The sequence below is a fragment of the Thalia democratica genome, chromosome 7, assembly GCF_965202585.1.
Source record: "Thalia democratica chromosome 7, ktThaDemo2.hap1.1, whole genome shotgun sequence".
In the NCBI taxonomy this organism is placed as follows: Eukaryota; Metazoa; Chordata; class Thaliacea; order Salpida; family Salpidae; genus Thalia; species Thalia democratica.
The window spans coordinates 12,302,439-12,446,617 of NC_139171.1; the positions used below are offsets into that span (position 1 = coordinate 12,302,439).

General features: G+C 25.0%; 4 non-coding genes across 4 annotated transcripts; 2 read left to right on the forward strand and 2 right to left on the reverse strand.

Annotated features, from left to right (window-relative positions):
- Positions 1–88,004: 88,004 nt before the first annotated feature.
- On the forward strand, positions 88,005–88,078 carry Trnai-aau (transfer RNA isoleucine (anticodon AAU)). The gene has a single exon. It is a non-coding gene; the product is annotated as a tRNA-Ile (tRNA).
- A 303-nt stretch (positions 88,079–88,381) lies between these two features.
- On the forward strand, positions 88,382–88,455 carry Trnan-guu (transfer RNA asparagine (anticodon GUU)). The gene has a single exon. It is a non-coding gene; the product is annotated as a tRNA-Asn (tRNA).
- Positions 88,456–89,681: 1,226 nt separating this feature from the next.
- Trnan-guu (transfer RNA asparagine (anticodon GUU)) lies at positions 89,682–89,755 on the reverse strand. Its single transcript has one exon. It is a non-coding gene; the product is annotated as a tRNA-Asn (tRNA).
- A 303-nt stretch (positions 89,756–90,058) lies between these two features.
- On the reverse strand, positions 90,059–90,132 carry Trnai-aau (transfer RNA isoleucine (anticodon AAU)). The gene has a single exon. It is a non-coding gene; the product is annotated as a tRNA-Ile (tRNA).
- Positions 90,133–144,179: the final 54,047 nt, after the last annotated feature.

A 144,179-nucleotide genomic window follows, 5' to 3' on the forward strand; every position in this document is an offset into this window, starting at 1 on the left:
CAAAATGTTGATGATCATGGCTATGATTGCTTGCAAAAACTAAAAAAATGAGTATTATTAGAAAAAATTTTAACCAATTAAGACACAAGTTGTGTGAATTTTAGCAAAAAGAATTCTATTGGTGTTGTTTACACGAATACAAGAAGCATAAATGGAAATGTACATAAAATTGAGGAATTTTTGCGTTTAGTTAAAAAACATCCTAATATAACTTGTGTTTGTGAAACTTGGTTGACCAGTCTGAGACCTTTTATGGGTAAGCTGCATGGGTATGATTTTGTAAATATTTTTTTTAAATAATCAATCTAGTGATTTTGCATTTATTATCAGAGCTTGTTTAATTTACGAGGTTGAGAAAGGAGTGTCTTTTAAACTAAGTGATGTAAATGATTTGTGGATTGATAATAAACTTAAAAACAATAAACATCTTACACTTGGTAATGTGTACAGACACTAGAGCTATACATTCAATACTTTTTAAGAATGTTTCCTTAATGTTTTACACATAATAAATGAACAGAAAAAAAGGTTTTATAACTGGTGGTGATATAAATATAAACTTATTTAATAAAGATCATCGAACTTGTAATTAAGTTGTATTTCTAGTGTTGGTGCTAAGCAATTTGTTGATTCCCCAACAAGGCTTTCGTCTGATTGTTCCTCTAGTTCTTTGATTAACCATGCTTGTTCTAGTATTATGTGTAAGAAACTATATGTAAACGTTGTTGATTTTGATATATCTGATCAAATGTCATTTATTCATGTAATTAAATGATTAAAGAATGAAAACGCATAGTGTTATCAAAATTCAGTTCAAGACTTTAATAAGTTTGATGCTGGAGTATGTTTTAAATTTATAAAACAAAACCAGTTTAATACAATTACAAAAAATTCTTGTCAAGTCAGTATACTGAGTAGGTTTGTAGTTCTTTATTAGAGTAATTTGTGTTACATGCAGATATGCTTAATTGCTTTGGTTGATAATTATTGTAAGTTTATCTTAATATATGTATTGTTATTTATGTGTGTATATATTCTAGTTTATGGTTGTCTGGTCTATTGATGGGAAAATCTATTTTAATAGGTGTGTATGATTGTTTATTTGCTGTTTTCCAGTAGTGTTGTACTTTATTAGTGAGCTGGATGTACTAATTACTTTTACATAACTCAATTTTTTTTTCTTACTTAAATTGAAATTAAATTAATTTAACCAGTACAAGTTTCTGAAACTATTATTTTCTAAATATTTTTAATGAAATTTCTATTTTATATTTTTTATTTTTCTGAAGAACATTTTAGAAAATAGTTACTTAATAGTTTTTAAGATATCATTTTAATGTATTTATTATAATATTAGTTAAATGCATTTTTACAACAACTAATTGTAAGTTCACTATGGTGGGGTGATCACATGGTTGGATTATTGGTGTGATTTTTTTGTTGTAACCCCTGTGAACACTTACTTGGGTATTTGAGCTTAATGAATTTCTAACATTTTGTGGTAGTTATAATTGAAATTTTAGCCTTGTGAGTGTTCTCCAATTGGTATGCCTGCAAAAGTTTTATATTTGTTTAAAACATAGCTTTTGTTTATTTTATTTTTTGGATAATTAAAGTTATATGTTAATGTGGTGGCAAAATTACACATGATGTAACACACTCACTTATCCCCAGAAAACGTTTATTGTTATAAGGGGTAGAGTTTAAGACTGATTTTTTTTTACCATAAAAAGAAATTGTTACTATTAATTGTAATTATTTTCAGCCGTTTCTCACTTTTAAATAATTTAAATAAAACAAAATTACTTGTAATTAAAAAGAGTGCATTTGTTTAGGTTAGAGGTAATAAAAGTAAAATTGTTTTATTACATTAATTTTGTTATTAATTGAACTTATAATACAATTTTATCAATGAAAGTACAGTTTTCAAATAAATACTAAACCTTAAATTAAAAAGATAAACAGTACATATTTCAAACTAATAGTTTGTTCTGTAGTATTTTCTAATTACAGTATATACTCTGCTCAATGGCTTTAAAATTTGAAATTGATTAAATAGTAAAGTTGATAGTAATTATATTTTGCAGCACTTAAGAAAAAAATTCACTTAAAATACAGTTTATGCCAATTTTAAAGTTAAAGAAAACAAAATGGTGAACACCAAAGAATATACTGAACAAAAGGCAAATCGAGAGAAAAGGAAAAGATTATTAGAAATGATACGTAATCCAATAATAACTAAAAAGCTAAAGCTGTAAGTAAATTTAAAAAAAACCTAAAAAAAAAAAACAACATTTACAAAGTCTAACATTTAGAATATTTTAAAGGTATTTTTGTTAAAGTTTTCATTTTAAATATTATAAATTAACATTTGTACAATTTATGATTAAACTTATCCTTTTTTTTGCTTTTAATAAAAGTACCATACTTTACAAGTAAGATTTTTGAGGTAAGCTAATATCAATATTTTACACTTAGGTCAAATAAAAGTGCTGTTCCACCAAACAGACCAAGTTTGACGCCTGACGAAGTTTCTGGTTTCTGTAAGTTGACAAGCTCTGCAAAAGAAGACAACCCAGTTGTAATAACAAATGACATCAAAGGTTCAAGTTGTAAAAATTAACCCACTAATGATAAAGTTGGTTATACTCCAGATGTTACCGATGCAACAAACATGGGCAATGATAAAAACTCCAACAACTCTAACATGTCAAAACTGAAATCCTTCAGACCTGAAACTTCTGAAACATTATCATTACGTTTGGGCAAGCAGAAATTAGGAAGTTCTGAAAGTTTTTTTTCGAAATATCAGCTCGGTGATATGTTTTATGAAAGTGAAAAAACCACTGTGTTTGTTGGCACAAACAAGCAAACTAAATTGGAAGTGGCGGTGAAAGTTAACAAAGTCAGTAATTACAAAAAATACATGAAGGAAGACATCCCAAAAGAAGTTGTTCGTCAGAAAAATGCAGAAAAAATAAGCGTATGTGAGGGCAAGGGGAAAGTATTAAAAGTTATAGACTGGTACGTTCATCCAAGACACATCGTTTTTGTCACTGAATACAGCAGTGAATTCAAGAGTTTAGCTCACAACAAACTAAAACGATTACTGTTTCAACAAGAAAATGAATGTAAAAACATTTTTAAACTGCTTAGTGAGCTTGTTAACGAACTAAACAAAAATGGTATTTACCATCATGACATAAAGCCGGATAACGTGCTTTATAACAATAATACTGGAGAGTTAAAACTCATTGACTTTGGTCACGCAGTCTGTGTTGATAAAGGTATGAACTTGAAAATGCACAGAATTTGTGGATCTCATAGATATAGGACGCCAGAGCAAGTAAAAAACGAAAGATTTTACCCACAAGATGCGGATACTTGGGGCGTTGGACAAACTGTGTTTTACTGCTTGCAGGGAAAATGCCCGTTTGAAAACGAAGATGAAATTTTGAATAAGAAGTTGAAGTTTACAGTTAAAGTTAGTAATAAATGCAAGGACTTTTTCTATAGGCTTTTTGCTAAGAAAGCAGAAAATAGAATGACCAAATATGACATACTCAATCATCCATGGTTAAAATAATAATGTTATTGAGTTCATTTATTCGCTTATGTCAACATTACTTTTATCTTTTGATGAAACATTTTTGTGTAACTTGCAATATTTTAATAAACTTAACACAATTTATGCACGTTTTGTAATGTTTTACATAAAATTGGAATAAAAGTTGATTATAAGTTCCTCAAATTTAATTTTTGTTTGATAATTAAATCAGTGATCAACAGGATCCAATTTTTAATAAACTAAGATTGACCTGAACTTAATTAAGATTGTCTATAAAAAAAGTTCCATTTTGATCGAATTTCAAATCCATATTCAGCCAAATTCGCCTCCATTAAATACTTTGTAAAAGTTAAGCTGAAAACTTTCTAAAAGTTGCATAGACTTGATTTGCTTTTTAAAATCATCTCCGTACTGATTTTATCTAGTTTATTTAGATTATGTATTGTAAATTTTTTATTAGTTTTTAATCATCCTTTGATTATTTATCTAAAAAAAAATGAATAAATTCTAAGCAAAAACCATCAAAAAATCTTGCATAATTTTTAAATAAATTCACTAAAAAACTACTTGCATACCGCAAATGTATGAGTTATAATCAAACGTTTTGACATTTTATAATAATTCTTATTCAAACACTAACCTATAAACTTTTGTACTTCTATGTTTAAATAGACGGCTCTCCTCTTTAATACTAGTTTAAGAGAACAGGAATGCGAAATTGTTTAGCAAATTTGCTTCAGGTTTTCAACGTTTTTTCACGTTTTTAAATTCACGAGTTGTAAGGTCTATTTTTAGTTTGAAATTAACGTTAAAACTGTGTTTTTCAGTATAACAACAATGAAAAGATATCTTAAGGGCATAGGGGGTCCATCTTGATTTTTACAAGTTGATATTATTTTATATAGTTTTATCTAACCTAACAGACATATTTAACAGCTTGAAAAAATTCAAGGTAACTTTGGAGATATAAGCAATCAAAGTCATTGACCTCAATAAGTTCTTAATGGAAGAAGCAAACTAAATACGCAAAAAAAAAAGACCATTCCAGTAAAAATTTCTCTCCTCCTTCATTTTGTAAGCAATCTTTTTCAAGTTTTTACAGAAGGTGTATTATTAAATGTAAATAAGATTTAACTGAGGATTTTTTTTGTTTTGAAAAATTAAACTTTTATTAAAAAAACACCACCAATCTTTTTTTTTTTTTTTCACCTAAAATTTTCATTTTCAAATATTTTTTAAATTTCAACATTTAAAGTCTTTTAAACTGTTTTCTGTAAGTTTGAGGTCACTAGTTAAAAAATTGATAGAGACGATAGATTTTTAGAGAGTTTTTAAATTTCCAAGAAAATTAAATCCTAAAAACTTGCTATTCATTTGTTTGTATCAAAAATTTTTTATATAAACTACTAAATATTAAAAAAAAAAAAGATTTTTAATTTTAAAAAAACTGGCTTGTAGCTTGTACTTTAAGCTTTCATATAAAATTAAATGTTACTTGTAATAAAAAAAAGAATATCAGACCCCCAAATGCCCTTAATGCTTCTTAAACATGTTTTATCAAAAATAAAATTATGATGACAAAAAAATTTATCTGTACCTTTAATTTTGGGTCAAATAGAAATTTTACTACTTTATATGTAGAAGTTGTTAAAAATTCAAGGTTTGTTCTTCTGAATGTTTCTCAAAATTTCAAGTTTTTTAAGCCTAAATTATTAAATTCAAGTTTTTCCTTCGATTTTAAGTTTTCAGGCAACCCTAGACAAAACAAGTATCTGTAAAAATGATATATGTGTTAAAAAAGCACAAATTAAACCTGCTATTGTTAAATACAGTCTACACAAATAAAAACAAAATTATAGCTTAAACAGTATTTTTGTGATTTCTTTTAGACTTAAAATAATATTTAAAAAAACAGTAAATTTTAATAAGTTATTCTGGCAATTTAGTTAACTTGAAAAAAGATTAAACAGATTAAGCTAAAAAAAAAAAACTAATAAAGAAAAAGATAAAATATTTAAAAAATTTTATGTTTAAAAAAAAAAAAAAATTTTTTAAGGTAAAAATAGAAAGACTAAACTGCCTAATAAATAATGTTATGGTAAATTAAAACAATTCTAAGTTATTTATCCGCATCTCATCATATAAATGAATTTTTGAAAAGATATTTTAGTTCAACAAAATTAATTTATTAAGTTTATAGCTTAAATTCCTGAAAAAAATTTGTGAGTACAATAAAAAAAAACTATTAGAAGTTAAAAATTGACTTTATGGGAAAAATTTGCTCGATTAAAAAAATTATATAAAATATAACTTTACAAATTAAGATAAAGTGGCAAAAAAAAATGTAATTTATTATGCTCTTAGGTACCAAGACTTTCTCACACAGTTTTAATGCATGTCACTAACTATGAAAGAATGTGCACATATTTACTAAAACCTTTTAAAGATTCATAGTTTTTCATTTTGTATAAACATAACACCAAAATAAAATCAGCACAAAGTATTACTAGAATATGTTTTAATACAACCCAGTAATTTATATAAAAGTATAACTAATTAACTTTTGAAGCTTAAAAACATTTCATACTTAAAATAAGTTGTTAAAAAGCAAAAATTTTTTTAAAACTTTAGCTCTTATATTTATTAAAAATAAATGTATTTAGTATTTGACAAGCTAATTTCAGAATGATTTTTTAAAGAAGATTGTCTTAACTTTAGGTTTATAAGTTATGTTTTTATGCTTGTTTTTTTAACAATCTAAAATAGTATTCATTATAAATTTTTTAGTTTTATTTTTAATTCGGCTACCAAGTTTATGAGTCAAAAAAAAAAGAATTAGGAAACACATTATACTCAACACAATTACTATACTATTAAGAAAGGTGGGAAGGAATTATTTTCGTACAAAGTTTCACTTATACTAGGGACATCAAAACGCACACCCTCAATAGGGTTCATTGTTTTAATTTTATTTTTAATTTCATTCACTTACATATTCTAAAAAACCTAAAAAAATTGTTTACAGAATCCAAAAAATCTCATCATAATCACAAGCAATATAAAGTTCTTTCATAAATATAATCATCAGCAATATACACAAAATTTTATTCATCACATTACCAATTTATTTTGGTTCATCATCAAATTACCATGCGGACCAAGCAAACCATTGATTTTAGAGTGAGATATAGCCTTTTTGTTTACAACCTCTTTGTAATAAAGTTATAACATTTTTTTAGCATATTTCTATATTATTTGAATTTTTTTTTCTTTGATGGTGAATTAAAACAGCAGATTTTTCATTTATATTTAAACAATTATCGCTTTTGTAATACAAGGTTTAGCCTTTTGTTTTTGGTATTTTTATTTTAAATCTAATTGGTGCATGATAATAGACTGTGCTGCCAAACTCATTCAAACACTCATTTATATCTTTACATTTTGTAATACACAAATTCAATTTACCCAAGTTCCTACTAAGATAATTTGAAAAACTGCAACAATAAATTTACTTAAGTTTTAAACTGACTTTTGATAACATGTTACATTTTCATTCTTTAAGCATTTATTGTAACAAATATATCATAATCTACAAAACTGGCATTTAGCTTCTCATGCTCAAAACTAGAAAATACACAGCCAATCAAAAAACTAGACTAGAGGAACAATCAGAAGAAAGTCTAGTTTGAGAATCAACAATTTGTTTAGCACCAGCACTAGAAATACAATCTAAATAGTCAAAGTATGCTGATCTCTATTAAAAGCATGGGGGGAGGGTTAATCAGATTTTTACAAATTATTTTATAGAGTTTTTACTAAGCTACAAGTTGCTTTTTACAGATTTTGACAAATTAATTATTTTTGAGATATAGCCGGCCAAAGTTAGAGCCAACCATAGGTTCCTTATGGAAAGTGCAAACTAAAATGACAAAAAAAGACTAATATTAACTAAAAATCTATCTTATTCACATTTTGTGAGATAAATACCTCAAACTTTTAGGAAATGTTCTTTGAAGTATTTAGAAATTTCTTTTGGAAAAAATTATTAGTAACATAAAAAAAAAAATTATATAAAAATAAACAAAAAAAAATCTTTTTTTTTGTTGTTTGTCAAAAATTTTTTATTTTTAAATATTTTTTCAAGTTTTCCAGCAGAATTTTCTAAATACTCCAAGAAACATTCTTTGAAAGTTTGAGGTATTTATCTCAAAAAATGTAGGAGATAGTTTTTTTGTGATTTCTAGTTTCATCTACTATAAGTAATCTATTTTTGACTCAGACTTTGACCGGCTGTATCTCAAGAGTTATTCAAGGTTTTAAAATTTGTAAAAAGCAAGTTTAAGCTTAGTTAAAACTCAATAAAATAAGACTAAATTGTGAAAAAGGTGGTTTCCACCCTTTGTCTTAAATTAGTAAATGTTTATATCACCAACAATTATAAAATCTTTTGCTTTTCTATTAATAAATCTAAAGAATTAAAAAAAAATCTTCATTGTATTAAATGTAAAGCTTTAGTGTCTGTACACATTACCAAATATATGATATTCATCATTTTCAATTATATTATTAATCCACAAATCATCTACATAACTTAGTTCAAAAGACACACCTATCACAACCTTATAAGAGTGACAAGCTCTAACAAAAAATAAAACATCCCCAGATTGATTACTATTAGACAACTTATTTACAAAATTATACCCTTGCAGCTGATTCATAAAAGGTCTAAGACTAGCCAACCAAGTTTCACAAACACAAATTATATCAGATATATTATCACTAAACTCAAAATTCCTCAATTTTGGTTTCTTTCACTTATGGTTTTGTGTTTTTTCTATTAATACTCATCTCCTGGTTATGCTTAACTTTAGCTGAGCCTTCTTTGGTTCAATATACAGGAATTTTACAGCTTTATTACTGAATGTAATTTGAGCTGGCACCTCTCTTCAACTGTATATAACAATGTCATTTCAACCAAGCAACTTATAAACTTTTTTGTATTATTTTAGTATTATCGACTATATATGTTACATGTCGGTGTGAACTTAGAATAAAAATTAACTCATTTGATTATAAAAATGTTTGATTATTTTATTTAATGATGTAAAATATAATTTGAAAGGGACTAAGTATTGAAATAGAAGTATTGTTAAAGTTGAATAAAGCCTAACAAAACAAGTTAATTTTTACAATAAGTTCACACAGATATGTAAAAAACTAATTAAAACATTTTTTTTTTGACTCAGCAAATACTAGGGATTTCCTTCACATCAACAAAAGAACTCATAACATACATAAACAATAATACTGAAAGAATACAAAAGTCTAAAAGTTACATTGTTAAAATGATACTTATATATACAGTTGAAGAGTCACCTAAGGTGCGAGCTAAAGCTACAATCAGTAATATAAATAAATGACATAAATAAATTACAAAATAAAATTGAAAATCATAGATAATGAAGCTGAAAAACTTCTGTATATTGAACCAAAAAGTGCTCACCTAAAGTCTAAAGTTGAGCATAACCAAAGTTATTCATTTTTATGTATTTTAAAGAACTCTTGTTAGATATATTAACAAATTTGCAATAATTTCATCTAAAAAAACTTTCACAATACAGTATACTACCGCTTAAGTACGCACTTTTTTTGGTACGCATCACGCCTTAAGTACGCACTTATCCAGAAAGACAAAGTAAAGGATGTTATACTAGAACTTCTAAAAAATTCCTGTTTTTTTGCCTAAATTTTCAATCATCAAGTTTTTACAGATTATTTTATGTTTCCAGGTAGAATGGCCAACCTGCTGAGTTAGCCTGAGATTTTCACAACTTTTAAACTAGGGTGAGTAATCCTGAGTAGTCTAAGTGGCCTGAGATTGTGACAGTCCTGTTATTAAATATTAAAAAACTAAATACTTATGTAGTAGTTGCAGAAAAGTGAAAAGAATAATGATATTTGAGCTGTAATGCTATAAAATAAATAAACCTAGATGACAAAGTTAAAAAAACCTACAAATACAAAATAGTTATGTCATAACTTAATTTAAATGTACATACATTGATGTTTTGAAAATGTTTGGTAAACACAATGTAGTTTGGTACTTTCCCTCTAACAAAACAAAATGTAGCTTAATATTTTTTTTTAAATCATTGACTGACATTGACTTTCTATATTAAATGTATGTATTAATTATGTAGAAGCTTTTTATAGATAAAATAAATCATTTTAAAATCTATTAAAAAATTTTGAAAATTAGAATTATTTATTAAATGTTATTTAAAATAAAAAGACTTGTTTATTTGGCTTAATTATTTAGTGGCTAGTTGTAAAAAAGAAAACAAACAACTAAATTTCATATTATACTATGTCATCAAAAAGTACGCACTATCGTGCTAGGTACGCAATTTTTGGTCGGGTTCAATTTGCGTACTTAAGCGGTAGTGTACTGTACACACATTTATCTTCAGAAAAATTGCTTAGCTAAAATTATTAAAAACTAGCTAGAGTTGGCTTGAGTTACCCAAAGTTTGTGAAAATTGTGTATCTTTTACACATCATGTACATTTACACAAAGTATTTTAATTTTAAATGAGAAGGAATGTAATTGTAATATTTATTAATCATATTAGTAACAAAATTTTGGCTATACGAACGAATGGGCACAGGGCATTTAACATTAACTGCAGGATCTTTTTTCATAAACAAATAATATTCAAATTAAACTTACTACCAGGTCAAAATTTCAACAATTTGCTTTTAGAAAAGCAAAGATGTCCAAAAGTACGTACTTTGGAAATACGCACCCGTCTAAGGTACGCATTGAATAACAGATTGAACAAAATCAATTAATAAAAGCAACAATGTATATCATAACTAAGTTAAGAAATAACTTGTTTTTAATTAAATTAAAAAATGTAAATCGATGTAAAGATAACTTACAAAACAAAAAAAAAAAAAGTTTACAATAAATTATAACACAAATATATCTATGTAAGCCGGAATATACTTTGTAAAATATTAAAGCAAACTTATAAATATTGTTCATGTATATAGCCTAAAGTTTGACAATGTTTAATTAGATACAATAAAGACATCGGTAAGGTACGCACTTCAAGAAGTACACTCCTGCACAAGGTATGCATTACATTACAAATTTAACTTAATTAACTATTAAATCAAAAATAATATATGGCACAACTTCTATAACAACTAACTTGTTTTTTTTTTAACTTAAGAATTTAAATGAATTTGTTTTTTTAGAACAATGTTTAATTAGATAAATTAATTACATCGGTAAAATACAGACTTTAAGAAGTACGCTACGCACCCGCTTAAGGTGCGCTTTTAACCATAAAGTGAGTTAAATATATTACTAATAATAATAATATACAGCATAACTTCTTTAAAATTTTCTATTTTTATTAAAAATGCTATCATCATATTAAAAATATAAAAGAAACTAATAAAAAATTAAAATGCGGAAGTTTTAATTTTTGTGAGCTGAGAGACAAGCTTAAGTTAACATAAATTTTGATTTATACTTTTAAACTTTTTAGAACAAGCTTTCGCACAACTAGTACAGCATAAGAATAAAATAGGTTTTTAAATATATAACTGCACTAAAAATCATTAAAAAGCGCAAGAGTAAACGAAGTGAGAATATATTTAGTTTATTTAACCAGGTTAGTATACTACTAAGTAATGATATTAACTCAACAGTAAATTAAGATAAATATTGTTAATAAGTAAAGAATAAGCTTAAACTTATTACACTGTACATCTGTATCAAGCATAGTTGCCAGAATTTTTCTGCTATTTTTGCCCTCATTCAACTTGTATTGGAAAATTGACATATACAGATTTTTAACCGTTAAGTATCGCCCAAGAGCTAAGTTTGGCTTTTTTGAATTTCAGTAAATGAAATAGTCTACAACTAAAACACTATACTATAGTGCTATTCTTATTAACTTTCAGTTTACGGAAAATAACTTCTTTATACTAAAATACTAAAAGAATAATTCTTGCAAACTTAAAGTACAAATTCCGGTATCATTCTTTAGCTGATTTGAAAGTTGCTTGCAGTTTTTTGTTCATACTTAAAATTTTCAAATGCAGAAGTCTATCAGTTAGGTTCGTGTTTTTTGAGTTCGCACAGTCGCTTAAATTTGCAAAATTTGAGTTCGCACTGCTGTTTAAGTTTGGATTTTAAATTTAAAATATTTGCTTAGTATGTAACTTTTTCAATTTTAAGTTAAGTGAATTTGAGTTTAGCATAAGCTTCAAAATAATATTTTTAATTGAGTAATTTTTTTCTAATGTATTTAAATAAATATATAACAACTTTAGAAAAAATACAAAACGTAAAATTTTTAAATGTACTTTAGGTTCTAATCAAGGAAATAAATTTAATTCAAAACTTAAATTTTATATTTCTTTAAACTCAGTCTCAAAATAACAGTAATAAACACTTTTATTTGAAAAAAAGTAAATTATAAGATTGTTTTTCAATTTTTACTAAAAGACGATTCTTTTAAAAATCTTTAAATGAAATTGTACTTAATGTTTAGACTATGATTTTTTTTATAATATACAGTAACTCCAAAATATGTAACCTTATTGTAATAAATGTTGGTTTAAATTTTAACGATAACAATGGATAAAAGCATTTTTTATTATTAATAGATTAATTAATAAAATACAGTAATTAAGTATTGAACGCTAATATTTATATAGCTTTAGACTTTTACACTGAACACAAAGTGAAATTTAGTAAGTGTATTTAAAAAAAAAGGTTATTTATCAGTTTTATAATAAACATTATAAAAAAAAACTCTTTAGTTTATTTAGTTTGCATATATTCCTACAGTGAACAGGATTTTTGGATAACCTTAGAAAAACAAATGATATCATTTATAATAATTGGACGTGTACAAATTCGGTGCATTTACCTATAGGATACAGAAAACTTTTAAATGTAAAAAAATCATTAGTTTAAAGTTTAGTTTTTAAAGCTAATTTAAGTATTTTTTTCAATACTTGAAATATATTAAGTTATTTGTTGAATAAATTTGCGATAAATTAGCTAAAAAGAATATATTAAAAATTAAAGCTTTATCATAGTCAACATAAAAAAATTACAAACAATAAAAACAAATCAAAGCAATTGCAGAAGTTATTAATTGCAGAAATTGTAAATAGTTCACTGTCTAAAATACAGCAAAACTATTTACATAACTAAAAAACACCTTAAAAAACATCTTATAAACAGTAAAACTTATTTTACAATAACTTTACAATATAAAACACCTAGAAGAACTTATTTCAAATTTTATGCTGGTCTTTTAATCTTTTTTGTTCATCATAATAATGAAAAACAAATGGATTAAAGCTATTAGAATTAAATTGCTTCTATTGGTACTTCTTAAAACTAAATTATAAAAATAATAGGTAATAATTTAAGCTTCATAATTAACTGTTTTATGTCATTATTTTAGGTATTAATTTGAAAAATTAATAAGAAATAGGTCAAAAAACATCATTTAACCTACTGTTAAATTAAAAAGACTAATCAAATAGATTTAAGATATTTTCTACACTATTTATTCTTAAAAGGTAGTTTTCACATAAAAAGTAGAGCTTACTTTTGTAGCTTCAAAATTTCATTTCTATAAAAGCTTTTGTGATAAAATAATTATGAAAAACTTTAAATTTGGTATAAAGAATATTGATAAAAAGATACAGCTTAAAGTGAATTTTAAGACCAAAAATACTGAATATCAAAATGTTCTATTAAAATCAAAACTTCCAAGGTACGAGGTAAAAATTTCACTTAGTTTTAAGCATCTGAACGAAAATATCGGTTTAATAAAAACACAAATTAATTATAAAAATATTTTGAAATGTTACATAAGCTTGGTTTATACAACTAATTTGTTTAAGCAATTCTAAAAAAATAGTAAATCAGTAAATCAACAAGACAAATAAGTTTTAACAAAACCAACAATTCATAAGTTGACACACTGAATAAAAAACTGTTTACTATTTCTAAAATTTTTAATAAAGTTAGTTTACTAAATTAGTAAATTTTTACATTTACAGTAAAAAATAGACTAAATAGACTAAAACTAAATAAACTCTTATTTAATTAAAATAATCAGAAAAAAACATCAGTAATAATATTGTAGATTGTAAAGTTGGCTTAAAACATAAAGAAACTCTAAAGCAATTAAAACAAATTGCTTTAAACAGTAACTGTTTTTATTTTTAAGCCACGTAATTATTTATTTCTGATTGAAAAATAACACTAAAATCGAACAAAACTACACAAAGGAAGAATTTTCTATTTAAACCATTAATTTTTAACATACATCACTTTAAAAAGTCAATTGCTACAGTATATAACTTTTAAAATGTTCGTTCTTTTAATAAACATGACTATAAATAATAACCAGAAATTTATGTTTTTGTTCAAAATTAAATAAATTTAAAAGATCTAATAAAACAAAAAATATTTTTTGAACACATTTTAATTAAAAAACAAGTAGTTTATATAATTATTAAAGTTGTTTTACAAAACAGTTAGTGATAAAACTATTAGTTCTATAACTTCAAAAAACACAACAACAACATTTTGTGAACATATTTAACACAACTAAATTTACTTAAGTGCAAAATTTGTTACATAAAACTGTTAGTAATAAAATAATAAATATACACTGAACTAATTAAAAATTAAAAGAGTTATATTTTTTTTTATTAATCTGAAAAAACATTTAGAACAAATTACTTCAAGTTACCCTAGCAGTGAAGTATGTTTTTTTTTATGTATAATAATTAAAATTGCAAACAATTAGGAAATGAACTAACTGGCATATAACAAACATTTATTTATTTATAGTTACAGAACATATACCTTTATATATATTTATTTAAAACTAATTTAATACTTTTCTTCTAGTTCAAATGTTTATCTAAACCATTTAATTTTTTATCATTGTAAATTTAAAATTTTTAAACATTTTAAAAATTATTGTGCTCTCAATTTTAAACAGTTATATTTCAAAATTTGTTTAATAAATTAAATAAACAGTAAATAAACAACATAAAATTTAGTTAAAAATCTACAAAGTAAGATCGAGCTATACATTGTTTTAAAATTCTTTAGAATCTATTAAACTTCAATTCAACTGACACAGTATTCATGAAGTAATACTTAAGTTAACCAAAAATAAAAATTACAGTTCTTTTGATCAGAAAGTTGTATTACATGACACAAAGCAAGAGCAAATTATAACAAAAATAAAGCACTTTGAGTATTTTTAATCTCTAATGTTTACTTAAACTTGGATTAGCATTCTAATAAAAATCTTTATACAAAAGTTTTAAAATTTGTTGATTTTTGAGTAAATTTATATTTAAGTTTAATTGATAATTTTATGTTTTTCTTCATTGCCAAAAAAAAAAAAATTAATTCAAGGTTTTTTGCTTAAGAACATAAGAAAAGTTGTGTAAATTAGTTAAAACTTTTAAATATAACTACAAAATCTTTGTTTTACATATGTTTGTATTTGAAACTTTTTATAGAGAAGTAGAATTTCAAAAACTTGTTTATCACTCAAAAATATTTTTTTAAATATTTGAAAATCCATTGTAGTTAAATATAATATTATTATACATTTTTAAACGAAGAGTTAGAAAAACAATATAGATATTATGAAGTGGAAAAATTGGAATCATACTTTTATTTAAGTTGAAAAAAAACTTTAGAAAGGTAAAATTTTTTTTTTTTAACTAACTTAAAGACCAAAGTATCTTTTTAATTAGGGAAGATGGTCTAAAAATAAATAAATAGATAAATTACAAACACTGATGAGTTATATAGAATAAATCAAATATTAAAACAAAAACTAACTTAAAGAGATGAGTGCTCCTGGGACAATTAAAATCCTACTTGTTTTACAACTTTGACAGGCACTATCAAATTGAAAAATTCTCTTGAAATCTTTACTAATTTTTTGCGGATGGCTTTACTAAAATCAGTGCTTCAAGTGATATAAATTCCTGTTTAGTCAAAAATTTTTTCTAAAATAGGTTGAACTAGAACAAACATATTTAATACTAAACAAAAAATGTAATTAAAAGTAGAAAGCTATAAAATTCACTCAAGTATAAAACATTAAAAATTGATTAATTTGTACAAATATTTCAATTAAAAAGTTAAACAAAAAATAAAAACAACTTTCATACAAATACACTTTATCAAACTTAATAGATTACTAGAAATAATTGTATATTTACTGATAATACTTTTATTATGTTTATAAAATTTTCGAAAATAATTTAATTAGATTTAAATTGCTTTTATATGCAAAAAAAATGTACGTGTAGTATATTGTTCTTAATTATTTTTAATAATAAATTTTAAATTAAATTGAAAACTTAATAGTAAACATTCTTATTAAATGAAAACTGTGGACTTAAATACTTTGGAAGAAACAATATCTCAGTAAAAAAAAATTATAAAAGTATTGAATATATAAATATCTGATTTGTGGCCTGTGAATAAAATTAAATTATGTAAGCTTAAATGTAGCAAATTTTTCCTTTTTAAAAAAAGAAAAATAAGTTGAAAAAACCTAAAATTTTTATCAAAATTAAGGCCAACATCAACTGCTAAAAAATACTTTAGAAGCTTTTATATAAAAACTTTTTTAGGTTTTTCAATTTCTTTGGTTTAGTGTTAAAAAATGTCAGAATTCTTTAAAAAATTGAAAAAAAAGTGTATATTTTCTCAATTTAAAACTTATAATCTTTTGAAAATTTCATTGATGATTTATGGTAATAAACTACAAAGTATTTTTAAAAGAGAATATTTCAACTGCTTGGTGCTGAAATATCTTTATTTTTTTATGTTTAAGCAAATGTGATAAAAATTCTATGTACAATTTTACAAAATAAAGCAATCATTAGGAAATTAACTAATTTTAGGTTTATACAAGCAACATCCTGATGCCTATTTGCACTTTTTTTTTTTGAAAAAATATCAAATAAAAAAAATTAAGTTAAAAACTTTAAGTTTTTAAATAACTTATTGTATTCTCCGATACTATTTCAACAAAGTTTAAGAAAAATGCTAAAAAAGTTTTTCTAAATTAGTCTTACAGAAATTTTTCTCTAACATTCTGCAAGAAAATTTTGTCAAAACTATTAAGAATTCGGAGTAGTTTTCAAACTGGATAGGCAAAAACTATTTGGATTTAAACTTACATAACTTCTCAAATACTTCAAGCAGAAAAACAACAAAACCAATTTTAAAACAAAAAGAATCAAACTTTGTTAAACTATGTTTAAAACTTTGTAAAAATTTTTTTTTAGCAAGATTATTTTATTATAACCAATGGCCGCTTTAACCCGTTTTCAGCTTACTGTGTTCCGGTAAAGTTTATACAAAATGATAATATTTTAGAAAACGAGCATGCATAATCTAGCCCATTTATGAAAAAAATAATGAATAAAACCTGTTATTGAAGTTTTAATCATGAATATCTATGAAAACTACATGCTAATAGTAGAGCAGTATGAAAATTAATTTAGTTTTTTTCAAAATCAAGAAATGCAAACAAATTTTAATAAAAGTATCAAGGGCATAGGAGGGTTAACACTTTTTTCACATTTTGATCTTATTTTATTGAGTTTTTAAGCTACAAGATGGTTTTTACTGGTTTTAATAATAAAAAAAAAATTTGAGATATATCAGGTCAAAATGGGAGGCAACAATAGGTTCCTTTAGGGAGGGGCAAACTAAAACAGCAAAAAAAAGACTACTTCACTAAAAATCTATATTCTCCTACGTTTTTTGAGATAAATACCTCAAACTTTCAGAAATGTTGTTTAAAGTACTTCAAAACTTTGTCAGAAAAAATGTTTTAAAAATTAAAAAAATAAAATTAAAAAAAAAAAAAAAAAACAACAGCTTTTTTTTTGTTTTTTTGTCACAAATTATCTATTTTTATTCGTTTAAATTCTCTTCCGACACAATTTTTTAAAAATTGCAAGGAGCATATTCTGAAAGTTTGTGGCATTTATCTCGAAAAACGTAGAAGAACATAGATTTTTAGTGAAGTAGTCTTTTTTTGCTGTTTTACTTTGCCCCTCCCAAAAGGAACCTATTGTTGCTGTCAAATATGACCTGCTATATCTCAAAATGTAATTTTAAATTTTTAAATTTGTAAAAAGCAACTTGGAGCTTAGTTAAAATTCAATATTATAAGACTAAATTGTAAAAATGGTGATCTACATCCCTATGCCCTTAATATGTTTTTAATTGTTATTCAAAATTTTTGGTAGGATGATTAATTAAAATTAACTTTTTTCAAATGTTGGCTAGTATTAGCATGGTATTTAAGACTTAAAGCTCTTCTTAAAATATCTACACCATTACGTGGTATGAGCTAGAAACATCAGGCATAATCCAGTCTATTAGTAAAATCATATTCTATATTTAATAGATAAGTCTTATTTATGTAAAGCAATAACCAACTACTTTACCTTTAAACTAAGGAACAGATTTCCATTTAGAAGTGTATTTTTGTTTATTCTTCCTAGTAGGTGCTTCAATTTTGACAGCTATCATTTTTAACCAGCTGTGAGAAATAAATGTTTTAGTGCTTTATATTAAATAGGCTGTTATAAAGTTAACTATCATAAAATAACAAATAATATTTTTTTAGTATTTTGGATTAAATAAATATTGGGAATCATAATTGTACATATTTTTTTAGTAATATTGTTACTTTATTTAAATTAATCAATTTAAAGTTCTTGACTTAAATGCCTATTTCAATAATTTGTTTTTAATTTTATTTTACTTCCATTTATTTGGTCAAACTTTTTTTTAAAAATTTGTTAACAACAACTGAGGATCTCCTATATGCAAATATAGAAGTAAAACATTGTTTTGTTAGTAATAAGCTATTAAAATAAATATTATTATTCTTTCTTTACTTAATACTTAATAAAAATTCATTAGTTAGTTAGATAGATGTTTTTCCTACTTTTTAAACAACTTACAAATGTATACTTTGCTTTTAACTATTCTAACTACTAAGTTAATGTAATTATAATTTAGCTGAGTTAATAATAATCAGAATTGCCACTCTTTGAGACAAAATAGTCAGTCTGTGTTACCTCAGACTAGTTAGAGTTTATAATTAAATAGAAACAAAACGTTTTTGTTATAAAATTTTTGATTAAAAATAATACTAATTAAGTTTAAATACAAAAAGATAACTAAATAATTACAGAAGAATTTAAAAAATTAATATTTGTAAGAAATAAGAAATAATTAAGGCATAAAAACTGGTATGAGATACTTATAGGATATCAGCACTAGCATGAGATTTCAAAAAAAGTTCATACTAGCCTAAGAGTGCAACACACAGTATGTATCTGAATTTTTTTTTTGAACTGAATATATCTTAAAAGTTAATTGAAACTGTTTCTATTTGTATAAAATATCTTAGTATAGACTTGATGGATGATACTATAAAAAAAACTAATCTACTGATGTTAAATTTTTACATGATACAAACAAACTTTAAAACTGAAACATTAATTCTTAGCACTAACATTTTATCTAAAGTCCACCACAAAAATCAAAGTACATTTTCATTGACTATTTGAATGCTTTAAATGCCATAACTTTACTTGTTTGCTCATATATTGTAGGATATGGGAAATGTGAGCTGAAAACTTTTTTAATGAAGCAAATCCATCAAATTTTATAATGAATATTTTATTAAAATTGTTCTTAATGATTTTTTTTATATCAATTAGATGATTAAGATTAATTATTTAACTATTATTTTGTTATACTTATTACACAAAACTTATTTTTAATTTTTTTAGGACTGGATTTTTTTACATAATACTTCATTAATTGTTTTTAGTAAATAAAAGACATTGTTTAGTTTTGATTTAAACACAGCTGCTTTTAGAAAAATTTGTACACTTCTAAATTTAAGCTATAAAATCATAACTTCTAGAATTCTTGTAAAACATAATTTATCAAAACCAAAATTGTAACAAAAATATTTATCAAATAACAGAAGAACTTATTTAAAAAATCAAAGAAGAGCTAAAAAGAGTAAATAAAATGATAAATATTAAAAAGAAAACATTATGTAACTGTTAAGTTCTAAAATAATAGGTAAAGTGTTTTTTACGAGTCTAAAGTCATTTAGATAATTATTGAATAATTAATAAGTATACAGTTAAAATATTTAGTTGTTACAAAAGGAGAGTTTTCAAAGATATTTTTAATAAGAGTTAGCTTAAAAAACTGGACTAATTTAATAACACAGGTTAACCAATTTCATCATTTCAATGGTTAACACAGTTATGCACATTTGTAGGCTACTTTGTATATGGCTACTATACAAACAGTCCTAGACTTTATAATGCAAGATATAATTAAATTAAAATTTGCAGATAGATTGTTACAAGAAATCTTATTTACCAATTTCATTAAGACTCAATCTGTTGTTTTTTTTTTTTTTTGAGTAAAGAGTGACCAGCAAAAATGTGCAAAAATTAAGTCAAAGAGACATTTCTAAAAACTAAAAAAAAATATTAAACCTAATTTTAGTTTTTGAAAAAATAATAAACTTATGTTTGAATAAATAGTAATTTGATTGTAGTAATGTTTTGGTTATAAACTATATTACTTGAATGAAATCATAAAATTTGAAATTTAAATAAGGCATTTGAAAATTCATTACAACATTCAAACATATAAAATAGAATACAAAAATTCAAATAAAAAGAAACCTTTTTGATAAAAATCTTTAAGTACTCTAAGACTTTAATCACAATTTATTATTTTATTTCTAGGATATTTTAATTTTTTATGGTATACAACCATCAGATTTACTCCACCCTCCTCTATTTTGCTTCTTAACATTAAATTGAACACTTTGTAAATTTAAAAATTTGTATTTTTAGTGTAATTAAGGATTTGGCAATGTTTCATAAACAACTTACTAAGCTTACTATTTTGCTGAAAGTTTTATTTCGTCTTATTTTCGTAAAACAATATAAAAAAGTTTAAATAAGTTTAAATTAACATTTAAATAAGTTATTTAATTTTCTATCTGAAAAAATGAAAAATATATATAACTTATTGAAATTTTAAAACATACTAAAAATTGGCTTTTTAATACTGATAATTTTTTTTATAAAAGTTATGAGCATGAGCATTTTTTAAATATTTCCAAATTTACTTTATTTGAAGAGCAGTGTTCCTTTAGAACCTTTTACAATGATTTAACTTGTCACAGTTTAAATTTCTTATTTTAAAACTTACAACTTGTAGTTACAAGCATTGTTACTACAGTTTATAAACTTTGATAAATTATTTTTCAAAATGTTTTGTACAACGGGATTCCCCTTTACGTTTACGTGACGCCCCTAAAGGCCGTTCTGCTACAAAAATAAAAATTTAGGTTAAAAGAGGTTTATGCTAAGCTAACAGCTATTGTGGAAAATAGCTCATTTTTTAACCAATTTTCCGCGTTTCAGCTACATTTGGCTTCTTTGGTATCAAGGCTTCAGTTGGGACACACATTATAACTGCAATCAAAGCAGACAATTTAAACACCTATTTGGGTACGACTGTTTTTTATAACATTTTTTTAATTTGAATGTTGTTAGAAAAGCTTTTGTATACATTTTGTTTACAATTTTCTTAGTATACATACTATTTGGAATTTTTGTTTTATTCGTTAAAGATTAAATTTGAAAACATGTTTATTAGATGATATTAGATAGTAAAAGCATGTAGTGTACGACTAGATAACAAAGTTTTAAAAAATGTTAGTTGTATTTAACTTTTGATAAAGCAGTAATTATATGTTTTTGTATAATATTAAGTACTATTGGCATGTTTTTAAAATATATTTTGTCGTATTAATTGTTATTAACACTAAAATAAACCTAAACAACAGAAGGTTTTAGATCAAATAAAGTAAAACTTTTCATAATTAATATGAATATGTGTTTTTTATGTTGTTTTTCCAACATTGTTAGTTAGACTGATTTTTAATGAACCTGAAGAAGTTTTAGTTGTAATCTCATACTAAAAAGCTTTAAACTTTTTTTTTCCTTTAAAATATGTGCCTGATTAGTGTGTTGCTGTTATCTTTAAAGATTTCATAAGGTTTTTTATTGTAAAAAAGGCTTACATCGTAAAAGTTATGCGTGCAACAACTTAAAAACGCTATAAAACAAGTATACCAAACTTATATTGTTGAATATAGAATAAATAATTATAGTGCAGCTATTTTTACTAGAATAAAAAGGCATTTAAGGTTTTATTATTTTATAAAGCAAAAACATAGAGCGTTGTGTGCAACAACTTTAGTATATAATAAAACAACTTAATCAAAGTTATACTTTTTCATTAACAACTAATGTTATTCGTGCATAAAACTCGTAGTGACCGTTGAATTAGTTAATCAAACTTTATTGTTGTATTAAAAAAAAATTACCAATCTTTTTAGTTGTACTTTGTTGTTTTTTTTAAAGTGTATTTTTTTAATACTCTTTTAACCTTTTTGTAGTTAAATGTTTTATATGTTTTAGTTATATAAAAAAAATATAAAGAGCGTAGCAGTCTTATTTGCTATGAAACAGTCATCTATAGCTAAGCTCTATGTGAACAGTCAAATTTGAGGAAATAATTTCAAAATTTCTAGTTTTATTTTTTGATAAAGTAAAACATTAAGATATTATAAACAATGAAAATCTGAAACTATTTTAATACTTTTAAAACCTTAATTGTGTAAAAACAAAATATAATAGCTAAACTAATTTAGATAAGACCATTTTGTATTTAAATATTTTTTTAAATTAAATAAAAACACAGTTTAAACACAGTTTAGTTGCTTTAAAAAAAATAGAAGCACTTTATTTTAAACTTATATATAAATTAACTTAGCGACGTCATTCAAGTCATTTATAAAAGATTTAAAAAAATTATTGCAAAACACATAGTATATTTTCTATACAAAGATTGAAATTAAACGAAAGTAAAATTTCAAAACCGTTCAAGTAGGTAAAAGGGTCCTCTTTGGAAGCAGGGGTACACTTATATATTTGTATACGAATACCTTTTTTATATTATTACCCGCTTACGTTAACGATATTATAAGTTGAGTTAGGAGCCGCAAATATGCGGTTGTAAAAGTTTAGAGATGTGTTATTTATGATCAAAGGTTGTGTAATTTCATCACTAATTTTTTTAAAAGTAAATACCGTATTAAACTCTCCTGGACAAGATGTTTAAAGTTATCCGTGGTGTGCGACCCGATAACTTAAAGGTTTTTAGTGCATAAGGTTCTAGAACAAATACTTTGAACTCTTTTATTTTTGTCCTTCAATAAACTACAATAATAACAAATTTAAATACCATGAATCTAGTACAGTTAGTATTTAATTTAAGCACTTTAATAGGGGAAACACCTTATGTAAATCATATGGTAAACAATCACATTGATAATATATATATATATATTACTTTTATATACTATTTTTGTATTTTCATTAGCCTTGGGTTATGATCTTGCCATATTATTCAGAAAGTTTTTAAAATCCTTCACTATGACCCCTTCACTATCATCTTCATCCCCTAAAAAAATAAAAAAAGTTATGACCACCTTCGACAAGATTACTCAAAAAACTACAATTTAAAGCACCTAAGACCTTTTTTTTTGCTTTTTTATTAACAGCTCAATATATCTATATTTTTAGCTTTATTATATTTTGGTTTTCGGACGAAAAAAACAAAATTCAAAAAAACTTACAAAAAGCAATAAAAATTATATAAAACCAAAAAATTCCTGCAAATAGCTTACTTTAAATTGTTTACAATGTGTTTGTGTAATAATTGGCCAAATGTTAAAAATTTTAGCTTAAAACTCTAAGGTTGCATTTGTGGGGTCCAAAAACATTTTGCATTAGGGTGGTTTTTAGAAAATTGATTGATGCCAAGGTGAAAGTTGAAATCATAAAAAAAAATTCTCAGGATGTTTTTATTATACTTCACAAACATTAAATTTTTTCCAGCTCGAAAATCAAAAGTAAGTGTTAAATAAACACCCTAATATATACTATATATATATAAGATATTTATATAATAACTAAAATAATATTTACAATGTGAGCTATTACACCTTTGATTAATTGAAGCAACTTCATAATACATACTTGATTCAACTTATAGACAATAAATTGTTGTGTTTTTTTGGAGTTTAAAGTTTATTTTTATTAGTTTTTCGTCTAATGTTATGTTCTTAGTAGTAATACATAATACAATTTGTTCCTTTTTGATTTTTTTATTCTTATTTTTAATTAATATAACCAAAGTATGTTCAATTTTGCAACTTTATGTTTAAACATAAGGTTTGGAAATTTAGGCAAAAAAGGGGAATAATATCTAATTTCATAAACATTAAAAAACCTGGATTTTCAAATAAAAACTATCTAAAAACTTGCAATTTTGAGCAATAACATATGAAAAATAATTAAATTCTGAAATAAAATTTATATACAAGGTTACCACAAAACCTGGATTCTGGAAGGTTAACCTTCACAATTTAGGAATAAAAAAAACCTGGATTTTTTAACAATTTTTACATGTTAAACAGAACAATTTTGATTTACAGGAAAAATGTATCACAAAGATAAAATTTTTTTGTCATCATAAATTTTATTTTAACAAAAAATATTAAAGCAGCTTTGTAGTATCTTTTCAATGTTGTTTACTACTTAGCAATCTAAGCTTAACTTAAAATTAAAAGTAGACCAAATACTGTGTATTTTCAAAAGCTTAAAGTAATTTAGAAAACCTGTAAAATGTTTCTTAAAAACCAGTGGCAACCCTGTATATATAGTAAAAAAGACATTATTTAAATTTTTTTATTGAACAAAAATTCTAGACTTGTACATTAGCCATTGAGGAATTATTTATCTTTTGTTTTTTTAAAAAATTAGTTTTATATTAAAATTTGATAAATACCTTCTACTTTAAAAACCTAAAAGAAAACCATAAACTACACTATAACAATAAAATAATTAAGTTATGGTGAAAATACACCTAACCATCTTAAGGTTATAAAAATCTTGTGTCACCCTAACTAAGGTGTCAAAAAAACATACTTGCATGTACAGATGTTTTTAAATATTCTTGTATTGACTTTGAAGAATATGTTGCAATCAACAAATTGTCTTTTTATCTGCAAGTTCTTAGTGAGCGTGTAAGGCTATTCACTCTGTTCTTTAACTTAGAGTTGAAATAAAATTAAAGTATATGTAAAAAATGTAAAACTAAAGTTTGAACAGTTTGTTTAAATGAAGGTCTTAAATAAATAATTTTTTAGATACTTTCTAATTCAAAAATACAATTTTAAATATAAACAGAATATTTTATAAAAAACTGGTTTTTTGTTCACTTCAATTTCTTAAAATTTTTTTAGTTTAAAAAAATACTCAAAAACACTCACATTTTCTTTACTTTTTTGCTTTTTTTTTTGAAAAATATTTTGTTGTGTAATTTTATATATATTGATTATGATTGTTTTTATAAAAGATTAGTTTTTTTGCTGTTGAACAAAATTACAACCAAGTTTAAATAGAATAAGATATAAGTATAAAGTTTGTATTATAAAGGCCATCCAGATAGGACTTGAATATTTATTATATTTAACAACATTGTCTCCTATATGAAAGGTTAAAGTATAGGCTTTGATTCACTTTTTCTATAAATTCAAGTTAAAACTAACCTTTGAGATACAGGAAATTTTGTAAAAAGCAGAGTTGCCACACACACACAGGATTTTGAAATTAATTAATCCAGGCTGACTCAGGATAGTTTTGTTTTTTTATAAAAAACTCAAGGCAGTTTTAAAACTTTTTAAGTCTAAGCAGAATTTTTTTTATAGTTTTTAAATGTGGTTTAATTGATTTAGTTGTAATATGTTATTATTTTATAATCAATTTTATTTTGTTGAAGAACTAGATTCTTATTTTTTTTCCAAGTTTTAAATTTTTTAAAAAGGATTCTAAAAACACAGGACAGTTTAAGGGCATTCAGAACAGTTTTTGTTTAACCAGAACAGTTTTTTGACTCAAAAGTGACAACCCTTTCAAAGATTCCTTTGTAATTATTGACCATAATTTTTTTATTGTCTATTTTCGTGACTAAATAATAATTCACTAGCTGTTGTTTATAGTTTTTGAGCTAGTTACTTTTAATTATTAAAGTTTTTAAAGATTTTTTAAAAATGGATAACTTATTAAGCTCTCTTAATATTTTGAAGTAAAACTTTGAAGGCAGTAAAAATATAATTTTGTAATAAAACAAGCTGGAACCACCTACAGCCCAATAAAAAAGTTTATTTTAATATTAAATCAGTGCAGTTTATTTTATTTGGTTCTAATATTTATAATAAGTTAGCAAGCTAAAGATTAAAATTTTATAGATGTTCAAAATTATTAAGTCAAACTAGTTATTACCTGACTTACTAAAATCAGATCATTTTACCTTTTTAGAAAAACCATTTCTTGGATTTTAAAAACAGAGAAGCCTTAGTTGATACTCAAGATACTTACCATATTTTTTCTATAAAATTTTTCTTAAACTGATTGATGATTTCAAAAGTAATAAAAGTTTTTTTTGTGAGCTCATTAATTAACAACAAATTTTTTATATCAGGTAAAAATAATGCTTGTTACAATTTGCTTGATATTTATATTCTTCCAAGTTTGCACAGCACAGTATGGGTACATCAGGGTTGGAAACATTGAAAACACAACTTCCTTCAGTGTTTGCGCCACATACAATAACAACTTCAAAACAATTCCACCCAATCAAAACTTCCCATACAAGTTTTGGGACCTGTATCCCAGCTATGGGTGCGCAAACTCATCAGCTTCTGTTGATTTTCAAAACCAGTTTGTGATGATACAGAGGGGTAACTGCACTTTTGCTGAGAAGGCTTTGAACTTTCAAAGGAACAATGCTTCAGGAATCATGGTTGTGTCAAATACGAGTTTGGTGTTACCTTCTGCCACAAATGAGGAGTACAATAAAGTGAGTGTGTTTGTCATGTTGATCTCTGAAGAGTCCTACAAAAAGATTGTCAGCTTCTCTGCAAACCTCACTACTCCTGTTGTTTACAGTGAGGAAAACTTACCTTATGACTTCAGCAATGCTGTTTTGCTGATGCTTGCTGTGATTGCATGGGGTCTTGGTGGCACAAAAAGTCTTTTGAGTCTGAAACCAAAAAGAAGCAAAGCGATAAAAAAACCGAGGAGTTTGACATCCAAGTAAAGCACACACTATTTTATGTGATTCTCAGTTCCTTTACAATAGTTCTTATGTACAATTTCTATTACTACTCTGTCACCATCACTCAAATCTTCTTTTTATCTATAATCTGAAAAGCATTTAGTTAGTGTAATATACTTATTTAGTATATTAGTACGCTTAACATTTCTGATTAGTAATTAAGAAAGTGCATTAAAAGTTAACGATAAGGTTAAAACTTTTTATATACTTTTTAGGTTTTTGTTTAAAAAGCTCAAAATATTTAATAATTAAAAAAATAAATTCTGTAAAAAACAATCTGAAATTATAATTATACTTGTCCTAGTATATTTTTAAACAAAATAAATCTAAAGCAATAGAAAAATAACTTCTCGTTTAAATATTATAAAAACATTTTATCTTTAAGATCTTTTTTTTTTTAATCCACACATAAATCTTACATTACATGTAATAAAGTAATACCTGTTTTGATTAAGTATTATTTTAGTATAAAATATGTTACAATGCAAAAAATTAGAGCATAACATGTAAATAAAAATACAGTAACCTCTCGCATCGTTACGTACTCGTGACGTTACGCACTCTCGTTTAGTTACGCATTTTAAAACTCTAAAAACTTAAAAAATATTTTTTTGTTAATGTTGCACAAATTAGGTTATTGTATATTATTAATTAAAAGAATGTTTTTAAATGCTAGCTCATCTCTCTATAAATTTAGACTTTGTAAATTTATGTTCCTTGACTAATTGAAAAACATATAGTTATTAGTATATCAGCAATTTTGTTAACAATAAGAAATTAAGTTCAAGTTCTAAAGGAAATATTACTCTGTTAAATAATTAAAGTATATTGAGATAATTAAATTTGAAACACAAATAAATAATACAGCACTCTTGCCCTATATATAAAATGACATCTAAAAGAGAAAGATTGTTCCTCGCAAAAAGTAGCAGTGATGCTTAATAAATATAGAGCTTATACTTAACACAAATCTCAGTAGTTTTTTTTAGTAAAACTATCACTAATTTTCATTTGACGCTTTATTTAGTTTAATTTTATCTTCTGTAACACAGCAAGCGTTAATTTTTCGCACATTGCTTAAAATTCTTCGTAATGCTCACCAGCACTAGTTACTCCAACATTTATCTTATATTTTATACATTTTTGTTTAAAAGAAGATATCCATTACAGTACCAAATGCATATACTTGTAAAAGGCTATAGAAAAAAATTCTAACAAAGAAACCTCACCATTTCTTAATTTTAAACAAATGCTTAATTATAAATTGAATTTGCTAAGTAGAACACAATGTAAATGTTAATTATCAAAAAAGTCACATATAAATAATGAAAAAGATAAAATCTACTTATTATAAAAATAAGTAAAATTTTTCTACAAGTATTATTATTTTATATAAACTTAAACTCGTTTTTTTAATACATGCATAGTTTTATATTTTGTTTTAAATAAATAAACAAAATAAACAAATTCTAATAAGTTGAAAAGTCCCCAGTTAGCTTTTAATAGAAGCATTATCAAAAAACAGCCAAATAGTAAGTATATTTGGTACGTTTTGTATCTTTACGATCTCTCATATCTTTACGCACTTTTTCTGTGGACACAATGTGCGTAAACAAGCGAGAGGTTACTGTATAAAATTTAATTATTATGTTTGTTGCTCTTAAAACAGTGTTAAATATCATGTATTTCTGTACATTTACAAAAAAATATCAAGTATATTTACTTTTTTTTATAGCAAAAAAAAAAACTAAAAAATACTCTAAAACATTTTGTAAGTTTGTTAACTTTTATTTGATCTAACAAAAACTATTAAACAGCAATTACAAACTTTTTCTGTGCGAAATTAAAAAAAAATACACAATAGATTGCTTAATGTTGTCTATTAAAACTTACTTTAGTATATCTAACCAGTAAAACAACTTGCAAAAAGTTTGTAGAGGTAAACTTTAACTACAACGCAAAAAGTGCTTAGTATGCATAGTTTATTCTTATTAAACTTTTGCTTAAAGCGCGTTATTTATATATAAGAAAGTTCAAAATAAGCTTAGTAAACGTTTACCTGCAACGTAGTATAAAATACATTGAAAAAATACAACTTCTAATGAGATAAACTTTGCAAAAATATAACAAAAAACCTACATCAAGCTACTAAGAGAAACTTAAAAATAAGATAAACACCATAATAGTAAACTTAAATACAGTATTTAAGTAACAAAGTCATCTTTTTTTAAAAAAGTTAGGCTCAAACGAAAACAAATACAAAAAAACACTAAAAATTTTAAACTTTATGTTATGAATTTTTTTTTTGAAATAAGAAAACTAAACTAATTATGTGAAATGCGTTTATTTGTACAAGTTCTTTGCTAATAGCTTTACATGCGTTGAACAGATGATAGAAACAAAAAAAACATTAAAAATAATTTAGAACACAACTTTTTTACTTAAATATTTCTTTAAGTAATTTTTAAAAATAAACAAGTTTACCAATAACTTTGTCTATCAAAAAAAAAAGTATATATGAAAATTTTGTTAGTATCATTAGGTCAACAAATAAACTAGTTTTAACATTAATTACTAAAAACTTTGTCTTTTATTCGACACACATATTGTATCTGTAACAAAATTAAGCGTTTTTTATCATATTTTATTAACAAAATCAAGAAAAGTATTGAACAATATTTAAATAAAACATAAAAAAACTTTATGTAGTATTAGAATACTTGTACTTAAGTGTTCTAATATTCATAAAATAGCTTGTTTTCATTGTGAAATTTACACTTTTTAATAGTAGTTTTACGCAATATAACTATAGACGTCTAAAAGTCTTAAGTGTTAAAAATTTAATAAACTTTAAAAAAAACTTAACAAAGTTTACGTTTAGTTTTATAACTAAAATATTTTTTTCTTATAAAACTTATAAAAATATATAACTTCAAGTCATCAAATAAAGCTTAAAACTTATTTTTTAAATCAAACTTTGAAAGTTACACAAACTGTTAAATAATTAAATTTTATACTGATCTGTATAGTTCATGCAATAAACCTTTTTATTATTTTATAGCTTTTATTAAAGCTTATGACCTAATTAATTTAATACTTGTTGAATATCTTGTGTTTCTTAACTTGTTTTAAACAAAAAATAATTGACTTTAACCCTTTGAATGAAACCTAACAACTTTAAATAAAACCAGTGTTTAAATCAGTTACTACTTGCTACAAAACTAAAAAAATTGATACATATACCTTAACAGCAGTCAAAAGTAAATAACATTTTTTAAATTTTATTTATCTCTTTTTCTTGTAATGTAATAGAATTTTATTACTATACGACAACATTTGTTTAAACTTGCTTTATTTATATTTTATTGTTTTATATTTACGTAGTATCTATGTTATAAAAAAACATGTTTAGTTTGCACATAAGCTCTAAATAAACATCTTGGAAAGACATAATAAACATTGTAAACAAGTTTTAAAAAAAATTTTTGTTATTTTAAAATCAATTTGTTTTGAAATTTGAAATAATAGTTAAAATTTCCAAAATTGACTAAAAATACAACCTTAGCATGCATTCATACATGGTCATTCATACGTACTTCAGCTTTTTTATTAAACAGTTTTATATAAAAAAATCGACCATGGCCAAACACTTTGTCAAACTGATATATTTTTACATTTTACTTCTTTTATGTTATAAGCTGTTTTGTTTTTAAACTTAGTCAAACTTGTATCATTTATTCGTATTTTGAATAAGAATTTAAAAAATAAAACTTGATTAAAAAAACTAGATATTTCCGTTTAACAAAACATTTATTGTTACAATAAAAAATTTAATAATTAGTCTTGCTTTTGATTTAACAACTTGAAGTAGTCTCGTGCATTTTTGTATATTTATTTTGTAGTAAACTAAGAAAATTAATTCACTTAACAATTTCAGTAAAGCATAAAATCTTTTTAAACATAATTGAGAGATATACTTGAAATAGCTTTTATATATAATGTTATAGTACTTCATGTTAACTTAGTTAGTAATAAAGAATAATTTAAAAGAACAATTAATTTAAGTATAAGAATATACATTGTATTATATAAATATAAGTAGTCAACATATTTCTAGTGGTTAATAAGTTATTTAGTAGTCTATAAAATATTTCCAAACTAAAAGTTTTTTTTTTCAACCTTGAGTTTATACATATTTTTTCTAAGAATTGATTATTAAACATTGTTCAAGACGTTAATTTAGATATACTTTGTTTGTAATATCAAAAACTCACGATTTTTTTTATTTTTCGTCAATTATACTTTTAAATATTTAATAATTGTCAGCATGCTAATGTAACTCGTCATGTAGTTTAATAACATTTACTTCAACCTCAAACAACTTAACAAAAATAAATTATTTACATACGAACTTTTAAACCTTACAAGGAAAGCAAACCTTCGCTTATCTAAAGGGTCTGCAAATTAAGTAGATATTAAGAGCTTTATAGAAAGTTGTTTAGTACTATATATTGAAATATATATCCACAGATTAACTATAAAGTTTACTTAAGGTTTTTTTTTGTTAAAGTGTTAGACAATAGGAAAAATAATAAGTTACATGTAATAAGTTAAATATGAACAACTTTAAAAGTTTAAAGTTACTATTGCTAACTTATTTTACACAAATTTTTTGAAATGTTTTTATTTAAAACTTTAAATCTAATTTTTGATTATAATCTACAGGGTCGAAAAAGTAGGACCGGAATCCAAATATTAAGAAAAAATACATTTGCATTATTACACTTTCATATGAAAAGTTGGCTGGTTTTTACTTTTGAGAAAACAAAACTTGGCAAACCACGTAGTTTTAAAAACTGTATAGTACATACTAATTTTTTATTATTATAATATTTTTTCTATTTTACAGTACTATATATTAAAAATAAAATTAATAGCACATTTGGAGTGACAATCAGTTATAAAAAAGATCAGTGCTAGTTGCTTTAAAGGTAATATATTTTTCAGACTCCATAGACTTCTGCTTAGTGGTCTAGGTCTAGTCCCTAGTTTAAAAATAATTAAATGTTGTTATTTGCCAACGTTTACTGAAATTATTTACAGAACTTGTTTTCATTTTGTTATTTTTATATATTTTTATTCTCTATCCCCATTTTTAAGACATATTTTATAAAATTCATATAGTTTTAAGATCTAATTTTTTCTATTTATATGTTTAAGCGTACAAATTTTATGATATCATTTTTTTAATAATATAGAAAAAAAAACTTAATTATCTGCTAATAAGATACTAAAGTGCATTAAATTACAAGATAAACTAATACATATATAAAAATAAACTTCTTCTAGTAAAACAAAAAGAAAACACAATTTTACGAAGTAATAGTTAGACAATCTGAGGTTTATTTTTGAACACTTTTTTTTAATCTGAGTTGTAAAATAAAGTTATTTAAAAGTATATTTTATATAAATCTACTTAGGTCAATATTGTTTGTAAAGATTTGAAAAGTATCAAATATATTACAAAGTCTGTATTTTGAAAAAATTGACTTGTACTTTGTAAGCTTTTGAATCCTGTTAGTAGAGCTTTCTTAATAGGTAACGCTATAGAAAGTAACTTAGATTAAAAAATCGTTCTGGAAATACGAAACAAATGCGGTTTGTTATTTACAAAATTCCACCACATCCAGCCTACTCATTAGGTAGTTGCCCACCCTATTATAAAATACTAGAAAAGTTTAAAACATATCACATTTGTTGCCGTTTAAAATTTAAAGTTGTGTAGTACATTTTAGTTAGAGTTGAATATATTAAAAAAAAGTAATAAATAAAAAATTAGCAATATAGCTGTTTATTGTTTTAATGTTAATATTTAACAGAGATATTCCTTTTTTCTACTTTTTATTTTCACGTAACGATTAAATAACATTTAAAACAATTACTTTTTTACTAAAAAAGCATTTGTGAACTATTATTTAGAGCTTTGCTTCTTTAAAAGTATACATAACCACAATTATTCATTGACATTTCAATTTTTTTAAACAAAAATAAAGTGAAGTTGAACACAGTAGTTTGTTTCTTTAACATTGTTTATTCTTTTCACTAAAAAAAAGACTTATTTAAAGTCTTCAAGAAAAACAAGAAAAATCCACATAGAAAAGAAACGTGTCATGGTTTAATTATTACAATAAATATAAGCTTGTCCAAATTAAGAGCAAGTAAAAAATTTATCTTTGCAGTTTTAAATAATTATATGTGTGTATTTACTGCATCAGGAATAAACTAATATACAGTTGTAAACCTACAATAAAGATTGAACAAACTTGTTAAAGTACCAAAACTGTAATTTATGCTTTTAGTTTATAATAACTAAATTTTTTAATGTTTTTGTTTACTTTATACTGCTAAGCAGCAAGACACTGTGTACACGTTTTATATTTATAAATGAAGTTTAGATCAGATTTACAAAACAAATTTAATTGAGATTTAATTGTTTTTGTTTAAAATAAGCTATACTTTTGAACAAAACATTTTTTTTAAAGTATGATAAATAACAAAAATAAATTATATAGTTTGTTTATTTTAACTACTTATTCAGACTGAACAACATTAAACTGTAAGGGCTAATACATTGCTTAAAGTACTATTTTCAATCTACTTAACACTCAACAGATGACAGTTTTAATAATAAATGTAAAAAATTTGATAAATTCCAAACAAACAGAAAAAAAGTATTTCTAAAAAATAATTAAGATAATGATAAAAATAAAATTTAAGGTATTCGTGTAATAAAACTAAAATATGTTAAGTATTTTGAGGACAGATCAACTATTTAGAATAAATTTTATTTGGCTGAACTAAATTTATTAAAAACTACTTTTATTAACTTTTTTTGTATAAATACATACTTATATATGTACAAAATGATTTTTTTTTAAACTAAAACAAATTTTACTAATTGTGTCTTAATTGCTTAAGTTAGTTTAATATTGTTTTGAATTTTAAACAGAACCCATTTATTTTGGCTAGCTGACGAGCAACTTGAATTTTCACTCAACAATTATACAAGTCCTGGTAAAATTCCATGCAAAATTCCTCGAACATCGGCTGAAAGTTGAAAGTTTTGTTGCTCCAAACTTCGGCATATATTGGCAGCATTACTTAGTAACTCTTTCAAGTTTTGGTCCATTTTTACTACTTTACTGAGCTAAAAAATATTTTCATCACATAAGTTTAACTATAGCAAAACTAATGTTCTTAAACTTGTATAAGATTAATAATTTAAATAGTAATAAAATAATACAATTGAAATATTTTATAAATACTTTATACATCAAAATTAAGTGTAAACTTGAGACAAAACAATACCAATTATTTTTACTTTACGTCGCTTTCCACTGGTCTAAATTAAGAAAATATAATAATGTTCTCAAGAAATTAGTTTCAAAAAGCACCAATTTTTTTTTTAATTTTAAGAAAAAGTAGCTTGATAGACTAAAAAATTGATATAAATATTAAAATAGTCTTTTTTACCACTTTTAAAAAAGTTTAAAAAAATATTGTTTTTAATATAAGTATAAATTAGATAAAAAATACAAAAAAAGCTTAAATATGTAGTCGTATGATCTAAATCAGGGTTTCATAAACTTTATGATAATCAGTTACATATGGTTGGTATGTTCACTTTAATAAAACACTGATACCAATTAGTATTAAAATCTTTAAGTTAAAGTCTACTATTAAAAATACAACTTCTTAACAATAAGCAAATATACATATTATATTCACTATGTTAAAAACAAAGCTAAACATTTTTCCTAGACAAACTTTACACTCTATTCCTACTCTAGTTAAGATAGCTACTAAAATGTCAAAATATGTAAGTGTTACCAAAAGTAGATAACTAATCCCATATAGAAAACAATTTTTTATATAAACTATTAAAAGGACAAGACTTTAAATAATAACCAAATAATGGTATACTAAGCATGATTTAATTTCTATACCAAACACTTAAGACAAATTTTGGATATGGAAAATTTATAACAATTTATCAACAATGTTTTCCTCAGTATATATGTAAAATTATTGTTCATTTTATGTATAAATGTTATTTAAACATTTTTAATTCGCTGACCACTATAAACTTGAACACTTTTTGTACATATAATAAATCATTAATATTCATTTTTTTTTTAAATGTGCAGAATAAAATACTTGAAAACAGATTATCTGCACATTAAATTAAAAAATAAATAAAATTAAGAATTATTTTTAAGGTCTGGTTATAAAATTAATTCTTGCAGAACTATAAATATTATCTACAATTACCTTTTATTAACAGTTAATATGAATCAAAGGCAATTAAAAAAATTAAACTCAATAAACTTTTTGCAATGTACCATAAGTTGTTTCACACTTTTGTACTACTAAGTATGTGAAAGCCTGATTTTACACGTGCTAAATATATTAAGACAAGTTTACATTTTTTTATTAAGCCATTTTCGTTAGTCTACTTAAGCAGGTCTTTTTATTTAAAAGAAATCAATCTACTGTTTAATATTTTTAGTAGCTAATTAAAAGCCGTTTTGTTCAATTATACATTCAACCGATTAAATTTTACTTTAAAAACTTTGAATCGCAAATTCTTAATTCGAAAATAAATACTTCATATATCTTCTAAGCAAAACTAAATGTTAAATAAGATAGCTTTTTTTTTTGTCTTTTCTTTTGCATACTTCATAAAATATCTATAAATCTATAAACTTTATTTGCTTAGTTTAAAAATGAACTTTTTTTTTGAAATTAATGTAAAAAGAAAGTAAAAACTTTGAATGATTTCTACATAATAAATCTAGTTTGAAAAAAGAATCCCTTGTTTAACATTCTTAAAAGACTCAGTCTAGCATAAATTTTTGAGAAGAATTAAACTTAAGTGGGAATTTTAAAATTTATGGAAGGTTTATGCTAGTTTTTATTTTTTCATAATCTCAGGCTTATAGATATCATTGTCTTATGACTTTAGATATATTCATCTAAAGTTGTGTATTAAATACTTTTGTTATCATGTTTTTAAGGTAATTACAATAGATCAATTTTAAACAGTTAATAGATCAATTTTAACTTGTATTTTTTATTATATTTTTCAAAAACTCAGGGTGGGACTCAAGTTAGTTTAATGAAATAAAGGCTGGATACCAAGGCTAGCTTTTTTGATTTAAAAAAAGGCAATCCTGATAGTTATAATATAATTTATTTGGAAATAATACTCCATAGTTAACAATAATATTTAGTTTTTACCTTAAAGTAAAAAAGGATAAGTCATTAATTTTTAAACTTTTTATGTATAATATTCCAAGCTTAAACCCAGTGGCTGACACATTTACAAAAACACTTTGCAAAAATATAAATAAAGTACAAAAGCCTGAGACAAGCTTTTTATTCTACCAACTAAGTGCAATTGTCATTGAACATTTTTGAATAAAATTGTACTAACTAGCTTAGAAAAATGCATAATGATCATTTATTTACACTAAATAGCACTTTCTGACAGAAACTTAAGCTACTTAAAAAGAGATCTAAAAACAAAAAAAAAACTTTAAAATAACTAATACATTGTTATACCACAATTAAAATTTAATTTTAAATGTTTTTCACCTGTAATGGTACAATTCGCCTGTAGTGATACACAAAAATAAATCTTTTTTAATAATTTCAATATTTATTATTTACAAAATTACTAAATAAGTTAAACCAAGCCTATAAATCTTATTAGTAATCAATAACCTAATTTATTGTTTTTGTTTTTATTATTTTTCAAGAATGCACAGGAATCATATAAGCAATAAAAACATGCTCCTGCTTTACTAACTTACTGGATTATACAAAAAAAAAGATGTTAGTATATTTGTAGTATATTTAACATCCACACTATTGACTATAATCAAGTTTTAGCTTAAAAAAATAGACTCTACTTAGTATAAACTTGGCAAAACGAGTTTTTGTCTTTCAATATAACTAACAAAATTTGACCCCACACCAACTTAAAAAAAAACTACACTTTTTGATGGAATGAGGGTGTATTTAAAATTTAAAATATAAAGTAATTGTAAGATAATTTTATTACAAGAAAGATGAAAACTTGAACTTAAACACCTAATTATAAAATATAAAACACTTATAAGATTACAAAAATATCTAATTGAAATCCTTAATATAAAACAACAAAAACATTTTTAAGTATAATTTACGGAGCTACACAGCCATAACAGAAATTTCTATACAAGGCACAATAAAATTTCATCAGACAGATTTTCTCCTTTATAAATATATCTAATTGTCTCACTGTTTTTAATGCTCGTATTTTTTTGCGCAAAAGTATCTTCGTGCAATTTTGTCCCCTCTACAATTTTAACACCTACCCATGTAAATATTTTTATTTTTTTAAGCTTGATTTATATCATACTGAAGTTTAGTATAGTTTTAATTTAAGTTTACATCAATAAATGTTTGTTCTTAATAAGAATAATTTTTATTAAAATAAAATTCAAGTTTTTTTAATAGTTTTTTTTTAACTTATACTAGTTTTTAAACACGTTAATTTAATTTCATTAAAAAAAAACCTAAATAATTTAACGAAAATAGAATAAAATTAATTTTAAACCTGATTGAATTAAATTAAATTACACTAATAAATCCATTTTTTTTGTATAAAATATTAAGGTTTTTTTTTTATATCTTTTATTTAATTATTCTAAGTTAGTATCTTTTTGTGCACAAATGACCCTCCGTGCAAAATTTAGCTTTCGTGCAAAATAGTTTTCCTGAAATTTTGTCTCCTCGTGCAATTTGGTCCTCACGTGCAATTTAGTAACCTCTTGCAATTTTGTCCTCGTACAATTTAAGCCCGTTATAGTAAATAAAGTTTGAAATGTAAGCAGTTCCAAAGATTTTAATCTAAGAAATCCTCAAACACGCACATATAGTTATTTATTTTTAACTTAATTAGTTTTGTGTTTAAGTTTTATTGTATAATATAAGTTCATAATATATTATCATACTTAAATATACAATACTATTAGTTAGATAATGAAAACCATTCTGTTCTAAAAATCAATTTTGTTTTGCTAAGTTCAAAGAAATATTTTCTACAACCTTAAATTTAGAAATGTAATAATGATATCAGGATTTTATATACTCAGGTCTAAGAAAAAAATAGTTTAGTTTTAAGATTTTAGTGTTGCCACGAACTCAGAATGTTCAAAGTAGCTCAGGAATTTCAATATTATCAGAATGATTTAGGTCAGTTTATTTATTACGTTAAAAAATAAAGAAAGTTATATATTTTCTAATCTTTATTCTTTTTTTCTTAGAATTTCTTCATATACAAAAGTTTATTGTTAAAATTAATACTTTGATACTATAAAACAAACATTTTTCGCATAATTTTTTTTTTTAATTATTAAATTTTTTTTTTTTAGTTTTAGAGTTGCAAATACACCTGGAATCCTAGAACTTGACAATTTAGGCTTAAAAGACCTTGATTTAGAAAAATTTAGAAAAAAACCTAAAGTTTAGAACAAAATAACTAAAAAACCTAAAATGTAAAAAACTTTTACATGTGAAGTAACAAATTTTTAAATTGATACAAAACTCTATCATATATATACAAATTTTTTATCTAAATTTTTTATATTCTAAGACACATTCAACGTAGCTTTACAGTATCTTTTCAATGCTGTTATACTGTTAAAGAACGTTTTTTACCTTGAACTTTTTTTCATAGTAAAAATAGACCAAAATCTTGTACTTTTGATAACCTAGAAGAAAATTAGAAAATCTTATAAAAACATTTTAAAGACCTTATTGATAAATGTGTAATTTTTAAAGATTTTTTTACTGTTTTAAAATCTTAGGATGACTTAGAATAGTTCAAGGACAATTAGAATAGTTTTTTTTTTACTGTAAAAACTAGTTTTTAAAACATTCGAGCTAGTTTTATAAAATTAAGACTTACTTAAGCTTATTTTTGTTTTAATTAGATACTTTTAGAAAAATAAATCATAGCTGTTGTACTACTGCGGTGCACTACAGTAAATGTGTTATTTTTTAATTCTAACTTCTTTTGAAGTTTGTCAAATAAAAATAAATATGGAAATTTTCATCAAAGTCGGTACAAAATAATGGTTACGCACTAAATTAGTATAAACGGTATTCAAAATTCGTTCAACGTTTCAAATACTACATAAACATAGTTAAAAAAAGTAATTAGCGAAGAAATTCAATAATAAAGGATAAATATAATATACTATTTTTAGATGGCACGCCTGTGTCTGTGTCCCTTCCCACGCTACGTCACTGCTTCTTGCTATTGCTATTTTATTTTGTTAATAATAATCACACTGGTTTGTATAAAGATAAACTTCAAGTAATTTGATTTTAAATTCAAGTCTATGAGTTTTATTAATCTTGAACTAAGACTGCCTTAAAAACTTATTTTATAGTACAATATTAATTAGTAATAATAACAAAACATTCTTTAAAATGTAACTTTTATGTTTATAAACTTAAATATTTTTAAACTAATAAAACTGTATGTATTATATAGGTTAATCTTATTTTTATTTTCTTTTATATAATCTGTTAAAATTTTCCTTAGTTTAAAATATATTTTTACAAATAACAAGCTTAAATAGAAATAGTCTCTTTTTAACAATTAGTTAGTCAAGTATATTAAAATCAATTTTAAAAGCTATTTATAAAAGAGGTTAAAAACTTAAGTTTATTTTATAAAAAATAAATTACACTGTTTTACCACAAAACGGATTTCAAGTTTTTTAAAACTGCATTGCGGTTCAACAGTATAATTGTGTTTCTTAAAATACAAAAAAAAAAAAGTAAAATTATTTGCTATCAACAAGTTGAATGTTATGTTTTAAGAAAGTAATTAAAAAAGCGCTCTTAACTAAAACTTTTAATAAAAAATAATTGTTATTAAGTAAATAGTTTATTGAATCTTTGTATTTTATGATTTTCGTTTAGCTCTTCTAATAAACTATTTCAAACTTAGTGGCGTAAAATTTCCACTACAAAAAGGTATTCTGTTCAGACTATTGTATTGACTTAAAATATCGAGTATGAAATTTCCAGACCTTTACTTTAATCAGCTGTAAAAAGTAAACCTTTTTACATGGATAATAAGTTGTGAAATTAAATTGTAAAGTTCTTAAATAACAAATTATTTTTTGACAAGTTTATAAAACAACTTAATTAACATATGTATACTGTAAAGCTAAACTGATCCTGGAATTAAATTAGTCTGAGTGTTTTCAATTATATTTTTTAACCAAATGAAATTTAATTGTTTTAGAATTCTATTTATCAGTTAAAACACAGCAATATTTATACATTTAATAATAATTTATAAACTTCGTGAGATTATCAATTAAGTTTAAGCTTACAATAATTAATTCTTAAGACAAAGGCAGGCAAATTTTATACTAGAAATAACTTTTTTTTAATGTAGGGATATTAACTTGACAAGTGAAGTATAAAAATTAACAAAATTCTAAAAAAAAACTTCTAATAAACTAGTTTAGCATCTTGTAGTAAAGGTTTAATAAAGATCATATTTTGTTTTTGTCTTATTAAAAAGCTAAAGCTTATATACATTTAGTTGTTTTTGTTTTTTACTTATAAAGAAGTCACGGACAAAATATTTATTCTAAAGGATGAATATGGAGTCAGGACTGTAGTCCATATGTTGCTCTACTCAAGCCTAAAGTTTACAATAATTTATTTAATAGGTGCTGCTTATTGTCCTCTATTAATTTTAATTATACAATTACACTAGTTAGATTAATATTAACATTAAGTGCTATGGTTTAATGTATCAGTTTGATTAATCTTAAAATCTGAACAAAAGAGCTTTAAACTTTATGTATTTTCTTTTAACTAATTAATTTAAAAATAATAAATATATTTTTTAATAACAATTTTTTTATTAAGCAATATCAAAAATTTCATTGTTATAAAAAAAATATTTTTCGAATTTTGCTACTGTACAAGTAATGACATTTTCATTATCATTCGTTAATTTCAACAACAAATGGAGTTTATTTTGGTTAATAAATTATCTTTAACGTTTAAATTTATCGATTTAAACAATCGTAAGAAAATTTACACTTTTTTTATTTAATTTACATGCTTAACAATTTAGTAAAAATAATCTAAAAAATTAATTTTTAATCAATTTTAAAACTTAAAAATAACAACTGTTACCGTCTACATTTTGTTCTTTTAAAAAAAGTTTAATCTTAGATTTATTACTTAATCATCTCACATTAAGTTTATCACTACATTTTTTTGTCCTTGCTTGTGAACATTTCAGGTTTAGTTTACATTCTGGGTTTTCTTCTACGAAAATTAAAAAAAAAATTGTTTTTAGTTCCTATTCAGTTCACTTAGACCGTTCTCAAGTCTTCTTACTTCAGTTTCAAATTTATTCTGGAAAGCTCAGGCCTAGCCATGACCTTTGTTTTTTGAAAGCAACACTTTTGACCTTATTTTGCTAGTATCTCATTTTTAAAGGTTATTTTTTTGATAGTTTTAGCTAGTAGACTAATTTTTCTATTTTATTTTTATCACAAGTTTTAATATTAAGCCGTCAGATAGGTAGTTCGGGTTGAATATTCAAATTAAAAAAAATATTTGTTTCTCATTAATTTTCACACTCAAACTCTAAGAAATTGCTTTAGGTTAAGGCTAACAAGAAGCTGTTATTATTTTAGTGTTCTTTAGTTTATATTCAATTATTTAACTTATAAAAGTATTTTTCTGGAGTTAAAGTTATTTGCTTTAAGAAGATTAGTCTTTATAATTAACTTTATTAAAAAAATTTAGTTTATTAAAGTTAATTATACTTTATTAAGTTTTAGATTTTGATAAATTTTACTAATACTGCTATTATTCTTTTCAGAACGCGTTTTGAATTCTATTGTTTATTTTTATCTTCCGGCTGGCAATTTCAACCTGAAATGATTTTAACATGAAAATTTAAGCAAATAAAATTGAAAAATTTCTTAAATTAAACATATTCATATAAAAATCCATATTAGATAAAAAACTAATTAACACAAAAATTTTAACAATTTTGAGTTTTATATAGAATAAACTTATTCAAAGTATACTACAGTACCTTTATAGTAAATTTACTTTTAATCTTATTCATAACTAAATTAAAACCATAAACACATGTTCTTACAAAAACTTGAAAAAATTATTTTGAAAAATCTGTGGCTACCCTGATTGATTAAGATAAAAATTGATAATAACAGAAAAAGACAGATATTTCTTTGAAGTAGTCTTTATTTACTTAATTAGTTTTCACCTTATCAAAATTAACCTACTGAGCTTTTAAATTTAATACCTTAAAAATTGCTTTGAAATATGCTCTAAAATAATTGCATGCTTAAATATTAAAATTTAAAAAAATTCTAAAAAAATGTTTTCTTCTATCTCTTATGGTATTCATAAGAAGAGTAAGCTTGATAAAATATTTTTAAATGAAGAATGGTCGTTTCAAAGCATATTCCTACACATTTAGCATTTTTATTTTGGTGATAAACTTTCCAAACTTTAATTTTACTTAAGTACTCAGTATTACATACAATGTTACTACTATAGTCATTAATTCCCCTTTTTAAGATTTAGACTTAACACAAAGTGCAAAAGCTTTACTTATGTTTTTTTTTTTCTAGTATTAATTTTTTATTATTCTTAGGATAGAACTTGTTTTTAAACATTTACATTTTGACTAATAGTATGTTTAATAAAATATTGAATCATAACTTAGCTGCATTAACTATGTTTTGTCACTGACCTGTACTTTTAAATTTTCTTTATTAATAATTAACTGATTAAAGAGAAGATTTTCATAAAAACTTTGAACTTAACAATGAAACCATATAGTATAAAAAACCTGGAAATTAAAAAAAAATAAAAAATACTGCAACTTTAACAATTTTTACATATGAGAAATTAAATTTTAATTTGGTACAAAAATATATTGGATACAGTTTTGTTTTTGTATCATTTACAGTTTTTCTATTTATAATACTTTTTTAAAGCAGCTTTAAAATAATTTTTTTAATAATTTTTTACTGTTAATGACAGTTATTTAACATATAATTTAAACTTTTACTTTTAAAATCCTGGAACAAACCACATAATACTATGAGTATGACTATCAATAATCCATTAGCAAATTTATAACATGTTAACCTTAAAAAATAAAATAAATGACAAAACTTTGAAACTTTTTTATTTTAGTTCTTCATATGGTCTTTTATTTAAAATTTAACTAACAAACTTTATGTCTAAATTATATAACTAGTAAAAAATACCTTTAAGTATCATTTAGTTCTAAGTTAAGTTTAAAATAAGTTATGGTTTTTTATTGAGGTAGTACACTACACTCAAACCGTACAATAGTGAATATTTGGACTAAAGGTTTGTTTCTTCTAAACAACAGAATATGATTATCTTAAGTATATTAAGTTAACATGTTTCATATTGTAGTGTAAATAATTTTGGTCTTTTTAATAAATAGCCATTAATGATGATAATACATTAATAGCACTGTGTTTTTAATATAACATTTATAAGTTGCTGTAAACTATTTAATAAACTTTTTATCATGTTAGCATAATTTATTTTAGACTAAATATTTGTCAGCATTTAGTTAGAATTTGAAGTAAATCAGTTAGATTTATTGCTTTAAATTTACTGCACTAAACTTATTTGTAATAGAAACATATTTAAAATGTTTTTACTGTTTTATTAAAAACAACTGTAATTCAATTTCTACTAGCAAAACCAACTATTGTAAACCAAAACCTATCAAAAATTAAACTAAATAACTCTTACTTAGATATATTATAAAATATTTTAAATAAGCAATGGATAGCTTAGCATCAAGTACAGCTCGTTTAGTTTTGAATCCAAATGGAAAACTTGAGGTTAGTATGTTTTAAAAAAGTTTATAATATGTTCCATAAAATTTTTAAATATATAAAATATTTCCTAAGTAAACCTTATTTAAATTTTTGTTATGCGCGTTTTAGTATGTTTTTAAATTAAAAATTGTTTATAATAAATTTATAAAAGTTGAGATAAGTATATGCCAAGTTATGTTAAAATATAATGATATTAAAAAAGACTTAGGCTACCATACAGTTCCTGTCCATTTAACTATTAAATTGACATTAAAGATTTATGTTTTTAATATTTTGGCGTACTGTTAGTAATAGTTAACCATATAGTTTTAATTAATACAAAGTGCTTATTACAATAACTACAAAAAGTGTTGTGCTTTCTACAATACTTAGCTAAATACAATATTTTATATTATCATAAAGTAATTAGATTAGTTTAACAAGTTTAACGTTTTTGAATTTCACTGCAGCTTAAAATAATTTTAAACGGCGCTTAGTAAACTTTTATACAAAATATCAACTAAGATTTTTATTCTATTCTCAGTACTATGTGAACGTTTAAAGTACTTGCCATCAGATTTTTAAGATAAAGTAATAATAGCACTTTAATTTTTTTTTAATAATATCCTGCACAACACTTTTTAAATTTTCAAGTGGTGTGCAACTCGTTAACCAAAAAGTTTTTGTGCTCCAGGTCTTATTACTCAATATCTCGAAAATTTTTTTTTTGTTCTGTGAAAAAAGAAAAATAACATATTAAAAAATACTTTGAAATGCTTATACGTGTTTAAATTTAAGGCAAATGCTTAATTAACTTGAAATTAAAATGATGAATTATATATACTTACAACTGAATAGTTTTGAAACTTAATTGTTATTTCATTTTAATATAAATTGCTTTAATTTGTTTTATATAGATTGTATAACGATTTATTTCAGCTAAATTGGAACAAGTTCGAACAGAATCTCGAAAGGATGTTTCAAAATTGGGAAAATTTGTTACAGGGTATCAGATATGTTTCTGATATTGAACAGTTGCAAAGGACTTTGTATCAAAACCAACATTACTTTGACACTGAATATAACAATAAAGTACAGCATTTAACAAAATATCTCTCTCAAAACGACACAGAACTGACTGAAAATAACGAATCTCTAAAAAACTTACAAAAGCACCACTTTGTAACAAATGAGACTGAAAAACTGGCTATTATTCAAGAAACTAATCAGCTAAACATTATTAGAATAAGACGTAAAAATATTGAGCAAGAAAAAGTTAAACTTTTGAGCATTTATAAAAAATTTAATCAAAAGTTCAATGAAACAGTTTATCGTCTTACAAATTTAACTCTGAATTTACAACAACAACAAAATGATGATCAATCACAAGGCTTGTCTAAAGAATTAGTTCAGACATTCAATCTTTTTACAGCCGATCATTCAGTTGTTGGTCATCAATGTAGTATTTGTATGGAAGACATAGATGTTGGTAGAAAGATGAGACGTCTAACTTGCGATGGTCAGCATTATTTTTGTCAAAAATGTATTGAAGGATGGTTTGCTGAACATAACACTTGTCCTCTCTGTAGGCATAAGTTTGACTAATTTGTTTTTACCACAATAAATGTTTTATGTTTCAAATAGTTGTCAATTAAATTAGTGCTATTTTTTATTTTTAGTAATTTTCTAGCAACTCTCTGTAATTCATGTAATAAAATAATTTAAATGCGTGTGATTAACTTGGTAAAATGTGTTTTTATTACAGCTATCTTTTTCAACAGTAAGTTGTTTAAGAAATTTAAACACATGTTATTTTTACTGAAATTCGATTAGTACATAAAAAACAAAATGTTACGGCTTTTGATTAAAAAATGATTTCGTACTTTTATAGTTAAACAGCTAGTTAGACTAAACTATGTTTGACAGATACTTTTTTGTTTATTTATAGTTTGGATTGCACTTTTTTTAAAAATATTGCCTATACTATGGTTTTAAACAACTGACAATGAATTTTTCTAATACAATTTGTTTTTGAATTATTTTTAGCTAATATAAAGATTATAAATTGATATATGTATCAAACGTTGTTTAAAGCAAGTTTTACTACAAAATAGTTTAGCTGCAAACAAAAAACGTTTATATTTTCCTTACAGTATAGTCAATTTTAAAACTAAATTCGGATGGAAGTCAATTTTAAATATAAGTAAGTATAATTTATTTATGTTCATACAGTGACTTTAAAACAGGAATATATTATTCTTTTTCGAAACCAAGTCTTTCTCTTTAATACTCCCAAATTCGTAGTAGACCTGAAGATTAATTTTCGACTCAACTAAAATTACTATAACTCAAGTAAAATTTAAATTAAAAAAAAATGTCAAACACTAGACTACCTACAATTAATATAAGTTTTTTTTAATCATCTTTCTCAACATTATTAAAAACTTAATTACTAGTTGTATAGTTAGAAGTTAAGTTATGTGAGAAAAAAATATGTGTTTGAAGACTAAACAAAAACTTAGAATATCTTTTACGACATAAAAATCTACATATGTTTATTTTAAGTTGTTGTATAAAGTCTAAAAATAAAACGTCTAAGAACATGTAGCTTAAAAAGTACATTGAAATTAATTTATTTGCTCTAAAAAAGCTTAATCTTCATCTTTGCTAACTTAGTGAGTCAAACTTATTTGACAAAATTAACTAATTAATTACATCGTATTTAAGTGTTTGTATGTATTTACATTCCTAACAGAATAAAATTAAAAATTATTAAATATATGCAAAATAATATGTAGCTAAAACATTGCGAAAAGCTGCTTCAATTTTTTTTTTTCTTTTTTTAAGGATTAAATTTTTTATCTTTGGCGGCATAAATGTTTGAAACTAAACATTAAATATAATAAAACATTTCTAAAATCTACTAAAAGAATCTCCAAAAAGATAAAAATAACAAAATAATCTTAATAAAATAATAGGAATCTATAAAAGTTCAATATTTATCATAAACAAACTACCAAAACAAAACTACATTATTCTGGGTTGTCACTCTTTCAGTAAAAAAATATGCCCTGAGTGACCTTAAAATGTCCTGATTAACCTCGTGATTTTTCAAAATCTTAGAAAAAAACTTACATCTTTTCGACATCGATAAAATCAAGTTTTTAACAAAATTGACCATAAAACAAAATATTGAAACTATTTCAAGTAAATCTCTTTTAATATATATGGATACAAGCCTAATATTTTGAAAGTCTTAAAAATTTAAAACTACTCTGTGTTTTCTAAAACCTTCGAGAGATTTTCTAAACTTTTAGAGTACCCTATGTTTCCCTGAGTACACTGAGTGTTTGGCAACCCTTGATTGCTATAATTAATAAAAGATAACAAACACATATTTTACAAATATATGGTTTTTGTAAACAGTAATCTGCACTTAAAACAGTATAAATTTAGCCAAATCATTTGATTTAAGCTGTTGTCTTTATAGATATATAACAAATAAATTTCTTAACTCATTGCTAAAGACAGGGTTGCTAATTTTTTTTGGCTAATTTTTCCAGGTTTTCAAAAATTCTTTCAGTTTTTCGAAAGTACACATTTTTGGGTCTATTTTTAGTTTAAAGTTAATTTCTAGGTTAAAAACTGCGTTAAATTGTATGCAAACATTCAAAAGATACTGTAAAGCTCCTTTAAAACTGTTTTTTATATAAAAAAAATTGTGATGATGCTAAAAAAATGTCTATATGATAGATTTCATTGAGTCAAAACAAAGTTTAAATACTTAACATCTATAAATTGTTAAAGCTCGAGGTTTTTAGTAATTTTTATTCAAAATTCAAGAATTTTCCAGGTTTTTTTAGTCTAAATTGTCAAATTCTAGGGTTTCAGGTTTTTTGGCAATCCTGTAAAGAGAGTGATACTACTTTAATTATTATAAGAATTCGTTTTTATAACAATATTTTACTGTAAAAATTAGAACAGAAAATAAAATAAAAATGAAAAATGTGTGTGCTATTGATGTTGGTAGATCTCAGTCGGGTCTGGTTGACTGTCTTACGGAAGATTGTCAACCTGACCTTTTTTCCTATATTTTTCCTGCAGACGGGGTGACTTCCTAGCACGTTTATGCTTAGAACCCTCTGCCGGCAGTTTTGTATTTGTGTTATTTAAATAAGACATAATAAAAACAATATGCTTTTATGCTAACTTATTAATTGTGGGAACGCGTCTAAATTGCACAAAGACAAAATTGCACGAGGTTACTAAATTGCACGTGGGGACTAAATTGCACGAGAAAAAAATTGCTCAAGTGTACAAAATTGCACGAATATACTTTTGCACAAAGACTAGTTTGCACGCAGGCACAATATTGCACGAGAATAAAAGTAAGATACTTTTGAAAATAAAAAAACGAGCATGCAAAACAGTGAATCCATTAAATAAATTTAGAAAGAAGAAAATCCGTCTAATGAAATTTTTATTGTGCATTGTACAGAAAGTTTTGTTATGGCTGTGTACTTCCATAAATTATACTTAAAATTGTTTTTCTTTTGTTTTATATAATACTTTAAAAATAATTTATATATCATTTTTTTCTATTTGTCTAAACTTTATTTTAGTTGCATTACTATTTGCACGCGTTTTACTCTAATTATATCTTAAGTTTCCCTGCTCTTTTTTTCTTTTTATCTAACCAAGACTTGCGCAAAAGCACTGGCAGAAAGAATTTTCTTCTTACTTTTTTAGAAGAAAAAGGAGATACAAGCTTTTGAATAAAATTAATCAAACAAAATAATACAACAGCTAGAATTACATAATTTCTATTTTTAACAGAAAAAAATTATTAGCATAAACAAAACTCTTTTTGATAGTTATATTTTAATAACGGTTAGAATCTAAATTTATAATCTAGTTTTATTTTTATTTTTATATATTTTTTTTTTTATTAGTTTTTGTTTAATATTTAATTTGTTCATTTTGAATTTTTTAATTGTTATTAATTCTTTTAAAGTTATTTAATTACTTATTTCATTTATTTTGATTTTTTTTAATAATTTTATTAACTTTTATTTTGGACTTTTATTTAATGTATTTATTATTTAGTTTATTAATATTTATGAATCTTATTTATTTCTTGATTTTTTTTTTAATTTTATTTATTATTTAGTTATTTGATTTTTTAAGTTCTGACTTTTTTTATTATATATTTTAGTCTATTTAACTTTTTATATTTATTTTTTACTTAGAATAATTATTTTTAACTTAAAAATATTATTATTTTTTATTATTTAGTTACTTTTATTTTTTTTTATTAATTGATTTGTTTTTTTTTCCTTAATATTTATTTACTTTTTTATTTTTAATGATTTTTTAAATTTTTACTTTACATTTTTTACTTATTTATTTTTATTTTTTAAACGTTATACAGTTTTTTTTATGATTTTCTATTATTTAGTTATTAATTTTTTAAATTCTGATTTATTTTAAATATTTTATACAAATTTTTTCGTGCAAAAGAGTTTTCTCGTGCAATTTTGTCCCCTCGTGCACAAATGTCTACGCGCAATTTTGACCCGTCCCTGGGTAGGAAACAAAACTCGCGCAAAATTGACCCTCCGTGCTAAATTGTCACTCGTGCAAAAATGACCCTTCGTGCATAAGTGTCTGTGTGCAAAATTGTTTTCTCGTGCTAAATTGTCACTCGTGCAAAAATGACCCTTCGTGCATAAGTGTCTGTGTGCAAAATTGTCTGCTCGTGCAAAAGTGTACCCTCGTGCAAAAGTGTCTTCGTGCAAAAGTGAACCTTCGTGCAATTTTGTCAATGTGCATTTTTATCTTCGCGCAATTTTGTCCCCTCGTGCAATTTTGTACGCTCGCGCAATTTAGACAGCTACCCATTACATGTACCAGTGAATTTTATCTATCAATACTAAAGTAAAGACTATTCTAGACTTCTTTATATAAATTAGGCAATATAGTATGGGTGAAGTATACATTATATTAAAAAAACAACGCAACAATTTTCAAAAATTTCTCCTTTAAAAGATATAAGCTGCTTTCAAAACTATTATAAATCACTAGGCAAATATTTTTTTAATAATATATTGCATCATAAATTTTAAGCCTTATTACTCATAACTACAGCAAGCTCTAAATATTATCTTATTTTCAGAGTACAACAATGAATAATGAAATTAGCTGCAGCAGTTTATTTAAAATTAATTTAGATTTTATTCTTAACGGATTTATTTTACTTTTAGAACATTTGTTTAAAAAATAAATATTAAAATGTTTCAAATTACAACATATACATAATAAATTAAAGTAATTACTTAAATAAATGATAAAATATTAACAAAAAATGTGTAGATAAAAGTATTTAAGCATCTGCTTTAATGTTATATATTAAGTTGCATTTTTTTTTCTTAGTTTAAATAATGCAGCAGTTCATAACAACGAGCAAACATGAAAAAACTAAACAAATGATAAATAAATAAGAGCGGTTATTTAAAAAGCTGAGATTAAACGCCTTAACTATTTACTAAACTATATTTCAGAGTATAACAAAAATAATAGATCATAGTTTTTATTCTGTGTGCAAAACTCTAAATCAAAACTGATAATACTTTTATAAGTGAGAACACCCATTTTTTATCCACTCAAGCGTGAAACCATTAACAAGTTTTAAATTAAACTCAGATTAAATTCAATAATATTAGAGGTAGATTAAATTGCTGTGTTCCCGCTAGGACATCACGCGTCATTTCAGATGCTTTAATTTTTGTAAATTCGTAACTTTTTTGAGCCAGCTACGTCCCTGCTATGCTATTTAGTATTAAATAATTTTTGTTATTATATTTACAATGGTCATTAATTTGGTTTAAAAATATATTATAACCCTACTGTTGAATAATTTGTAACCTTTATCTATGGGTTGCATCAGGGTATTTAAAAGTGGGCCATGACATATACTTAGAGGCCATGAGCAGCAAAGGAGCCACTGGTGGGCCATGAGGTCATAAATTGAAACTTACACTAGATATTCTGGAGTTGCTGATAAAGAGCAAAGAAAAAAGGTCTTAGGTGTTTTTACAATAAATTTTGAGTAATTTTGGTACAAGGGGGCTATAGCTTTTTTAATTTCTTCAAAGGGGCCATTAAAAAAAAATGAGAAACCCTAGGTTTCATGAAGGTTTAAAAATGTGTTATCAACTTAAACTTTGTGTTTATGATTTTTTAATGTTTATATTTTAAGAATTTGTAATTAATAGTTAAAGTAAATAAATTATTGTTTTTTACAGCTGAAAATTTTAAGCAAGACACAAATAACAATTATCAAGACATGTACTCATTATCTTATAACAGGTTTTTTTAAATGTAGTTAACATAATTGCAAAAAAAAAAAAAAATCTCTAATTTTTTTCATGTTTTATATTAAAAAAGCTATTAATTGTGTTTAAATTTATTATTGTATATCTTTTTTTTTCCAACAAAGAAAAATGTTAGCAATATCCTATAATATAAGCAATAGTTGTAGCAAATAATTATAGAATTGTGTGGAATTTTGCCCATTTAATAGTTTTTAGCCAGGCTAAAATACTTTTAAACGAAATTGTGATTTTCATTCACATATTTTGAGTGAAAGTTATTATGTTTTTCCAGGAGCACCAAATGAAGAATTATAGGGAATGTGTTTGTTGCATCATAAACTGTCTTGTATACACTTGTTTCTCATTCATAAAATTTATTAACTTTTCAAGTCTTAAAATATTAGCATATTTTACTATAAAACACAATAAGACTAGAGTTAGTCTTATTGCTATATTTTCCCTATGATCACATCATGCGTCATTTCCGATGGTTTATTTTTTTTGCATATTCGTATTTTTTCTGGCTAGCTACGTCCCTGCTATGTAGGTATAGGTTGTATAAAAATTAATATTCCAACATACGAATTACGAGAAAAACTTACATGTCTTAATAACTTACTTTTAACCTTTTAAGATTTTAAAGCTATTTTAAAGAACTTGAGGTGTCAGAATATAAATTGCGGAGTTTTGTGTACTTTTGACATTTGTAAAATTGTGTTTATATTCCAAAAAAAAGCAGAAGAGAAGTAGAGTGATGATTTTCTTTTAAAAAAGGAAGAATAGGAAGTGTAAGAGGTGATCGAACTGCATTTGATAAATTTTTCGTTTTAATCGAAAGTTTGAAAAAAGTCTTGTTTATTCAAGCATTTTTAAGAAAGCTGGCGTGTTTAACTGATGCAATTTTTAATCCACTAAAAAATAAAATGCACTATGAAATGAAAACAAAAGTGTAAAAATGTGAGGTAAACATGTGATAAATTTTGCCTTAAAATATAAGGTTACATACAAGAATACAAGAAAAAATTATTTGGGTAGTTACCTCACTTACTGCTTTGTGGTATTTAACTGTTTATTAAAAGCTTGTGATTCTTAACCTTGAGGGCGCCAACTATAACCAACATATTGTAGGTTACTTAAAAAATAAAGTCATAGTATACTTACAAATCACACTATAAACCATTATAAATAAGTAATAACATTAACCTAACAAATACTCGTATTAAGGGACATGGAATGAAAATATTGTAGTAAGAAAGAACAATTGCAAACACTAACAACTAAAAAGAACCATGTAATATATATATATATATATAATTTTTGCTTTAAATTCTATTATACATCGTTTAAAACTTTAAATTGTACTTAGGAATTGTTTAAATTAGAATAAGAATTAAGTGCTTGAACCTAAAATTATGAAAATAATTATGAAAAAAAGACATTTTTTAATAGCAAAACTTTGCATAACACAAAGAAACAAAATAAGTGTCTACTCTGGAACTACATACTTACTGCAGCAAAGCCCTTGTTCGAATAAATTTCGATTCAAACAAAAAAGTATTTATATACGGTTGTAGTATGCAAATGCAAAATTACATTTGTAAAACACGCAGCTTTCTCTTAAACGCTTGGATGAACAAAACTTTTCTCAAAACGTTCATAAAATAATTTACAAACGCTGTTAAATATCCTATTACTTCTGTACAAATATTTTTATTCAATTTTATCCTAGAAAGTTATTATGGCAACCTAAGAGTTATATTTTAAGACTCTTTTTATTTTACTAAAAAACTCACTTATTTTTATTGATTTATTGTCAGCATAATTAATTAACAATTTAAAAAGGAAGAAACTCCTGGCAACCATCAAGGGATGCCGGAAGATGACCTTCAGCAGGTTGTGAATGAAAGAGGACATTTTATTCTAGAAAAAAGACATCTTCAAGATCAACGAACTCCTTGAGGTATTGATTAAACTAGGACTCAACCAACTCAAAGACCTCCATCTCCTTGGACTGATTCAAGGCAATAAGGATTTTTTAATATGGCTGAAGGTGATACTGTAACTGTCCGTAAGCATGCAAGTTTATTTACGAGACCGGTACGTTTTTTGTGTCTAGACAAAGGTCTTTCATTAGAACGGATCGGAAGATTCCAACATTTCGATGCCGAAGAGTCCATGGTAGGTGAAAGATGAAAGATGCATAAGTGACCTGAAAATTGGCACGTCAATGGCTCTTTTGGATTGCCACATGACCAAAATTTGCACAGAAGGTTGGTTTAAGGACCATAACACGTGTCCTACTTGCATTCATGTTTTTAACTGAACATTGCATTGTTAGCGCGTTCTTTTCGCTAATTTTCTTATAAATAACTTGAGAAAAATACTATTTAGTGAAAGAAGGAATATTTATTTTTTATTCATTTGAAGAAACAGCTATACTTTAATAACAACCAAAAAGATATTACCTTAAACTAGGGGTGGGCAAAATTTTTCAATCAACGGGCCGGATCCAAAAAAAAGTATCTTTTGCGGGCCGGAGCATTTCAAATAAGTGATTTACCGGATCCCGTATCCGGATCCAGCCGAATAATGACTTTTTAGATCCGAATCCGACTGGAAACTAGTTTTAAGCCGAGATACGGATCCAGTCGGATTCAAATGTAAATAAAAGTTTCGGAATCTAATTTTATGGCTACAGTTGATAACTTTTATATATCCTTCCAATTCAAAAATTTTCTCAAGTCCGACAACTTAAGATGTAGATTGAGACATGTCAGATGTTTAAATAATGTCTATAATTATAATTGATATTGTAATTGAAAAAGGTACGTATGTAAAATATCGTACTTTAAATGCTTGGGGTAATTTGACAAAACGATATTCCAACAAAGTTAGAACAACATAAAGTATTAGGACAAAATGGTGTTTTTGATAGAACACATTAGTTTACAATGCATATTTTAGCATGTTTTTGAAGTCAAAATCTTACAGTATTGATTTGTAAAAAAATTGTGTAAAGTTTTATAAAAACTTTGTAATATTGACCCTTCGCGGGTCTGTCACTTCGCTTGCTGGCCGGTCATTTTCATTTGTGGGCCGGATCCCATTAAAGTTTTAAAAACGGTTGTTGCCGGTCATTTTAACTCTGCAGGCAGGATCCGGCCCGCAGGCCGTTCGTTGCCCACCCTTTACTTAAAGCAACATAATCTATTATACAGAATAAATAACAAAAACGTATGATTTGTTTAAATGAAAAACTTTATATATATTTAGAAAAGATCTGTTTTTTGTCAAACAAAATAATAAACAAATTTGTTACATTGAGAAACAAGTGCTCATTTATCAAAATACTTTAGTAATAACATAACAAAAACAAATATAAATATAAACATGCTTAAATAGTTACAGATAAATTAAATCAGATTATTGCATTAAGCTGATGAAAAAAAAAGCTGTTTAATTTATTTTTTAATTAAAAAATGAGAGTTGTTTATTGAACCAAACTGTGTAAAGCTATTTTGTTTACACGTATCTAAAAACAGATTGTATTAAGTTTTGAAATACTTTTTTTTTTGATATTTGTAAAATTTTAAATGTAAAGTCGACAAACTTATTAATATGTAACATTGATTTTTTAGTTCTGTTGCTTTTTTTGTAACTTGTATAACTATTTACTATATAACCTTGCTTTTAATAATACTATAATTAACTTTAAAAACATTAATTTTATTAGTTTTTACAACTACAGGGACGTAGCTTGTTACTGCGAATCTACAGAAACGTATACTTATGTGCAAAAAAGCTTGGTTTTAACTCAGTTTGAAAAGACTCTGCTTAAGTGTCGTTGTTACTATCGACTACGTTAAATATTGATTTTCAAAAGAATATAACAATATAAACGTTTTTGAATTAAATTGTAATTTTCTTATAATTATTTTTAATGAATGTTTTCTGGGTTTACACAAGCAACACATAAAGAGTCATAGGGGGTGTGGAGCAAAATAAATTGCCTTGTATACAGTTTTCACTCGTACTTCAACATTCCATTTTTGATGTATTAACATAACTGCGTATTTTGAGATTAAATAAAATATTATTAGAGGTAGTTTAAGTGTCTGTGTTCTCGCTAGGACGTTATCACGCGTCATTTCAGATGTTTTAAATTTCGTAATTTTTTTGAGCTAGCTACGTCACTGTCACTATATACAAGTTGCTGTAACAATCTACTATTGATATCTTTGTTTTTTAGGGAATAAGACATGTAAAATTATTGTTAAGTTTTTTATTTTTAAAAGTTTAGTTTATCACTGACAAGTTTATAATGTTTTAATATCAACATTAATTATAAAATTAAGATGTGTTTTTGATTTTTGTAAACCAAAATGTTTAAAAATATAATTTTAAACGAAAACATTTAAGTAAACACTAATAAAGGAAAAATATCAATTATATAAATATTATTTTAATCTAAAATTCTGTTACCCTTATACTAAAACTAAATATGTTCCTATATTTAAACTCATAAAATTTCTAATTTTTCATGACTATTATTTTATTTTAAAAATGTAAAAAACTATCTGGTACCACTTATAAACGAGAAAAGATTAAACTAACTGTATTTTATTTAGAACAAAAAAACCTTTTTTTTTTATAACTTTACAGCTACTAAAAACTGCATGAAAAAATTAAAACGTATGAGTCAAGATACTTTAGGAAAACGTACTTTCACAACTTATTTTACTTTTTCTTGTTGTTCACTTGCTGAAAGTGACTTTTTATTTTACGACACATGAGCTGTTTGTTAAAAAAAAAAATAAAAAATTATTTTAAACAAATAAAACTATAAAAAGTAGATACTATTAAACTAAAGAACTTAAAATAAATTTGAAAAAAAAAAAGGTTGTTTTGTTTACCAGTTAAAAAAATAACTTACCGCTAATTTTGAAAAACAGTTGCTTAATTATTTAAGCATTTTAATATTTAAGAAAAAAAAAACAAAACAAGTATAATTGTAAACAGACTAATTAATAAACGTTTATAAGCTAATAACAACAGTATCTGTAAAATTTTTTTTATTATTTTTTAACATAAAATAAGTTTTATTTAATCAATCGTATCTGTCTGAACTAAGTTTTGTTACCGAGTATCTTAAAACAACTTGTATTACAGTGTGAAATACTCACTCTTTTAAGTATTAAGAATTTTTTAATGATTATTGAATAATTAATCAATTGTTAAATTTTATGTTTAAGTTCTCATTTTTCGAAATCATTTAACTTTATTTGTAGTTTATTTATTTAACTTTGTTGATAATGTTAGTAAAAACATATTTACTTTACAACTGTGATTTTTATAGTTATTTAGTTTTATTTAGAATAGTTTTGATAAGGTTTTTTTGTAGTTACAAACCAAACTAAGCAGTTAATAAAAATAAGTTTAAATCCTTTACATCAGTAAAATATTTCAGTTAAATTTGTAAAAAAAACTAAAAAAACTAAATTGTTTTCAAAAAAGATTTTTACAATAAAATTTTGTTCAGTCTTTTTTTGGTAACTAACAAATTATGTTAAAAAACTGTTCTAATTAAATAATTTAAAAACTTAAGAACAAAGATGTAATCTAAAATTATTTTGGCTTAAATAACTGACGTTTATTTAAAATGTTTATCCTCTAATTAAATACTATTGCGATTATATAAATTTTAAACACATCATAGTGATAATGTATTAAAAAAATTCTTTTTTTAAGCAAATTCCCTTATTAAAATGTTGCAGTAAATTTTAATTAAACAGTAAAAAGTTTAAAAAGTAATTTTTTTTACAAGTATGTATATCTTTATCTTAATTTTAAAAAATTTGTTAAATTAAATTAACAAAATAAAGTCCCTACATTTCATGAATTTCTTATTTTATTAAATGTGTTAAAAAATAGTGATAAACTAGTGAAAATATATCAGTTGTTTTGTTACAAATAACGTTGTTCATTATTCGGCTAAAACTTTTATTTTAGAAAACTAACCTACAAGATTAACAAACCAAAAGTTGTACTTTACAATGTAATTTATTATTTAATTATGTCTCTCTAAGTCTTTTAAGTGAAAATTATACAATTAAACAAACCATGCATAATCACAACATGTATTGTAATTAAAAGCCATTTTTATTTACTATTTTTAAAACATGAGTAAAAATTATTGTAAGTTTAATCAATAATAATACGACTTTATTTAATAGTTAATAATTTGGTTTTCTCCAGCTTGTATCACCCCAGAAACAAAATAAAGTAGAGAAAAAATTTACAGGCATTTTATGTCAGTTTGAAAATTTGCCTATAATAAAGTACTTGCTTTAATTTTCTACTAATCTTGAATATTGAATGTTAATTTAAAGAATGTAAAAATTTGGTAAGAAAAAGCAAATAGATGCAGTATTTTATTACCTTTCAACTAGATTCTAGAACCTCAAATTTTAGTTGAAAACTGTTTGAAGCTGTTTTATTAATAATTTATTGCGCTTATTACCCTTACAAAGGAAACTTCTTTGATCAAAACTTTTATGTTTTTAAAACGCAGAATTTGAAATTGGGTTACTTTAAAAATAGTTTTTGCATTTAAGCATAAAATTACTTCTGTAAGTTATTATTCTTATAGTTTTATACAAACTAACAATGTTTTGGTTATGCTTACGAATCGGGGCACACGCTTTTCAACATTATTTGAAGGAACTTTTTCCTAATTTTAAAGATATTCAACATACTTTTGCTAACAGGTCCAAATTTCAAAAAGTAAAGACGTCGTAAGGTAAGAACTTTGAGAGGTACGCACCCGCGTAAGGTACGCAAATTAGAAATTATCTTTTTATAGTTGGTTTTTAAAACTAAACATTTAAAAATTTTTTACAGGTATTATCAGAGACGAAGACAAGCTCTTTAAAGCAAAGTTAGAAAACTGTAACAGTAACTACCAGTGACATTTCAACTACGTTTGACATTTTTACTATTTCAAAACTTTATCGTCAAATAAATGAAAATTTTATTTTTGTGAAACTTGTATTTGACTAAAACGAAATAAAATTAAAAAAAAAGTTTAGTAATATATTTAGTTAAACCAAAGTTTAGTCAAACTTGTACTAGAACTGTTTTAAAAAGAAAATTAATTATTATTATCAGTAGATAGAAATAAGAATGCAACTCTTCAAAAGAAATTAAACTCTAAAATTTATCAATATTTTTAAGTTTTAACTAACTAAGTTTAAATAACTTTTTAAGTTTAAACCACAGACCATTTTTTAAATAAATATAAAAACAACTTAAACATTGTTTTCAAAACTAATTAAGTATAACAAATATACTGTATTTTTAAAGTAAAGATACTACTCAAAGATTTTGTTTAACTTCGTTTCTTTTTTCGTTTGCTTTGTTTGCTGAAAATTAAATTAAAAAAAATATTAGATCGTTTTTATACAGCATGATTTCAAATTTTGAATCAAATTTGAAAATTAAATTCAAGTTGATTATTTAATAAAATGGTCTGTAGTTTAAACTTAAAAAGTTATTAGATTTTATTATTTATATAAACGATGTAGCCTTAGAGGTTATATCGCTAGGTTATATCCTTAGTTGATTCTAAAAGCAACATTAAGCTTTTTGCAGACGACACAAAAATATTTAGCCAATCTAACTTAGTTTTACAATAATCTTTAGATAAAATCTACCATTGATTAAAAGAAAGGAGATTAAACCTAAATCCCAGCAATGTCATGTTTTGAATATTCAGAAAAGTACACCTAGTATTCAGAAAAGTGACTTTGGAATCGTTGAATATTTGTTTGTTAAAGTTTTAGTTTATTCAGTGTGTGCCTTGTATAAGTTTTATGTTTATTTAATCACTGTAATTTGTTTTATTTTTCTTTTTATTTTAGTGTCTTTCAGTTTAAGTGGCTTAAGTTTTAATGCCTAGGTCCTTCGTTGGACAATAAACTTAATAATAATTTAATTTTTAATTATTTCTAATTTAATTTTTATCTACTGATAAATATAATAAATATCTTATCTTAAACTAATATGAACTAATTATTAATTTTTTTTTGAACTTATTTGGTTTTAATAAAATAAATGTTTCACAAAATTAAAATTTTCATTTATTTGACGATAAAGTTTTGATATAGTAAAAATGTCAAACGTAGTTGAAATGTCACTGGTAGTTACTGTTACAGTTTTCTAACTTTGCTTTAAAGAGCTTGTCTTCGTCTCTGATAATACCTGTAAAAAATTTTTAAATGTTTAGTTTTAAATAAGTATCTCAAACCAACTATAAAAAGATAATTTCTAATTTGCGTACCTTACGCGGGTGCGTACCTTACGCGGGTGCGTACCTCTCAAAGTTCTTACCTTACGACGTCTTTACTTTTTGAAATTTGGACCTGTTAGCAAAAGTATGTTGAATATCTTTAAAATTAGGAAAAAGTTCCTTCAAATAATGTTGAAAAGCGTGTGCCCCGATTCGTAAGCATAACCGTTTTGGGTTTTTATTTGTTTTATTTAATTCCTAGATTATTACATTACTATCTATAACAAAATTGTAATACTTTCTTTGTAAAATCTTTGAGTAAAGTTTGTTTTAATAAAATTTTATTTTTTGATAAATCTGCAGAAATTAAAAAAGAAGTTTCTGGGTCACATTAATGAAAAATTAAAAAAAACGTAAAAATAAATTATATTTTCAAGGGAACTTTCTACTAAACTGAAAACATTTAAAAATAAATTAAAAAAATAGAAACATTAGATGTACTTCAAGAAATTACTGACTAATGGTGCTTTTTCAAACTATTTTAGTCTTAAAAAACATAGGTAAGTTTCAAGCTGTTATATACAGGCTATATTGGCTATTTTTAATTCTCATGTTAGTTACTAGTGTTTTTTTTATACTTACATTATTCTTCTGGATATAATTAAAAATATTTATTTTTCTTAATAGTTTGTTTAGTATTCTAATTTCATTAACATATTTGTAGCATTTACTGTACTAACTACATGATTTTTTAAACTTCTGTCATAAATGTTTGTTTTAAAGAGTTAACTTTAATAAATACAATAAAAAGCATTTTATCTACTAAGAGTTAGTAAGTATTTTCAACTAGTTATTTAATTGATATAAATTTTAAATACTATAAAAAAATTTAAAAGTGAAACTGTATTACAAGGTAGAGACATTAAGTTGAATCAGATGTAGGTAAAACAGCTACATTAGTATACAAAAAATATATAATACAAATAAATTTTAATTTTATAAATAAGTTTTTCTGATAAAGTTCAGTATTAATGTTTTAATAGTACTAGTATGTTTTCCAATGTTTAGTGTTTAATAGTACTACTAATTTGAGTTTAAACTTTTTAGTAAAATATTTAAGTGCTTATATGAAAAATTAAAAATACAACTTATTTTAAACAAATTATGACTTTATTTTTATTTTACTATGTAAGAAGTAGAACTAGAAGTAACAAAAAAGACTTCATTACTTAAATTAATGTTTTCATTAAAAACTTTACTAATTTTGGTGGCTTAAGTAGATAAAAATTTATTTTTTTATTATAAAATTTAGTTGTATAAGATAGTTATGTTTTTTTGTTATAAATATTAAATTTAAATGAAAATAAGCACACTCAGGTTTGTTTATAGATTTTTTTACAATTTTTAAGTTAAGTTAGCTTTTTCCAAAATCTTAGGCTAATTTTATGACATTAAAAAAAGTTTTTATTAATTTTTTTTATATGTTCTTTTTTATCCTGCTATTACTCCAATTTTTAGCTTTGTCATAAATTTATTTTATTTGAATCTCAGCCACCAAGCAGGCTTTTTTGCTTCTCTGAGTGCCTTACAAGAAACTTGGGATTCAAAAGGTTTTTTTAGTTAGTTTTCTTTCAGAGAGACTTTTTTGCTCAGGATATTTTTAAAGTTCCCAAAGTGGGCAATTTAGGCTACCTGGGGCATTATTAGTGAGTAGGTTATAAAAAAATTAAAAAAAAGCTTAAAATTGACTGTTTAACAAACATTGGCACCTATTTTGTTATTTCTTACAAGGGACATTTATGAAAATAAGAAAAACCTTTGTACAAAATGATTTAAACTAGTTGTTGTTCTTCTAATATTGGCAACTGTGTTAGAAGACTATATCAGAAGGTTAAACACACTGCTGTTGCCTAGTTATTTTTCAATAGCAATAATATCTTTATCTATAAAATTCATCATGGAATATTAAACTATTTATGTCTTAATCAGTCATAATTTGTTGACCTCATCAAAATATAAGAAATAAACCAGAAATAATCAAAAACATTCTTTATATTTATTTAATATTTAAATAAGGAAGCTAAACAAATAGTCAAAAAATTAAAGTTTGATAAGAAGCTAATCAACCAACTACCATTAAAAGATTGTTATGTAACACTCAAAGACCACAAAGACAACTTCTTCTCAAAGCCAGAAACAAGACTAATAAATCCATCAAATTCAGACATTGGACAAATCAGCAAAATTATAGTTGAAAAAGTCAACAAATCAATCAGAAAAACAAAAGAATTTAACCAATGGACTAGTACAGAAGAAGTACTGAAGTGGTATAAAAATTTGGAAAAGAACAAATACAAATTAATGAAATTTAATATTAAAGATTTCTAACCCAGCATAACCAAAGCACTTCTAAATAAAGCAATTGAATTTGCAAACAACTACGAAACAATCACTGAACAAGATAAATCAATAATAGACAATGCTGCAAAATCTGTTTTAGTAGACAAAGAAGAAATTTGGACAAAACAAAGTATAAGTGAGAAAGATAATGAGCTGTTTGACATAACAATGGGGAGCAGACATGGAGCTGAAATAAGTGAACTAGTTGGACTTTATATACTCCAAGGCCTAAAGCAAACAACTACCTGATAAAATAATAGGAATCTATAGAGATGATGGACTAATAGCTTTAGACAAATCAACAAGCAATGTTGAAATAGAAAAAATAAAAAAAGAACTACATAAATTTGCTAAATCAATAAAAATAAAAATAATCATCGAAAACCCGGCATTTCAAATAAACTTCCTGGACCTAAACTTAAATCTAAAAAAACACAGCTTCTTCCCATACAGAAAACCAAACAAAAGAATCAATTATGTAAATGCAAATTCTAACCATCCACCAGCAATTATCAAACAAATCCCAAAGATGATAGAAAATAGATTAGCCAAAAATTCAAGCAGCAAAAAACTATTTGACAGTATCAAAAAAGAATATAATGAAGCGTTAAAACTAAATGACTACAGTCATGACATAAATTTTACAAAAATAACCAATGAAACAACTGTGAAAAAGAGAAAAAAAAAAGAAAATGTATATGGTTCAACCCACCGTTTTGCTGTTCAGTGAAAATAAATGTGGGAAACAAATTCTTAAAAATAATAAAGAAGCATTTTAGCAAAGAAAGCAAACTAAATAAATATGTCAACAGCAACTGCATAAAGCCAAGTTACAGCTGTATGCCAAATATCGAAATGACAATCAAAAGCCACAACAAAAAACTGTTGAATAAAGAAAAAATCACAGATGAGACGTGCAATTGTAGGGACAAAAATAATTGTAGAACTGAAAACGTCATATATGAAGCTTCAGTAAGCGCAAAAAACGAAACCAAAACATTTATTGGAATAACAGCAAACCAATTAAAGAAAAGAATTTCAACGCACAATACAACAATCAATTGCAAACCTGATAACAGAAACTACAATAAATACGTCAATTCAACAGAACTATCAAAACTAATTCACAAATTAAAAAACGAAGGAGAGGAATACAAATTAAATTGAAAGATCCTAGAAAAAGTAAACAAACACCAACCAGGAAAAACAACATGCAAGCTTTGCTTGAAAGAAGCCCTCAAGATATTACAAGCAAGTAACAACTGTATCAACAAAAAATCCGAACTTCTGGGCAGTTGCAGACATAGGAACAAATTTCTGTTGACGAATTGGAAGCAAGCAATTAGCTAGCATAACAAATGTTCAAATTAGGGTTTTGAATTTTGAGTTTCACTTGTTGTTTTTATTATTTTGTTAAATGTTAAATATTCCGTTTGAACTTAAATTCATGCATTGTGTTTAACCATTACTAGTTAATATGTTGCTTTTTAATGTTTTGTTTTGTTTTATTTCGAAGTATATTAAGAATTAAAGCCAATCCTTTTGCCAAAACCTTTAACTATAATCAAACATTCTGATATTATTATTATTATTATTATAATTACAATACAATATATTTTTCTAATTGCTAACGTAATCTAATCAAAACAATTAACAAAAAGCATTTCTACTTTCTCTCTCTTTTTTCTCTCTCTTTTTACTTTCATTTACTTTCTTTTTACGCATGAATAGTTATTTTGTATTTATTAATAGTTGCCTAAAACGTGCTTATTCTTATTTTGTTGAAGCCTGAAGAGATTGACTATCTGTATTTCGAAACAGCTGTTGTTAAACAAAATAAACTATAGCACTCTATTTGTATTCAATATTTAACAAACTATTATTTCAACTTTGGTGTTTTAAAGTAGTTGATTTCTTAATTTATGTGCGGTATGTAAATTAGTTATGGTTTTTTTATTTGTTGATCATTTATAGAATTAAAAATTCAATCATTCTAAATCATTTTGTTTACAAGATTTTGCTTATTAAAGTTAACATTTTTTCATAATTGCAATTTAGGATTTTTGACTTCAGGATCATTTTATTCTAGGATTATGATTTTCTGTAGTTTATGATACTGACTTCTATGTGCTAAAGATTATATAACAATAATACTTTTTAAATGTTGCTCATACTACAAGTTTAATAAGTTTTTAAAAACTTAAGCTAGTTTGTCAGTAATCAAACATGTTTTTAGCCATCAAACTGACTTTCTTGCTTCTAGAAAGAATGTTTCTTAATGTTGCAAAAAGATTTTTCATTTAAATACAATTAACAGCTACAAAAAACGTTATTTTCTTGTTAAGAAAGTTTAAATCACAGTTTCCCAAAATTAGCAACTTTGGCCACTTCTGGCGTTAATTAGTAAATTGACAATTAAGTAGGTTGGTAAAAGCTAGTCAAGGGGTAATATCTAACAAAAATGACTGTAAAAAAATTTATTTTTTGACAAGAGTGTTTATAGAAGTAGTGAAAGCCTGGTATAAACTAATGCAGGCTAGTTCTTTCACTTTAAATATCGGCAACCATATTAGAAAACTATACAAGATAGTTTAACTCACACATGTTGCTGACTTTTTTTTTAATAGTATACTGTAGTGAAGTGCTTCATTTCCTTCTATTTTTGCATTGTTTTGAACCCTGAATATGAGAGAAAGACAAAACGTACATATTTGAAAGTGAAATGATGATCTTGCTACAACCTAAAAGACAATCTTTGTTAAGCCTTTTATATTATTTGCTCAAGAGAAGTTTTCATTAAAAGTTGTTTGAAGTCTTTTGTTAATTGTTTAAAGTCTTTTGAAAAAGGTTTAAATAGCTAAAAATTCTTTATTTGTTTTATAAATTAGTGCACTAAAACCTGGTTTATTATTAAGTTCCACTTTTGTCAAATGGTTTGTATAAGATTTAAAAGTTTACTATAACTTATTGAAACAGAGATTTTGTTGTATTTTTTTGTCGTTTTTTAAAATAGATAAATTACAAATTCAATACGTCTTGTCTAATTTATATAAAGTTAGTATTTATAACATATTAAGTAAAAAAGGTAAGATTAATTTATGTTAAGTATTTACAATAAATTAAGTGTAGTGCAATCCATATCTTACAGTGCATCATTATAAAATTAATCATGGATATTTGAATATTTTATGTTTAAACAGTAATAATATAAAGTTTTTTATCGTATTATTTTTACGTACTATATAACAAAAAACTAATACTTATTTTTTCATATTACTTACAAAACAATACATAGTGGATTTTGATTTAAAAGTTAAAAAATAAAATATTTTCTTATAGAATTTTAAAAAATGTCAATAACTTGTTCAATTTGTCAAGAAGATATAGACTTTTGTACTGAAGAAATATCAGTCTTAAACTGCGAAAATCTGTATCACAATAGATGTCTTCAGCAATGGTTGGATACCAATTCAACTTGTCCTGAATGTAGGTCTGCAGTTACAAGAAACAATTTTGTGAGAAAAATTTACCCTTCTAAAAAAAAAGATATAGAATGTGTGTACAGCGGAACATCTGATGAAACTAGGAGCATCTTGAAAGAGTTCGAAGAATCCACAAAAAACCTTCAGAAAAGGTTCACTGAAAGAATTGTAAATCTTGAAAATAAGAATTTACAGTCGGAAAAAAAGTTAAAAAAGTCTTCAGATGAAAAAGAAAGTTTGCACTCAAAAATAACCAATGAGCAACTGAAGAACAAAGTTTTGAAATCCAAAATAAAAAAAAAATGAAAAAAACTTTGTCTTCAATGAATACTTTAAATGGAGATAATAGAATTACAAGTTATTCAATGTGTTACAAATTTTCATAATCTTATTCATAACATTGTTACACTGCTCTACAGAATAAGTAGAAGTTTGTAACAAAACTAGTTCGTTTCTTAGTTTGCTTCACAAAACTAGTTAAAATACTTTTTTTATATTTACATAGAAGTACAGGAGTTTAAAATAAATTGGAAACTATAGAGTATTTAAACATGGCGCATATTAAGGATTAGCAGAAAAATAAAATAATTTAAGTAACCTAATGTTTACGATTGACAATATATTTTCTTTTTTCTGCTATAAGTTGGTTAATTTATACTTATTATGTTTCATACAATTTAATCATTTTACAAGCATACAACTTGTATTGATAGAAAATCAGAAGTTCCGAAAGTTAACTCGTAAGGCAAATATGTTGTAACAAATCACATGAAGTAATAAGTACGATGACACATTGAACATCATATGTATGAATTAAAATAACTTATTCTTTAAATTGTTTTTTTATCCATACCACTTTCAATTGTACTAACTAAGTTATATACTATAAGTATTTACTTCAGTTTTTGAATTTTATCTAAACAGTATCATTACCTATAACCTAACTTAATTTTTAATATTATTTAGAACAAATAAAATTTATTAAGTGCCAGCACTTAGATGTGAAACTCTTTTGCTAATTCAACTGTTGGTACTATGTATATAATGCTACAAAATCATAAAAAAACTTTATAGTTTTTAATTTTACAATTCAAAAAAAAATACTTAAATTCAATGTGTAAATATTTTGTAAACAAAAATGGAATTTATATTTTGTGCTACCAAAATTATCGGTTTAAACAAAATTGTATTTACGTGCTAACTGATTTCAAAACTAAAATAAATTTTAGATGAAAAATTAAACCTTACCGAAGATGATCGAACAGAAGCAATCGTGGTTGTGAGTGCTGAACGAGAATACAACTACCAGTATCTCTTAGATGATAAAAAGTGGGTTAAAACATTAAAGTTTCCACAGTTAGTAGGTGACATATGTGGGATTTATGAAATCAACAACAAAGTATACGCAGTCGGCAAAAAAGGAATTTTAACACTGAATAACGATGATTACAACCTACAAAATGTTGAAACACATCCTAGGTATAACTTTTATACATCCTGTCTAGCTGGAAACAAAATATTGGTTTTTCAACATGATGGTTCCTTTTGCAAGATGTTTGATACTCAAAACAAAATAGTGTTTAAATACAATCTTAAGACAATAGGAGAACGGGAAAAATCACATTTTGCTGTTGTTTATTACTTAAACCAGTTTTGGTTTGTTGGTGGAATAGAATATGTTGCTGGATACTTTGAACAAGTCAAGACAATACAAGTATATGATCCAGTTTCAAAAACTACGTCTTTATCGCCAGTTAAAATGATACAGGCAAAACATGGTCACAAAGTCATTGTTTATAAAGATAAGTTGTTTGTGTTTGGTGGACGTGATAGCGAAAAAGTTCTAAACACTGTAGAAATGTATTCACCAACTGCAAACAAGTTTATCATGACGGCTCCAATGAAACACGCTAGAAGCAATTTCGCTTGTTGCAGGGTTGGGAACTTCGTTTATGTTATTGGTGGAGCGTATGACTTCCCAGAATCTATGGAAATCTACAACCTAGACACTAATGTTTGGACAGATAGAGTCGACTCACCTGGATTAAAATCGAATTTATATGCTTATGCTGTTAACAATTATATCTGCTCATAAATATTTGCTAGTTTAGTTATTGAAATATTTTGATAAAAGGTGAAGTGTAAATTAGTTGACTATTAAATGTAGATCCTTTTTTCCTTTCTATTGTTAGTTTTTATAATTTCAAAGCTTTAAAGAAGTTTATTAAAATTTAATTTTCCTCACTATTTTTTTTCAATTAAGCCTAGCCATTTGCTTTTAAAAGTAGGTCTGGCAATATACGATTAGATTGCTTTTTTTTTTAATTAAAGATTCTTCGATTGAAATAAACGTTTGCTCTTATAGTATAGTAAAAATCATAAAGAAATATTTTTAGACAAACCAGTTTTTGTTTAACAATCACGAGTTCATCTAAAATTTGTTCTTTCTCGTTTTTGATACCATCGCGCTTTGTGGCAAGCCTGAGCAGTGAAAATTTGATAAAAGATTAAAAAAAATTTTAACTAGATTAATTCATGTATTAAGTAGTTTTTAAAAAGACATTCCCAGATTTTTCTTTACAAAAATTAAAGTTAATTTAAATTGAAATAGTCTAAAACTGATATGAACCTTGATTACAACCAACAACTTATGTGATTTTCATTACGACTAGGATTAGAAATAAAGTAGTTCTAAATGAAGTTCGAATTAAATAAATATATATAGATAAAAAGAACGTTTTATTTTCATTTTTAGCCGATTGAATTTCTTCTGCTTGAACTTTAATCTAATATATTTGTATTCGTTAAAATTTTTTATATTTTTATCCTAAATATAGAATTAGATAAATAAAAGTTTAAGATGACAGTTAAATAAAGCTCCCACTAATAAATTGTTTAACGAAAAAGTTTTAAATTTTAAATGCAAAAATACTTTTTTAACTATATTATAAGTTGAAATTAAATATTGAGCTTCCTTTGAAACTAATATATTGTACTAGAAAATCATGAAAATCCTTAAAAACAGGAGAAACTTCTTAATGATAGGTTTTAATAGTGTAAAAATTAAAGTATATACCCAATGTAATAGTTTAATTACTAGTATCAAAGTTAAACTAAAACAAATTAGCATCAAAAGTTAGACTTTCTTTTGTTAGAAACTAATTGATAATATTAAAATATAGACAGAAAGAAACTAAATTTCTAGAACATCGAACTATTTCGCTATCCTTTTTCTAATTTCTAATTTTATGAACAATACAAACTTTATTGAAAAACTTAAATAAATACCTCTTTAACTACAACTTTAAGCTTTGATTCAATCGAGCTCTTTTCTTCAACAACAATCTTAATAAACATTTTTAAGTCGTCTATTTCTTCATTGAGTTTGCTTGATTTAAAGTTTGAATCTTTTAACTTATAATTCAGAATGTCAGCTTGTGTCTGATATTTTTTTTTTTGAAATTAAGTGAAGATGTTGTTTTTTTATATATTCATATCAAAGCGGAAGAACTTAAGAATATAATAATCATCAAAGTTTAAAAACATTACTGTGTTTTAACAACTAAACTAAAACTAATGTTTAAGTAGATATTTTTAGTACTCTTTTATAAAACAAAACTATTTAAAAAGCCAAACTAAGACTTTTTTCTAAGGAAATGTGGCGTCTAAAATAATTTGTAAGAGAAGTTTCCTAATGATCTTAATATTTAAATCAACAGCTTTTAGTTTCGAACCTTTTCATCCTCCAAAACCGTTACTAATGCAAAAAGTTTTTGCTGCAAATTTTATTTTACGGTTTTTGTCACCTGATTATCTTCAACCAACCTTTGCTTATCATTATCGGTGGTCATAATCATATTATTAAGTTGATCTACTTCACCTTTGAAAATATTAGTTTATAAACAAAAAACTTCAAGTAGAAGTTTAAATAATTCAATTTCATTCTAATTAATAGTATATACAAGGCACGTAGCTCGGAAATAAATTCGTAAATTTGCTTTTAGCTTAAAAAGACTCTGCTTTTTTAACTTATAGTATTCATTATACTTAGTTATGCACTTCTGAGAGATAATTTTGACATATATGTACTCTTTGAAACTTTTAGTGTCGTAAAAACTAAACTAGTTAAAAACATCTAAATTGTTTACATTAAGCGCATTAAAGATTTAATTTGTCACAAAGCTGCGTTGCAAAATTGACTCTAATGGAAGCTGTAACTTTTTCTTCAAAACTCAAAATCATACAATTTTATGTTACAAAAATTTGCATAATTTAATTTATCTATTGACTACTTTAAATGTTTGATTTAAAAAAAAAATTAATGTTTTTGATTTAAATTGTGATTTTCTTATACTTATTTTAAATGAAACTTTTATGGTTTTACACAAGTGGCAACACATAAAGAGTAACATGGGGTGTGGAGTAAAACGAATTACCTTGTATACAGTTATCACTCGTACTTCAACATTCCATTTTCGAATTATTTACATAATTGCAGATTTTCATATTAAACTCAATAACATTAGAGGTAGTTTAAATTGCTGTGTTCCCTCCAGAACGTTATTAAGCGTCATTTCAGATGTTTAATTTTTTCAATATTCGTAATTTTTTGAGCTAGCTACATCCTTGGTATATATTATTAAAGAAATAACATAAAAATAAAAAACAAAAAAAAATTGTAAATATTTATTCTGTAATCCTTAATTGATATTAAACATTTCAATAGTAGTTTCTGGATTAAAAACATTGCAATTTAGAATAACCCATAGTGCTGATTATATCGATTCGAACATCAGACTACAAGCTTTCGGTAGATAGAGACTGGTTTCGTCCTGATTAGGACTCATCAGTCAGTTCTCAATCTACCGAAAGCTAATAGTCTGATGAACGAGTTAGTATGATCAACCCTTTGCTTTAACTTGAGCTTGTGTCCAGGCATACCAAAGTCTAGGCTTCTGCTCTGCAGACTTTCGCCGATGTTTATGTTCAAAGTAGATTAAATTATTTTTACAAGAACAACAAAAAGCAAAATGATCTGAACTATTGTAATTAAAATATGTAAACAAAAACTTTATTTACTTTTCAACGTATTGTAATTTGATGCCACAGCTTTGAGATTTTTCTCCGACTTCTTCAACTTATCTGAAGTTATTTCTATTTCCTCTTTTACCAAGTTGGTTTTAACCTTGAGACCATCAAGTTGTTTTATCATCAATCTAATTTCATTTCTGATTTATCTTCACTTTCTTTTTGTTGTACTTATAAATGTTTATAGCAGTTGTTTTAGTCATTTAAATTTAGTATCTAAAGTTTATCTTTTTCCATTTTAAAAATATCCATCCGTAAGAGTCTTCTTTTCAGATGTATTGTTTTAAATATTTTATAACTATGAATTAAAATTATCATTCAGTAACCCTTAAACAAAAAATATTTCATAAAAATTTAGAAACGTGCAAAATAATAAATTTCCGAACTCATATTTTTTTTTTAACAAGCAAATTTTTTTTTTACCTTTTTAACCAATAAGCCATTTAGTCGCATTAAATTATTTATTTTTTTGTATAAATCTTTAGTTTCCATGCCATGATTTCTGTAGAAAATGTAAGTCGTTTTGTATTCAACTAACTTTAATTAATTAACTTAGAAAATATTGGTATATATCATCCTTGTACTGAACTAAAACAACTTCATAAAGTGTTTAAGTTTTATAACTTATTTGTCAGCTTTGAGAAGTTAACTGTGTGGTATAGGTATATTTTCACATACTTAGAAAAAATAGTTTATCAAAGGCGTGTTATAGTTCTGAAAGTTTAGATTCATAAAATAGGAAGGTGTTTACCTTTTTAAATCCTTAAATTCTTCAGAGATTTTTAAACCTTGTCAATAGCCTGTGAATTAATTATCATGTAACACTGGAAGTTCATATTTTAAAATGTTTCCCTAAAAGTACATTTTAAAATTACTTTTTATAGTAGTAGCAAAAATTAGCTTGTCAATACTTTAAAATTAGTTAGGTTTTAAGTCTTATTAAATAGTCCGATTTATATGTTTTACCACGCTACATTTTATTTTAGTGTTAAAGTTTCCTTCATATTTTTATAAAATCATTTATTTTTCAAAATAGTTAAACATTCAAAAATATTCTAGAAATATGTAAAGCTTTCAAGTAAATATATTTAATTTCATAATTCTTTTATGACTTTGTTTAGTAGATTATTTTTGTTATTGTTTAATTTTTATGACTATTATTTGATAGATTATAACAGCTCTTGATAAAACAACTTAATCTAAGCTTTACTTATTTAAGTTATATTTCAAACAAACTCCTACTTAACTAAAACTTATTTGTTTTTGTACTATTATAATTGAATTCTATGTTATAGATAGTGATGTACCGGACTAGCTATCCGGGTCCGGCCGGATATTGCCATTTTTGTCTGATATCCGGATCCGGCCGGATTCTAATTTGAAAAAAAAGTCTGGATCCGATTCCGGCCGGATTCTAACTTGAAAAAAATGTCCGGATCCGGGTCAGGGCGGATCTCTGTTAGGATCCGGCCGGACCCGGATCTAGTTAGTAAAAAAGAGCATACTGAAAAGTATTTTTTCAAAAACAAGTTCTGTGTAAATTAATAAGAGTCATTTTCGTAAGTTAAAATTAAACACCTACCGTGATTGGCTCATTTTGTACACGTGACTAATTTACATTTGTTTACATTTAAAATATGAAATAAACATTTCAGAAATGCAACTCTTTACATATGTTGTAAAATTGAAAACTTTGGAATGAATACTTGCATTATTTATTGTTTAAAGTTGAGCTCAGAGAATCTTTAGAGTTAATACGGTTGAATGTACGAGCCAATGAGAATCATATAACGAAATGTTTCAAACTAAATACTGATGCAACAAAACATCAGAACATGACAGGCAGTTTATATGTAAGAGTTAGTTAGTTTGGTGTGTAGCTTGAAGCAACAAAATATCTTGAACTTTTTTGTGAATGCTTATTGTAAGTAGTGTTTTGTTTTAAAAGTGAACATTTCAACTGGTGTTTAATTGTTTAAATATTTAAGCCAGGTTTATAGTTTAATAGCTTATTATAAATTTTACAGTTTCTTGTTTACTTAAAGTTTTATTTAACTTTTAGTTTATTGTTTTAAGTCTTTTGATATAGATTTAAATAGCTTCGAGTTTTTACAGTGTTACCAAAGTAATTAATAGTTTTGTATATGCTAGTCTTTCTTGTTGTGTTTTATATAAAAGATTCATCACTCAAAACTGTCGTGTCTGTTTATAGAAAGTAGTCTCAGTTAGAATTTAGTATATGTTAGATATTAATTAAATAAGGTAGAATTTAATTATGATGGGTAGTACTAATAAGTTAATTGTATCTCAGTCAGTCCACAACTTTACTACCAAATTGTCAACCTTTGAAGCTGTTCTACTGATTATTAGATTAAAGTATTTTTTTAGTTTTTAAAAACCTCATTCTGACTCAGGCTTGTTTATACTCACTCTAGCTAGTTTTATTGACTTAAACAGCGGCTACCCTGCTAGTTTGAATTTTTTTTGGAATTTTAGAAAATCTTGCACTGCCTCAGGCTAGTTTAGTTTTTTATAAAAACTCAAGCTAGTTTTCTTTTAGATTTTGAATGAGTTTGAGCTGATGTCAATATATTGTAATTTTCTAGTGTATTTCGTTCAAGAACTTGATTTCAGATTTTTAATTGTAAATAACACCTAAATTTGTAAACCTTGTGGCTAGCTGTTCTACTTATTATTAGATTAAAGTTCTTTTTTTCAGTTTTTAAATACCTCATTCTGACTCAGGCTAGTTTATTCTAGTGATATACCGGACTCACTATCCGGGTCCGGCCGGATATTGCCATTTTTGTCGGATATCCGGATTCGGCCGGATTCAAATTTGAAAAAAAAGTCCGGATCCGGTTCCGGCCGGACTCTAATTTGAAAAAAAAGTCCGGGTCCGGTTCCGGCCGGACTCTAATTTGAAAAAAAAGTCCGGATCCGGTTCCGGCCGGATTCTAATTTGATAAAAAAGTCCGGGTCCGGTACATCACTAGTTATAGATTACTTTTAAATAAGTTTTTGATTGGACAACTAAACTAAAACATTAGAATTTCATAAATTAAATCATAATTACAGTTTAACTTCAATGTTTTTTTTGTTATTTTACTCAGTTAGTTAGTCTTTGAGTCTCTTGTTTTGTTTGTGAATTTGTTTTAATCTTATTCTAACAATTTAAAATTCTTTCTATTATTTGACTTGCAACTAAACATCCTACTGGATGAAAAACTGTATTATTTTAAAATGATGTTGTAAAACTTGACACTTAAAATAAAAATCAGAAAAATTCAAATCAATAAAATCTTTTGTACTAAGATTCAAGATTAACTATTTTTATACATAATAAATCTAGTTATGAAATGACTTGTACTATTTTTAGCTTTTCATTATCAAAAATTTATGTTAATGTATAGAATTCTTTTTTTTTATGGTCTGTTGGCAAACTTATTGTGTTTAGTTTATACATTTGCTATATATCATTTTAGGATATTGACTAGTTTTTTTGAAGAAATACAATCAGGTCGATTAACTTATTTGATCCTTGGTAAATCTAGTATAGTTTTAATTTAAGTAAATTTATTCACTTTTACACAAAACAGGTATGTTATTCAATAATTTTATTGTAACATAGAATAACAAAAATTGGAATATTAACTGTTAAATTGTATTTGAATTTTATACAGATGTCAACATTAAAGGTGCTACATAAAATAGATCCACTGCAAAATAATTTTTAGATTGTTTTCGTGATCCTAATTTAAAAAAGATTGTTGATTTTTTGTATAGAATCTAAACTTGAAACGTTAGTATTTTATAACATATAAATACTTATAAACTAAAATATGAAACTTTCTCAAGAAAAAATGTTTATAGCCATTTTACGCTAGTTTACCAGTAAGAAATAAATTTAAGTGCAGTAAGATTTGTATGCTTTCATTACTTCTTATCTAAAGTACTAAAATATTTGTGTAACTTTCAAGATCAAACATGTTTTAGAATAAAAATATAAAAAAAATTATGAAAATAAAAGAAGTTAAAAACAAATAAATGTTCGTACATCACACTAAATAAAAGTTTTATGTTCTTTAATTACAACTTAATAAACATTAAATTTTAAGTGGTAAACCTTATCTTTGGCTGAATATTAAAATTAAGCAGCTTTAAAAAAAAAAGTTGATTTAAAAAAACTTAAATTGATTGGAGAAAGAATATTTTATATATTTTTTTTAATTTTATTATTTCGTCTATAAAACTTACTACATACTTTATAAAGTTTGCTAAATATAGTTTATTTTATGTACTAAAAACTATTAAAAAAAAAACACAAGATATTTAATATTAAATAGTTTCTTATTAAACAATTTTTTTAAACGGTTGTTTCAAATTGAACTTTTTTAAAACATTCCTTGAAGTTTAACAAAATCTATAAAAAAAAATCTTAAAAACTTGTGGCTACAAATTTGACAGGTTTTGTGGTTACCAAACCATCCTTCTATGCAAACTTGACAGAAAGTGTGTTGACCATCACAATCGAGACGCATTATATTTCTACCAATTTCAATGTCTCCCATGCATATCACACACTGATCACCAACAAATGACTCATCAGCTGTGAATTGTTCAAAATTCTGAACATTAACTTCTTCTACAATATTGACAAAATTCTGAAACTTTTTGTTATAGTTGTAATTGAAACTTTTTAAGTTTTCTAGTTAACACTTTAGGCTTACGTTTTACTTTTCCACCGCATGCTTCAAGTTCCCTCGATGTGTTTCGATTTCCATTTCAATTAAACTCTTTTATTTAAAGCGCTGTAAACATCTGCTAATAACCTTATTTTCTATTTTTTTTCCTGCTTACCTGGTACAGGTTGTCAAGTTCTACTTTCAATGTTGTGTTGATTTCCTAATATTGATTATAAAACTATTATAAACTTTGTTTTATAAAACTTTATACAAAAATGGTTCTCTAAAATTCAACTTTTTTAATGCATAAAAAAAAACTATTATATTGCAAAATCAACTAAAATTTGTTTAATAAAAAAAACATCGTAACGTTATTATTTTGCTTTTATTTAAAAAACCACCTAATCATATACGATTTTAACCAATATAGTGAGTTTTGAGAGTTTTTTGAGCAGAATAATCCGCTTATTCTTTAAAGTATTATAACAGTTGTTGTATAAACAATATCTGCAATTTAAAAAGTAAATTTTATACAATATGAAACTTATATTTGATTGAAGAAGAAAAAACTAGTCTGAGTTTTCTAAAACTGCAAATAAAAATACATTGATACCTTTTTTACGATGAATTTTTAATGATAAATGTTGAATTTTGAAGATGTAAACAATTAAGAGGGTTACTTTGGCTCGAATAGTTTTTTTTGCAATTAAAAAAATGTTCAATCTTTTGATCAAATTATTTTCCTTGTCATTAATTCTAACTAAGATATTATTTTTTGTTCAAAAGAACGCTCCTTTGCCTTCGTTAGAAGAAAGTCAATTGGATTGGGGTATGAATTTACTACTTTGGCCTCTTTTTTTATTTTTATTTTTTTACTTATTTTAGCTTTTCTCCGAAAGAAATATATTTTTATTCAACTTACTTATCAAACTTTTATGATCATTTTTTTTCCTCCGAATTTTGCAAAGTTCTCGTATTTTACGAAGAGAATGGCTAATCATAACAGTACTGATGACGCAGAGAAATACTGGGTGCTTCGCGAACTTTGGTCTCATAATGACATGTCAGTCTATATCCTGTGCACTGAACCTAGAGACAAGAATTTAAAAATCTTGCGTTTTTACTTAAAGGATAAGGATGATAACTTACCACGGCCTTTGCTTCAAAAAATCAAATTCAAAATATCAGTGGCTGTGACTTAAATAATGAGGTCTCAAAATGGTTCTTTGACCTGGAAAATAAAGAAATAGTACATAAGTTTCTTTTTATGCAATTGATTCTACTTAAAACATAGAGGGTCTAGTAGTCTGTCACTTGGCTTACAAGAGTTTAAAAGATGTTTCATGGATGTCTGTAACGCAGACTTGAGATCTCAAGGGATGCTTCAAGATAATCCAGATATTTTAACAGTCCAAAACGTCTTGATTGACTCGTCAAGGCGGTGTCAAGCGAATATCAGGCTTAATTGACGAAAAAACTTGTAGAGTGCTGAATTTTTTTTTTTGAAAACGTTGTTTGTGATGCAGTCACTTATGCTGAGAATGCTAATCGTAAGAAAGTCACTTCTTTCGATGTTTTATACCTATCAAACAATCATGTCAGGATGTGGAAAGGGAGCAAAGGTTAAATAAAAGTCAAAAAATGTTCATCACGCGCTGAACTTCAATTTCAAGTCGGCCGCATTCAACGTCTACAGAGAAAAGGAAACTACAGCGAACGTGTTGGTGCCGGAGTACCTGTCTATTTAGTTGCAGTATTGGAAAACTTAAGCGCATAAATGCTCGAGTTGGCTGGAAATTCAGCCCGTGATAACAAGGGTCTTGTATCATTCACCGTCACCTTCAACTTGCCATCCGCAACGACGAAGAGTTTAACAATTTTAAAATAGAGGAATTCTTTTAGAAGGACTTTTTTATATTTGTTGTAATAACGTTTTGTATTTGTTTATGTAAAAATATATTGAGAATAAAGTTTTCAATATTTAAACTTTAAGTTCATCTTTTAGTAAAAAAAAAGGTAAAAACCTCTCCAATGGTCTTTAGTTAGAGGATTTAAGGAGGGAAAATGTAACAAATTGTCCGTTATTTTTTTATTTTAATTTTTACATCACTAATTTGTTATTTGGCATAAAGAGTATTTATGTTTGCTTTGGTTTGTGTTATCAGTTGTTATTAATTGAGTTACTATATGTTATATATTGCTTTTGGTTTATAAAAAACACTTGATCACAGATTGTTAGAATTTGGTATATAACTTTGGCAGAAATAACTATTAAAAATTTGTAATAAAAGTTGTTATAAGTCTTTCAGAGAGTTATAGAGTTAAATGCTCAAAACGTATTGCTAAAAAAAGAAGCAAAGCTCATACCCCTGAAAACAACAACCTTAACCAGGCTGGTTTTGTTACAATACCACATTTTTAGATTGACATAGTTTTGTTTATCTTAAGATATAAGACAGACCACACATAATGATTTTTATAAATGTCATATTGAGGATTCTTTTTGAAAGTTTAAAACCTGTCCTGTTTGACATAAAAGAACAGGAATTTCAAACAAATAGATACTTTTATTTTAAGCCGATCGATATCGCCTCTAATAATTAATCTTATTAATGAATAACTAGTAAAAATAAAATAATTAAACTTTTGACGGTCATCGAAAAAAATTACTCGATCTTTTAATAAGTTTTGCTTGGATTTAGACAACTTACCCCAAGGTCTAACCCAACTTTTTTTCAAGTAGGCCATATAAGTGGAAAAAAGCTAAATTAGGCAAAAATAATATGAGTGAGTTACTAAAATAGGCTCAAAAATTTTCAAAGAAAATCTATAAAAAAAAGGTAACCAAAAAGGTTAATTATTAAAATTAATTTTAACATCCCTGGTATAAACAATTATTTTTTATTTAAAATAAAGACTGTTTTTATTAGGTTTTTTAACATTTAAACTTTATAAATATTTAAACAACAAATATTTTCTGAATTAGTTTAAAGCATAATCAACTTGTAAACTCAAAATGTTTTACAAATTTTATAACTCAAGTTATCAAAATACTTAACTTAGTAAAATGAATGAGCTACTGATTTTATAAAAAAAAAGTAAAAATATAGACACAATAAAATAAAATAATATTTATTCATCCATAAGTTTAAATCATTATTTATCAAACTCACCATTTGATATCAGTTTATTTACTGCTGAATATCAATTAGATAGTTGAGTTAGTTAAATTAAGATTGCGAAAAAATCTATAGATATAGAGCAACTATTTTTCGAAATTCTGTCCAGGGAGCGCTTATAAAAATGACTCCAAGAAACCATGACTAACCTTTTTACAACCTCTACTTATAACATAAATATTAATCTAAGAAATGTATATTAGCTAATGGTTAATTTTAACTAGATTTATATATTTTGTTTATAATTACCAAAGACCTAAAATAATTTCAAAATTCAAGTTATGTACTACTTAATAGTTAAGAAAACTTGATAGTTCTACTAAACAAATACTCTCTTGATTTAGACAACCCTCTTAGAATTCTCTAAAAACTAAAAAATGGGTTTGTATAAACTAATATTTGTGCTTGATTTTTTTATAGTTTCTGTTGCTGTTAAATTCGTAGTACCTCGGTTTAAAAAAATAACTAACCATTTAAAATAATTCTAATACATTTTAAAGAGAAACCATTTTCAACAAACACTTTACCATATATGTGAGTATAAGTATGTTTCTTAAAGTATCAGCAGAAAAAAAACAGCGAAGTTATAAGTTTTAGAATATTTAATATAGAAAACTATAAATTAAAGTATCGAATGAAAAACTACTTGCTTTTTTATTTTTGTCGGCCAGTACTTTAGTTATAGCAATTTTAATTTTGTTCGTTATTCGAACTTAAACAGCTTTAGTTTAAAATAGGGTTAATTAACTTCAAACTCATTATTTTTTAAATTTTTTTGCAGAATATTTTTCAATTTATTTTAGAAAGTGTTCTTTCGCCATTAGCTTTCAAAATTTTATTTAAACATGATGAGAATTTTGTAATAACAAACAATGATATAACTATTATAAAAAAAATTAAATCTTTTTAAAATAGTTTTACTTTGTTAACCAGAGCAACAAAAAATAAACCAATGAGAACATAATTAAAAATCATCAAGAGCTTTATTTAGTTAGTTACAAGTTGTATGATCAAAATATTGTTTATTACTATACAAAGTAAATAAGTACTGTATTGAGAACTTTTTAAACAATAATTTTAATTATAATTTTCTGACTGCATAAAATATATCTCAATTAGCATTATAAAAACAAAAGGCTTTTTATATTTGACTTCAGCTAAAACTTCAGACACAAACACTCTTATAGTTGTTATTTTTCATTTTTATAAAAAACCTATTTAAACTTAAAATTGAAGTATTTTAAGTTAACCACACATTTTATTAATAGTTCACTTTATAATTAGAAAGAAATGTGTAATATATTCTTTAAACTTTATAAAAAAAAACAATTCTAAACTTTCCAAAAACTAAGTTAATGTAATTTCTTAATGCTAATTTTCATAACTCTCTTCTTAATATGTTCTAGGACAAATGCTGTTTATCTATTAAGTTTTTTAAAGAATTAAACTTTTATAATAGTTTCTCAAGACTAGACCATTAAAATTTAATGTTTGAAATAATTAGCATTTTTTTTCCATACTCCTTTTATAAGGGAACCGCTCAGATTAAAACCGCAAACAATTCCCACCTAATCGAATCAGTGATCCGCTTACTATACAAGATTTAACGGTAATAAAAAAAAAAGTAAATAAAGAAAAAATATATTGAATTTGTACAGAGGTGGGAACTAATCGCAGTTGGTATATGTAAAGTACATTATCTTATGTCTACATTATTATAAGTTTTTGCCTTTGAACTGTTTATTATTGTGTATATTAGAAAGAACAAGGTTATTAAAGTTCTATTAATGCCGTTTATTTTGTTAGATAAAATGAAAATGTGTTCTTTACAACTAGAAATAGCCTTAGACTTCTATTATATACACTCAACGTAAGTTTACTTTGTGTGTAGCATATGTTTAAACTTAAGAAAAAAAAAGCTTTATACCTTTGCTATTTTAGTATATAGAGTAAAAAATATCGATTAGTAATGTTAAACTGCAAATAGTTTAAAACCAACTAACAAATATAGCAAATAATGGTAGTAATCAGTAACATTAAGAAAAGTTATGTTTTTTGTACTTTATACTGGAACGAACACATTTAAAATAGTTATGCTGGTTTATTAGGGCCTATAATAAATCATTAGGTTTTTCTAGTTTGTTAACTTATAAAAAAAAAAAATAATTTTTAAGTTTTTATTTTGTTTATACATTCTACTAAATTGACTTCCAAAACTCTTGCTCAAAATCAGTAGTTGTAATTATTTAAATTAACATCATTTATTTATTTAAAATTTGAACTCAACAGGTTATATTTTGAAAATGGATAATATAATATTATTTTATAAAACCACATTTTGACTATACCCATATATTTCTATTTTCGCATGTTTTAAAGTATGTTGAGGTTATTTTTATATTTTCTTTGAAATTTTTTTTATCGATTTATTGTTTTAAGTTTGTTTCTATAACCGAAATATTTATTATAATATCTAAACAACTGTAAAGCAAAAATTTCAAAAATTTATTAACACTATTCTTCGTTTGCAAGAAGCTTAAAACTATAGTCATTTTAACTAATAGATATGGCCTTAACCTTTTTAATATCTACCCTATTTTATTGCCCTTTGTAGCCAAAGGCGTACATAAGGTGGCTTTGTTGCCATTTTTACAAAACCCTGATGCAGTTTTATAGTTTATTTTTACTCATAGTAACGTTAAGATATACAGGAATTTATTTTTTGACATTCTTGTACTTTCCACGCCTTTTCAAAGAAACATTCTCGCGTTGCAACTGGTTTAGAAAAAAACTTTTTACGATTTTAAGTTAACAAAAATGTGTTTATAAATAATTTTATAGAGATGCTCCAGCAAAGTTTTAAACTATTGAATTAGAAGGCAAAAAATAAAAATGATTGTATGTATGATAAAAATAACACTATATTAAATTTACAAAAGCTAACTGGCCTAGTGATTAAAATTTATGTTTTAATTTTGATATATCCTATTAGGGAAGTATGCCTAGATTTAGCTGTTAATATAAAAAAAGTTTTCATAGTTGGGTGATATCGTCAGTTTATTAAGGCGATAAAAAATATGATAGGACAAAAAACGGAAAGATTTAATAAAAAGTCTGTTTTTAAAGATATATATTTAATAAAGGAAGGCATTTTATCTGACAACTTCTGTCAATGAAAAATTAAGGAAAATTGTATCTGAATCTACTAAATGAAATATAAGTTTTAAAAAAAAGTTACAAATTAAACTAAATTTGTTATAAGTTTAGAAAAATACTTTAAAATACTGTATTAAACAAAAATTAAATTATTGTTGAAATATTTTAAAAGCAATGTACTTCAAAAACTACAATTTGAAACGTATTTTTTTATTGTTGCAAAATGTATATTAGCCAAATTTATGCCTACAGAGAGGACAAGTTTTATGATCAGCAAACCATCCTTCAATACATTTCTTACAAAAATGATGTTGACCTTCGCAAGTGAGACGTCTCATTCTTTTACCAATATTTATGTTTTCCATACAAATACTACATTGATCATCAATATGTGATTCATCTGCTGTAAAAAGCTGAAAACTTCTGATTTTTCTTGTAGTGAGACCTTGTTGTTGAATTTCATTTTCCTCTTGTTGTAAATTAGGAAATATATTTCGAAGATGACCAAATGTTTCGTTAAACTTTTTTAAAAACTTGTTTCTAATTGTTTTCAGTTTGATTACAACTTGCAGTACAGTTTTACGTCTTTCTCTAATTAATTGTTGCTTATGAAACTGTTGAAAGATAGCCAGTTGTTTTGTCGTGTTTGTTGCAATGTTTTGCTTTTGTAAGTCTTCAAGGAGTTTAGCACTCTCAGTCAGTTCTGTGTCGTTAAGAGAAATATATTTTGCTAAACCTTGTTCCTTGTTGTTAAATTCAGTTTCAAAATAATTTTTTTTGATCTAAAGTCCATAGAAACTGGTCAAGATCAGAAATGTTTCTGATACCCTGAATTGAAGTTTGCCAAGTTGAAAACGTCCTTGTGAGATTATTTTCTAAATTTTCCAAACTTAGCTGGAAAAATTTATTGTACTTTTAAAATAAAAAAAAAAGAAAGAAATCCATTTATTAATTTATTAAGTTAATTAAGTTATATAAAATAATTCTTCTGCATTTGTATATATACATAATTCAGTATCATAATTCTAAGCTAATCATTAAAAAATATTATTTAAATTTAGTTATATTGCCGCATGTAAAAAGATTTTTTTCGCATAAAAAAGATTATTCTTATAATTATTATACTTTTTATTGACAGTATAAAAAAGGGCACACAAATTTTTTTGTCCTAGAACCTGATTTACGAGGAACTTCTGAGTAATCGACTCGCAGACCGCTTTGATACCTGTTAACGTCTTGTCCAAGACAATTGTAAATAATTTTAACTGTTTTTATTTATTCTATCTTTAAAAATAATTAGAATGTTTCATAGAAAAACCGTATTATAAGTTTTGTATAAGTTTTAATATGTACAGTATATGTTTTGTTTAGGCTGCTATAATATTGTAAAATATTAAACTTATTATACTAATTGAAATACTATATGGCCATATAAAATTAAGTTTAAGTACTTATAAATAATTAAAGCAAAACGATTAGCTTATATTTACAGTATACACGTATATTGAAAAAAAGTCATCAGTCTTAATAAAAAAACTAAACTTTCCTGAACTATATGTTTGCCTAATTGACTTTTTATTAGTCAATTATTCGAACCCAACTTAACATGTTTTATAAATTTGTTAGAAATAATTCTTAAATGAACAATATACTAAAACGTGCATAAAAAAAATATAAAGGAGTATCAAGGTTTACTTATAAAATATTTTAAATATTGAAATTACTATAGAACAGATTGTAAATTCTTATATGATACACTAACCTCACGTTCTTTATTTTGATTCAAAACTGAACTAGCTGTACTTGTTGATAAGCTTTCCAATGCTTAAGTTATTTACTTTTATAATTTATCTAAATAAAAGTTAAAGTAATTTAGTTTAGTTTTTTTTATATGGTTTGCAAATTTAAAATGATTTACAGTCGTTTTCAAATAAAGTGTAAAAACATTTCAATTATTTGTTTTTAACAAGCTAAATATAATAAACTTTGAGAACAATTTTTGCTATCTTTGTAAGTTTAGCTGTATGCTGACATATTTCATATTGGGTTTTAGTCTAAAAAAAATTTATTAGATATGATTATATGTATATTAAACAATAAATAACAATTAATAGCTTTTAGACTAAAAACATATTGCTATCAAAATCTCATATTATTCTTACTTAGTTTAAATTTAAATTCATCATAAAATCAAAGATATACTAAAAAGCCTACACTTGTTTACTTTACAAATTAACTAATGTTAATTTTATATACTTAATATAATATTATTCTATTGTTTAGTACAAATATTAACTGTTGTAAAGTTTTATTGCAATGTACAACCTCACTAAAGACCATAACTATGTTTAAACTTTATTAAGAACTAACTGATTCTTAAAAGTTATTTATACTAGTTAAAAAACTTAAACATGATCTTTGGTTGTAATATTTTATAATAAATACCATACCAAACTCTTCAATTAAAGAACTTCTAATTTTCGATAAGGTTAACATGTTATTCTGTTTGCAAATATATTTATGACAAGTGTTTCTGGGATAATGTATCTCTTCTAGGTTTTTAAAAGTACATGTTTAAATTATATATGATTAAATAAAATAACTGTCTTAAACAGTACAAGAGTTTAAAATAATAGTTAGATGCTTATTAAAAATTGTCTTATGATTAGAAAAGTTGTATAAAATAGAAAAAAAAACTAATTGTATACAACAGATTTATTTTACGATATCAAAATTTTATAAAATAGTTTTATATCAAAAAATATAAAAAAAATGTTAAAAATTTTAGGATTTTTCTAATTTTTTTTTTAAACGTCATCGTTTTCTTTTCTTTTTTGCTTTAATTGTCAAATTTAAAGTTTTGGGGCAATCCTCTTTTAGATAATTAACTATTGACTAAGAAAAGTTTAAAGTACAAGCCAGTGACAAACAATAAATAATACAGCTAATTTATGAGACAGTACTTTATGAAACCTACTATTAGTCAAAACTAATTGTTTTAACGAAAAAAGTTGAGTTTAAGCTTTAAAGAAATTATTAAAATAAAATAAAAATAATAAAAAGTAAAGCATTTATATTATTTTTAGTCTGTATTTGAAAACGTAAATTAATTGTGTTGGGTGTTAAAAGTTTAATTTTGAACAGTATATAACCAAATTTAAAATGCTGAATGTATAGGAATATGCTTTGAAACATCCATTCTTCAATTACAAATGGTTTTTCTAGCTTACAGTTACACTTGTACAAATACTACAAGAGAAGGAATTCAATTTTTATCAGAACAATTTTGTTTCAAATTTTAATAGCTAAGCTACTAGTAATTTTGAAGTATATTTTAAAAGCAACTTTAAAATTCTAGCTATTTAATGTTGAAAGCTCGGCTCGGCAATTATAGTAAAGTGAAAACTATTTAGTAAAAATAAACTGTTTCAGAGAAATATTTATCTTCTATCCGTTTTTATTGATTAGGGTAGCCACAGGTTTTTTAAAAAAATGTCAAGCTTTTGGTAAGAAAATGTTATCTAAAGTATTTGTTTTGGTTAAGTATAAGTTAAAAGTCGTTTTAAGTATAAATTTGCTATAAATGTACTGTAGTGATAATTTTACGTATGTTCATGAAATTTTTTTTTTTTTTAGTTACTTTTATCTTATGTAGAGTTTAGTTTAGTTTATTTTAGTTTAGTAAGCCCACTCTCAATTTAGCTTGAAATATTACCTGAAAATAAAAGGCTTAATCAGGGGATGTTTTTTCAAAATGAGTTTCATATTATTTGTATTGTTTATAATATTTTTTATAAATATGATTATATATCTTATAATTATTGTATTAAGACTTTTATTTAGTTGTTATTTACTGTTTTTTAAAAACCTTTAAAACATAAAACTTTTTGTTTTTTATAAAATTCAAATTAAATTAAGTTTATACTTTGTGACTATCTTAAACTTGTCATATTCCAATATTAATTTAATATCGCGTATTTAAATTTAAAAGACTTGCCATAGAACTTAGGTTTCTTAAAAACTGAAATTTAAATTTATGGCAGAAAAAATTGTAACTATAAAATTTGAAAATATCTTAAAATTTAGGTTTTAAACCATTCGAATATTTGTTTTTAGTATAAATAATTTTTTAAGATACTTTATCAATCTTTCAATATAACAGTAATACGTGCTACTTATTATAATTAAAATGTAATGGAATGTATACTCTCATCTTATAAAATTTTTAATTTTTAATGTTGAGCTTAACAAATGAATCGTGTAAAGTATACTTAATTTGTGTTATGCAATTTATTATATCATTTGTAATTAACAGTTCTTCTAGTAAGAGCTAAAAAAGTAGTTAAACAGACAATTTAACTTTATTTCAAAGCAATTTTTTTATTTTTCTAAATATATATTTAAAAACTTATAAAACTATGAAATTTGATGCGCTAGTCCTAGCTTTCTTAAAACTGTTTATAATAATTTTTTTTATCACCTTAGACTATGAGGTTTATAAATTTTAGCATAAATTATTTTTAACATGTGAAATTATTTGGAGATCTTCAAATTATAAAAAAAACAGTTTGTCACTTACATTTGTTTTTTATGAACATGAACCTATTTTGGATCTATTAACAATCTAGATTTTCTCCGATTAGAACTAGTAAAATTAAACTCAAATATTAAATTTAATTTATTTTAGTTTAGTAAGGCCACTCTCAATTTAGCTTGAAATATTACCTGAAAAGAAAAGGCTTAATCAGGGGATGTCTTTTCAAAATGAGTATCATATTATTTGTATTGTTTATAATATTTTTTAATAATATGATTATATATCTTATAGTTTCTGTATTAAGACTCTTATTTAGTTGTTATTTAATAGTTTTTGAAAACTTATTAAAACTAAATGCTTTTCGTTTTTTATAGAATTCATATCCAATTTAATTTATACTTTGTTACTATTTTAAACTTGTCATATTCCAATATTAATTTGATATGTCTTATTTAACTTTAAAAGACTTGCCATGAAACTTAGTTTTCTTAAAAACTGAAATTTAAAATACGAGACAAAAAAAAAACGAGATTTTGAGTGTTTGTAATCGAGTACCGACTTTAATGTTGAGATATGGTATATTTAAGAAATTATATAAGAATGAAAATAAATAAAAAATGTTAAAGATAGAACTAAGTTATTTTAACTTACAAAACTATCAGCAAATTGATATACACATTTTAATAGTATATTAGTAAAGATTTTGGTTTTTATAAACTCATAAGTCAACAGTTATGCATTATGACGTGATAATCAGTTTTATATGCACAATAATCAACCGGTTGTCGTGAGCCTGGCTAGCTCAGTCGGTAGAGCGTTGGACTTTTAATCCAACGGTCAGGTTTTCTTTTTTCTTTTAAAACATTGACTTAATTAATTAATATTCAAATCTCATTAACGTTTCTAAATAAACAAAATTGTTTGTTATATTTTAAATGCTCAATTTGATGTTATGCTTTAGTTAGCTCAATTTGTATTTAATTTATGATAATCAATAAAATTTTAATCATATTTATATGATTAAATGACACAAAAAAAGTACTTGTTAAAATGTAGATTTAAGTAGTATACATTTATTTGATAAATTAAGACATATTAGAATTGTTAATAGAAGTTTTTTTTTAAATATCATTATACATTGGAAATAACTTATAAAAAAAAATGAAATAATTACAAATTAAATCATTTAGCTGTAGTTACAAACTAATCAATTTCTTAAAAATGAAAACAATAACTGCTACTTAACTCCAATTAAATTTATTAAGCTGGCTTAATTTAACAAATTACTTTTTGTTACCCTTTTTTTCACAATAGTTACAGTATAAATTTTATAAGAACTAATCAATATGAATATCTAAAAAGAAAGTATTTTTAGTCTTGTAAAGTAACATTACAATTTTTTTTCAAATATTTAATCTTCAACATATCACACGAAATTTTTAATGGATTGTTTTAGAACAAAAAGTCTACTAGATTTTGTATTTTTTTTTTATTTTTATCAAATTAAATTTTAGCGCAATTAAATGTAAACACCGATAGAAATTTTTAGTATGTAAGTTTTAGAAATAAAAATATTAAATAACTTACAAAATTTATATGTATGTATATATAATTAGACAAAATATTATTAAAACTTTATCTTATACTAAATAATTCTACAAGAAAACGGGTTGTGAAACATCATTAATTTTAAACCAAACAAGAGTTTAATAAAATTAACTTAACCTTAAGACTTTACAGTTGTATGATAAACAGAGTTTTTATCAAGATGATTTTATCCTTATGGTATTGTTGCGTCATAATACGCTAGTCAGAAATATAATGCTGAGGAATGCGTTCCAAACGTGTGGCCGGTTAGCTCAGTTGGTTAGAGCGTCGTGCTAATAACGCGAATGTCGCGGGTTCGATCCCCGTACTGGCCACATATCTTCCTCGTTAGTATAGTGGTGAGTATTCCCGCCTGTCACGCGGGCGACCGGGGTTCGATCCCCCGACGGGGAGATTTTTGCATACTTAATTTATTGGAATCGGTATTGTTATCCATTTATTATTTAATAACATAATTATGAATTTATTCTTTCTAATCAAAATATATAATAACAAAAATTATAATAACATAAGATATATCAAATATTTATTTAATTTATCTAATATTTTTCTAACAAGTGTTAGTAGTCTAAAGAACATTTTCAAGTATATAAAGTAAATATTGAGTTATTAAACAAGTCTTCGTGGCGCAATCGGTTAGCGCGTTCGACTGTTAATCGAAAGGTTGGTGGTTCGAGCCCACCCGAGGACGTTCTTTTATTTGTTAATCATTAAAGAGTGTGCAAAGTTTTTACACTGAGCGTGTTTTTTCACTTTCACACTTTTACAATAGTTTTAAATTATTTTAAACATCCGATTCTTTAGATTGAGATTCTATCTTTTTATTTATACATAAGTATTTCTTATCTTTTATGATCTTCAAAAAGTTCGTTTTAAATTACTAGTTAACCTTCAATACAAACTCATTATCAAATAACTAATAATAAATTGGATATACAAAATAGTAGGGTGGCAAAAAATCCGGGAATTTGAGAACATAGGCAAAATAAACCTGGAGTTTGGTACAAAAAATGTAAGCAGAAACTTAAATTTTTAAAGTATAGTATTTAACAACTTTGATATTTTTAAAAAATTTGAATGTATCTTTTTTAGACTTAAAAAAATGTACAGAAGTTTTAGTAAGTAACCGATAAATTATTAGTTAAATTATTATTTTAATTAATTAAACTACTTTGTTACTTGCATTTACATTGTTTTGAATGTCATGTCTAGTTAGTCAACAAGAGCCTATTTCTGATTGGTCTAACTGAATAGAGTTTAGATTAAGAGAAAATTAAGAGCGAAACAAGAGCAAAGCTAAATAAAAATTTCTGATGCAATGTTTTATGCCTAATGTATTTTATATTGAATTTTGTAAATTTTAACATACAAGTTTGCCAAAGATCGAACTGAAAAAGTTTTTCCTGACTTTTCTAAATCAAACTCTTAGTAAAAAACTATAAAAAATACATAACCAAAGACGTATTATTCATATATATATATATCATAGGTATTTTTCAGAAAAACCGTATAAAACAGGTTTTCTTGTCAATAATTGGCTGATTTTGACTATCATATTTAAAAAACTATAATTTAAAAAATTTAAGGTTTTTCTTACATTTTTTGTACCAAATTCCAGGTTTATTTTGCCTATGTTCTCAAATTCCAGGATTTTTTGCCACCCTACTATTTTCTATATCCAATTTAATATTAGTAATTTGATAATGGGTTTGTATTGAAGGTTAACTAGTAATTTAAAACGAACTTTTTGAAGATCAAAAAAGATAAGAAATACTTATGTATAAAAAAAAAGATAGAATCTCAATCTAAAGAATCGGATGTTTAAAATAACTTAAAACTATTGTAAAAGTGTGAAAGTGAGAAAACACGCTCAGTGTAAAATTTTGCACACTCTTTAATGATTAACAAATAAAAGAACGTCCTCGGGTGGGCTCGAACCACCAACCTTTCGATTAACAGTCGAACGCGCTAACCGATTGCGCCACGAAGACTTGTTTAATAACTCAATATTTACTTTATATACTTGAAAATGTTCTTTAGACTACTAACACTTGTTAGAAAAATATTAGATAAATTGAAAAAATATTTGATATATCTTATGTTATTATAATTTTTGTTATTATATATTTTGATTAGAAAGAATAAATTCATAGTTTTGTTGTTAAATAATTAATGGATAACAATACCGATTCCAATAAATTAAGTATACAAAAATCTCCCCGTCGGGGAATCGAACCCCGGTCGCCCGCGTGACAGGCGGGAATACACACCACTATACTAACGAGGAAGATATGTGGCCAGTACGGGGATCGAACCCGCGACATTCGCGTTATTAGCACGACGCTCTAACCAACTGAGCTAACCGGCCACACGTTTGGAACGCATTCCTCAGCATTATATTTCTGACTAGCGTATTATGACGCAACAATACCATAAGGAATTATCTTGATAAAAACTCTGTTTATCATACAACTGTGAAGTCTTAAGGTTAAGTTAATTTTACTAAACTCTTGTTTTGGTTTAAAATTAATGATGTTTCACAACCCGTTTTCTCGTAGAATTATTTAGTATAAGATAAAGTTTTAATAACACTTTGTCTAATTATATATACATACATATAAATTTTGTAAGTTATTTAATATTTTTATTTCTAAAACTTAAAACTTACATACTAAAAATTTCTATGGGTGTTTACATTTAATTGCGCTTATATTTAATTTGATAAAAATTAAAAAAAATACAAAATCTAGTAGACTTTTTGTTCTAAAACAATCCATTAAAAATTTCGTGTGATATGTTGAAGATTAAATATTTGAAAAAAAATTGTGATGTTACTTTACAAGACTAAAAATACTTTCTTTTTAGATATTCATATTGATTAGTTCTTATAAAATTTATACTGTAACTATTGTGAAAAAAAGGGTAACAAAAAGTAAGGTGTTAAATTAAGCCAGCTTAATAAATTTAATTGGAGTTAAGTAGCAGTTATTGCTTTCATTTTTAAGAAATTGATTAGTTTGTAACTACAGCTAAATGATTTAATTTGTAATTATTTCATTTTTTTTTATAAGTTATTTCCAATGTATAATGATATTAAAAAAAAAAACTTCTATTAACAATTCTAATATGTCCTAAGTTATCAAATTAATGTATACTACTTAAATTTACATTTTAACAAGTACTTTCTTTGTGTCATTTAATCATACAAATATGGTTAAAATTTTGATTATCATAAATTAAATACAAATTGAGCTAACTAAAGCATAACATCAAATTGAGCATTTAAAATCTAACAAACAATTTTGTTTATTTAGAAACGTTTATGAGATTTGAATATTAATTAATTAAGTCAATGTTTTAAAAGAAAAAAGAAAACCTGACCGTTGGATTAAAAGTCCAACGCTCTACCGACTGAGCTAGCCAGGCTCACGACAACCGGTTGATTATTGTGCATATAAAACTGATTATCACGTCATAATGCATAACTGTTGACTTATGAGTTTATAAAAACCAAAATCTTTACTGATATACCATTAAAATGTGTATATAAGTTTGCTGATAGTTTTGTAAGTTAAAATAACTTAGTTCTATCTTTAACATTTTTTATTTATTTTCATTCTTATATAATTTCTCAAATATACCATATCTCAACATTAAAGTCGGTACTCGAATACAAACACTTAAAAAGTTTGCCTTAAATCAGGTTTATTGGCAAAATAAATAGTAATAATATTTAAAATAAAAACAGACCGTAAAACTTGTTCTTTTAAAAACCTGGAGGAATTTTACCAAAAACATTTGGTAACCCTGTTGTAAAGGTTGTAAAGTAAAAAAAAATTCGTAAAGACTCAAAAATTCTATCATATAGGAAAAAAACTCAAATAATAATAATATTTGAAGTAGCTTAACAATGTCTTTTCAATGTTGTTTTACTACTTACAGGGTCGCAATTCGGTCAAGAAAAGTCAGGAAAAATTTTTAAAAACGACAAAAGTCAGGAAAAAATGGGGGGTTCTGAAAAAAAGTCAGAAAAAGTCAGGAATATTGATAAAGTTTTAAAAAAGTCAGATTTTGTCAGTTTAAATTTACAAAATTTCTTGTTTTCAAAGCCTTCAAATGGTAAAAATTAGTAAAATATCTTTTATTAAAATGCAGAAATTTTCTATTAACATATTGAACAAGTACCCTACTTGAACAATCAGATTTTGTAAGCTTTTTAGCAGTGATGATCTGTAGCAAGGACACTTTCATAGTGAAATTGTGATATATACACAAAAGTTTATCTAGCATAATTTTAGAATCAAAGTGTTTTTTGTTGAAGTAAATAATTGAGTTCTTTATAATTAAGCAGTTAGTTCAGTATTTTATGTAACAAGTTAATGTGTATACTGAAACGGAATGCACACCAGATAAAGGAAACCATATCTTCATTAGATGAAGAGGTTGAAGTGCTAAAAAAAACGGAGAAAATAAATTTTAGTACATACATTTTAATACAGTATTTGACTAAGTTTTTGTTTGTTTTAAGGTTTTATTTGTAAAAGTTCCTTATATGTCGTTTCGTTTATTTAGATACATTTATGCTAGGAAATTCTAAAAAACTGTTCCTTATTGTTTTAAGGTTTCAACTGTAAAAAGTTGTTATTTTTTAAAGATTTTACTTGTTAAAGTTCGTTATTAATTCAAGGTTTTAACTGTAAAAGTTCCTTATATGTTGTTTTGTTTATTTAGATACATTTATGCTAGGAAATGCTAAGAAAATGCGTCTTTTTTCAGACAAGCTTTGTTTATAATGTAATAATACAAGTATTTTGCTAATAGAGCTGTTTATTACAAACATCAATCATACACAGGTGGTTTAAGTGAGGTACTGGAAGTTTGATGATAGAATTCAGCAAAAACTGTTGTTTTTAACCTGCATTAATATTAGGTTGAAAGCTTTATATAATTTCAAGTGTTAGATTATGTATTTTAGATTAAGTTTAATATAAGAGTTTGATTTAGAAAAGTCAGGAAAATGTTGGTAAAAAATCAGGAAAAGTCAGGAAATTTTTCTCACCTTGATCAGTGGCACCCATGACAGTGTTACATTGAAAATTACAGCTTTTTATCTTAAATCTTTCCGTTATATTCTTTCAATAAAATTAAGCATATTTTATGGTTTGATTTGTAAATTTAAACAAATAAAAAGTTGCAGACACACATAATCTTAAGCTTGTAATAAATTTAAGTAATTAAAAAAAGTCAATAATTTAATTTCTTTAATTGAACACTATAGTTGATTTATAACTTGAAAAACCTCAGAAAATTAGTATTGATTAAATCTTGATTTTTCAAATTATATCTGGTTAAAAAAACTCAAGTATGTTTCAACATGTTTTAAAAGTTTAGGCTGTATTGGGTGTTTCTAATTCTCATGCTAGTATCTAATTATCTATTTAAAGTTCACATTTTTATGTATTTGAATTTTTTAACTTAGTTTAACAATATGTATGACTTATTGCACTTGTTAAGTAAATTCTGTGTGAGGTTATAATGTTTAGGAAATTGAGGAAAAGTATTTAACTAAAAAATTTTATTAAGTATTTTTAACGTTTTTATAGTAAGATTTTTCTAAATATAAACAAACGTATTTTATAGATAAAACTACATTATAAGGGAAAATAATTGAGCTGAAGTAGTTGTAGCTAAAAGAGCTGAGAGCAATAGTTCAGTATACAATTAAAAAAAATTTCACAAAAATAAAGCTTCAGTTTTTAGACTTTTTCTAGTAAACATAAATATTGACGTTCCTACTATACTAGGGAAAGTATACTTAAATATCAGTCTGAGCTGATCAGAAAAAAATAGTTCATCAGCATTTTTCAGAAGTTTTTATTTTATTTTCATTCATTTAAAACCTTGTTCCTAACCTACCCCAGCCAAAAATTTTAATTGTTGAGTAAAAAATAAAGTTTAAATAATTAAAACTTTTTTTTTGCTGACCCAGCTTGTTTAAGTTTATATTTTAATTAGATTAAACTTTTAGTCTACTAGTCGTGTATGTTAAGTGATACATAGTATTACTATTTCAATTTTTTCATTTAAAGAATTTGTTCAGGTACTTATAAACTCAACTAAATATACAATTTATTTTAAACAATCTATGGTTTTCCTTCTATTTTTAAGACAGAAGAAAATCATTATTTTAACTTCAGTGGTTTTAAATAGTTGAAAAAAATAACTTATTATTCTAATAGTAATGTTAAATAAATAGTTGTTTTTTTGTTGATCTCTTTTAGACTTGAAAATTTATATAAAAATTAGCTGACTTAAACTTATTTATAGTTTTTTACAAATTTCAAGTCACCTTAACTTTCTCCAAATTCTCAAACTAACTTTTATGATTTAAAAAAACTTATTAATAAGTACTTATTTATAATACTTTTTTATAATCCTTTTATTACTTTAATTATCTTTTTTACAAATTAAACTTTAGCCATCAAGCTTGCCTACGAGAAACTTAAAAACTCAAAGGATTTTTTAAATTATTATTTTTTAGTTAGAGCTAAAAAACTTGCTTAGGATAGTTTTAAAGTTACCAAAGCGCGCAATTTTGGGTACCTGGTGCGTTAGTAGTGAGTTGGCTATAAAAAAGGTAAATAGATAGTAAAGTAATTCTATCAATATTAGTGGCTTTTTTTTTTTGACAAGTGGATTTTATGAAAGTAATGGAAACCCTGGTACAAATTAATTCAAACTATTTGTTTCGCTTCTAATATTTGCAACTCTGTTACAAGACAAAAATTTAAACAGTTATCAGAAAGTTAAACACATTGCTGTTGCCAAGTTATTTTTTAGTAAAAATAATATTTTTATTTATGAATTTTTTCATGGAATAATGAAATATTTATGTCTAATTCAGTCATTATTTGTTAACCTTATCTAAATGAAAAAACTAAAACCAGAAGTAAATAAAGAATATGCTTATACACATTTAATATTAAATAAATTTCTATTTCATATTTGGTGGTTTAAAATACTTAGTTTTTTAATTTATGTGCGGTATTTAAGTTTGCTAGAGTTTTTTATTTGTTAGTCATTTAAAGACTTAAAAATTCAATCATCCTAAATTAGGTTATTTGCAAGATTTTGCTTATTAAAGTAAACTTTTTTTTTTCAAAATTGCTGGCTAAGATTTTTGACATCAGGATCATTTTATTCTAGGATTTTTTTTTCTGTAGTTTATCATAATGACTTTTAAGTGCTTAAGGTTACATAACAGTAAAAGTTTTCAAACCTTGCTCATACCACAGTTTTCAGTTTTATCAAAAATATGTGCTAGTTTAATATAAATCACATTTGTTTTTTGGCAACCAAGCTGACTTTCTTGCTTCTGACAAGAACATTTCTTATTGTTGCTTCATTTTTTTAAACTCAATTATTAGCTACAAAAAAGGTTACTTTCTCCCTCAAGAAAGTTTAAATCACAGTTTTCCAAAATTGGCGATTTTGGCTCTCTCTGGCATTAACTTTAAATTTGCAATAAAGTAAGTTGATAACTAGCTAGTCAAGGGCTAATATCTAATAAACAATGACAATATATATTTCTTATTTCTGGCAAGAGCGTTTATGGAAGTAGGAATTCCTGGTATAAATTAATGCAGGCTAGTTTTTTTTCAATTTAAATAATGGCAACCCTGTTAAAAAACTATAAAAGGTGATACTAGCTATTTGCACAGCTGTTGCTAGCTTTTTTATTTAACAGTATGCTGTAATGAAGTACTTAATTTACTTGAATTATTCATTGTTTTGTACCCTGAATATGAGAGCCAGACAAAACGACCATATTTGTCAGTGAACTGATGACCACGCCACAGCCTAATAAGCCAATCAGAATAAGGGTTAGTGAGGTGTGTAAAGTACTGATAAAGACATTGACTTGTGCAGTCAGTTGTAATTTGCAAAACTATGTGGAAGATCTACTGAAAGAATTCTTATTCAGAGCTTTTTTGTGTATGTTTGTTGTATACTATTTTTAAATATAGAGTTAAACCATTAATTGTTATTAATTGCTTTAAATTATTTGAGCTATATTTAAATGTTTAATAAATTATTAAGCAGGGTTGCCACAAGGACAGGAAAACACAGAAAACCAGGAAAAGTCAGGAAAAACTTAACAAAAAAAATAAAAGTCATAAAAAATAAAGTTTTTTGAAGAAAGATAAGGAAATTTAACAAAATTGAATAAAAAGTTAAATATTGGCAGTTCAAATTTTCATAAATCCTTATTTTTCAAAGTCTTCAAATGGTAAAAACCAATTAATAGTTCTTATGTCAAGCTTTTTTTTTGCAAAATTTTTTTAGAAGTTTTGAAAATTATTCAATTTCCAATGCCTTCATCTGGTAAAAATAAAAAAAAATTATTTCATTCAACTGCAAAATTTCCTATTATGGTATTTAACAACAACCTCACTTGAACAAGCAGTTTTTGTAGGCTTTTTGGTATTGATTATCTGTGCAGGGTTGACAAAAAACCTTAATATCTGGAAAAAACTGTAATTTTTAACAATTTTAACATGTGTTAAGTAGAAAAATTTTGATTTGACCAAAAAATTTATAATAAAGATAGAAACTTTTTGTCATCATCGAAAAGTTTTTACAAAAAAACACATTTAATTAATCTATAAGAAATCTTTTCCGTGTCGTTAGACTATTTAACACATTTTTTAGCTTAAATTTTATAATAAACTAAAAATAGACCCTATAACGTGTAATTCTACAAACCAGGAGCAAATTTTGAAAACTTGAAGAAAGTTTGACAAAAATATTTGGCAACCCTGTCTGTGGCAAGGAAACTTCCATAGTGCAACTGTAATATATACACATAAGTTTTTATTTCATAATTCAAGAATTAAAGTGTTTTTTGTTTAAGTATATAATTAAGTTTTTTATAATTTAATACAATTTTAGTATTTTGTATAACAAGTTTATTTGTATACTATACATCTTTATAATTTTTTAATGTAGTTTAAAACTTGAATAACAAGTTATAAAAGAGGTATATTCCATTGTAATTTAACTTATTTGTAATATGTTTCAAATTTAATACTAAATGATAAAAGGAAACATATTATATAACAGATATAAAGTTTACTTTTTTATGTATTTTTAAAGTTACTTAAGTATACTGTTTTCTAATTGACTTTTAATTTAATGATTTTATAACAAAACAATTAGTGAACAATTTATATAAGTATTAAGTTTTTTAGATGAATGTTTTATATTATTAGATAGTATTACCTTTAGGTTATTTTACAACTTTTTTGCTTAGTCTGACTATATCTTGATGATAGAGTTGTTTATTGAAAGTACAACAATCATACAGATGGTTCAAGTGAGGATTAAATGTAGCAAAAAACTGTTGCTTTAACCTGTAAAAAATAAAATTGAAAGATTTAGATAGTTTTAAGTGTTTGATCATTTATTTTAGAATAAGTTTAAATTAAGAGTTTGTTTAAGAAATGTCAGGAAAATTTGAGTAAAAAGTCAGGAAAAGTCAGGAAATTTTTCTCAGCTTGATCAGTGGCAACCCTGATTAAGCCTTTTATATTTTATTATTAAATAAAAGTTTTTATTTTAGCTTAAGTTAGCTGTTTTAAGTCTTTTTAAATAGGTTTGAATAGTCGAACATTTTTTAACTGTTTTACAGTTTACTGCACTAAAACTTAGTTTATTATTAAGTTTTACTTTTGCCTAGTGATTCAAAATAGTTTAAAAAGTAACTTATATTTTGAAAATATTTTTTTTAATATTTTTTGTCGTTCTTTAAAAAAATATTTCTCAATTAGTTCCATATTGAAATATTTAATAGTAATTGCTACTTCTCAATATGTCTTGTCTGACTTATATAAATTAGTCTCAAGTAAAACCTATTAGTCATAAAATATTAAATCTTTAAAATATATAAATAGTAAATAAGTAGAATTTACTTGTGGTGATTAGTACTAAAAAATTAATTGTAACACAATCCATATTTTGTAATAGATGTTTATATAATTATCATAGAAAGTTGAACTATTTATGTCTAAATCATTTCTTATTTATATTTTTTATCATAATTATTTGACGTATAATATTAAAATACTAAAACTTTATTTCTACTAATACTTAGAAAAACACATTATGAATTTTGATTAAAAAAACTAAAAGTAACATCATTTTGTTCCAGAATTTTATAAAATGTCAGTGTCTTGTATCATTTGTCAAGAAGATATAAACTTCTGTACTGAAGAAATTTCAGTTTTGAATTGCGGACACATGTATCACAATGGGTGTCTTCAGCAATGGTTAGATACCAATTCAACCTGTCCTGAATGTGGATCTGCAGTTACAAAAAACAATTTTGTACAAAAGCTTTACCCTTCTAAAAAAGAAGATGCGGAGCTAGTACACAGAGGAACATCTGATGAAACTAAATGCATCTTGGCATTTTATAAAGATAGTACTACAAACTTGCAAAAATTTTCAACTGAAAGAATTGAAAGTCTTGAAAAGAAGAATTTAGAGTTGGAAGAAAACTTACAAAAGGCTTCAGATGAAAAAGAAAATTTGCGCTCAAAACTTGAAAATGAAGAAATGAAAAACAAAGTTTTGAAATCCCAAGTAAAGAAGTCAGAAGAAAAATTTTCTTTAGTAAATAGTTTGGATAAAGAAATATTAAGTACAAGTTAGTCTACATTTATGTTTCATAATTTTTCATTTTTTTCATTACATTTTTACACTGCTCTGAAGAGTGAGTTGAGTTTTATAACAAAACTAATTTGTTTCTTAATTTTTCTACAAAACTAGCTAAAAAGAATTTTTTGTCTGTAGATATTGTACTAGTAAAAAAACTCAAACCTTTAACAAATGTCAAAACTAGTGCTGGTAAAGGATGAACAGAAAATTAATAAAAACACTTAAGAAATCTTATTTTTAAAACTTTTATATTTTAAGTTATTTTTACTGTTATTACTTGAACTATTTATTTTTACTCTGCTTAAAACACGATTAAAAACATCATCCTATGAGCACTCAATTTTTATTGATAACAAAATCCACTCAATTTCAAATGCTAGCTCGTAAGGCAAACATGTTGTAATGAACGACATGAAGTAACAAATACGATGATATATTAAAAATGATATATAGAAATAAAACTTACGCATTTAATTAATTTTTTTATAAACACTGATTTCGATACTACAAACTTAATTAAAATATCTAAGTTTCTGCTTTAGTTTTTTATTATTTTTTAAACAGTATCATTACGTATACACTAATTTAGATTTTGATATTATTAAATTAAATTATTTATGTAGTGCCACTACTTAGATGTGAAAAATATTTAATAAGTAAATTGTTTTCATGTGTAAAATTTTGTTACAAAATCATTCAAAGCACCTCAAAACAATATTTCTTTAGTATTTTTTTAATTTTAATATTTTATATTAAACACAATAAAATTGAAAAAAAGTTCATAAGATTTTTGAATCAAAAATAAAAAAAATTTTTGTGAAATAAAGTTATCTATTTTTAAGAAAGTGTCAGTTTGTGCAAAACGTTTATTATAAAATTTCAGGTGAAAAAGTAAATATTACCGAAGATGAACAAAAAAGAGCAAAAGCCATCGTAGTTGTAAGTGCTAAACACGAATACAGTTACCAGTATCTGTTAGATGATAAAAAGTGGGTTAAAATACACAAGTTTCCGCAGTTAGTAGGTGACATGTGTGGTATTTATGAAATAAACGACAAAGTTTACGTAGTTGACAACAAAGGGTTTTCAACACTGGACAATGACTTTTACAAACTATCATCTTATCAAAGGTTTAATTTTTGTGCATCATGTTTAGCTGGAAACAACATTCTGGTTTATCGAAACTTTTATGACAGCTCGTATTTTGAAAGCAAGATTTTAGATACAAAAAACAAAACAGTTGTTGATTGCAATATTAAAACAAGAAAAGAAATAAGTTGTTTTGCTGTTGTTTATTACTTTAATCAGTTTTGGATTATTGGTGGATGGGAGTCTAATGATCATGGATACCTAGAATCAGTCAACACAATACAAGTGTATGATCCAGTTTCAAAAACTACATTTTTATCACCAGTAAAAATGATACAAGCAAGAAGTGGTCACAAAACCATCGTTTATAAAAATAAGTTTTTTGTGTTTGGAGGATATGGTGAAAAAGGTAGTCTTAACAGTGTTGAGATGTATTCACCAGATACAAACGAATTTACAATGATGGCTCCAATGATACACGCTAGAAGCAGTTTCGCTTGTTGCAGGGTTGGAAACCTCGCTTATGTTATTGGTGGATCATATGACTCCCCGAAATCTATGGAAATTTACAACCTAGACACTAATGTTTGGACAGATGGTGTAGATTTACCTCTATTTAAATCTAGTTTGTATGCTTGTGCTGTTAACAATTATATCTGCTAATAAGTACATATTTTATAGTTTCGTCATTTAAAGCTTTGGGTAATATCTTAAGTAAACATTAGTGGAGTATTAATGTGCATGATTTGATTTTAACACACAGCTTTTAACTTCTAAAAGTTTCATAAAATTTATACTGTTTAGCGTTCAAAAAGTTTAGGCTCTAGTGTACAGATGAACTTTTCAGTTATCGAATCGTACACCAATTTTTTTTTATATTGTTTTTCTCTTAATAATTTTATTTTATAAATTGTTTCCCATAAATATTGCCCTAGTAGTATGCTTTTATTATTACGTCTTGCATTTACTCTTAAAATACTTCTTTTTTTAAAACTAAAGATTCTTCGGTTAAAATAAAAGTTTGATCTTACATTGGTTTTAAATTATACTTTACAAATTTTTAACTGTTTATTTATTTTGTTTACAAACAGGTTTGACTTAAATATTTATAAAATGTTTTCGAAAATAACAAATCTAAATAAGTTCTAATTTTTTTTCTCGTAGAATTTAAAAATATTTTTTCCTTAAGTTTTATTGTAATAAAGTTACTATTGTTGTTCTAATTCAGTTATAATTAAGTTGTTGTTAATTTAGTTTTAATTTAAGTAGTTGTTTATACAATTAAATATCATTCAAATTAACCACATCTAACGTTTGCTAACATTTTATAAATGTATATTCACTCAGCGACTTCTTATAAAATTTCTATTTTCTTTGAAACTTCGAAGAAAACATTGGCGAACGTCTACAGAGACTAAGCTTATACAATTTCAAGTTTAACATAAAGTTTGATAATACAAATTTGTTTATCAGACAATAAGCCTTCGGAAGACTGAATACCCGGGTCTTAGTCTACTGATTACTTGTTGCAATATACATATTTTCTATAAATAATGTTTCACACTATGCGACAATCACAAAAATAAGTAGCAAAAAAAGACACTCACTATAAAAAAATAAAATTGTAATCATAAAATATCAAATAAGAAAAAAAAATATTTAAGTTTCATAAGCTGTTGTTTTATCTTTCAGTATTCACAAATTACAAAATTAAATTGAATATTAAGGTACAATACAAAGTTACTAAATAGAAATGAGTTGAGTTATTTGATTTAATTAAACAAAGACAGGGAACAATTATGAAAAAAGTTGAAAACTTAAAAAAAATAAACTTAAAAACTAATGCGTATATTATAAACTAGTAAAACTTAAGTTTTTTAATTGAGTTTCGCAAAGTTTTTGCATTATAAAAACAAATTAAAATATTAATTTAGTGTTATTCAATTCCTCAAAAGCCATCTTTAATCGATCTAAAATTTAAAAGAGCGTATTTACCTGTTTTTATCTAATTATTTAGTATAATAACATCAAGTTTTATTAACTATTTTCAGTCCATGTCGTCAATTATTGTTTTATAAAGATTTATGCATAACATTTTACATTTTCTTTTATATATGTTTGTAAAAGACTGCTTGTGCTCATAACTCTTTTCTAGTCTTTAAATCACTTAAAGTCAACTAATTGCATTTTACAAAAATCTGTTCCTTTAAATGTTAAAACTTTTTTATCAAGTTTAGGTATCAGCAAAGTTATTAGAAGAATAACTTTTACAAAAAATTTATATTGTAAGTCGACTTTGGTAATTTTGAAAAAATTTTGTCAGGCTGTTAATATATATACCAACAATACTGACAAATTAAAGCTCATTGAAAACTGTTTGATATTATACAAAATCTGAACAGGTCTTTATAAAAATGTTACTGTTAAACTTACTAAAGTAAGCAAATGTTTCAAATATTAAAAAGTACTTTAATAAGTATAATAAGTCCACAGTGTAGAAATAATTTTTAAAATCTAGCTAAAGATCAAAACTTCAAAAATTCTGAGAATATTGGTAACTTGAACAAGTAATATTAAAATTATTTATTAAATATTTCAAATTTACTAAACTAAAACATATTTGAACAAGGTAGGTTCTTAAAATAAGATTTTAAAAACATTTACACAAAGTGTTGCTCTAAAATGGTGACAAATGAATGGTAGAACTTAAATTCATTTAACATTTTTAATCAGCCAACCTTTTGGTTTTCAGACTAAAGTTTTTATATTTTAATAAATTAAATTTATTATACTTATTGATAAGTGTTATTTTAGCAATTATGACATTAAAGTTTAAATTGTACAAGACAAAAATAAAAACTAAACAGCGTTTAAACAGATAACTTCTTAAAACCAAACAAAAAGAATTACACGTAAACAGAATTATATAATATAAAATGTCGTGGATAAGACATATGTATCTGTGGTGTATGACTCGATAATGAAAATAATTTCCATACATCAGGTCCTTAGACCATGCTTTTTGAGCACTAGTTATTGTCATTCAATACACAAGTAATTCGTAAAAAGTATATAAAAGATCTTTAAAAACTTTAAACTTTTCTGAAAACTAAAACTCTCTGACGGTATATATTAACTGAATAAATAAGTACTATAAAATACTTTGAAAGTAATGATTATACTTATTCATATAAAGTTTAAGAGTAGTGTAAACAACAAAAACAGTTGTGTAAAGTAATGATGGCAAAAAATTATTTAAAGTAAAACTAATAAAAATCTGAAAAATGTTCAGCTATCCATAAAAGAAAATTTCAGTGAGAATAAAAAAACTGGTTAACTATGTGTTTGAGAATAATTTTAAAAATCTGAACGATTTTATGACAACATAAAAATTGTGACGTCCCAAATTAAGTTAATACATATGTAAGTAGCCTAAATTTCATATACTTTACTGTTTTTTTTGTTTTAAAAGGTAACAAAATAGTTTTCTCTTTTCTTGTTACTAACTACTTTTTAAAATTTCTTTACAAGTCCTTTCGTAGTAACACAAAATACTAAATAACATGAAAATAAACTTTAAGAATAAAATTTTCTTTCAAAATAAAGTAAACTAGCGTAAGAACAATATTGTGGTTACTAGTGAACAAAACTTACCACAGTTTTTCTTCTTTTCTTTTTGTTTTTGCAAAAATGAAGTTTATCAAAAGGGTTGATCATAACAATTCGAAATATCAGACCACAATATTTCGTCTTTATTATGACTCATCAGTCAAACTTATAATAGGATTTTTTTATCAAGATGAAGTAGACTGCTTAAATGTAAATGTACTGATTGTTGACATAATAAACTGAAATAAATTGATAATAATAAGTTTGATCAAAATAAAATGATTGTTTTGCAGCAAAAAAAATATCTCTAGTTATAAGGTTTTAGATAATAGTTTTTTTGGCGTTCAAATTGTATCTTATAGTTAAAAATAGTTTTGTAATACATACTCAATACATATTTTAAAACTGTTTCAGCAAAAAATTAAGTTTGGATTAGCATTTAGTTGTGAAAAAAAAACACTAAAAAATCTTAAATTTAAACTTAAATACTGTTTTTAAAACAAAGTATTGTGTTTAATCTTAAAAGAGCTACTTTTTTATTTTTTCGCTTTACTAAAGAACAAAGAAAACATTTCACATAAGTTTAAAAATTGTGTCTTACACAAGTTAACATCCTCAGATATAGTTTAGAAGAATAATTCTTAAAAACAAATAAACTAGATGGAGAAATGACCAATTGAAGAAGTTGCATGGATATTGTTATTGTAGAAAAGGAATTATAGAATCAAAGTTATTTTTCATGGTAGACTTTAAAGAAAATGTTTAGCGTTTTTGTTTTAGGTTAAAACTCAAATATTTTAAGTATAAACTACTAATAACTTCCTTTACTTTGTTTGTTTTAATTGTTAAAAACTAAAGAAAATAAACGTATAAAACTTATAAAAGTTGAAAAGTCACAAGTTGATTTGTTACAAAAATCTTCAAAGCGTCAACAGTAGAGCTACTTTCAACAATCAATTGGATAGTTTTTATGAGTTGCTTTATATTTTATTTATTAAAAATTTAATATTTTCAATGACGTAGGAAACCAGTGAAAAGAACAGTATTATGTCTACTAAAAAACAAAAGTAAAAGTTTACTTGAAAAAAACAAGGTTGCAAAACCAGAATCAGAAAGTTTGAAAAAAAATCATATGTAACAGTGAAGGTTTTAGCAAAAATAATTTGTTTAAAGTAAAATGAAAGCCAATAAAAGACTAAAAAGAGTGGTAAAACGTTCGACTCTTGAAAAACGAATTAAACACTGCTAGTGAGAAATTACAAGTTGCTTCAAATCCAATTAAATAAAGCATTACAGAAGTTGAAGGTATGTGATAGTAAGCTGCAAGATGTCGTATTAGAAAGCGAATCGTTGATTGTTTAAACTCACTAAAACGTGTTTTTAATGAATATGTCAAGTTCATTTTCTTTTGTTTTATACAATATTTAGTTTTGTTTTAAAAGTAATTTATAACTTGTAATTATATAAACTACTAAACATAGTGAAAGTGAATTAAATAAATTACAATTAATATATAACAAGCAATATTTTTCATATATAAAACTAACCAGCTTAACAACAAAATTGCGGTTTCTAATAAAGAAAAATAACAACTAAAAGAGGAAAGTTAAGCTGCAAAAGTAGAAATAGAAGGTTTGCAGCTAAAATCATTTTTGAATAGGTTTTGGAGGACAAAAAGGTAATATATTGTATGTTGTTGGAAATATTGTTGGAATGTCACAAACATTAACGTGTATTTAACTAAAATGTTTTAATCAGTTTCTTTTTAAGTTACAGTCTAGTATTTTGGTCAAATTTATTTGAAGCAAATAAAAATGATAAGGCTAAAAAAAGTTAAATAGACATTAGACTCTTGTAAAAAAGAAGTTAACACTGTCAACGAGACAAACAAGTTGCTTAAAATCAATTGAATAAAGCTTCACAGAAGTTAGAAATGTGTAGCAGTAAGCTGCTAAAACAATTCATTAATGGGTTAATTTAAATTGACAAACTTGAACATGTTTTAAATGAAAATGTTAAAATCATTTGCCTTATGTTATATATTCATTTTTATGTTAAAACTAATTTATTACAGTATAAACCTCTAATTATCATGAAAATGACTTGTATGAGTTGTTATATAATTATTATCATTAGCGTTATACTTCATGGCTGAAGTTAACCAGCTCAAGAACACAGTTGTGGTAAGTAACAAAGAAAAAGAAAAACTAGTAGAGAAAAATAAAACTGCAAAATCAAATATAGAAGGTTTCAATCATCTTAATGGGAATAGTCTTGGAATATCACGAATAATACCGTGTGTTTTAACAAATATGTTGAAATCTGTTCCTTTTTAGGTTAGACGATAGTACTTTGGTTAAATAAAGTCAGATAAAGCAGATAACTTAATATGAAATTATTAGAAACCTCTAAAACACAAAGCATGAGGATTTATGATTAAATATAAAGAATAATAAAAAACAACTGCACTAAACAAATTAATAATAAATTGGGAGAACTGATATATGATTTAAAGAATTTATTTTAAAAACTTAAGTTCAGACAACTACAATCAGTAAAGGTATGATAAAAGAAAACTGTTTAATTTTCTAATTATACACTCTGATAACTTTACTTTATCGTTACTTTAGTGTACTTTAGAACTGGTATTAAAAAGTATTTATCTTAGAAAAAACTTGGTCGATCATTTTTTAAGTTATTCTATTGTTTCAAAATAAAACTGCAGTCCAAAAAGGAAAAAAAGTTAAAGTGATGCTGTACAAAAAACACTTGCAAAATGAAAGTAGTTTTCTGCTTTTGAAGGTAAAACTTGGGAAAATTTTTATGAATAACTGTCTTTAAAAAATGTTAAGACTAAAGCTATTTGTGTATAAGACTACAAAAGAACTATACTTCAACATTTTTTTTTATAAAAAAAGTATCAAGTAAAACAATGAAAAGATAAATTTAGATCATTATGAAATGTTTGCAGTCTACAAAACTAGTGAAGGCAAAAATAAATAGTTAAAAATCCGTATAAGTGATCAAAAAAGAGACGATTTAATTATGAAAAAGGAAACTTATTACTGCACAAGGAAAGTAATGAATATGCCGAAAAAAGTAAAAAGATATTCAGTAAAAAAAACTTAACTTTCATTCTGACAACTAGAAGCTGCTAAAAACTGAATTCGCTGATGCTTGAAAGAAAGAAGCTAAAGAGTTGTTGAAAAATTCAACTCTGATTAATTTTTTTCAGAAATCAAAGAATGGAAAATTAAGCCGAATCCAACAAAATAGAAAATTTAAAGCGACTAAATAGCTTGCTGCTTACATGTTATGAAAAAACTTTCAGACAATCAGAATCAATTGAAAGCTTATTTATAAAGTCCTCCTTTTAAGAATACTAAAATAATTATTAAAACTAACAGACTTTCTGTAAACAAAACACAATTCAACAGAAAAAGGCTTGAAAGATTAAAACGCTTTTATAGAGTGAGATAATAAAACAAAAAGCTAGAATTTGTTGTTAAAAGCTGTACACAGTGTTGCTTATAACAGTAAAACTTGTCCATAGCTTTTATAATCAAATGGTTTTAAAGCAAGTAAAATAGAACATAAAGCTTTTCAAAGTGCGAACTAAACGAAGTTGTTTACTAAATAAAACATAACTGAAATGAACTTTAAACTTTTCTTTATTACGTCATAACATAAAGGTAGAAATTTAAATCATTTTTGTAACTTGCTGCTAAACATTATTTTCAAATAGCATTATCAAGTTATTAGTGCTTAATTTTATACAAAACGGTTGGTTAATTATAAGGGTAAAAGTTTTTTTTTTAATTCAGCGGTTTGATTTATCAGAAAGAGTCTTTCGCAGCCCGGATTTCTTTAACAAGTCTTCGCCGGCAGCGTAGCTCAAAAAATTAAAACAATCAAAACTAAATGTATAATACAATAAATTAATTCTACGTATTTGTTGCAATATAGCTCAGTATTACTTGTTTATACAGTTTAGTTGTTTTCTTGTTTAAAGTACGTTGCTAATTAGCTCCGGTCTGATAATCGAAAGTGGCTAATTCCTAATTAATTATAACTGAAAAAGCTGACTTATTTGGAAGTAAAACAGCATCGTACAACTATTTATACTTTGTTATAAAGTGTTTCTTTACATTTTTACTGAATTTTACTCTTTTTTTTTTTTTACTTTTAAGTGTGTTAAGTCTAAATAATAAAAAATAAAGTATCAATTAAATAAAAAAAAGGTACACGAAACTCATTTAGAGGCGCACGATATTTTTAGATTACACAAAAAATTTTTTTAATCTTATTATGTTTATTTAGTTTAAGGGACATAGTTCAATGTTAAAGTTAAACATGTTGTTTGTGTTTATATTAGCTTTAAATTTATTGGCCATTTTACTCTCATGACCTAATTTGGTATTTATTCTCACATATCATTCTTTATATAAACAATTTCATTGAAGAAGCAACCTGCATATGATATAATAGAGACATTACACAAAGCTCTTGTGAAGTCCATTGACTTATTTGGAGGAAGCTGTCATCCAGCTACTATCATCATTAAAGGACAAATTTATAAAAGTCAATTTTTTACCTTCTTAATATTATTATAAGTCAATTAAAACATTTCAGCTAATGAAGAAAGATCCCTTTTGTTTTACTAAAGCAATTAATATTACCTACTTTTTAAACTAAACAATTATTCCTATAAGGATGTTCACATGGTAATGATAATATTAGTTTAGTATAATAAAAATTTAAGGCTAATTTTTACATTTAAAGGAAACTTTAAGAATGTATGTTCGATAAAAAATGCTTAAATTAAGATATAGATGTTTAAAGTATATTAATAATTGTCCTTAAATAAATACAAGTTAGTAGTAATGAACAAATTTAAGTAACAATTTTAATTTAGTAACAATGTTTTATGATTACTAGTGTGTTATATAAAATTTGGTGTTCAATAGTACTACTTTTAAAGTTTTTACATTTGAGTAATATGTTTAGATATTTAAACAAATGATTAAAATTACAGACTATTTTAGACAAACTAATTATTTTTCTATATTCAAATTATAAAACTAGAACCAGAAGTAACAAAAATAACTTTATTATTAATATTTTATTACTTTACTAACTATTATTTTAACTTTAATGTATTTAAGTAGCTAGTTTTTTTTCTAATTAGTGTGGTATATAAGATAATATTGTTTTTCGTTGACCATTTTTAGAACTGAAATGTTAGGTAAAAATGTGCTGACTTAGGCTTTTTTACAGTTTCTTCAAACTTCAAATTATCTTAATTTTCTTTTAAAAATCTTAGGCTTTTTTTTGTCTACAAAATATTTTTGTTATTCCACATTTATGTTTATATTATTTTTATAGTAAATTATAATAACTTTCAAAGCTTAAGTTAATCTAACAATAGGTTTTCTAGAGTGTTCAAAGTGACTCCTTTGAAGCCCTGATAGTAACTTAGGGGGTATGAGCAGTAAAGGGGCCACATGGGGTTATGAGGTCATAATATGAAAATTAAACTAGATATTCTGGAGTTGATGATGAAGGGCAAAATATAAATAAAAGATCTTTAATGTTTTAACAGGATTTTTTGAGTAATGTTGTTGCAGGGGCATAGCCTTTTTTATTTCTTTAAAGAGTGCTTTTTAAAAAAAAGAGAAACCCTGATCTAGCAAGACGCTTTGTCTCAACTCTTGTTACTACTTTCAGTTTTATAATAAATCTATTTAAATCAAACTTTAGCCTTCAAGCTTGTTTTTTCGATAGTGTATAGCAAGAAATTTGTAGATTCAAAAGATTTATAATCTTATTTTTGCTTAAGTTAGAGCTAATGAAAAAGAGACTATTTTAGTTGGATAGTTTTTATCACATTTTCCTAGAATTAGCGACTAAGCTTACTTAGGGTGTTAATAGTGTGTGGGCTATAAAAAAAAGGTAATTAATGGCAACAATGTTAGTAAACTACAGAAAAATAAAATTATACGTTGCTGTTGCCTATTTAAATGTTTATTAATAGTATGTTTGTTTACAAAAACTGTCATTAAATATTTTATTATTTATGACATAATCGGTCATTATATGTTAACTTTTTTTATCTTATATCTTTATTCACTTTATAAAATAAACTTTTCTTCTACATAAAACTTAACAAACTAAAGATCATGGATTTCAGTTAAAGAACTAACAAAACATCACTTTGTTATAGAACTTTTTAAGATATTACCAAAAGGGTTGATCATGCCAATTCGATACTCAGAATACAAATTTCGGTAGATTGAGACCGGTTTCGTCCTTATTAGGACTCATCAGTCAGTCACAACCAAAAAACTTGCAGTCGTCAACCTACAAATGGTTTATCATGCTTTCACATAAAGCAACCATTTGCTGGCAATGATCAGTGACGTCAGCATTGTCGTTTGCCGTGCAACGTTTAAACGTTGTCCACTAAGCAAGATATATCGATCATCAGACCACAAGGCAAACGACAATGCTGACGTCACTGATCATTGCCAGTAAATGCTTGCTTCATGTCAAAGCATGTTCAACCATTTGTAGATTGACGACTGCAAGTTTTTCGGTTGTGACTGACTGATGAGTCCTAATAAAGACGAAACCGGTCTCAGTCTACCTAAACTTGTGGTCTGATGATCGAATTGACTTGATCCACCCTTTTGATAAACTTTAACTTGTCTCACGGCAAACGAAAGTCTAGGCTTCTGCTTTGCAGACTTTCACCGATGTTTTTTGTTGAGGTTAAAATATTGTTTAGAACTTTTTATAATAGATATATTACTCAATTTTTTTGTCTGGTATGTATAAAGTAGTCTCAAATAGAATCTAGTATTTATAAGATATTAAGTAAGAACTTACTTATGGTGAGTATTTCCAATAATTTGAGTGTACCACAATCCATATCTTATAATGTATTTTTATGAGTTATATCACGCATTATCATCATTCATACTATATTTTAGTAATCATAATTATTTAACGTAATACATAAAAAAAAAAACTAAAACGTTATTTCTAAATAATACTTAATTAAAAACTTTTCATGGACTGTAATTTAAAAGGTAAACAAGTTATCATTTCGTAACAGAATTTTTAAAAATATCAGTAACTTGGTTAATGTGCCAAGAAGATATAAATTTTTTTACTGAAAAAATTTCAGTCTTGAGCTGCGGACATCTATATCACAATGGATGTCTTCAGCAATGGTTAACTACGAATTCAACCTGTCCTGAATGTAGATCTGAAGTTACAAGAAATAATTTTGTGCGAAAACTTTACCCTTCTAAAAAAAAAGATGCTGGATCTGTGTACAGGGGTCCATCTGATGAAACCAAAATGATCTTAAAGTTTTATGAAAAATCCACAAAAAACCTGCAAAAAATGTTTACTGAAAGAATTGTTAATCTTGAAAATAAAAATTTAGAGTTGGCAGATAAATTACAAAAGGCTTCAGATGAAAAAGAAAACTTGCGCTCAAAACTGAAAAATGAAAAACTGGAAAACAAAGTTTTGAAATCCCAAATAAAGAAATTAGAGAAAAAATTGTCTTCAACGAATAGTATTGATTGTGATATCATAAGTACAAGTTAGTAAATATTCATGTGTTATAGCATTATATGATATTTTTTATCACAGTTTTACACTGCTCTACAAAATAAGTTGCAGTTTGTAACGAAATTAACTTGTTTCTTAGTTTGCTTTTCAAAACAAGTTAAAATACTACTTTGATATGTAGAAATGGTACTAGTTAATAAGGTTTAAACCTATAGTTAATATAAAAAAGAGTGCTGATAAAGGATCAGCAGTAAAAATAAAAAACAAACAACCAGTTGTAACAATTTCTATTTTATTAATTATATTTTTGCTATAATTCAAACTTTTTATTTTTATTCACGATTTTTACTCACGATTTACTCACTCTGTTTTACACACGATTAAATTGATCATCCTATAAGCATACGATTTTTATTGATAAGAAAATCAACGCAACCCTGAAAGCTAGCTTGTAAGGCAAACATGATGTATTAAACAATATGAGGTAATAAATACGATAACATTTAAAAAAATATAAAGAAATCAAGAATAGATTATTCACTAAATTGTTTTTTTGTAAACAAACGTTTCGATTGTACCAACTGAAGTTAATTGTTATAAATATTTAATTTTTTACTTTTTTTTTCAAAGTGTTATAACTGTACACTAAGGTGCTTTTTATTTACAATGACTATTGAGTTAGTAGCTGGCAAATTTTACCTTTCAGAAATATCCTTAAAACATCTTGTGCAAAATTTTAGATGATTTGAACAAACTTTTACTTTGGCGACTTGCGATTATCTGAAAACCACCTGCATGCAAACTGTCTGGGACTTAAAAAAACCCACCTTTGATTTTTCTTTATTAGCCAATAATTACAATTAATTAAAGATTAGACAAGATAAAAGGTACAATGTGTACATTTTGAAATGACTATAAAAAGTATAATAGTAACACTTTCCTTAAAAAAAACTAAACTAAAAAAGGCCTAAAAATGGATAAAAAAATAGATAAAATCAAGAAATGTCTCCAGAAAATGTTCTTTAAATCACCTGAAATTATGCACAATGTATATTTGTGATATCTAGCAACATGTTTGCAAACAATCAGATGAACATTTTAAAGACGATTTTTTTGGATCCCCTTTATTTATATACACTTTGCATTGTGGTGGCTTTTATGAAACTAATTGGAGCCAAATAGAAAAAGGCTTTAAATTTTTTACGAAGTGTTTTTATGAGATTTTCGAAATATGAAACATTTTTAAGCCGAAAGCTCAAAATTAGGTGTAAAAATAAGAACTCTGTTGTAAACTGATTTCACTCCTAAAGTTATTTAAAGAAAGTTATTTATTTAGGGCCACTACTCAGATGTTAAACAATTTTTTAAAGTTAAACTCTTGGTACTATGAAATTATTATTAGAAAATCATTTAACTCTTGAAGATTCTTTACAATTCAAAACAACTCTACTAAAACTTAATAATTTTGTTTTTTAAACAAAAATAAAAAATATACTTTGTATTATTAGCAATTCTCGTTTTTAAAATATTTTTTTTGCGTAAGCGTAAAATAAATAAAAAATAGGTGAAAAAGTTAAAGATACCGAAGATGATCGAACAGGAGCAAAAGCCATCGTGGTTGTGAATTCCGACAACGAATACAGTTACCAGTATCTGTTAAATGATAAAAAATGGGTTAGAATAAACAAATATCCACAGTTAGTAGGTGACATTTATGGTATTTATGAAATCAACAACAGAGTATACGTAGTTGACACAAAAGGAATTTCAACACTGGACAACGAGTTTTACAAGCTGCCAACGGGTCGAGAGTATAGTTTGTGCTTTTCATGTCTAACTGGAGACGACTTATTGGTTTTTCGAGAATGTTATGAAAAACCATTTTGTAAGTTGTTAGATACCAAAAACAAAAAGATTAGTGATTTTAGCTTTCAGACAATAATACAACAGGAAACCACAGTTTTTCCTGTTGTTTATTATTTAAACAATTTTTGGATTATTGGAGGAAAGGAACCGAATTACTATGATGAAGATGTTTTTCCTGAACCAGTCAACACAATACAAATATACGATCCAATTTTAAATACTACGTCGTTATCACCACTAAAAATGGTGCAAGCTAGATCAAATCACCAAGTCATCGTTTACAAAGATAAATTGTTTGTCTTTGTCGGAGAAGAAAAATACAACTAAGTTCACTGAACTCCGTAGAAATGTATTCTCCAAAAACAAACAAGTTTATAATGATGGCTCCAATGAAACACGCTAGAAGCAATATCGCTTGTTGCAGGGCTGGAAACCTCGTTTATGTTATTGGTGGATCGTATGACTTCCCAGAATCTTTGGAAATCTACAACCTAGACACTAATGTTTGGACAGACGGAGTCGACTCACCTGGATTTGAATCGAATGTATATGCTTGTGCAGTTAACAATTATTTATGCTAATAAGTATTTTCTAGGTTTGTAATAAAAATATTTTGGTGAAAGGTAAAGAGTAAACTAGTTAACTTTTAAATGTACTTTTTTTTTCTTTAAATCAGTTTTGAATTTTGAAAGTTTATTAAAAAAAATTTTTAATTCTTTTTTGCTCTTAACAATTTTATTACTTTTTCAAAATAAATTTTACCGGTCCATATGCTTTTATTGTTACGTCCCGCATTTTACTTCTAAAATAATTCTTTCTTTAAAAGTTAATATTTGATTATTTTTTTTTTTAATTACACTAGTTGTAAATAATGTTTTTTTAATTTAGCTGCTTTTTTACTTTAATTATAAACAGGTACTTAAATATTGTTAAAGTAAACGTTATAAAAGGTGTTTCAAAAATTAAAAACTAAAAAGATATTGGGATTTTTTTTTCATATTAATGTGAGTAGTATTTATTTGGGTTTTCTTATATATGAATTTATTAGTGATACTAGTATTGTTCTTGTTAAATAACAAGTAATAATTAAGCTAATTGTTAAGCAATTAAATATCGTCTAAATTAACCACTTCTTATGTCTGTTAATATTTTATAAACATATTAATTTAGCGACTTCTTAAAAGAATTTAATGTTCTTCGAAACTTAAAAGCATCGATCAACATCTTCAGGTCCTAAACCTTTACTTTCGTGTGCCGTGAGAAAAGCTTGAGTTAACAAGGTTTCATTACACAAATTCGATCATAAGACCACAAGTCTTCGGTAGACTAAATACTTGGGTCTTATTTCCACCGATAACTTGTTTTATTGTCTTTCTTTATAAACACTTTTCAGGCTATGCGATAGTTACAGAATAAGTAAAGTTGAAGTCAATTATTCTAATTAACAAAATTACAACCTAAAAGTATCCAGTTTACTTAAACTTATCAAAGTGTCATAATATTTTATTTAAAATTTTAAGTATTTATTCTAATTAACTTTAAATGTTTAACATATTTTTACGTAAATTATCCTGTTAATTTAGTTAAATTATCAATAAAATATATTTTGAAAGAAAGCAATTTTGAAATTTCTTAGTTAAAAGTTTTTGCGTGTACATCTTTTTTTTTTAAGTTAGCTGTATTTACACAGCTCTCTAGTTTGAAAGCAAATACGTCGAGCTCAAGCTTTGTTTTGAAACTTGAAGTTAGCTTGAATCAGTTCATTGTACTTAAAGCTAACTAACTCAGGACGCAATTACAACCTACAAAATTTTAAATAGTTGTTGTAAGAGTAGTTTTAGAACTATCTTTTTTTAGAATAAGTTATTGACATAAAATTGTAAATGTGGTATTACGGTGGTTCTAATTAAAGTTAAAAAAAAATTATATATATCTTGATTACTTTTATCAAATAGACAATAGAGCTTTGTGATGTTTGTTTTTATTTTAGTAGAGATATAATTTTATTATGCAATATTAAAAAAGTTTTGTGTACTTTGACTGTTTAAAGGCAGTTATAATATTCTGTTAACATATATTAAAGTAAATTTTTAGTTGTTTATAATCTCTAAAAGCTTAAAAAAACTTTAAAAGTATACCATATGTATACAACATAAATAAAAGTACGCTAGTAGTCCCATTTTTTACTATTATTAAATGTGTAAAAGTCTTGATTATTATTTTAACAGTTAAAATGAGTTTTTAAAACATTATGCAAAACGTTTAGAGCAACCCTATTAATAAGATTTCAAACAAGTTTTAAATTTAAATTATAACTTAATTTTACCATACATTAATTTTTAACAAAAGGGTTGATCATGCCAATTCGATCATCAGACCACAAGTTTCGGTAGACTGAGACCGGTTTCGTCCTAATTAGGACTCATCAGTCAGTCACAATCGAAAAACTTGTAGTCGTCAATCTACAAACGGTTTATCATGCTTTCGCATGAAGCAACCATTTGTTGGCAATGATTAGTGACGTCAGCATTGTCTTTGCCGTGCAACGTTTAAAAAATTGTCCACTAGGCAAGACATCTGGCACGCTTGTTTTAGTACAATCAACAAAATCGGCAAAAGTCTGCAGAACAACTCCGGACTTTAGTTTGCCGTGAGACAAGCTCAAATTTAAAAAAAGGGTTGATCATGCCATTTCGATCATCAGACCACATGTTTCGGTAGACTGAGACCGGTTTCGTCCTAATTAGGACTCATCAGTCAGTCACAACCGAAAAACTTGTAGTCGTCAATCTACAAACGGTTTATCATGCTTTCGCATGAAGCTGGCAATGGTTAGTGACGTCAGCATTGTCTTTGCCGTGCAACGTTTAAAAAATTGTCCACTAGGCAAGACATCTGCTCAAATTTTCGGTTGTGACTGACTGATGAGTCCTAAGTAGGACGAAACCGGTCTCAGTCTACCGAAACTTGTGGTCTGATGATCGAATTGGCATGATCAACCCTTTTGTTAAATTTGAGCTTGTATCACGGCAAACTAAAGTCCGAAGTTGTTCTGCAGACTTTCGCCGATTTTGTACATTAATTTTTAAAATTACAATGATTTGATGTGAATAAATCAACCAGTGTTGTTTTTAATATTTATATGTACCTGATTATCTGAAACTAATAGTCAATTTTAACATTAATTATTTTACACACATTTCAGAAATATTTTTAATTTAGTTTTACAAAAATATTCTTAACAGAACACTAAAGATCATGGAATTCCATTTAAATTCATAAAATTTAAAAATATTTATGACAAATAAAGATAAACTATGATATTTAGAGGAATAAGGATGTTTTTTGATAATAAGAATCCATATTTGTTGTATAACGGTTTTTATAAATATTTTTATTTTAAGGGTAGAAAGTGTTGACCTACAAACAGTTGAAAATTGCTGCGAAAAATAACTCTAAAACTTATACTAGATATCCTAATGTTGAAAATGAATAAACGAATAGGACCCTTCAAGTGTTAAACTTGCACTTGTTGATTTAGCTACAACATAAAGAGACAAAACTAAAAATAACAATTGAGAAAGTTTCTATTTGATAAAACTTGACCACGACTAAAAAATTCCTACTAAAACATGTTTTGCATTTTTACCTTTTAATTGTAATTTCTAATTGAATTTTAGAGTAGTAAAGCTATCAAAATGTCTCACTTTGGCTTTAGAAGTAAATTTTATATTTAAATGTTTAACTAAATTACTAAATGTGTTTTAACCAGATCAAATAAATAAACATATATAGTAACAACTGATAAGAAGATTTCAATAGATTTAGTATGAAGTAAAAAAAATAATAGAAAATAAAACTAAACCGTATTTAACCAAGTTTGTTAGATAGTAGTAACTTTGATAAAAATTTTTTTAAAGCATCGAACAAAATAATAAAACAAACAAACATTTAATTAAAATACGACGTGTATTTTAGTATAATTTCAAACTTAGCATTTTGCTTAAAACAAATATTTGTTTAGACAATACAAACTTACAAAAATAACATATATATACAAACTATCATTTAGTAATACTTTTTAACAGAAAATATTGCAAATAAGCTACTAACGTCAGGCTTTTTGAAAGACAATATTTAATGAGCATAGTCAGAAAATACTAAATAAAAATAAATAAAATTTTTAATACTTTTGTTTATATTTCTAATCTTTTTTTAATGTATTTCCGTTTAAGTGACTTAATTTTTAAAGTTTGAGAAGAAGTTTCACGTCAGCTTTTGATTGATCAACTCAGTTTAGATTTTGATATAGTAACCATAAAAAATCTTAAAGGTGGTGTATATGAAAATATTAAGGGGTTTCAAAGTATGTTTGTGACTTAAGGAGCAAAAACTTCGAATTTAATACCTAGGGATGTAATAACAATAGCCCTGTGTGTATACTGTACTTATAAGAAAGTGCTGCTGTTATATATGCATAAAAACAAATGGTTGCTTAAACATAATTAGCTTATTTGTATCCTTACCCGATTATTAATAATTCTTTTAAAGTTCAACAACTTTAAAATTTATTTTTATGGTCAGTTATTTAAGGTTCAATAATTTTTAGTTGTTAATTTGGGCGAAGTTAGATTTTCGCACTAATTTTTTCTAAACAAAGTTCAAAATATGTTATAATATTTTTTTAGCTTTTGTTTACTTTTGTAGTGTACATTTATGAAGTTATTTACATTTAAAAAAGTTGATGATATTAGTATAATTTACGCAAAACACTGGTTCTACACTTTATTTTGTTTTCATTTAAAAGTCACTTTTTTAAAGACCTTCCAAGCGGGATAAGTTATATTATTTAAACAGATTTTATAATTTTGTATACATATGTATACTATATATATACATATGCATACTTATATACATATATACATATACATATGCATTTTATATACATATTTTATATACATCTACGTTTTAAATCTAGGTATCAGTAAAATTGAACAAATTTAGATATTTTTTTAATTAATTTTAATTAATAAATCTTAATATAAAATAATCAGATAAAAAAGTTTATTCTAACTCTAAAAAAATATAATGGACTGCATTAAAAAATAATAGTAACATATTACATATTATTTAGTGATAAAATAATATACTTTTGTTTAAACTACACGTCAAGCATTTTTTCCTGGTTGTACACTTCTTAAATATATTTGCTGCTTCAAGTAATAAATCTTAAAAATCTTACAAGCAAAAAAGTGTTACAATATAGTTTAAAGTTACATAAGTTAATGATAAGTTTAACATTTTGTTTAAAAATTAACAAGAACCAGGCGAAATTAAATATTTTGAAGCTTTTTCTAGTATTAAAATTCGTCATATGATATAGACTATACCTATAAGTGTTTTCTTTATATATCACAATAAAATATTTTAGACATTATTTTTTTTATTGATTTAGTTTTTTAAGCACATTTCTTTACGAAATAAAAAATTTTTAGAAGCAACGATTGTAAATAAAATAAAGGGTTGTAAGCATGATAAAAAATAATACATTTATAAAAAAAAATGTTTTTACTGTTTTGTAATTTAATTCTAAATACTAAAATATTCTTATAGTTTTAATATTTAAAACATTTATTTAAAAAACATACACGAAAAGATAAATTTGAGCTAATAAAGATCTAAGCGAAACAAGTTAATTGGAATATATTTTAATGACAACAACAAAATAAGCAGTATATTTTCTTTATTACACTTTAACAGAGCTATGATGTTAATCAGATACACAATACTACATATACTACAGAATATAACACTTACTAAACTAATCAGGATAGATATCTGTCCTCCAAACAAACTTACAAGCTAATAAAGTTTGTCATCTAAATACAAATCAAACCAGTGTTTATCAAACATCAGTATTTATTTGACATAGAATCTATTATTGCATTTAATAAATGTTTAAAATTCTGCAAAAATTTCTTAAAAATTTTCTTATTTTATTAATTAAGATATTGTAGAAAAATGAAAAAGGGAATTGGCTCTTTTTTTATCGTAAGGTTTCTTTGACCACTCTCCATTGACATTGTCTAAAATCAGAACTCTGTTCTTACAACTAAACACAACAATCTTGCTTCCCATTAGAAGGACTTCTACGGGAAAATAAAGACAAATTTTAAGTAATCTAGGAACCTTTCTTAACAAAACAATTTTTTTACAATCTGAATCAAACACTTCGCAATTTGGTGAGTCCACACCTCCAATCACGAACAGCTTGTTCCTAATTGCTACTGATTTGAAATGATGTCTTGACTTAACCATGTTTGGCATTCTTGACCATAAGTCTGCTGCACGATCATATGTTTCCACAGTCTTTAGATTTTCCCGTTCACACCACCAACCTGAGCCTTCAACACTTCTTAAGACTTTATTATATCTACCTGAATCAACTATTTTCCCTTCAAATACCGAGCAAGCAGTTGAAATTCTTACTTCTTTTGTAGAGGAAATTATTAATAGCTCTCGGCTTTTTCTGTTAAACTTTAAACATTCGCTCCCCCTTTGGGTTTTTAAGATATAAATGCTTTGGTTAAAAGCACATACACAAAAATTTTGACTCAAACCAATGTTATGATAAAGACCGTCGTGAAAAGACACTCTTTTCCAGGCTTTATCAGCAATTGAGTATTTTGAGATACCCTCCTCATCGCATACGTAAACTTCGTTATTTATACAAACTGATTTTGAGGTCTGTTTACCACCTTTCATTTGTTCCATATCATTTGGAATATTTGATAGTATTTCATCGTTCGTACTGAAAATTTTTTGGTCATTTAAAATTCATTCATCAACTTATAAGTTTCGTCACGGACTACAAAGTGGAAATTTTCATCTAAAATATAAGTTTTTGTCGGAGATAGAGCTATAAGTTGACAGTACCTTGACAAAATAAACTTGGCGTATTTGCTGCGTTCGGCTTTTTTGTGGTTTAACCAGCTGTAAGCCGCATTGAAAAGTAGTAGATCTAAATCTACACCTAGCTTGGTGCTCGAAAACAAATTTATAACAGATTTGTTATCTAGTTCAACAAAGCTTTTAGATGCTGCAACTATTTAAATCCAAGAGACCTATTAGACAAGCTTTTGAGATAGAAAATCTTTTAGCAATTATAACATACTAAGAAGTTATTTATATCAATTTCATATTGTATTAACTTGCAAAATTGTTCTTTTTTAAATTCATTCAACATAAAGTTGGCTTTTTTTATCTGCTTTAAAGGTTTTTACTTCTTTGCATTTTCGTTTTCTGTTGCACAAGTTAATAAAGTTAAAACATTTTTATTGTCATATATTTCACAAACACCATTTTACCAAGTATCGATAGGTTTAATCTAGAAATTAGTATTGTATAACATTGAAAAGAAAAGTTGTTTTGTTGAGTAACTTATTCGGGATTTACTAAAATTTAAATATTTTTTAAATACTATTTATAATTTTTTTATTGTATTTTTTAATCCGTGGTACACGAGCTACTCTAGACTAAAAACTTAAAGCCGGTATTACCTCTACTGGGTAAAGAAAATCAAAATTTTATATTCAAATTTAAAATTTTAGCTTTTTTAGAATACTTGTTTGTTCTTTCTTCAGTTTTTGGAACGTTGAACATTAAATTTAATAACTGATTTGTGGAATGCAAACATTTAGTAAGAGAAAAGCCTTAAAATGCAGTACTATATTTCAACCTGAACTTTAAGTTTCACATTTTTTTGAACATTTTACTAACAATTTATTACACATAGTTATATTTAGGAAATAAAGTTTTGTGCAATTTTTTTTTTGTAAAAATTAAATTTGAAAATTGGGTTGTATTAAAGTTATTTTTCACACACCTTTTTGCCTGATATTTCCTGAATCAGTTCTGATTCTTATATTAAAAAAAAACTGATCGTGTTGTTTTAATAGTTTTAGTCTTTAACATAACATAAGTACAATGTTACATTAAATATTAAAGCTTGCTATTCTAAATGTTTCCGTAATATTTTTTTTGATAAAATATATCATATTTTATGGTTTTAATTGTAAACTTAAACAGATAAAAAGTTGTAGAAACATATAAATTTATACTTGTAGTAAACTTTCATAAAAAAAAATCAAATTCTTTTCTTTTTTAATTAAACACTATAGTTGTTTTATAACTTGAAAACATATAGACACATAAAAATATAATATAAATATATAATATAAATATATATAAATTATATAATATAAATATATAATATAAAATATAAACATATATAAATATAAAACATATAAATTTATACTTGTAGTAAACTTTCATAAAAAAAAATCAAATTCTTTTCTTTTTTAATTAAACACTATAGTTGTTTTATAACTTGAAAAACCTCAATAAATTATTACTGATTAAATCTTGATTTTTCACATTTTATCAAAATTACAAAAATCAAGTATATTTCAAAATGTTTTGAAAGTTTAGGCTATAATTGGGTGTTTCAAATTCTCATGTTAGTAATACCTCATTTTTTTCCAAGTTTACCTTATTTTTTGATATGTAGTTTCATTTTTTCTTAATTTTATTTTAGTATTTTTACTTTTTAACTTAGCTAACAAATTTGTATCACTTACTGCTGTTGTTAAGTAAATTAAAAAAAAAAAAATCAGGTTAAATGTTTCCTTTAAGGAATAAAAGTTTATAAAAAATGTTTAACTTAAAAGTATTATCAAGGTTTTAAAAAAAAGTTATTAGAAAAAAGATTAAATATATTGAAGAAAAAATTTCAAAAATAAAACTACATTATAAGGGAGAAAAATTGATCTGAGATAGATGTAGCTAAAAGAGCTGAGTAGTAACAGTGTGGGATACAAATAAATAAATAAAAAAATTTTTAAATAAACCTTTAATTATTTTTAAATATTTTCTGGTAAACATAAATATTGATGTTTAGTAAAATATTAGGGAAAGTTTACTTAAATATCAGTCTAAGCTGAGCAGAAAAAAAAATTGAATCAGCACTTTCAGGAGTTTATTTAAATTTAAATTATTTTATAACCTTGTTCTTAACCTACCCTATCAAAAAATATTAAAAGTTAAGTAAAAATAGAAAACAAACACTTCAAACTAAAAATACGATTTTCTTGCTGTCTCAGCTTTTTTTAGTTTTTTATTTTAATCAGAATGAACTTTTAGTTTACTAGCCGTGTATGTTAAGTGTTATATAGTAGTACTATTTTAAATTTCTTCATTTGAAGAATATGTTCAGGTACATAGAAAATTTACTCGATATAAAATTTATATTAAACAATGTATAGTATTCCTTCTATTTTTAAAGTAAATAACAGTCTGTATTTCAGCTTAAGTGGTTTTAAGTAGTTGAAAATTAACTTATTATTCTCATAGTAATGTTAGATAAGGTAGTTATGTTTTTTGTTGATCTATTTTAGACTTGAACATTTAAATAAAAATTAGCTGACTTTGGCTTGTTAATAGTTTTTTACAAGTTTTAAATCAAATTAGTTTTTTCCAAAATTCCAGGCTAATTTTTATGATAAAAAAAATTTTAATGAATATTTATTTATAACATTTTCTATAATTATTTTATTACTTATATTATCAGTTTTTTTTTTTTTTTTAAATCAAACATTAGCCATCGAGCTAGCCTTTTTTAATATTCTGGGCGCCTAACAAGAAACTTGAAGATTTAAAGGATTATTTAAACTTTTTTTCTTTCAGTTAGAGCTAAGAAATGAGAGACTTTCTTGCTAAGGATAGTTATAAAGTTCCCAAAGTGGGCAATTTTGGCTACCTTAGGCGTAAATAGTGAGTAGGCTATGAAAAAAAGCAAACAGCTAGTAATGTAGCTATACCTAATAAAAAGTAGCATTTATTTTTTGACAAGTGCAGTTTATGAAAATAAGGAAAACCCTGCTACAAATTAGTTCAAACTAGTTGTTGTCCTTCTAATATTGGCAACTCTTATAGAAGACAAAAATTAAAAAAGTTATCAGAAAGTTAAACACATTACTGTTGCCAAGTTATTTTTTGGTGAAAATATTGTTTTTATTTATAAAGTTTTTAATGAAATATTGAAACAATAATGTTTTAATCAGTCATTATTTCTTAACCTTATCAAAATAGAAGAACAAAAACTACAAGTAAACCAAAGAAAATGTTTATACATATTTAGTATTTAACAAACTATTATTTCAGATTTGGTGCTTTAAAGTAGTTGGTCTTTTAATTTATGTGCGGTATTTAAGCTAGCTATAGTATTTTATTTGATGATCATTGTTGTTATAGATGTAATAGAACTACAAATCCAATAATCCTAAATCAGTTTGTTTGCAAGATTTTACTTACTAAAGTTAATGCAGTTGTTTTTCTTCCAATGTTGCAGGCTAGGATTTTTGACTTCAGAATTATTTTATTCTGGGATTTTTAGTATCATAATGACTTTTAAGTGCTTAAGATTATATAACAACTATCATATATAAAAGATCATATATAAATCTTGCTCATACTTCAAGTTTTTAGTTTTACCAAAAACTTAAGCTAGTTTGATATAAATTAAACATGTTTTTAGCAACCAAGCTGATTTTCTTGAATCTAACAAAAACATTTCTTATTTTTGCTTCATTTGCACGTAAAAATAGGTGATTCTTGTTCTGATAAAGTTTAAATTATAGTTTTCCAAAAAAAACTGTAATTTAAGTGCTAGAAAACAATATAAGATAGTTTAATACACAGCTGTTGCTAGCTTTTTTTTTTAGTAGTATGTTTTAATCAAGTGCTGTATTTACTTGCATTATTGATTGTTTTGAACCCTGAACATGAGAGTCAAACATATTTGGAAGTGAACTAATGATCACACCAAAACCTAATGAGTCAATCAGAACAAGGGTTAGTGAGGCGTGAAAAATTCTGACAAAGACAATGTCCTTGTGCAATCAGTTGTGTTTTGCCCAGCTGTTTAAAAGATCTACAGAAAAATGTTTTATCTTAACTTCTTTGTGTATGTTTGTTGTATATAATATTTAAATATAGAGTTAATCAATAAATTGTTTATTCATTGGTTAAATTATTTTAGTTACAAACAAATGTTTAATAAATTATAAGCAGGGTTGCCACAAGGTCAGGAAAAATCATTAAATTAACAAACACTTAAAAAAAAGACAAAAATCAGGAAAAGTCAGGAAAAAAGCGAGTTTTTCAAAAAAGGTCACAAAAAAAAAGGTTATTTAACAAACTTTAAGAAAAGTTAGATTTTAGCAGTTCAAATTTACGAAATTTCTTATTTTTCTAAGTATTTTGAAATAAAGGAACAAGCAGTTATTGTATGCTTTTTGGTATTGATTATCTGTGCAGGGTTGCCAAAAAAAACCTTAATTTCTGGAAAAACGTTGAGTTTTTTACAACTTTAAAACGTTCTGAGTAATAAAATTTTGATTTGACCGAAAAAAATCTATTATATATATAACATTTTTTTCTCATCATTAAAATATTTTTGTTAAAAGACACATTTAATTGATCTTTAAGATATCTTTTCCATGTCTTTGTACTATTTAACACAGTTTTTAGCTTAAACTTAATCTTATAACTAAAAATAGACCCTAAAACGTGTAACTTTTAAATCCAGGAGGAAATTTTTAAAACCTGGATAAAATTTGAAAAAAATATTTGGCAACCCTGTCTGTGACAAGGAAACTCCCATAGTGAAACTGTGATATATACAAAAAAAGTTTATATTGCAGAATTTAAAAACTAAAGTGTTTTTTGTTTAAGTAAATTATTAAGTTCTTTATAATTAAGTAGAAGTTCAGTATTTTATGTAACAAGTTTATTTGTATACTATACCACATGATAGTTTTTCAAAATTGTTTAAACTTGAATAATAAGTTTTAATAAAAGGCATATTCTATTGTAATTTAACTTATTTGTAATTTCTTTTAAACTTCAAAATAAATGATAAGAGGAAATATATTATATAACAGATATAAAGTTACTTTTTTATGTAAGTTTACAGTTAGTTAAGTATATTCTTTTATAAATGATTTTTTATTTAATGATTTTGTACTACATGGTTAAGGTAATTATTTTATTAAACTAAGTAAACAATTTATATAAGTATTACATGATTTAGATAAATATTTTATACTATTAGATATTAATACCTTTAGATTGCTTTACATTTTTTTGCTAAGTCTGACTATATTTTGCTGATAGAGTTGTTTGTTTAAAATACATCAATCATACACAGATGGTTAAAGTGATGTAATGGAAGTTAGATGAATGAATTCAGCAAAAAAAATTTGTTTTAACCTGTAAATGAATAAAATTAAAAGCTTTATATAGGTTTAAGTGTTTGATTATGTATTTTAGATTAAGTTTAAATTAGGAGTTTGTTTAAGAAAAGTCGGTAAAACTTGAGTAAAAAGTTAGAAAAAGTCAGAAAATTTTTCTCAGCTTGATCTGTGGCAATCCTGATTAAGCCTTTTATATTTTATTGCTAATTTCTTTTACCTTAAGTTAATTGTTTTAAGTTTTTTTATATAGATTTAAATAGTCGAAGATTCTTTAATCGTTTTACAGTTTAATTAACTAAAACTTGGTTTATTATTAAATTTAACTTTCGCCAAGTGATTTATAAAAGTTTTTAAAGTTACTCACATTTTTAAAATAGAGATTTCGAATATTTTTTTGTCGTTGTTTTAAAAAATACTTCTCAATTAGTCTTAAATCAAACTGTTCAATAGTAATTGTTACTTCTCAATATGTCTTGTCTTGTCTGATTTATATGAATTAGTCTCAAGTAGAACCTATCAGTTATAAAATATTAAATCTTATAAATAGGTAAATAGTAAATAAATAGAATTTGCTTGTGTCGAGTAGTACTAATAAAGTGAGTGAAACACAGTCCATATTTTGTAAAGATTTTTAAAAATTATAAAGTTTTCATGGAAAGTTAAACTAGTTGTGTTTAAATCATTTATAACTTATATTTTTATCATAATCATTTGACAATTAATATCAAAAAACTAAAACTTTATTTCTTCATGATACTTAAACAAACAAATCATGGATTTTGTTTTAAAAAATTAAAAGTAATATCATTTTGTTACAGAACTTTAAAAAATGTCAGTAAGTTGTGCAATTTGTCAAGAAGATATAAATTTTTGTACTGAAGAAATTTCAGTCTTGAACTGCGGACATCTGTATCACAATGGATGTCTTCAGCAATGGTTGGATACCAATTTAACCTGTCCTGACTGTAGATCTGCAGTTACAAGAAACAATTTTGTACAAAAACTTTACCCTTCTAAAAAACAAGATGCAGTTCCTGCGTACAATGGATCATCTGATGAAACTAAAAGCATCTTGAAAGTTTACGAAGACACTACCAAGAACCTTCAGAAGCTGTTCACTGAAAGAATCGTAAACCTTGAAAACAGCAATTTAAGGTTGAAGGAAGTTCTACAAAACACTTCGGATGATCGACAAAAGTTATCAAACGCAAAACACTTGGCTGAAAAGAAAATTTTAAAGTTGACAGAAAATCTAAGAAATTCTACAAATGAAAATTACGTTTTTAAACAAAAAATTATAAAAACAGTCATGGGGCTGCTTGCTTTTATCTCAACTATTTTTTTATTAACTTTTTGTATAACGGTAATGTATTAATTCCATTTAGTTTGAATAAAAGTATAGTACTGGAAAACGTTTTTTTTTATTATAAGTAGTATATAAAAACAAGAAAACTCTGTTCGATAAATTTTTTAGTTGAGTTTAATTTTGTTCTATATATTTGTGTCTTGTAGCTTTTACTAGTGTTTGTCATATAAACTATGCATATATTTTAGTTCAGACTTACACAATTAATTTCATAAAGTAAGGTATTCCTATAACAAATTTCACCTTAGTTACAATTTTCAACTTGCTGCAGTTATTTTAATTTAGGTTGTTTTATAGCTTTACATAATTTTAACAAATAAACGTTAAAACAGTAAACTCCATACAATATAGTAAGTTAGTCTAAGTAATATAATCAAATGTCAACTAATAAATTTTGTTTTAAATGTACAATAAATGTCCACAAACAGTTTATAATTTCGAATAAAAATTCATGTATATTATTTTCTTTCGTAGTCTAACAACTACAAAAAACGGTTCTACTATGTTTAAAAAAAATACTTTTTATCTAGTACTTTCAAGGGGTTGACATTTCTTTTGATACTATCAACAACTTCTAAGACCTACCACTTTTTAATTCTCCTCTATAGGTCACCTGTTTATTTTCGGTATATTACAACTCCTTGCTAGTATTTCTTTTTGTATTTTATATAAAAGATTCATCACTCAAAACTGTCGTGTCTGATTATAGAAAGTAGTCTAAGTAAGAATTTAGTATTTGTTAGATATTAATTAAATAAGGTAGGAATTAATTATGATTGGTAGTACTAATAAGTTAAGTGTACCACAATCAGTCCACAACTTAACTACCAAATTGTCAACATTTGCTAGCTGTTCTACTGGTTATTAGATTAAAGTAATTTTTTCAGTTTTTAAAAATGTCATTCTGACTCAGGCTTGTTTACACTCACTCTAGCTAGTTTTATTGACTTAAACAGTGGCAACCCTGCTAGTTTCAAAATTTTTGGGAATTATAGAAAATCTTGGACTGCCTCAGGCTAGTTTAGTTTTTTATAAAAACTCAGGCTAGTTTTCTATTAGATTTTGAATGAGTTTGAGCTGATCCAGTTTTCAATATTTTGTAATTTGCTAGTGTATTTTGCTCAAAAACTTGATTTTAGATTTTTTAGTAAAATACACCTAAATTTGTAAACCTTGTGGCTAAAGCTGGTCTACTTATTATTAGATAAAGTTCTTTTTTTTCAGTTTTTAAAAAATTTATTCTTAGTCAGGCTAGTTTATACTAGTGATGTACCGGACTCACTATCCAGGTCCGGTCATTTATTGCCATTTTTGTCTGATATCCGGATCCGGCCGAATTCTAGTTTGAAAAAAAAGTCCGGATCCGGGTCCAGCCGGACCCGAGTTTGTGGGTCCGGTACATCACTAATTAAAATGTATATTTTGGTGGTAAACTAAAGTTTTAGTGAATAAACAATGCTTTTTATCTTTTTCCTTTATATTTCTCAGGGGTCTCAAATGTTCTACAAAACTAGTTAGAATACTTTTCTGGTACTGATAAAGGATCAAAAGTAATTATATAAATCATCTAAGTAACCCCATGTTTTTTAATTGCTACTTTCTTTTTTTACTGATATAGTTTAAATTATTAGTTTAGTTTAACTCTGTTTAAAACACTATTAGATAGATCATCCTGTGAGCATACTATTTGTATTGATAAGCGAATCTGCTCAATTCCGATAGCTAATTCGTAAGGCAAACATGTTGTAATAATCTACCTACATTTAGTAAGAAATACGTTGATTTATTGAAAATGATATGAAAAAATGAAAATAATTTATTCATTAGTGTTTTTTTATAAACACAGTTTTCGATTGTACCAACTAAAGTAAAATACATTCATTAATTAATCTAGTTTTTCATTCTCCTTTTTCTTTTATTCTTTTCTGTACACTGATTTCATTCTTAATATCTTTTAAACTACTTATTTAACGCCGTTACTTGGATGTAAAAAATATTAGAATAATTATTACTTGGTTAATGTAATTAATGTTTCGAAATTGTAAAACACTTAAAAGATTTTGGTTTTACAACTCAAAACAACAATACTAAAATATAACGTGTATTTTTCAACAAAAATGAATTACATACACATTTTTGCTACCAAAACTTTTGATTCTGATTAAAATGTCTTTATATGCAAACTAATTTAAAATTTGTTATGACATTTTCGGGTGGAAAAGTAAAAATTACCAAAGATGATCATACAGGAGCAAAAGCAATCGTTGTTGTGAGTGCTAAACAAGAATACAGCTACCAGTATCTGTTAGATGATAAAAAGTGGGTTAGAATAAACAAATATCCGCAGTTAGTAGGTAAAATTTTTGGGATTTATGAAATCAGCGACAAAGTCTACGTAGTTGACAAAAAAGGAATTTCAACACTGGACAACGAGTTTTACAAACTACCATCTGTTGAAAAGTACTATTTTTGCACATCATGTCTAGCTGGAAACAACATTCTAGTTTATCGAGATGTTTATTTAGATCCGGTTTGTGATATGTTAGATACAAAAACAAAAAAGTGATTGATTTTAGCTTTCAGATCATAAGACAACAGGAAACTTGTCTTTTTGCTGTTGTTCATTACTTAAATCAGTTTTGGATTGTCGGGGGAATGGAACCTTATTGCCCTGAAAAATACCTAAAAGAAGTAAACACAATACAAGTATACGATCCAGTTTCAAAAACAACGTCTTAATAACCAATAAAAATGATACAAGCAAGGAGAGGTCACAGAGTCATTGTTTATAAAGACAAGTTGTTTGTGTTTGGAGGACATGATGAAGAAAGTGTTCTAAACAGTGTAGAAATGTATTCACCAACTCCAAACAAGTTTGTAATGATGGCTCCAATGAAACACGCTAGAAGTGATTTTGCTTGTTGCAAAGTTGGAAACCTCGTTTATGTTATTGGTGGATCATATGACTTCCCAAAATCTATGGAATTCTACAACCTAGACACTAATGTTTGGAGAGATGGAGTTGACTCACCTGGATTTAAATCGAATTTTTATGCTTGTGCTGTTAACAAATTTATCTGCTGATAATTTTTTTAGTTTGGTTATTGAAAGCTTTTGATAAAATATGAAGTGTATATTAGTTAAGTATTAAATGTAGATGTTTTTTTTATTTCTTTTAACAGACAGTTTTAAACTTTAAAACTTTATAATAAGTTATTTTTATACAGTTATAATATTTCACTTTATTGATACTTCTTTTAAATATTTCCTAGCCATACACTTTTGTCATTAAGTGTGGCTTTTTACTTCCAGAATGTTAATTTTAACTAAAAATTCCTTCGTTATAATAAACGTTTGCTCTCAAATTGGTGTGATTCAGGTTTTAGAAAAAGTAATATGTTTATCTATTTTGTTCATAAACAATTTTGACATTAAAGTTAACTAAACAAACATTGTATAAATTTTTTCAAAAATATGTAGCTAAAACATTAATTAAGCTTTTTTTAAAATGTCTTTATAAGTATTTTTACACAACTTGTAAAAATCTAAGCAAATGATTAGTAAATAAAATGTCTTCAAAATTAACCACATCTAGTATTTGCCAACACTTAATAAGTATATAATTTCTCAGCGACTTCTTAAAATATGTCCAAATTATTTTATCTTTAAAAAAAAACATGGACGAAAGTTTACAGAACCTAAGTCTGGACTTTCATATGCCGTGACACAAACGCCAGTTAGCTTAAGGTTCGATCATACCATTTCGATCATCAGCCCACAAGCTTTTGCTAGACTAAAAGCCGATCTACCAAAATCTTGTGGTAATATACATATTTTCTATACGTACTATATTACGCTACGCGACCATCACAGAAATATGTAACAAGATATAACTTATCAATATTATTTACTATTTTTATAATAATATTACTTATTAATATTCCAATCGTATATTATTTTATTTCTTTCAAGGTTCTTTTTAACTTCAACTATTCACAAGCTATAATATTTAGTAAACGACAATGAATATAAGTAGAATGTAGAAAAGTACAAAGAAGAAACACAAGATAGTAACTAACTAAATTATAATATTAAGTTAAACAAAGCCAGGGTACAAGTAAGTACGAAAAAAGCTTTTAAACAAGTAAATAAACAGATTTTTTTTAACAAACCGTGTGACATAAAGTTAGTTTTCCAACTGAGTTACGCAAAACGTTTGCATTTCTAATGAATTAAGAACTTAAATTTGTTTTGTTTTTTTCGCCATATATATAATTTACGTTATTTTTAAAATCTAAAAGAGTATATATACCTGATTTTCTTTGATTATTTTATAAAATAACTGAAGAACTATTAGTCGTTAACAGCACATAATATAACTTATGATTTTGTATACATTACTGCTTAATATTGTATATCATTTTTGAAATTTGATTATGAAATACTGTTTGTGTTCAAAATACTTATCATATAATAGAAATCTATTTAGAGTCAACCGATTGCACTCTAAAAAAATCATTGCTTCAAAAGTGAAAACAGAATTAACATATTTAAATATCCTAACATTTGTTAGAAACATAGTTTTAAGATATTATCTTTAAAGAACACAAACCTTGCCAATTTCTTAAAAAGTTTTCAAACTCTTAAATATTGTATTTAGATTACTCATAAACTTAGGCATACTGAAAACTGTTTAGTAGTATGCAAAGCCTAAACGGGTCTATGTAAAACATTATTACTAAATTCAATCAAGAATGCAAAAGTTTTAAATATTACAAAGCATTTTCCTGTGTATATTAAGTCCACAGGATAAAAACGAGGTAATTAAACTATATTTAAAGATCAAATTTTGAAAATTGTGAGGAAGTTCGATAGTTGGTAGGAAAAACTTTGTTAATTAACTTAAGTTTTCAATTCAAAAACTTCAACATATGGACAAGGTAGCTTCTTAAGATAAAGTTAAACAATCTTTTCCAACATCCACACAAACTGTTGCTCTAAAGTGCTGCCAAAAAAAAAAGATTTTGAATACATTTGAATACAAATTATTTTCAAAATTACTAGTTTTTTCAATGTTAATAAATTTAATCTAAACTTTAAAAATTCTGAGGAGGTTCAATAACTAAATAGTTAAGATTTATTTTTATACTTATGTTTTTAATTAATAGACTTCAACATATTGAAAAAGATAGCTTCTTTAGATTAAGTTAAATAAATATCTACACAAACTGTTGCTCTAAAGTACTTACTAAAAATAGTTTTTAAATACATATAAATACAACTTATTTTCAAACCATTAGTTTTTTCAACATTAATAAATTTAAAATAATAATGGATTTAATTGGATTTTTACTATTTATGACATGAAAGTTAAAGGTTTATAAAACAAAGTAGAAATCTTACAGCGTATAAACAGTTTACTACCAACAAAGGTATAATTAATATATTAAGGTAAACGTAATTATATAATAACATTTCTTTAACAAGAAATCAAACTGTGTTTGTGATGTACGACTTTATAAGCAAAATATTTTTTCATACACCAAAATTCGGACCGAACTTTTTGAGCCACTTTTTTTGTCGTTCAAGCACTTAAAAAAAAACATATATAACAAAAAGAGCTTAGAAAAAATTTTCAACAACTTTCTATACAAAAAAGATTAATTGCTTAGCAGTTTGTGATAACCAATAAGTTTAAATCTAAATTAAGAACAAACATTTTTCTTACTTAAAAAGTTAAAGGAGAAAGGTCAAGAAAAAGCTGAAAATATGTTTAACTGTTAAAAAAGTAAATTAAAACTATCAATGCTAGAAACAAACTGTTAAAATATGAGTTTAACAATAGCTTAGAGAAATTCAAAGGCTGTGACAAAAACGTACAAAAAGTGACGTCACATAAATACCTTAGTAAATAAGTAAAGTAATAGTATAAATAGTTTAAATTTTATATACTTAAACGTTTCTTTTTTAGTGACAAAATTATTTTTTGTTATTTTTCGACTAAGTATTTATACAAATTTCATTACAAGTATTTTTTGTAATTAATAAAACTATTAAATAACATGAAAACGAGTTTTATGAATCACAACTATTTTTTATAAAACCAAATTATTCCGAAATTATTGTAATTGTGGCTGCTGATAATCAAAAACTTGTCAAATATGAAGTAGATTATTTGAAGAACAATGTATGATTGTTGTCAAGAAAAACTAAAGTAATCTGATAATAATTAAATAGATCAAAATAATACGAGTATTTAGTTGTAATATGTCTGTAGTTGTAAGAATTTTAAAAATAAATTACTTTACGTTCAAATTTCATTTTAAAGTTAAAAGTGGGTTAGTAATACATACTATATACATATATCGAAACTTTTTTAAAAAACAAAAAACTTTGTTTGGTATTTCAACTAGTTTTGCTTAAAAAATGCTTATTAAAAATCATTATTTGACATTTTAATATTTTTTTTTAAAGTATACACAAAAATCAAATTTTATAACAATATACAATTCATGCTTATTTCATCAGTTGTTTACTAAGCAATAAAAATAAAGTTTCAAATCTAGCTTTTATAGTGAAAATGTTATCAACTTAAAAGTAATAATAATAATAAAGTAAGGGGTAATTAGCAATTAATAAGTACATCTAATTATAATGCAACTAAAAAATAAATAAAACACACGTAACAACTTATAAAAAAAATTCTGAAAACAGTGAAACAGTATAATCAAGGTCTTTATAACTACATAATTTAGGTTTTCAGAACAAAACACATATAGCCTCAAGTTTAATTAAATCAAAAATGTTAAAACAATTTTTAATAATTTTAAATCTTCTTAAGTTATAATTACTTTCACATACAAAGATATTAACCAGGTGTTCTGTAATAGCAGATTTTTTAAAGCATTTACTACTCTGTTAGATTTACTTTCCTGTTACTCGTTTTACAAAATTCATTAATGCTTTTTGTATATCCTTTTTAATCCTTTTGTAAAGTTGCCTTGAAGTCATTCTGACATAATAATCTTCACAGAAGCCTTTAAATATGTAACTTATTTAAAAAAATTGTATTAGACAAAAGTTGACATCCTCAAATTTAGTTTTTAATTACAATATAATCAGTTTTAAAATATGCATAGAATTTGTTGTGAAAATATTTCATTGTATAATCAAAGATCAAAATATATGCGGTAGGAAAGACTTTAGGGGAGGAAAAGGTTTGGCGTTTTAAATTTAGGTTAAAACTAAATTAATTACAGTATAAACTTATAATAACATTAATTTTTGTTTTAGTTGCTCAAAACTAATATGATGAAGCACAAATAATTTCAAAAATGTTGAAGAACTACAACTTGATGTTTTACAAAAAAGGTTCAACAGTCAAAAAAACTTCTTTCAATAATCAACCGGCTAGTTTATATGAGTTGCTATATACTTTTTTATTCAAAAGTTAATACTTTTAACGACGAAGTAAACCAGTATAAAAACAGTACTATGTCTACAAACAAACAAAGGTAAAAGGTCGATTAAAAAGCAAGGTTGCAAAAACAAAAATAATCATATGCAATAGTGAAGGTTTTAGCAATTGTAATTAGTTTAAAGGAAAAGGATAGCCAAGATAAAGCTGAAAAGAGTGGAAAGACGTTATACTCTTGAAGAAGAAATTAACACTGTCAACGAGAAAGACAAGTCAATAAAAATTCAGTTTGATGAAGCTTCGCAGAAGTTGGAGGTTTGCGAACATTAAGTTGTAAGATGCTACAACAGAAAGAAAACCAATTTTGGTCAAATCGACAAACTTAAAAATGTTTTTAGTGAAGATGCCAAGTTCATTTTGTTTTTGATATATAAAATGAAAATACTTTGTATGAGTTGTTATACATTTTTTTATTAGCATTATAATTTCTGGTTTAAGTAAACCAGCTTAAGAACACAGTTGTGGTATCGAACAAAAAAAAAAACTAGTAGAGAAAAATAAAGATGCAAAATCAAATATAAATGTTTGCAGAATAATCATCTTAATGGAAATAATCTTGGAATATCACGAATAATACCGTGTATTTAACAAATATGTTGAAACCTGTTTCTTTTTAGGTTATGAGATAGTATTTTGGTTAAATAATGTCAAACAAAGCAGATAATTTAGAATAAAACTATTAGAAACCTCCAAAAGACAAAGCATGAGGATCTATCATTGAAAATAAATACACTAAACGAATATATAAGAACTTGGGTGGAATGAAAAAAACTTTCAAGATAAAATTCTTTAAAGAAATTAAAAAAGTTAGTCTTGCAATTCAATTTGCCTTGTTTTATTTTTAAAACTGAGAATCGCCGTCTTGATTTTTAGTTTTAGTCTATCTATTTTTATTAAAGCACATTCTTATGTTTAAATTATTATGAACAGTGTTTAATTTTATAGGTTTCTTGAAAGAAACATTTCTTTTTATCTTAAAAACGTTATCAGACACAAGCTGAGATCCTCAAGCATAAGTTAAAACAATCAACTTTTGAAACAATTGAATTAGATAAAGAAATTAACAACTTAAAAACTTGCATGAAGACTTTTTCTGAGAAAAAGGAAATTGTTGAATTAAAACTCAAATCTTAAGTTGAGGAAAAACGTGTTTTTAATTAAATGTCAAGATAATTTTCTTTATTTTTTTGTTGTGAAGAATATTAAGTTTTATTTTAAAAGCATACATTAATAACTTAAACCACTAAATATCGCGAAACTTACTTGTATAAATTACTACTTTTTTATTATAAGGAATACTTTTACTATACGAAGAAAACCAGCTTAAAAACTAAATTGTGGTGTCTTAGAAAAAAAGTAAATAAAAGAGGAAAATAAAGTTGCAAAAGAAGAACCAGTTTGAGAAAAGTTTTGCAGAAAAAATATTCTTGGATGAAACTATCGTTGGAATATCATGAATATTAAACTAATAACAATCAGTTTCTTTTTAAGTTAAAATATAGTATTTTGGTTAAATAAAAAGAACACAGTAGTTAGGTCGGTAAAAACGGATGAAAAACCTCCACAACACAAATCATGAGGATTTATTATTAAAAATAACTTCACTAAACAAACTTATAAAAACTTGGGAGAACTGAAAAAACACTTAAAGAACAACTTAAAATTTGTTTTAGACAACTTTAATCAGTAAAGGTATGATAAAAGAAAAATGTTTATAACTATATACTCTGGTAAAGTGTACTTTAGAAATGGTATAAAAAAGTTTTGTAGATTATTTTTTGTTTTACCTTAAAAAAAATTTAATCAGACAATTTTTTAAAAGATTCTACTGTTTAAAAATGAAACTGCAGTCCAAAAACTAAAAACAAAATTTAAAATGATGCTGTAAAAATTATTTGCACCATAGTAAAGTAGCTCCTGCTTCTGATAGTAAAACTTGTCAAAGGTTTTATGAATAACTGCTTCCTAGAAAAAAATATCGACTAAAACTATTTCAAGCAAAATTGTTATGTAGAGTACTACAAAAAAAAACTTCTACTTCAACAATTTTGCCTTTTTTATAAACATGATGTCAACTAAAACAAATCAAAGAGAAATTTAGATTATAATGAATTTTTTGTAGCCTATAAAACTAATACAGGCAAAAATTACAAGACTAAGGGTCCATATAAATGATCAAAAAAAAATAGTAATTAAAATATGACAAAGTGAACTATTTACTGCACAATGAAAGCAATGAAAAGACCGAAAAAAATAAAATGGTATTTAGTTTGAAAAAAAAAAATTGTTTTTCAGAAAATTAGAAGCTGCTTTTTGCAGATGCTTGATAAAATGAAGATAAAAAGTGGTTCAAATATTTAACTCTGAATTCTTTTTTTCAGAAATCAAAGAATAGAAATTAAAGTCCTATCTAACAAAATAGAATATTTACAGAGATTGAAAAGTTTGCTGCTTACTTGACAGAAGAAGCTTTCAGACAATTAGAACAAATTGATAACATATTTATAAAGTGTTCCTTTTAAGAAAAAAATTAGTATTACAAACTAATAATATTTTTATAAACAAAATTAAATTCAACATAAAAATTTTAAAAAGATTCAAGTGTTTTTATAGAGCCAAACATTAAAACAAAAGCTAGAATTTTAAAAGTCGTTTAAAGCAGTACAAAGTTTTTCTTATAACAGTAAAACTTGTCCATAGCTTTTATAATCAAATGCTTTTAAAGCAAGTAAAATGAGAACATAAACAATTTCAAACAAAAAGTGCCAACTAAACAAAGTTGTTTACTTAATAAATATTTCAAAACATAACTTGAATGAACTTTAAACTTTGCTTATTGCGTCATAACATAGAGGTAGAAATTTAAATCATTTTTGTAACTTCCTGCTAAAACATTAATTTAAAATAACATTATCAAGCTATTAGTGCTTTATGTCATACAAAACAGTTGGTTGATCATAAGGCTAAATGCCTTTTTTTAATACGGAGGTTTGATTTTTGAAAAAGAGTTTTTCGCAGGCCGAAATTCTTAAAGAAGTCTTAGCCGGCAGCGTAGCTCAAAAAATTAATACAATCAAAACTAAATGTATAATACAACAAATTAATTTTAAGTACTTGTTGCAAAAAAGCAAAGTTTTACTTGTTTATACAATTTAGTTGTTTTCTTGCTAAAAGTACATTGCTAATTAGCTCCCGTCTGATAACCAAAAGATGCTAATTCCTAATTAACTGTAACTGAAAAAGTTGACTTATTATGAAGAAAAACACCATCGTACAACTATTTATACTTTGTTTTAAAGTGTTTCTTCACATTTTTACTGAGTTTTACTCTTTTTTTTAATTTTTTTAATAAGTGTGTTAAGTCTAAATAATAAAAAATAAAATATCAATTAAATAAAAAAAGGTACACGAAACTCATTAAAAGGCGCACGATATTTTTAGATTACACAAAAAACTTTTTAGTCTTATTATTATATTTATTTAGTATAAGGGACATAGTTGAATGTTAAAGTTAAACATATATTTGGTTTATATATTAGCTTTAAATTTATTGGCCATTTTACTCTCATGACCTACTTTGGTATTAATTCTCACATATCATTCTTTATATAAAAAATTTCATTGAAGAAACAGCCGGCATATGATATAATAGAGACATTGCACAAAGCTCTTGTGAAGTCCATCGACTGACCTGGAGGAAGCTGTCATCAAGCTACTATCATGATTAAAGGACAAATTTAAAAAAGTCAATATTTTCCTTTTAAATATTATTAAAAGTCAATTAAAACATTCCATCTAAAGAAGAAAGATCCCTTTTGTTTTACTAAAGCTATTAATATTACCTACTTTTTAAACTAAACAGTTATTCCTATAAGGATATTCACATGATAAGGATGATATTAATTTAGTATAATTAAAATTTAAGGATAGTTTCTATATTTACAGGAAAGTTAAAGAATGTAAGTTCGATAAAAAATGCTTTAATTAAAGTATAAATGATTAAAGTACATCAATAATTGTTTATAAATAGATACAAGTTAGTAGTAATGAATAACTTAAAGTAACAATTTTAATTTAGTAACAATGTTCTATGATTACTAGTATGTTATATAAAATTTGGTGTTCAGTAGTACTACTTTTTAAAGTTTTTACATTTAAGTAATATGTTTAGGTTTTTAAATAAATGATTAAAATTACAAACTATGTTAAACAAACTAATTATTTTTCTATTTTCAAATTATAAAAAATAGAACAAGAAGTAACAAAAATAACTTAAGTATAAATATTATATTACTTTACTAATTATTATTTTAACTTTAATGTTTTTAAGTAGCTAATTTTTTTCTTTAATTAGTGTGGTATATAAGATAATATTGTTTTTCGTAGACCATTTTTAGAATTGAAGTTTTAGGTAAAAATGAGCTGACTTTGGCTTTTTTACAGTTTCTTCAAATTTCAAATTATCTTAATTTTCTTTTCAAAATCTTAGGCTTTTTTTTTGTCTACAAAATGTTTTTGTTATTCCACATTTATGTTTTATATTATTTTTATAGTAAATTTTAATAACTTTCAAAGCTTAAGTTAAACTAACAATCGGTTTCCAAAAGTGTTCAAAGTGACTCCTTTGAAGCCCTGATAGAAATTTAGAGGGCTATGAGTAGTAAAGGGGCCATAGGGGGTTATTAGGTCTTAAAACATGAAACTTAAACTAGATATTTTGGAGCTGATAATGGAGGAAAAAATTACTAAAAGATCTTTAGAGTAAACTACAGAAAAAAAAGTATACGTTGCTGTTGCCTATTTAAATGTTTTTTAATAGTAAGCTTGTTTACGAAAATTGTCATAAAATATTCAATTATTTATGACTTAATCTGTCATTATATGTTAATTTTTTGTATCATTATATCTTTATTAACTTTATAAATACTAAATCTTTTTTTCTACATAATACTTAACAAACTAAACATCATTGATATCAGTTAAAGAACTAACAAAACATCATTTTGTTATAGAATTTTTTAAAATATTGTTTAGATTTTTTATAATAGATACATTACTCAGTTTTTGTCTGGTTTATATAGTGTAGTCTCAAAGAGAATCTAGTATTTAAAAGATATTAAGTAAGGACTTACTTATGGTGAGTAGTACCAATAATCTGAGTTACCACAATCCATATCCTATAATGCATTTTTATGAATTTTATCACGTAATATCATCATTCTTTCTATATTTTTATTAATCATAATTATTTAACGTACTACATAAAAAAACTAATACGTTATTTCTAAATAATACTTAATTAAAAACACTTTATGGAATTTAATTTAAAAGTCAAACAAGTTATCATTTCGTAACAGAATTTTCTATAATGTCAGTAACTTGTGTAATTTGTCAAGAAGATATAAATTTTTGTACTGAAAAAACTTCAGTCTTGAACTGCGGACATCTATATCACAATGGATGTCTTCAGCAATGGCTTAGTAGCAATTCAACATGTCCTGAATGTAGATCTGAAGTTACAAGAAATAATTTTGTGCGAAACCTTTACCCTTCTAATAAAGAAAATGCAGAATCTGTGTACAGGGGACCATCTGATGAAACTAAAAGCATTTTAAAAGTTTACGAAGAATCCACAAAAAACCTGCAAAAAATGTTTACCGAAAGAATTGTAAATCTTGAAAATAAGAACTTAGAGTTGGCAAATAATTTACAAAAAGCTTCAGATGAAAAAGAAAATTTGCGCTCAAAACTTGAAAATGAAGAACTGAAAAGCAAAGTTTTTAAATCCAAAGTAAAGAAACTAGAGCAAAAATTGTCTTCAAAGAATAGTATTGATGGTGATATCAAAAGTATAAGTTAGTCAATATTTATGTATTATAATACTTTAATCATAGTTTTACACTGCTCTACAAAACAAGTTGAGCTTTGTAAGGAAATTAATTTGGTTTTTAGTTTTCTTTACAAAACAAGTTACAATACTTATTTTACATGTAGAAATGGTACTAGTTAATAAGGTTGCTTAATATCAAAAGTTGTGCTGATAAAGGAACAGCAGTAAAAATAAAAATCACTTAAGTCAACCAATTGTTACAATTTCTATTATATTAAACATATTTTTGCTTTAATTCAAACTTTTGTTTTTACTCTGCTTTACACACGATTAAATAATCATCCTGTTAGCATACAATATGTATTGATAAGGAAATCAGCTCAACTCCGAAAGCTAGCTTGTAAGGCAAACATGTTGTTATAAAAGACATGGGGTAATAATACGATGATATTTTAAAAATGCTTAAAAGAAATCAAGATTAAATTATTCTAGAAATTGTTCATTTCAAGCACAAATTTACATTGTACCAACTGAAGTTAATTTTTATACATATTTAAATGTTAACTTTTTTTTTTTAATTGTCATAACTGTACATTAAGGTGCTTTTTTTTACAGTGACTATTTAGTTATAAGCTGGCAAATTTTAACTTTTCGAAAGTTTCATAATAACACCTTGTGCAAAATTTTAGAAGATTCGAACAAACTTTTACTTTAGCGATTATCTGAAAACCATCTGCATGCAAACTGTCTGGGACTTATAATAAACCCACATTTGAATTTTTTTTATTAGCCAATAGTCACAAAATATTAAAGATTAGACAAAATAAAAGGTACAATGTGTACAACTAAAACATTTGAAAAGACTAAAAAAAGTATAATGGTAACACGTTCCTTAAAAAAAACTAAACTCAAAAAAACCTAGTAACAAATAAAAATTTGTATAAAATCAAGAAATGTCTCTAAAAGATTTTCTTTAAATCATCTGAAATCAGCACAATGTATATTTGTGATATCTAGCAACATGTTAAAAACAATCAGGTTAAAATTCTAAAGACGAACTTTTTGGATCCTATACACTTTGCATTGTGGTGGTTTTTATAAAATTAAGTGGTGCCAAATTGAAAATATCTTCAAATCATTTAAAGTTTCGTACAAAGTGTTTTTATGAGTTTTTTTGAAATATGAAACTTTTTTAAACCGAAAGCTCAAAATTTGGTGTAAAAATAAGAACTCTGTTGTTAACTGATTTCATTTTTTAAATTATTTAAAGAAAAATTTTTATTTAGCGCCACTACTCAGATGTCAAACAATTTTTTAAATTAAACTTTTTAATTTTTTTAATTTTTTATTAAGAAATCATTTAACACTTAAAGGTTCTTTACAACTCAAAACAACTGTACTAAAACTTAAAAATTATGTTTTTTAAACAAAAATTGAAAATATACTTTGTATTATTAGTAATTTTTGTGTTTAAGATTATTTCTTTTTGCATTTAACGTAATATAAAAATTTAATTAGGTGAAAAAGTAAAAGATACCGAAGATGATCGAACAGGAGCAAAAGCCATCGTGGTTGTGAATTCCGACAACGAATACAGTTACCAGTATCTGTTAGATGATAAAAAATGGGTTAGAATAAACAAATATCCACAGTTAGTAGGTGACATACGTGGAATTTATGAAATCAACGACAAAGTCTACGTAATTGACATGAAAGGAATTTCAACACTGGACAACGAGTTTTACAAGCTACCATCGGGTCAAGACCATAGTTTGTGCTTCTCATGTCTAGCTGGAGACGACTTATTGGTTTTTCGAGAATGTTATGAAAAACCATTTTGTAAGTTGTTAAACACAAAAAAGAAAAAGATTAGTGATTTTAGCTTTCATACAATAATGCAACAGGAAACAACAATTTTTGCTGTTGTTTATAACTTAAACCAGTTTTGGATTATTGGAGGAAAGGAACCCAATTACTATGATGAAGATGTATGTCCTGAACCAGTCAACACAATACAAATATACGATCCAATTTCAAATACTACGTCGTTATCACCATTAACAATGGTGCAAGCAAGATCAAATCACCAAGTCATCGTTTACAAAGATAAATTGTTTGTGTTTGGTGGAGAAGAAAAACCACTAAGTTCACTGAACTCCGTAAAAATGTATTGTCCAAAAACAAACAAGTTTATCATGATGGCGCCAATGAAACACGCTAGAAGTAATTTTGCTTGTTGCAGGGCTGGAAACCTCGTTTATGTTATTGGTGGATCGTATGACTTCCCAAAATCTATGGAAATCTACAACCTAGACACTAATGTTTGGACAGATGGAGTCGACTCACCTGTATTTGAATCAAACTTATACGCTTGTGCAGTTAACGATTATATCTGCTAATAAGTATTTTCTAGTTTCGTTTAAAATAGTTTTAAAATTTTAAAGTATATATATGTTTTTTCTAATTTCTTTTCGCTCTTACTAATTTTATTACTTTTTTCTTTAAAATTTTACCGGTCTATATAATTTTATGATTACGTCCCGCATTTTACTCTTAAAATACTTCTTTCTTTAAAAGTCAATTTTTGATTAAAATATTTTTTTTTCTTACACTAGTTGTAAATTATATTTTTTTAAGTTTTGCTGTTATTTTAGTTTAATTATAAACAGGTACTTAAATATTGTTGAAATAAATATTATAAAAGTTGTTGTTTCATATGTTGTTTCAAAAATAAAAAACTAAAAAGTTCTTAGTATTTTTTTTCGATATTTATCTAAAAAGTATTTATTTGGGTTTTATAATATCCAAATTTACAAGTGATCAACTAACAAGTAATAATTACAGTAATTGTTTAGGCAATTAAACATCGTCTAAATTAACTACTTCTAATGTTTGCTAACATTTTATAAACATATATTCATTCAGCGACTTTTTGAAAGTAATTATTGTTTATTGAAACTTTAAAAACTGTCGATCAAAATCTACAGGTCCTAAACCTTTACTTTCGTGAGCCGTGAGAATAGCTTGAGTTAACAAGGTTTTATTATACAAATTCGATCATCAGACCCGAAGTCTTCCGTAGACTAAAAGTTTGGGTCTTAATCTACCGATAACTTGTTTTATTGTCTTTTTTTATAAACACTTTTTCAGACTATGCGATAGTTACAGAAATAAGTAAAACTGCAAAACAACTATTGTAATAAATAAAATTACAATCGAAAGTATCAAGTTTTTTTAAACTTATCTAAGTGTCATAATATTTTATTTTAAATTTTAAGTATTTATTCTAATTAACTTTAAATATTTAACATATTTTTACGTAAATTATCCTGTTAATTTATTTAAGTTAATGATAAAATATACTTTGAAAAAATGCAATTTTAACATTTCTTAGTTAAGAATTTATGTGTGTATTTTTTTGTTTTTTTAAGTTAGCTATAGTTACACAGCTGTCTAGTTTGAAAGCAAATACGTCGAGCTCAAGCTTTGTTTTGAAATTTGAAGTTAGCCTCAATCAGTCAATTGTATTTGAAGCTAACTAACTCAGGACGCAATTACAACCCACAAAATTTTAAATAGTTGTTGTAAGAGTAGTTTTAGAATTATCTTATTTTAGAATAAAATATTGACATAAAATTGTAAATGTGGTATTACGGTGGTTCTATTTAAAGTTAAAAAAAATTATATGTATCTTGATTACTTTTATCAAATAGACAATAGAGCTTTGTGATGTTTTTTTTTATTTTAGTAGAGATATAAATTTATTATGCAATATTAAAAAAGTTTTACTTTGACTGTTTCAAGGCAGTTATAATATTCTGTTAACATATATTAAAGTAAATTTTTAGTTACTTATAATCTTGCTTAAAAAAACTTTAAAAGTATACCATATGTATACAACATAAATAAAAGTACGCTAGAAGTCCCATTTTTTACTATTATTAAATGTGTAAAAGTCTTGATTATTATTTTAACAGTTAAAATGAGTTTTTAAAACATTATGCAAAACGTTTAGAGCAACCCTATTAATAAGATTTCAAACAAGTTTTAAATTTAAATTATAACTTAATTTCACCATACATTAATTTTTAAAATAACAATGATTTGATGTTAATAAATCAACCAGTGTTGATTTTAATATTTATATATACCTGATAATCTGAAACTAATAGTCATTTTTAACATTAATTATTTTACACACATTTCAGAAATATTTTTAATTTAGTTTTACAAAAGTATTCTTTACAGAACACTAGAGATAATGGGACTCCATTGAAATTCATAAAATTTAAAAATATTTATGACATATAAAGATGATTTATGATATTTAGAGGAATAACGATGTTTTTTTGATAATAAGAATCCATACTTGTTGTATAACGGTTTTTATAAATGTTTTTAATTTAAGGGTAGAAAGTGTTGGCCTGCAAACAGTTGAAAATTGCTGCGAAAAATAACTTTACAACTTATACTAGATATCCTAAAGTTGAAAATGAATAACAAATAGGACCCTTCAAGTGTTAAACTTGCACTTGTTGATTCAGCTACAACATGAAGAGAC